Source organism: Epinephelus lanceolatus, chromosome 11 (assembly GCF_041903045.1).
Source record: "Epinephelus lanceolatus isolate andai-2023 chromosome 11, ASM4190304v1, whole genome shotgun sequence".
Lineage (NCBI taxonomy): Eukaryota > Metazoa > Chordata > Actinopteri > Perciformes > Serranidae > Epinephelus > Epinephelus lanceolatus.
Genome location: NC_135744.1, coordinates 3767562 through 3903547, shown reverse-complemented (window position 1 = coordinate 3903547; position 135986 = coordinate 3767562). Strand labels below are relative to the sequence as shown.

The window sequence follows — 135986 nt, the reverse complement described above, 5'->3', positions numbered from 1 at the left end:
AAAAAGTACACACCCCGAAAGTCACAATGAGCTTGAAAAACGACAAGAGGAAGCAGAGAAAGACAGGTCTGCTGCTGCTGCACCACCCGCTGTCCGGCAAAAGACCCTACATGAGAGTTTCCAGAAAGGAAAAGTATATCCAGGTACAGGTGAATTCCTCAACATCGTGACCATAATCTAATGATGTTAGCAGGTGAAGAGGGTAATTTTAATTGGGAGAAATCGCCATGGCACTCCTCTATTTAACATTGTTTTTGGTAATAATCTTGCAAAACTCTAGAATTTGCATATACATTTAGGAGTCCAAACAGTGGATTAAGCCAGGTTGAATTTACTATGAGGATAAATTAGTGGCAAAAGTTTCTGTAGGGAGGATGTGGGTAATTTTGTTTTTTTTATGCCACAAAATAAGTGCTTCTGAAATTTATGGCCCAGAGTATTAGGGGGAATATATATATATATATATATATATATATATATATATATATATATATATATATATATATATATATCGTACTAGTCCAGGAATTTGCTTTTTATAAAATATCTAATAGGGCTGCATGATCTGATCATAAACTGATTTTGAAGCTTAAAAAAAAAAGACATATTGCAATTGCAATATGACTCATAATTATTGGGAATTGTCATTTTTACATCATAGTTTTATTTTTCACTGAAAAAAAGCCCATTCAAATCATTATGATTATGTTTTTAATCTGTGACATGTTTTCTTACATCTGGAGAATATAATTCATATTTTATCACTTCATGATAAAACTGTTTTTCACAAGTTATACTTACAAATAATTGCAGCTTCTTGCAGGTTTGATATTGCACTTGGCCATATTGTGATTTCAATTATTTCACATTTAATTATGTAGGCCTTGTATCCAATCAAATCCTTAACAAACATCTTGTACAGCAAAAACAATTCATCTTCCCTTTTGTTTTTTGAAAACATTATCTTTTTCAGCTGAGTCCCAAAGAGCCCAAGAGATCACAAGGAGCCTCTCCCAGATGATTGTGAAAGACTTGCAACCAGTTTCAATGGTTGAGGATCAAGGTTTCCGTCATTTTATGAAAGTGGTGGATCCCCGTTACCAGATCCCAAGTCGGAAATCCCTGATGACAGGTGAAATTCCCAAACTATATGAACAAGTAAAAAAAACATTGAAAGACTCCATACAATCAGCAGGCAGCCTGGTTTTAACAAGTGATATGTGGACTGCAAGAACCACTGAAGCTTATTTGACTGTGACAGGACACTTTATTGATAAGGACTGGCAGATGCAGTCCTGCAATCTTGCAACATACCATGTAGCTGTACAGCACACAGCAGACAATATTTGTGAACTCCTCACAAAAATAACTGATGGGTGGAGCATCAGCAGCAAGATCCATGCTGTCGTTACAGACAATGGAGCAAATATGGTTTCAGCTGTGCGGAAAACTTGCTGGAAACACATTCCGTGCTTTTCACACACACTCAACCTCATTGTGAAGGACTCCATTAAGGCTGACACAAGTCTCGAGTCCATCTTGGAGAAATGTGGTGCTATTGTTCGGTTCTTCCATCACAGCACCAAAGCAACTGACAAACTAAAAGAAGTACAAAGTCAGTTGCGGTTCCCACAGCACAGACTAATCCAAGCAGTGGATACGCGATGGAATTCAGTATTGTACATGCTAGAACGACTGCATGAACAACAACAAGCTGTCACAACAGCACTTTGTCTTCTTGGGAGAACCACCCTGTGCCTGAATGAGGGAGAATGGTCCCACATTAGCCAAGCCATTGAAGCCCTTAGGCCTTTTGAAGAGGCCACTAAGGAGGTTTCAGCAGAGCACTACGTAACCATTTCCAAAGTCATTCCTCTGGTTTCTCTTCTCCAACAAGCAACCTCATCTGCTGGGCAGAGGGGTAACTCTCTGGCTTCACAGCTTTCAGCACAATGCAAGCGGCGCTTTCAAAACATTGAGCACAACCACACTCTTGCAGCCAGCACTTTTTTGGACATTTGATTCAAAAACATTGTCTTCTGTGATACTGGAAATGTGGAAATGATCAAATCAAGGATAATCAGTGAGATGCAAGCCCTGGGCAGCTGTGAGTGTCAGGCAACCAGCAGTGAAGCCTCTGCTACTGCATCAACCAACTCCATGACAGCAACCATGTCACTGACACAAGGGTCACCTGCTGCAAACACTGAAAGTAGTGATGCAAAGTGTTCAACATCCAAGGGAGGATTATGGCAGGAGTTTGACACTCGTGTTATGGCTTCTCAGAGCAGTCGCACAGCAAACACAGATGCATACATTGAAATGCGCAGATACATGGAAGAAAAAGTGATACAAAGGAGCGAGGACCCTTTGCTTTGGTGGAAGAAAAATGAGAATGCATTTCCACTGCTGGGCAAAGTAGCAAAAAGATACCTTGGAACTGTTGCAACCTCTGTTCCAGCAGAGAGGCTGTTTTCCAAGGCAGGAGAGACAATTAGCCAGAAGCGTAATCGGCTTAAAGCTGAAAATGTTAACATGTTACTGTTCCTCAACACCAACCTAAAACTTGAGTAAAATGTAGAGCTATACCTCCTGAGAGGCATGATAGTATAGGAAAGTGTATATTTTTTCCGCTAACTGTGCCATTACTTATTAAATGTGCTTTACAAAGTGTAAGTTGTTATTTCAAATGATACTTTGCTTTTTCGTATAAGCTTAAGACAACAAAATGTTTTTTAAGTCTGTCTCTTGTTTCTGCTCCACTTCAGTGAGAAGGTATGGATCACAGTGTTACAGACACTTCAACATACAAGTTTTCAACACAGCATTGTTATGATGTAATGAGTTTGTTGGTAGTTTTCACCTACCTTACATATAAGTAATTGTTACAGACCTGGTGTTTGGATTTGTGCCAGTGGTCAAAAGGTCAAAAGTGCTTTAATAATCAAAGTGAATTAACTTATATGTTAAGGTCTCTCTGTATAGGACGCCCTCTTTTGTTCTTAATAAATGTGTTTAAAAGGCCAGTTATATATGTCATTTTTCATGTGATTTGCCTGTAAGTGTAATTACCTTTTGACTTTAAAAAATAACCAATAAGAAATGATCAGTATCAATATCGGTATCGGTATCGATGAAATTGAAAGAAAAAGTATCAGTATCGTATCGAATCTGAAAAGTGTGGTATAGCCCATCCCTAGGAAACAGGACTCAAACTGGTGGTTGAGGCGGAGCAAACTTCCCTCATTTATTAGCCTTACAAGACACAAAACAAACTGTCCTCAGTTTCCAAGGCACATATTAACACTTGAATTAAACTAAATATCAAATACAGAATAAAATAAACTTCAGCTACCTTTGTTACAGTTACTGATTAGCCAGCTACAACACAACTAGCTCCACACAGTTAGTGCATCAGTATAAACACATTTCAACATAAAAATTACAGGAATTGTCCCATCTTTAACATAACCACACTTGGGACTGGCGTGTTTAATAAAATTGTAACAGACAGTTATGTTAATGACTTAAATAAAGTGGTTTCATTAGTACAGTGTTTGGAAACTCTCCTTACCTTACAAGACACAAAACAAACTGTGAACTACAGTGGCTGCGGAGGGTCAAAAAGACTCAAAACTACAGCGGACCAAAAAGGACAGAAACATAAATACCGCCCTCTGCTGGTGAACATAAACTCACTCCCTTACACACACATATATATATATATATATATATATATATATATATATATATATATATATATATATATATATATATATGTATGTATATATATATATATATATATGTATATATATATATATATACATACATACAGTACAGGCCAAAAGTTTGGACACACCTTCTCATTCAATGCGTTTTCTTTATTTTCATGACTATTTACATTGTAGATTCTCACTGAAGGCATCAAAACTATGAATGAACACGTGGAGTTATGTACTTAACAAAAAAGGTGAAATAACTGAAAACATGTTTTATATTCTAGTTTCTTCAAAATAGCCACCCTTTGCTCTGATTACTGCTTTGCACACTCTTGGCATTCTCTCGATGAGCTTCAAGAGGTAGTCACCTGAAATGGTTTTCCAACAGTCTTGAAGGAGTTCCCAGAGGTGTTTAGCACTTGTTGGCCCCTTTGCCTTCACTCTGCGGTCCAGCTCACCCCAAACCACCTCGATTGGGTTCAGGTCCGGTGACTGTGGAGGCCAGGTCATCTGCTGCAGCACTCCATCACTCTCCTTCTTGGTCAAATAGCCCTTACACAGCCTGGAGGTGTGTTTGGGGTCATTGTCCTGTTGAAAAATAAATGATCGTCCAACTAAACGCAAACCGGATGGGATGGCATGTCGCTGCAGGATGCTGTGGTAGCCATGCTGGTTCAGTATGCCTTCAATTTTGAATAAATCCCCAACAGTGTCACCAGCAAAACACCCCCACACCATCACACCTCCTCCTCCATGCTTCACAGTGGGAACCAGGCATGTGGAATCCATCCGTTCACCTTTTCTGCGTCTCACAAAGACACAGCGGTTGGAACCAAAGATCTCAAATTTGGACTCATCAGACCAAAGCACAGATTTCCACTGGTCTAATGTCCATTCCTTGTGTTTCTTGGCCCAAACAAATCTCTTCTGCTTGTTGCCTCTCCTTAGCAGTGGTTTCCTAGCAGCTATTTGACCATGAAGGCCTGATTGGCGCAGTCTCCTCTTAACAGTTGTTCTAGAGATGGGTCTGCTGCTAGAACTCTGTGTGGCATTCATCTGGTCTCTGATCTGAGCTGCTGTTAACTTGCCATTTCTGAGGCTGGTGACTCAGATGAACTTATCCTCAGAAGCAGAGGTGACTCTTGGTCTTCTTTTCCTGGGTCGGTCCTCATGTGTGCCAGTTTCGTTGTAGCGCTTGATGGTTTTTGCGACTCCACTTGGGGACACATTTAAAGTTTTTGCAATTTTCCGGACTGACTGACCTTCATTTCTTAAAGTAATGATGGCCACTCGTTTTTCTTTAGTTAGCTGATTGGTTCTTGCCATAATATGAATTTTAACAGTTGTCCAATAGGGCTGTCGGCTGTGTATTAACCTGACTTCTGCACAACACAACTGATGGTCCCAACCCCATTGATAAAGCAAGAAATTCCACTAATTAACCCTGATAAGGCACACCTGTGAAGTGGAAACCATTTCAGGTGACTACCTCTTGAAGCTCATGGAGAGAATGCCAAGAGTGTGCAAAGCAGTAATCAGAGCAAAGGGTGGCTATTTTGAAGAAACTAGAATATAAAACATGTTTTCAGTTATTTCACCTTTTTTTGTTAAGTACATAACTCCACATGTGTTTATTCATAGTTTTGATGCCTTCAGTGAGAATCTACAATGTAAATAGTCATGAAAATAAAGAAAACGCATTGAATGAGAAGGTGTGTCCAAACTTTTGGCCTGTACTGTATATATATATATATATATATATATATATATATATATATATATATATATATATATATATATATGTGTGTGTGTGTGTGTGTGTGTGTAGCTAAACTCCCTGGTTTTCTACCCGGAAGTATTTGTTAACAACAAGGCGATTCCCTCCGAAGGGACACTAACAACTCAAAGTACACGTCAAATAAAATTTCTCAAAACATGTTTCTTGTTATTTTGGGTAGTTATTATCACGCTAATGTATGTTCAAGTGTTCATTTCCCCTGATAAGTTGGTTTTAATTTGTTATTTGATTCTATAAACACAGTCTGACCATCTCAAGCTTTTATTTTTTGCATATTAGCTAAATATTTAGTTTCACCCAGAACATTTAGATTTAACATTTAACATTTAGATTTAGATTAGATTTAGATTTAATATTTAGATTTAACATTTAGATTTAGATTTAATATTTAGATTTAGATTCAGCATTTAGATTTAACATTTAGATTTAACATTTAGATTTAACATTTAGATTTAGATTTAATATTTAGATTTAACATTTAGGTGCTGCATTTAATATTTAGATTTAACTATTTAATATATTTCTAAGTTAACAAATATTGCTGTAAATGTGGTAAAAGGTGACGTTAAAAAATTCACAACACTTTTTTAAACATTGTTTGAAGCTAAATGTGGCAAAATGTTGATGTTATTCTCAGCGTGAGCCACTTTACAAACGGCACCCCATATGTGTGGGGCTTCGCAGAGATTGCTCGTCCCCTCCATCAACTCACAGAAAAGGGTAAAAGGTTTAAGTGGACAGAGGACTTCTCAGGCAGCCTTTGAGCAGCTGAAGCTGAGCTTGATGTCCGCCCCCATTCTTGTGTGAGGGTGACAGGTAAATGGGTAACACTGCCCTCTGCAGATAGGAGTAGGGAGAGCTTCCTGCCTATATAAGGCCAGGTGAAGGCAATCAGAGCCTCTTGGCCTGTATCTTGGTAGAGGGTGGTGGAGCTGTTGGTCTGTGTGCAGGTAAGGAAGCTCTTAAGGAGGGATGTTTGTGCCGTTTGAATAGAAATTTTATGAGTCTCTTGTGTCTAGGTCTAGTGGAGCAGTGTCCTGACTGATCCTGAGTGTATGTTCTGTAGGCCTATTGTTGAGGAAGTAGGCCACATTTTGCTAAAGTTTGTCTCTTAAATGTAGACCTATCCTTGACTATTTATTTAACCCCATAGGATAGTGAGTTTTTATCTCATTCGGATTGACCCAAGTGCTGCCAGCTGCGAATCTCCCAGTGTTCCTTTTTAACCACGAACCAGACTGAGCAAGGTATTTTAAATATTTTAAACTGTGTGGTACTGTAGGTGGGTTATCCCCTCTGAGGTATTTTTTTATTCTATATATTTAAGTTCTAGTTTTCCTCATTTCAGGCTGTGCCAGACTACTGCTTTTGCTGGATCAAGTTTAACCATCTGGCCTATGCCGATTGAGTAGAACTTACCAGTCTTGATTTATTGTTTGCCAAAATGTTCACTGGTCCCCTGTGAAGCTTTTAAATGTTTTATCTATTTCTGTAAACCTAAGCCAACTGAATTTTGTTTTCTTTTTTCTTTTAGGCAGAGGACGAGCTCCGGGGAGTATATGTGGGGTCTGCACCGTGGCTTGCATTGTGTTCATCACAGGGTGCTCACTTGGTGGTTTATAGTGGGGTGTACGATATAATCTACCCGGCGGTAAGTACCTGCCTAGTTTTTATCAATCATTGACCATTTTATAATTAGTTGGATTTTATTCCTAAGATTGTTAGTCATTCTATGTCAAAGAAATATTGTTGGTCTCGACCTAAAATTGTTTCCATTTCTTTCCTCAGGGTTTCTACAGTTTAATTTTAATTATCGTTGAAATATTTTATTTACACCTAAATGCATGTCTCCTGCTCTCCTTGAATCTCATTAAATTTGGTGGTCAACACATGTGTTGGGCCTAACATGACCTTCTTGCCTAGCTTTTAATACTGTGCCTGGTCACACTTGCATATCCTGACCCCTACAAAACCTTCATTCTTGACACAGATGCTAGTAATGCAGGCATAGGGGCAGTTTTGTCACAAGAAGAGGCAGGGCAGGAGCACGTCATAGCCTATGCTAGCAGGGCACTGACCAAACGAGAGAAAACATGCCACCACCAAGAAAGAGCTGTTGAGTGGTCACATTTACTAAAACATTTCAAGCATTACTTGTTAGGCAAGGAGTTCATGCTTAGGACTGATCACAACTCTTTAAGGTAGCTGCACCAGTTCCAAGGAGTTGAGGGACAGCTAGCCAGGTGGTTGGAGCAATTGGCTAGCTTTCAGTACAAGACCGTACACCGCCCTGGGAGAACATATTCAAATGCAGATGCACTTTCTAGGCTGCCCGTGTTTTTGCCGGCGGTCTCACCCACTCCAGCTGAGGGAGAAACGGAGTTTCCAGTGGCACAGGCCATATGTGCAGCACAGCCCTCAAGTTCAGCCATTCCTCCATGTCCAGAGGTGGAAGATGAGTTAGCACAGGTTATGGCTTTAAAGCGGGGTGAGAGTGAGTGTCTGCAGCTTCCGAGTGAATTACAGAGGTTTGCACCGGTGTGGGCTCAGATGCAGATACAGGGGGCAAGGCTAGTGAGGTTACCGCTTGCAAACTCAGATGCTGCTCAGCAGATTCAGGTTGTCCTTCCCAAATCCATGGTGCCAAAAGTGTTGGAACAGTTGCATGATTCAGTCACAGCAGGGCACTGGGGGGTGCAGAAGCTACAAGCCAAAGTGAAAGATTGTTTTTACTGGCCTGGGTGGTTTGAGGATGTCAAGCGCTGGTGTCGTGAGTGTGTGGACTGTGGTTCTCGTAAAACCACCGGACCACAGTTGTGTGCTCCCCTCCAGCCCACAGTGGCTTCGAGACCATTTGAGTGGGTAGGCCTGAGACCCCCAGTCGGAATAAGTACATTGTAGTGGTTGGAGATTATTTCTCGAAGTGGACAGAAGCTTTTCCCCTCCCCAACCACAAAGCTCAGACAGTGGCAAAAATGCTAGTAGAGCAGTGGGTTTGTCATTTGGGAGCCCCCTGTACCATTTACACTGATCAGGGGCGAAATTTTGAGTCAAACTTGTTTAAAGAAATGTGTCAGCTGCTAAACATTCATAAGACTCGTACGACACCTTATCACGCCCAGTCAGAGGGCCTGGTGGAAAGGTTTAACAGGACGTTGCTGTCAATGTTGTCCTTGTTTGTGGGAGAAAATCAGGCTAATTGGGATGTGTTGCTGGCTTATGTAATGTTGGCCTATAGGAGTAGCATACACTCAAGCACAGGGTTTATGCCCTATAAGGTTTTGTTTGGGCAGGAGATAGTTCTCCCAGTGGACATTATGCTGAACCTGGGTGGAGAGGATAGGCTGTCTTCTGTGATGGAGTATGTTTCGAGGCTGAGAGACACACTGTCCACAGTTGTGGACACAGTAAGGGGCTACCAGATAAAGGCTTCTGGTAGGCAGAAGGAAGCCTTTGATAAGGTTAAGTGGCATTACTATTCAGAGGGGGTGCTGGTACGGGTCCGTTCTAAGGCTAGGAAGAGGGGTGTTTGTCCCAAGTTGCAGAGGAGGTTTAAGGGGCCATACAGGGTGGTAGAGAGGCTCACAGATGTCCTCTATTGTGTAGTGCTGGTTGAGGGAGGGCCTGAGATGAAAAAACTCAAACCTTTTCTATCTCCTGTTCCAGAGGCAAGCAACCAGGAGAACACACCGTGCTGGAGGACCGTGCGCCGATGTCCACAAGCAAGTGATAGTGCTGGTTGGTGCCATTGGCAAGCCTCAAAGCCAGGGGGGCCTTCTCAAGAGACAGAGGCCCACCCATCAATTCACCCGGAGCCAGCAACAGCAGTGGCCCCCAGCCAGGTTGTGGCAGAAGAAGCATGACAGACAGGAGAGCAAACACGGAATACCCAGCCACCGGCACACCTAGAGGCCACATGTGCATTTGGCTCCAGCCAGGGCATCCAGGAAGGAGAGTGAGTGAGAGGTTCAGCATCACATGAGAGTGTGGTGACCCCTAGCCAGGTTCCAGGGGAAAGATGCAGTCTAAGGGGGCAAGAGCCAGTGCAGGGGATTCTCCCGTGTCGACAGAGGAGGCCACCGGCCTGGACTAGAGACTATGACATGTGCTGACTTGAGGACAAGTCAAGTTTAAGTGAGGGAGGAGTGTAGTGAATGACGTTACTAGGGACTCAGTGCGTTGCTAGGGAAGAGTGTGTTGGCACTGAGGGTGATTAGCCAAGTGATTGCAGCTGTGAGTGTGGAGTGTGGCAGGTAAGAGTGAAAAGAGGGAGAGAGTGGCGGCAGTTCTCTCTGGGGAGCGGAGCTTGGTGAGCCCAGCCAAGCAGTGTTTGTTGTGCGCTCGATCTCAGGGGGAGGGTGTCGTTCTCATGCTGTTTAGGGCTACCAGCGTAGAGGCTCTCCTGCAGCCTGTGGAGTCGCCTCGCTGCCCTGGACTGGCTGGTTCCCCCACCACAGTTACTCCCAGTGGCCGTCCCGCACCAAAGCTCAGACCCCAGGGGAGGGTCTCAAACCTTGGGAAAGATAAGTAGCTTTTTAACCATCATTTATCTGTGTGTTTAAGTGTTTTCTTGTGTGTGTTATTGTTAGTGGTTTTAACTAGGGCAGCATTTCACTCTTAGGGAGAGCCGAGCGAGCCGCAAGCGTACCCACAGGTGCCTAAGGGAGCCCTTAGCCCAAAGTGTGATTTGATGTGTTTTGTAGTGCAATATGGTGTGAGTTGCAGTGTGTTTATCAAGTTGCAGTACAGTGACAGTTTTGCAGTGCCTTATGGGGTTCGTTGGCTTGTGCCCTTACACATGCATGTTGCTGGTCCAGGGGTGGTTCTGAGGAGAAGCCTAGGGTTCATTCAGGATCTCATCTACTAGTGGAGGTGTTCCTTAAATGAATTTAATTCTGTGAAATAAAGATTGATTATTGTTTGACTTACCTTCGTGGTTCCCTCCTTCTGTCTGTACACTTCACACTCAAGTACAGGTGCCTATTTCTTGTATCAAAAAAAGGTTTATTACAGATCTCATAGTTTTAGTATTGTGACATTTAAAAATATTTCTCTGTATCTTTCGAGTGGCTTATATAAGAAAATGATCACCTAGACAGCATTCAGTTACACCAGATTTACAAATGTTCAGGGGATTAGAAACAATAAGATCAATTAATAATTGTGTAGTAGATGTAACTCTAGTAAGATCAGAAATTAACTGATGTAAGCCAAACAGCTGACAGAAATTTCTGAAACTTTTATAAATGTTAGTGTGTTTATTGCAAATGTCCTTATTTAAATCACTGGTGATGATGACTTCTGCTTTTATAAAATCAAAGCAGTTACAGCATGTTTCCTCCAGCAGTTCAAAAAATTGTGTTGATCTGGTGGACGGTAGCAGGCCCCAGATAAGATGCATTTAGATTTATCAAGTAACACATCCAGCCATATAGCCTCAATTAGGTCGTTATTCAAATCAGATCTGGCATTAAATGCTATATACACTCTTATATACACACATATTCCTCCTCCTTTTCTGTTTCGAACTTTCCTTATTGTATAATTTTCGATTTCTGAATCACAACAGATTCATCCAACCATGAGTTAAAGAAGGCTTTACACATTCCACTGTCTTAATTGCTTCCTGTTCTTCAATCCATGTATTGTTTCGATATAGCTGAAGACTTAGTCTGATTAGTCCGTGTCAACTTCAGCCTGTTACGTGCAATGTCTGTTTTCAAAATACACTTCCGCTTTCATAGGAAATGTATGGAAGCGTATTGCATTCACTTGACAAATAAAAGTCCTGTTTTTCTGAGTAATTTTTTGTTTTTTGGAGTAATTTATTTATTTTTCTGTTTTTCGTGGTAATTGTTTCTGTTTTTGGGGGTATTTTTTTTCTGTTTTTCGTGGTAATTTTTTTTCCTGAACGAGCAGACAAGACACTTCAAAATCTGGCGAGAAGCTCACACTTGGCACCTGCAAGTGACCCCTGCATCCACGGTGACTCCTGAGGAGTATTCCAGAAAGCGGGTTTAGTGAAGACTCTGAGTATGTTAACCCTGAAATGAGGGAAAAACTGGGTTTTCAGTTCCAGAAAGAGAGGTAGCCTAAATCAAACTGAGTCAATCACCATGGCAACTGAGTCTGTGAACCTAACCTGCTCGCTGGCAGGTTTTCTTCAATAAACGATGAGTTTTTCTCTGTCTCCTCCCTCTTACACGCTGTTTCATTTCCTCATTCATTCAGTCCGTGTCAAAGCTTGTATCAAAGCGCGTTAATTAGCGGAGATTTACCGTCTGTCACAGTCTACGTCCTGCTGGATATTAGTTTGTTACTCAGGACTGTCTTAAGTTACTGAATTTATACTGAATTTATGCACATCAATCATTTCTTTGAACATCAGTTTTTGTCTTTAAATTCAAATATTACACAGCGAGAATTCACCCTCAGCTCAGAATCAAACCTCTGTCCTTTTTATATTTATTATTTGTGCACAAGGATCAGACTGTCAGTCTGTCAGAGCAACTCCCAAATGTTTATTGCACATAATGTGTAGGTCTAATTATTTAAATTTTAAAAATCAGTATGAAGATTTAGACACGTAGTATCAATGACTAATGATCTCTATCACTGATGTCATTGGTCACACTGATGGAACATAATTCCTATAGCCTAATATTGGGGATTATATGTTAATATTTCTGAGTGAGCAATGGTGCAGCATTTCAGTGTCTTTAAATTTACTACATTTGTAGGTGAAATAAAGTCACTGAATGCTGTTGAGTCAAGATACAAATAGATGTCCAACATTTTAAAATCTACTGTATTTCAACCTCAACGTCTTTTCAAGTGCAAATCACCAAACCTATTTTTCAGTTGCTGCCTCCTGTGTTTTTCCCCATTAGATTAAATTTGAACAAATATATTATTATATATTATTAATATAATGTAATTTAATGTATCTACAGCCTGATACACAGTCAGATTCCACAACTTTATCTTCATTAAGGAAATGTAAGTCTGATAAATGATGAATAAATGGACAACACTGAATAAAACTTTTTTTATTAACTTTATGGTTAACTTATTTACACTTTCCTCGCTCTGACTCAGGCTCTCCTTTTAAAGATAAATGTGCACCGTCTGCTACACATGCACTGATATCCCTACATCCACTGGATTAAAATGGAGGTGCTGTCTTTTATTTACCCGTTGCCATGGTGAATCGTGGAATCGGAGCTCCATTGATGATGGCTTTTTATTGTCGGCTTAACTCAGAGTGAACATAGGCCTACTCAGAGTTGACTGAACTAACTCAAATCAGCTGTTCTGGAACCGGTAACTCAGAGTTTCCCATCTCAGGGTAAATCAACTCAGAGTTCAAGGTTAGACTCAGAGTTTGTTGAACCTCCTACCTGGAATAGCTACCCCTCTGCTCATGGAGGTATTTTGCATCCGTGCTCCTGCTCCTAGACAATTTCAACTACGGGATCAATAAGGGTAAGACACGTATAGTTACACACAGGGTATGATAATCTAGCTATATGTTTTCGACTGCATCCTTCTAGTGTAGGCCTATCGCTCAGTGTAACAGGTTAGGTTAGTAACAGGTTGTAACGTTAGCTGACAAACGTGTATGGGCATGATTTCAGTTGTCAGGTAACATTAAGCTAACAGTTTTTTTCCATCATGCTGGACATTGTTACTCATCACAAATTTGTCAGATAACTTTCCCAACATGGTCAGTCACCGTGTTAAAAATTATTTAGAATGACATCCAGACTACTCCTTTTCTCTCATCAACAAATCTTGAATCTATCAATATCCAAGTATTTTTCGCTGTCAAAAGTTGAATTGCTGGACACATGATGCCTCCTACTTCACTGTTCAGTCCATTCTCAGTGCATGTGCACTGGAGGCCTCAAGTGTCCACATCACATTTGTGTAAGTTTCAAACTGGACCACAGCTGGCTCCAAAGTAATTGTGATCTCATAAATCCTGCTAGTCCGTCCAGGTGTTAAACTGAGATTTAAGGTGAGTACAGAGAAAATTTGCTTCTTCAGCACACGAATGTTCCAGTGTTGACTCACTTTCTGCATTACAAATAAGAAGAATAGAAATAGATAATGAAATGTGTTGTTTGCAGGAGAAGGAAAACATTGTTCATGAATAGATGGGACCCCTGAAACGAACCATCTTCAGCTCAGCCATGCATCATTATAGTCTGTAGTGGGCTGGTGACAAAGACTACACTCTTGAACAGACAGCTCCTCAGAATTGCAGTCTCTTGTAATATTAATAATTTATTAAAAGAAATCAATAATTGGCACTGTGTGACAATATGATATTGCCACATGAAAATATCCTCCACCCCTAGAAGCCAAATGCTTCCATACTGAGGAGTGCCAGATGGATTGTATCCATCTGTGGCTACTGACACTAATCCACTGTGTGATATTTATGCCGGCATATTGTCCAGTGTTTGCATACTGTGATATTTTGCCAGAAATAGTATTCAATTCATGTTGAATAATAAATGGCCTGTAGCCTTTTATATTTTAAAAAGTAAAATGTATGCATTAATTTATTATGGAAGCACCTTACAGTCTCCTGTCCGTATGAACATATCAAAATGAGGGGTAGGCGGAGTGCCCTGCTCTGTTGTTCAAATAGACTTGTCTTCAGCAACGGAGCAGCAAGGCTCTCTCTCTGTGAGCGCTGGGGAAAGACAAGACGCTGAGTGGGCAAAAGATTTTTGAGGTGAAATAGACTGAGCAGAGTTATTTTCTTCACCACAGAGTTGGTTTAAGTTGTTCAGTGCTGCAGCATGTGTTGGCCAGCCAGTCTTATTTGTTAACATTACCGCTCCACTCTGGTAACCTCAGTGTCTGGATGATGGCGAAAGAAGTATTTACAACATACATCACATTTGACCTGCAAATGTAATTTTTGCGATATTAAATTAAAACAAGCTTGCAATAGTTGCCTTTTGTAAACATGATTGCAAGTTAACTCTAGCATGTCTATGCTGTAGACTGTCCAGGAGCTGCACTGCCCTCCTAGTTGAGGTCTGCCTCTTTCGTCCTAGTCTTGCCACCAGACAATCAGAGATCTCCGCCTTCTGATAGTCTGGGGACTAAAGTGTGTTTAACACACCAGAGAAAACGGCCGGCAACAAAACAACCCTTCTTGCATTTTTGAAAAGGAGCGCTCCTCCTTTTCTCGTCCGCAAGGAAACAAACAAACAGAGAGCTTGAAAATGGATGCCGAGAGATTTAACTCTGTTTTATCAAACGTGTGCTCAGTCCACAAGATTGTGGAAATGAAGGACTTACCGCGACTTTGTTTAAACTTTTAACGCAGTCGGACTATATTTACGAGCACAAGAGTTCAGCGAGCCACCGAAGGACCGCCCTGCTGATTTACTATTGGTTCTGCAACGTAGGGAGTTTTTTTAAACTCTGAAACTGTATCTGCCCATCTAAACACAAAATCAGGGAGAAAGTCATCAGTCTTTAGTTAAGCAAAGCGTCTAAAGACTGACTTGTGAGTCTACTTTCGTCCCGTCAACATCACGTTATTACATCGAGATAATCGATTATTGGCATTTGTAAATCAATGCCAAATCGTCCACATCCGCCTCACGATTCATCTAAGAACTGATTATATCCCCCACCCCTACTGGCCATGCTACAAACCTACAGAGGGGAAAAAAGACAATGGCAAAATGAAGAGATGAACAGATTTTATGAGACAATACCATCTTTCATTTTCATTTTTCCACAGACAGATATTGGCAGATGTTATTCAATTTAATAAACACATCATATTTAAAATGTACATTCTTAAAACATACATCAAGTTGTGCAGAATTTGTGCAATACTGTATTCATGTATGTATGTTTTGTGTTTTATTACAGAATAGACCTTGCATCACTACCACTGTCATACACACAAAAGTTGCATGAACCTTTATTTTACTCTGCTAAATTATTCATGTCCACTCACATTTGATTTCAAACTGCATGTATGTATCTTGGATGAGATTTAGCATTTTCACTGACTGCTATAGGAAAGCCATAAATACAGCATAAAAATGTTAGCGTTGTTGTAGCAATTACTGTATGTACAGAAGCAAGTGGGATGGATGTGAAGCATTTAGAGAACCCCTTGACATGAACACAATTTGGAAAACACCAGCCCTTCAGTTGATTTCCAGCAGTCAGTCCTGAAGTGGTGTCAGTATGAAGGCAAGTTCAACTCTAACTCTGGGGGGGCTATGTGAACACACACACTCTCTGATGTCTATAAAAAGCACATTTGTATCATTTTAATTGGAGTATTGGTGTAATGTGTTTACATATTAATGTCATACCTACAAACATTACTGTAAGTCATAATAATGTTGCATCCTTTCAGGTGAAATCTTCCCCATAATGGATATTGAGAGAGCTGCAGTAAACGGTGATTATCAGTTTCAAGAATGTGCATTTGAGTACAGAACCACTCAGCTTGTAGTAGAAACTGTTTCCGTCAGGTGTGTGTGTGTGTGTGTATGTGTGTGTGTGTGTGTGAGTGAGTGCGTGCATGTTTGTGACCAGCATGTGTGTCCACATCAATTGCACGTCAAGTTTGCATCAGCAGGTTTGGAGGTTTATTTAATGTCATAGCAGCAACTTGTAATGTAAAGTAACAACGACATACACACTTGTAAGACCATCAATGAAGGAAACAAAGTTTGCACAATATATTTTTTTCCTCAGTTACGGTTTATGCTGTCTATTTAAGTTCTGTTACTGTTATAACATAGTGGAAAAAAATCCCCCCTGTGTTTCATAAAAGTGATGGGAAGCAAACACTTAAAACGCATATGGTGATGCGGGCTAAATATCTGCCGTGAGCGATTAATCAGAACAGTTACAGCCACATGAAAATACTCTAGCTCCTATTTCAATGATAAAAATATGTATTGCCATGACAGGCTCACTGCTGTTATTTATGTTTCAATAACCAGGCGTTTTCTCTTCTGAAGCACTGTGTCATCAAACTGCATGACATGGCACTTATGTAAAAACAAACAGTGACTTACAAATTAAAAGAACATTCACACCATAAAATAGCTTATCTATTCTCATTCAACTCATTTGAAGGCTGCAGTGATACAGACAGATACAGCACACCGTCACTACAATCCTCAACTCAGTGAATTCAAATACTGTTGCATCTAAAATATACTTTTGGTGTTTTTATAGAAAGGAAGACTGTTAAGAAGTCATTTTATAACATATCTGAGGTGCAGTCTGAGAGGATCTTTAATGTGAGTACAATGTGGCTACATTTTACTGACATTAGGGAAATTTTGATTGTATATGTAAAAATAATTGCCATACATGACAAACAAACAATAAGTGGACTAATATCTGTTCATGTCTGTGATCACAGCATACTGTACTTCAGTTTAGTCACCAATAATTCAGTTATGGGGGGGAGCATGTACTGAACTGTCCAGGCTTGTTGATTTTTTCTTGGTGGTAATATATAATTTTACCACACCTCTCACAGACACACTGACTACTGACTGATCAGTTATTTGTACAAGTTGTTACTGGGGCTGCGGGGCAACTCCTGGATCTGATATGAATGAATATAGGCATATAAAAATACAACAAGCATACTTACAGTATGTCCTGCTGCTCTTTCCTGGTAAAAGGTGTTTCATACAACTAGATACTGGTGTACTTATATACACTATGATATTTTATAGTGGCCCCTAATTTGCATATTTTTCATTTAAATTTAATAAACATTTATATATCTGAGTGATGACTGTTTTTATTTGTGGATTAATACAAATGTTTTAGTTTTACCCATTTCAGTTCAGAGTATTGTTTTATTAGAGCACAGGATTTATTGGTATACATACAAAGATAGGTATATACAATTCATGACTTGGATCATGACAGTTTTACATTTAACTTGCCTTTGATGGAGAGATTCCAATTAATTTCAACTTCAAATTAAAGACACAGGGTACAGAGAGGCTTAACTCTCGCTGAACTGTTTCAGGGTTTTACAATTTTGGGCACCACAGACTTGGTGGTGATTGAACATTTCACAGTTGAAATCAATACATTCTGTGGAAAATACATTGCAGTAATACAGTACAAACAGCAGAGGGGCCATCTGGCTTCTTAATTCACGTTACAGCTCAAGGACGAGTCACTTCTCTAGGTTTCACCCCCACCCCCCAAAGAAACATCCCTTTCGTCACATGCGTACAGCAGTCAGAAGACAACCCTACATTGCCAGACTTACCTCTTGATTTTCAGATGTGGACCAAGATAGTAAACTACAGTTTTCCCCCCGCTCACATTAAACTATTGCAATTCCAATACTGCCTAACTTATATCATGAACATAAAAAAGGCAACTTTAACAAGTGCACTAATAGACTTTGTCATGCAATGTTTGGATTTTTGTCATGTATACAAAGCATTGTGTCACATAGGCTTAGTATTAATTTGAGCATTGCCACTTTGAACACACCTTGGATTAGAATTTGATGGAAGCTCTTTTCTTGACATGGATCATTGTGGACAAATAATAATAACAATAATAATAATAATAATAATGATAATGATAATAAAAACAGAAAATAAACTGTATAGAACTGTGTATTCATTTACACCAATGAAGTCAGGTGGGTAACACCAGCATTCCATTATATTAACATGATTCAAAGCTAGCCATGTGATGGGATTAAATGTCACTATGATTAGTATACAGATGTGTCAAGTGTCTAAAGGTGCACAACTGCCTGGAGTAAGCTTACGTGGATGTGACAAATCACAGTTCACATTTGCAATTATTTCATGTTTCCTTTTCCCCTTTTCTCTCTTTAACAAGGAGAAGAAATAAAAAAGTATATTGCTTCAAAAAACCTTTTTTTCTTTTTTTGATATTGTGAAACATTTCATTCCCCACTTCTCAGGTTTGTCTAGCTAGACAGAGCATTACATTATCAGTCAAAGATACATACAGAAAGATGCTGTGAATCCAAGAGATTAAACGATCAAGGATGGGACGTGACAGTGACTAATTCCTGGGACCACTTGTTGGCGTCTGTCTTTCTGTCTGTCTGTCTGTCTGTCTGTCTGTCAGTCTGTCTGAGCCAACCTCCCATCTACCAGCAGGTGGCACAATGCAAGCACTGATGTATTGCCTGGGTGAAGGGGAGGGGCTGAGAGATTAGTCTGTCACAGTAACAATAGTCAGTCCAAAGACCATGGCCTCAGTGTATTCCAGCTGTGTGACTGAGGATCTGAAAACCTAGCTGCACATGCTCTCCATCCATCCCTCCCACCCACTGCCTCCTACGCCTTTTGTCAGTGAGTAATGTTAAAACACAAAGTGCTCCTCATTTGCTTTTTCCAGACGTGCTGGAGCCCCCTGCCCCGCCCTCCATTTTGTCGGCAATCTCTGATGTGTCTAACTTCTCAGAGCCATCCCCTTTCTCTGACCTCTCCTTCTCAGACCTCTCCTCTCCTTCAGCCAGCTCAGACCTCTCTGACCTGGCATCTGCATCCCCCTCTGACTTCTCCTTCCTCTCCGAGTGGTCAGGGTCCATGGATGAGGTGCCTGGCTTGTCCCACTTGGCAATGGCCTCATGCTCAGCTATACAGGTGGTGATATTTGAAGTCCAGGCTTTCAGGTCCTCCTACAGAAACCAGTAAATGACACATCTTATACAAGTAGTCTCTTTCTCATGGAGCTAATAGCTTTCTATTTTTCATATTGCATTGTGTGATGTTAATTTTCAGTCCATGTTGGACTTCCTCAGTGCAGAATCTGCACATGGACTGAAACATTTGCACTTTTTGCTCTCTATGCACATTTGCACATTTTTTCACTGTCTGTGACGCCCTGCAACATGTCAAATGGAGATTTTTGAAATACAGACTTCAGTCTGAATCTTTTTTTGTTCTGTGTACAAGTCTTCCTTTGCTACATTGTGACATTTCTTTGACTCCCGCACCAGAAAATAAGTCTAACGTAGGACAGTTTTTAAGGTGCAGCTCATCTCATGTCTACCATAAATCAGCCCCACCCACCAGAGGATTTCTCACCCAAGGGATCAGGAAACACTGGTGACCTCCAAAGGGTCACCAGATAAAACTGAGATATGGTAAGATGTGTAATGGTGCAGGAACAAAGAAAAACAAAGTTCAGCAACACAAATTTGTTTTCTTTTTTGACTTTAAACTTTTTTGGGGCAAATACTGGATCTATATGGCACAGTAATGGATTTACTCCACTGACCTCTTAATGTGATATTCCACTGACCCATTTCTTTTGTTATTTACAAATTGGAAATTTCATGCATAGTAGATATTCCCTGTTACACAATTTACTAGCTGAAACAACCTTAGATATAAAAGTGCAAATTTGAGTAATCATAGTGATATATGATGTACTGTAGTGAACTGTACATTCTCATTTTCTTTTCACTGAATAAATGAATGAATACATTTTTATTATTGTGTCATACAAGCAGTTATGTCCAGCCCCCACGGGCTTACAAGACACCATAAATTCAGAGCAAGCCAAGGTCAGAGTCCAGCAAACATAAATTCAAATTAATTTTTGGAAGACCAAGTTCATGGATCACTCACAATGGCATTTATTGTGTAAAACTAAAAAAATAAATCAAAATAAATACCAATAAAACAAACTTTCTTGCCCTCTCTTCCAGGTTTTAGCAACGAATTGGCAAACTTAAACACATCAAAACTGAACAACCATTTTAGCTTTTGGTCATCTGAGCACCAGAAAATGTCAGGGTGAAGACAAGCTATTTCATAAAACATTAACTCTTTTAAAGCTACTCTTACCCTTCTTGCATTTCACACAGCGCTTAGAAAAAACTCCCGCCTCCCTCCAAAGTCCCGTCCCCCTCCTCCTGCAACTCCACCTCCCTCCAAAGGCCTACTCCCCCCTCCTCCATTACGTCCTCATTACGTCTATGATAGACGTAGGCGTTGGCAAGGTAACGTTAGATAGACTGAAGAGAAGAGCGAGTGTAACTTTACAACAAGACAGTCAAACGCAACCCTGGAGTTTTAAAACTCAACCGGAGTCAGTGATGACTGATGAGTTTTAGAATAAGGTTACAGTGCTTACGTTAGATAGTAGTGTTAACCAGAGGTGGAAAAAGTACTGAAAAATTCTACTCGAGTAAAAGTACGTTTGAAATTCTACTTAAGTACAAGTAAAGCTCCCCATCTAACAATCAACTCAAGTAAAAGTAAAAAGTAGTTTGTTTAAAATGTACTTAAAGTAGAAGTTACTTCCAACAACTTGATGGGGGTCACTCCTATGCAGTGCAAAAATGGCACAGGGGTCATACTGTAAATCCAATCCAAAAACTGGTTGTTTTTCTATGATGAACCATAGAATTCAATTCAATTTAGGGCTGCACAATATCATTAGAGCAACACCATCGCAATGTGTTCTTGTGCAATAGTCACATTGTGAAACTTGCAGTATAAGTTCATCATATCACTATAATATTAGTCAAAGGCAATATGCCATACTTATTTTGCTGGTTAATACTTTAGGTTGTGAAGTTCTCAATTTCCATGACAGTTTGATTGTAAAATGTCTATTTCACGCAAATACAGCCTTTCCAAAGCCCAAATGAAGACTTCCTTCCAAATAGAGTTACTCAAGTTATTGCAATACACTGTATATTGCAGTACATATCGCAGTATAAAAAATCGTTGCATTGTCAGTTTTGTCTAAAATTGCGCAGCCCTCATTCATTTTGACTCACCAACACAACTGTTGGACTGACGATACAGAGAGCAACTTTTTGAGCAATGTTGTTGGGCATTATTCTCAGGGATTAATATTAAGGAACATATCTGTTGCACGAACATTGAACTGTTTGCTGTTGGACTCAGGCCGTATTATTTGCAAGGGAGTTTTCACATGCCATTATTGTAACTGTTTACATCCCCCCATCTGCCAACCGAACGTCGGCATGTGACGTCATTCACTCCGCCATAGCCCGCCTGCAGACTAAACACCCGAGTGCCTTCATAGCTATCTCGGGTGACTTCAACCATGTCACCGTGGCAACAACATTGCCCACCTTGAGACTTGAAAAAACCGAATCATTGCCTTAATCCGACTATAACTGGACAACTGAAGTGCATGTAAACACGTTACTCCAACTAATATCGGAATTCTCCAACTCCAATTAAGACACCCAGATAATGCGATTGGAATTCGATTTTCTCCAGCATGTATACGCCGTAATCGGAGTTAAACTAGACAATGCATGTGCGCATGCTCCACACCCCCCGCACTGGCGTATGACCCCGGAACAGACAAGACATGCTATTGTTGTAGCCCTCCAACAGCATACAGCGTTCTTGTCTGCCTCTCGAAATCACCATGACCACGAGGGATAGTGTGCACCTTATCTGCAAAATCAGTAACTCGTACATTATGTACGAGATGAACAAAGCTGTATGATTATTCATCTTGCTGTTGTTCGAAAATGCCGGTCGGCCGCCTGACTCCAGTTGTTTATTATTAAGTGACGTAATAGGTCAACCGGAAAGGGGGCCGTATTAACCCGCTGAAACAACACCTAGTGTTGAGGAGGAGGACATGTTCCCGTCAGTAATTCGATTTTCTCAGTTGCATGAAAACTGGGACAAGGACAGAAGTCTGATTAGACGCCAAAATCGAATTTTGAGCATAGCTCGATTAAGCTGTGCATGTAAATGTACTGAGTATGTGAGCTGTCCTACCAGAGAAGAGAGAACACTGGACTTGCTGTATGCAAACGCCAAGGATGCATACAGCTGCTCCCCCCTCCCCCCTCTGGATAGGTCAGACCACAACCTGGTGCACCTCAACCCCTGCTATGTACCACTAGTCAGGAGCCTGTCTGTGACCATGAGGACAGTGAGGAGATGGTCGGAGGAGGCTTATGAGACACTGCAGAGCTGTTTTGGTGTGACAGACTGGCAGGCACTCTGTGAGCCACATGGGGAGGACATTGATGGGCTCACAGAATGCATCACGGACTACATCAGTTTCTGTGTGGACTCCACTGTCCCAGCCAGGACTGTCCATAGTTATCCAAATAACAAATCGTGGGTAACAAAGGACATCAAAGCCATCCTCAATGCAAAGAAGAGGGCCTTCAGAGCTGGTAACAGGGAGGTGAGAACAATACAGGGGAGCTGAAGATGAAGATCAGGGAGGCTAAGGAGAGGTACAGGAGGAAGCTGGAGTGGAAACTCCAGCAGAACAATATGAGAGAGGTCTGGAGTGGAATGAGGACCATCACTGGCTTCGGGACCAACAACAACAGACTCTGTTGTTGTTGGTCCCGAAGCCAGTGATGGTCCTCAGTCCACTCCAGACCTCTCTCATATTGTTGGCCAATGAACTGAATCTGTTTTTTAACAGATTTGACACTGCTGGCCCTGCCCATCCCCCCTCTGACTCTTCTGCTGTCTGTCTTGGACAACCATCACCCACTCCACCCTCCTCCCCCACTCCTCCCTCTCACACCCCAACAGCCTCCTGCCTGAGCCCTCCTCACACCTCCTCCCCCCGTGGCCAGACTGACTGCACTCTCCATCATGAGGACTACACCCCTCCCCCACGTGTCATCACCTCCACAATGTGCTTCACTGCTGACCATGTGAGAAGACAGCTGATGAGACTCCACTCAAATAAGACTGCAGGCCCTGATGGTGTCAGCCCCAGGGTGCCCCTGTGCCCCCCAGCTATGTGGAGTACTTCAGCATGTCTTCAACATGAGCCTGAGTCTCCAGAGGGTCCCCATGATGTGGAAGACATCCTGCCTTGTTCCTGTGCCAAAGACGTCGTGTCCCCGTGGCTCCAGAGACTACAGACCTGTGGCACTGACCTCCCACATCATGAAGACCCTGGAGAGACTCGTCTTGGAGCAGCTCCGGCCCACGGTCAAGCCACTTTTGGACCCCCTCCAGTTCGCCTATCAGCCCTGACTTGGAGTTGAGGACGCCATCATCTACCTGCTCAATCACGTCTACGCCCACCTGGACAAGCCGGCGAGCACTGTGAGGGTCATGTTTTTTGACTTCTCTAGTGCATTCAACACCATCCGTCCAGCTCTACTGGGTGACAAGCTGACAGCTGTCCTCTCTCCCTTCCTCTTCACCCTCTACACCACGGACTTCAGCTATTGCACTGAGACCTGCCATCTTCAGAAATTTTCTGATGACTCTGAGGTCGAGGAGGCCCTGAAAGACTGCTTCAAGGCCACTGTGTGGGAGGTACTCAGTGATTGCCATGGGGAGGATATTGACAGTATGACATCATGCATTACGGACTACATAAACTTCTGTGTGGAAAGCACTGTACCCACCAGGACTGTACGCTGCTTCTCCAACACCAAACCCTGGATTACTCCAGAGTTAAAAGCTCTCCTGAAGGAGAAGCGGAGAGCTTTTAACTCTGGAAATAAGGAGGAGCTGTAGGCCGCGCAGAAGGCGCTACGGAGAAACATCAGGCGGGGAAAGGAAGGATACAAAAAGAAGATGGAGGAACAGCTGCAGCAGAGCGACGTCAGCTGAGTCTGGAGAGGTCTGAAAACCATCTCAGGACACAAACAACCAGACTCCCAGGCCAGAGGCGACCAGAAGTGGGTGAATGATCTGAATCTGTTCTTCAATAGATTTGATCAGTCTGCCACTCCCCTGGCCCAGACATCACGGCTGCAACCCCCCACCCCCGCTCCCCCGGACATCTCACCACCACCACCCCCCCCTCATCACCTCCACCCTCCAGCACACAGCCCCCCTGCTCCAGCTTGTCCTTCACTACCTTTCAGGTGAGAGATCAGCTGAGGAGGATAAAGACAAGGAAGGCTGCGGGTCCAGATGGCATCAGCTCCAGGCTCCTGAAGACCTGCGCAGACCAACTGTGCGGGATAGTTGAAATCATCTTCAACCTGAGCCTGAGGCTGGGAAGAGTACCACAGCTGTAGAAGACATCCTGCGTGGTACCTGTGCCCAAGACTCCGCACCCCAAGGACTTCAGCAGCTTCAGACCGGTGGCATTAACATCACACCTCATGAAGACTCTGGAGCGCCTGGTCCTGTCTCGTCTCCGCCCCGCAGTAGGCCCTTCAATGGACCCGCTGCAGTTTGCTTACCAGCCTGGCATTGGGGTGGATGACGCCGTCATCTTCCTCCTGCATAGAGCTCTTTCCCACCTGGAGAAGCCTGGAAGCTCTGTGAGAATCATGTTCTTTGATTTCTCCAGCGCTTTCAACACCATACAGCCTGCACTTCTGAGTGACAAACTGGAGCACATAGGGGTGGCACTGCAGACTTTTCATACCACACCCCCACCTGTCATTTGCAGAAGTTCTCTGACGACTCTGCCATAGTCAGCCTCATCACAGATGGGTACAACAGGGAGTACAGAGAACTGAACCAGGACTTTGTGGACTGGTGGCTGAGGAACCACCTTCAGATCAACGCGGGGAAAACCAAAGAGCTGATGGTGGATTTCTGCAGGCGGAGACTCCTGCCCCCAACACCGGTGAACATCCAGGGAAAGGACATTGAGATGGTGACATCTTATAAGTACCTGGGTGTTCATCTTAACAATAAACTGGACTGGACTAATCACGTAACAGCACTATACAGGAAAGGCCAAAGCAGACTCTACCTGCTGAGGTGGCTCAGGTCTTTTGGAGTGCAGGGGGCGCTCCTGAAGACCTTCTTTGACACTGTGGTGGCATCAGCCATCTTCTACGGAGTAGTCTGCTGGGGCAGCAGCGTCTCGGCTGCAGATAGGAAGAGACTGGACAAGCTGATCAAGAAGGCCAACTCTGTCCTGGGATGCTCTCTGGACTCTGTGCAGGTGGTGGGAGAAAGGAGGATGACAGCCAAGCTGTCATCTCTGAGGACTAATGACTCCCATCCTCTGCAGGAGGAGATAAAAGCTCTGGAGAGCTCCTTCAGCGATAGACTGATTCACCCAAAGTGTGTGAAGGAATGCTATCACAGGTCCTTCCTGCCTGCTGCTGTCAGGCTACATAACCAGCACTGCTCACAGTAGACTACACCATGGACACTTTATTGACACTATGGACACTTTATGGACACCACAGCAGTCTGCTGTTTTTGCACATACAATCACTTGCACCTTATCCACTGGCCATTTTCATTCACTGCTGCTCCTTATTATCCACTTCCCATTATTATTTTTATTGTTATTGTTATTATTATTTATCGCCGTCTCTTGTATTTTTGTACTTATTTGCATGCCTAGTTATTTAAGTTTTTAAGTTTAAATTTGAAATCTTTAATCTGACTCTTTCCTCTTGACTGCTGTAACACTGGAATTTCTCAATTATGGGATCATTAAAGGTGTATCTTATCTTATCTTATAGTTGGATGTATCACCAAGGGTGATGAGGATGAGTACAGGGCTGTTTTGGATAACTTTGTCACATGGTGTGAGCAGAACCATCTGCAGCTCAACGTGGCAAAGACAAAGGAACTGGCTGTGGATCTGAGGAGGACCAAGACACTGGTGACCACTGTTTCCATCCAGGGGGTCAGTGTGGACATTGTGGAGAGCTATAAGTACCTGGGGGTACACATGGACAATAAATTGGACTGGGCTAAGAACACTGACGCTCTCTACAGGAAGGGCCAGAGCCGTCTCTATTTTCTGAGGCGACTGAGGTCCTTCAACATCTGCCGGACTATGCTGAGGATTTTCTATGAGTCTGTGGTGGCCAGTGCTATCCTCTATGCTGTTGTGTGCTGGGGCAGCAGGCTGAGGGTGGCGGACGCCAACAGACTCAACAAACTGATCCGCAGGGCCAGTGATGTCGTGGGAACGGAGTGTGACTCTCTGATGGTGGTGTCAGACAGGAGGATGCTGTCTAAGCTACGAACTATCTTGGACAATGCCTCACACCCACTCCACCATGTGCTTGCCAGGTACAAGAGTACTTTCAGTAGGAGACTCATACCACCTAAATGTACCACTGAGCGCCACAGGAAATCATTCCTGCCTGTGGCCATCAAACTGTACAACTCCTCCCTCTGAGTGGCCCTGAGACTATTTCACCCACTGTCAACATGTGCAATAATTTAATTTAACTTGTGCAATAACCCCATTTCACCTTGACTGTATATATTCTGTGTATTATCTATTTATACTATATATATATTGTGTAAATAATCTTGTTTAGGTTACAATATATACTGTATATATAACGTTATAGCCTAAGTTACATTAGAGGCAAATTAAAAATATCTGTCCAGCAGAAACTCTGCGACCATCTTGTCCCTTTTGTGCATCAGTCTTCGCGATTGCTCGAAAGCAGAGCCGATGTTGAGTTGGAGTTTTGGCTCTTTCAGCATTGAGTTCTCTCTTAGTGTTAGCTTTTTCTGCAATATTCTTTCTTTTGCCAACTGATTTCCCTGTTGGAGCGGCTGGAGGTGAAAGCAGTGGTCCGCATTTGTCTGCCATTGTTACGGAGAAAAGTTTATATCCACAAGCATATTTGTTGTCTCACAGACTCCATGGATGTTACCCCAGCGGTTACATCAGTCAGAGGCCTCCACGAGGGGAAGACAGACAGGATGCTCGTCCAATGCAATGATTGGTCGGAGTTTTCTTTGAACCATATGAGAAGGTGGTATGGTATGGTATGGTATAATTATGAGTTTTTATCTCTGGTGGAATTCACTTACATTTTATTGTGCCAGAAAAACATTTCCAGAAAGGTAAGTGTTGCTTTAAGTTATCATAGTTTGTACAGTATAACAGATAATGGGACTCTCCACTTCACCCAAATCACAAAACTCACATACTCCGTTTTCCTCCTGAATATTGTTAAATTGTTAGATCTCAGTGTTCAGAGAAAGAATACCAGCTCTCAGCTGTGCAACTAAAGATCTTTGGGTTTCGAGATAAATGGGATGTTACGGATGATTCAGGGCAAAACTTCTGTTTGACAGTAAAACTTCAAAAGCCTATTCCCAATTACACGCCCATTCATTTTTACTAGTCGGGTGTGGCTACACATTTTGACAAGTAAAGGCCCGTCTCAATTAGACGCCTGGTTTGTTTGCCAGGCAGTTCAGTTTTATAGAGGTTGTTTGGATGTATAACCCGATTGTTGACTTTAAGCTCATATTCGTTAGCTGTTTAGATCGCACAAGCAAATATAAATGTTTAAACTTCTGTCAATATGGAGATGCTATACACTGTTAGCTTGGTTCATTTCATTTAACTGAAATTACCATTTTTTCTCCCGTTAAAGGGTTTTTCCTTATCCGCTGTGAGGGTCCAAAAGACAAAGGGATGTCGTATGCTGTAAAGCCCTCTGAGGCAAATTGTGATATGTGATATTGGGCTTTATAAATAAAATTGATAACGCGGGTAACGTGAAACAAGTGTCATAACATAACACATTATTGATATGTTATTCAAACCCTAATTTTTACGCAAGTAATATTCACACTGGTTCAAATAAACAATTTCATAGTATTTCCCATCTTTGCTGAGCAACAGTTTTGTGTGACAGGAATTAAAGGCCTGTCCCTAGTATAAGTCGGTTAAGTTCAGTGATTCAAGCAAATAATAGCCCGGGCTATTAGGTTTTACAGTATATGCACATATGTCCATAATTTTAGGCATTTACAGAACGTTTTCTAACCATCTCCTTTAAATTTCATTAACAGCTTTTTCTTAATAGAGTCCTGTAAATATACACTATATCCACCTCCTCAAAGATTGAAAGGAGAACTGTGTAATCTGCTCCACATAAACACCTTATTTATTCTGTCCTCTGCCATTTTTATAGGGCGGTTCCACAATTGGGTTATTTAAAATTTTCGTTGCAGGGCTCCTGGTACCCAGCCCATGTCTCACAGAACTGCTGGAATAGGAGCAAATCTATGAACCCCCAGAAAACACTGTATTGCTCTATTCTGTATAGTGTCAGCAATTTAGATTATTTTAAGCCCCATATCCCTGCAGAATAATTCATTATAGGGGAGACACATGCATCATAGAGTTAAGTATATGTAGAATAACAAAGATCATTACATATTTTCAGTTTGTTCATAATTGAACTTAAGACTCTCCCAGCAGAATCAACATGGAGGCCAACCCTGACCCCGTAGGTCATAAATTCATCAAGACCTAAACCTAACCTGAATATACCTGACATATTCTAAAGGGACTGAGTGAAAACTGAATCTCTGTGGACTTCTCTCCATACCTTTCTGTCGGAAACGCATTATACGTGTTTAATTCTGGTTTATTGCTAATCTCTATTTATAGCACCACACACTAAGTATATTTAACATATTCAGTATGTCAGACTCAGACTCAGCCAGCAAAATTATATCATTGCGGTGCCTGGATCGTGTGACGTGGTTGTGCTGCTGCCGTGGTCCTGCCTGATGCCTCCTGCTGCTGCTGTTATCATTAGTCATACTTCTACTGTTATTATACACATGATTATTATTGTCACATATATGTACTATCATACATTAATACTTACAACATATGCTACCACAATTACTGTTATTATTTTATTATTATTATTACTAAAATGAATGTTATTGTAGCTATTGTCATTACTGCCTGCCGTGCATCTCTCTCTGTCTCTATCTCTCTTTATATATCATTTTGTCATATGGATTACTGCAAATTTATCATGTTGATGTGTTCTGTATGACATCTATTGCACGTCTGTCCATACTGGAAGAAGGATCCCTCCTCAGTTGCTCTTCCTGAGGTTTCTACGTTGTTTTTTTTTCCTTGAATTGAATTGAACTGAATAAATGTTTTTTGTTTTTTGTGTTTTTTGGAACACAAGCCTTATGTTCTTATCTAGACTTCCTAAGGCTATTTTGTTAAATCAATTAATTTTATTTTATGAAAAAAATGCCCCCTCAGCTATTTAAGTTCTCGTATCTATTGTTGTTTTAGAATTATGGACAGCATTGTTTGCTCTTTGTAGGGGCTGGGGGCACATCTGTAGGTGTGGCGCTGTCCATACTACTGAAACGGAGCAGTACACAGATAGAAAGATAGACAGACTGATAGTTACTTAGCTTGTTTGTTTAGACAGAGGATCATTCATAAATTCAGAATAAATGTAACAGTAGTCTTTTGTACTTAGCTTTTCTGAGGCTATTGCATGGTTACATTAAAGAATTTCTGTCCCCCAGTTTTGAACAGCCCTCTCAGTCACTACATTCTGGCACCTGTCTTGAGCTGACTCCCAGTGATAGGTACTTTGGCAGTTGTGAACTGCATCTATGGGGTCCTTAATGCACCTAAAGCCGATCAGTGAGACATGATCATTGAGAAATGGTGCTACCTCCAAAAGGTCAAACTCATTTTTCCTTCTGTACAGCCCCAGTGATTTAAAAATCCCTCTTAGTTTACACATATACCGATCAGCCAAAACATTAAATCACTGGTGATTGGGTACCTGGTCTGTAACAGTGTTTGGGTGGATGGATTGTGTCAGGTGGCATCCACATGAATGCCAGGACCCAAGGTTTCTCAATAGAACATTACAGAGTAAGAAAATGGTCAATGTTATTCACTTCACCAGCCAGTGGTTTTGTTTTGGTTGATCCGTGACTTATCACACTATCATCCACCATGCTCTGTAACAGCAGGATTTCACCATGTTTCAACCCAAGCATTAGGCAGAACTTAATCAAATCAAGTAAATGAGTCATATTTATCAATTTATCTTTTCTCCACACACGTTTCCTCAGTCAAACATGACTTTCATGTTATAACAACATGTTATCACATTATAATGTGAAATATTTCACGTTTTAACAATGTAGGCGATAATGATTTAATGTGAAACAGTTTACAACAACAAGTTAAAATGAAATTGTTGTTTCTTAAATAGCGATGATGTGAAGGTAATGAAGGAGACTCTGATGACACCGTCTTGCTTGCATAAAGAAAAGTTTTATTACAAGAAGTACAGCATCTATCAAGCATCTAGAATGCTTGGAGAGGGTTCAAAGCCAATATGAACTGCTCTGAAAAACAGCCCCAAATACCCTGCTTATATAGACCTGGTGGTGTTTGAGAGCAAATGATAATACACTACACTATAACATGAAATGTTTCAGGTCATAACAACATAAAAAGTATTTTGTTATAACAAGAAAAGTTACCTTTTATAATGTGATAACCTTTATGTTGTAATAACAAAAATATCCTGTTGTAGTGTGACTGAAAAATTAGGCAAGATCAAGTGGTAACCTCTGCTTTTGAAAAATAATGCCAACACTGAAGTGTCAAAAGCTGTAGTTCCTCTAATGGCCACTTGAGTGACAGGTTGTCTGTGAGGCATTGCTACTGTCTGTTAGTGAGATCCATCCCTCGCTCCCGGTTCCACTCATTCATCCAAATATGGTCACTTCTGGCTCCAGAAAACCAAGATGGTGACAGCCAATGGTGAGTGCCGAATTCAGGATTGTGCTCGGTGACAGAAAGTATTGTATAATGAAAGTGTGGCTTATGGGGAACTGATCTAAACACCTTTTTATGTGGTGGCCTTTTGAAATGAGCAGTAGGGGAAGTTATTAATTTAAAAAATCAAGCAATTGATTAATAGAAAGCATGAACTAGCTAGCTAGCGTGCTGCTCGCTTTTCAGACCATCATATTAATGTTAACCTCAAGTCACCATTGCTTTAGTCTCTCTGTCTCTCTTTCTTTCTTATTCTGTCATACGGATTACTGTTAATTTATCATGTTGATCTGTTCTGTACGACATCTATTGCATGTCTGTCCATCCTGGAAGAGGGATCCCTCCTCAGTTGCTCTTCCTGAGGTTTCTACCATTTTTTCCCCCGTTAAAGGGGTTTTTTGGGGAGTTTTTCCTTATCTGCTGTGAGGGTCCAAAGGACAGAGGGATGTCGTATGCTGTAAATTTAGATGAAATGTCACTGATGGGATGGGATAAGAATAGATGCAAAAACGGTGTTTCGATGCAAATGATGCAAACATGCAACATTTGCGCTACTCGTGAATTCACGTGCCTTTAAATTTTTCAATTTGTGCAAGGAATTCACATGACACTGTGTTGCAAAAAGCCTATCAGAAACATGGTTGAGATTCTCTTGATGTTACCAAGAATTAAGGTGTGTTCACACCGGACTTTTTATTTTTTTCGCTGTCTCTCGGTTCACCCCTTTGATATCGCTTCATCGCTCAGTTGCAATCGCTCATCAATGTGGCAGAAATCAACGGACTTGCTTTTTCGCTTTGATGATGTCACTGAAGCAATCAGGGTATTTCGGGGGGGTGCTTGACTAACATGACATGTCAGCTTCATTAAAAGTATAGCTGCAAATTAAAAGCAAAACAAAACACACAGAGACAATACATCTGAGCATTTATACCTCCAACTGCGGCAGCGGCTGAAAATTCTACATTTTGATACATACAGGTATACATATTGCAAAACTCTGTAAAAGTACACCAAAGCATACATTTTCATTTCCAAATATTTATTTGAAAATGAAACCATTAATACGGTCAATAAAAAAACATTTTGTTAATAATAAAAAACGAATGTAATCTCAACAGTGACCGCGCCAGCTGTGTGTGTGCGTGCGTGTGTGTGTGTGTGTGTGTGTGTGTGGGTGTGTTAGTATGTCAGAGAGGAGGAGTATCAATAAAAAAAGTTTCCACTAATTATTTTGGTGTTTATTTCTTTTATTCTTAAGAGTTTTTTTCATTAAAATGCGTAATATAGCCAACAATATTATAGACCAAAAGTTAATTTAATTTATTTTTGTAGAATGTATTTAGCAAATCGCCACTTTCAACTGGAGACACAGCACAGCAGCAGCACAGCAGCAAAAAAAAAAAAAAAAAAAGGCATTATAAAAAGCCGACAAATAGTGTTAATTAATTGACATGCGACACTGGAGAGGTTGTCAGTCCTATTCTATAGTCTGTAATACTTTTTTTTAATTTTATCATAACTTCTCGGAAATTACTCAAAAATACATTCATTGCGTGCTTCTGAGCACACGGGCAGCATAAACAATGAAGTTACATATGATGGTTTGGCAGATCGTTGCAGCGCTTGGAGGCAGTTGACAGTGACAGTTTTTTCAGCAGCCGTTTTTCTTCCTACCAATAACCTATGGTTGAGGCAGCTCCAGCTCCGCTCACATGCTCTGACTCAGGCATCAGAGCCTCTGAGCTACAGCGATAGATGCATTGGCGCTGTCCGTGGTGCTTTACACTAGGACTGCCAGAATTACAGCGCCCCTCCAAGCGCCGCAGTCCCACCGGCTGGCGCGGTCACCGTTTTTTATTATTAACAAAATGGTTTGTTATTGACAGTATGAATGGTTTTGTTTTCAAATAAATATTTGTAAACGAAAATGTATGCTTTGGTGTACTTTTACATAGTTTTGCAATATGTGTATAGGAGGTATTGCAGGAGGTATAAATGCTCAGAAGTCTAGTGTGTTTCATTTTTGTAACTTAAAGGCTTCAGAAAACATACAAGACACATTTTTAGTAAAAGTCATAGGAAGAGAAGCTTGTAGGTTTTATCTAAACAGAGTTATTTGCATGTTGTGGCGGCTCTAGGACAAGTGCACTTACATTGATCACTTCCATAAAATAAAACGAGAAATTGGAGAAGATTGAAAAAATTGTTAAAATTAAATTAGGGAACTGATCACAGATGTATTGTGTCTTTGTGTTTTTACATCTATTGTTGCTTTTAATTTGCAGCTATACTTTTAATGAAGCTGACATGTCATGACAGTCAAGCACCCCCCCAGGATTCCGGGATTACAGCAGCCAATCAGCATTGAGCTGCAAGTGACAGGACCCAGCGAAATACTGCTCCAGATGAGAATTCTCATCTCAAGCGACAAGCGAAAAATCGCTCTGTCGCTCGGAGCCCGAGCAATTTTTCTCCCGGGCAAATATATGCTCAATTGCCTGTTTGCATTGACTGTATGTAAACTCGTCGCTAGCGGAAAAAAAACAGGTCCGGTGTGAACACACCTTTAGAAATGGAAGACAAACTTAATTGTCGCCGCCTGTGAGCACCCAGAGCTCCACAGCTCAACTTCAGTAGCCTTTTTGTACAGAGAAAAAACAAAAAATAAGAGGGCTCGTAGAAAGTGAGTGAAGCCATAGGATTACATGGTAAGTTCTGAAAATATGTGACTTGTGTAAGCTATTCTGTTAAGTTACTCCTTAGCAAAATGCTCTGACTAATATAAATTGGCCTTTTATTTTTGAAGGTAAACAATGGAGGGAAGCAACAATGTGCTGCAGCTGACAATACAAAACATAAGAGAGTTTGGTTCGCAAGTGGTTCAGTGCACTGAGCCTCCATGTTCATCGTGTTCAAATCACTTTGCATTTTACCAGCCTTTAAAGGAAGCCCCTTTCTTCATGATACTACCACCTGTTACCAATGAACTGTTTTTTTAATGTGGAATGTTCCAAACAGGTGTTTTTTCAAAATTCCACAACTCCCCCAGTATTTGTTGCTCCTGTCCCAACTTTTTTGGTGTGGGTTTTAGGCATCAAACTCATGTAGGCCTACGCATGTATATTAATTTAAAAAAAAAAAAAAAAAGTTCATTAATATGAACATTTAATATTTTCTCTTTGTAATAAATTAAATATAGGTCAAAAACAAGACAACTTTTTTGGAATCACGATTTTATCATTTCACCAGATCACACCAGGTTTATTCTAAATAGACATTCTTTTTCCAACCTCAGGCATCTGTTTAATATTATCTAAAACCCCTCCACCCTCATCACCCATGAAGCTTTGATATTATTAGATGCAGGAAAAGCTTTTGACAAAGTAAAGTGGGACTCCACTCAACAGAAATTTCACTTTTTAGAAGACTCTTATTCTATCCATTGCTTCGCTTTTCAGCTTGCTATATTTGCTTTTTTTTTGTTTGTTTGTTTTTTGATGTGATTTTCATAGCTTTCTGTTAGATGCATGCTGCTTACGGTCTGGCACCTTGTGGCCAGGAATGTTTCAAACTCAGCAAAACAAGATGAAAATCATTACAGATAAATACACTGCCACACTGTTCTAGTGAGTTGTAAATGATAATCGAGACAGATTACTTTTAGCTGAGTCAATACATTGTTTTTAAGAAAATTCTGTGTAGTATAACTTTAAATGAAAGGGAAATACTTCCCATCCATATAGTTGCAATAAACTATTCGTCCTATCCTATCCACTAAGGTTACCCAGCACAGCTTTACATATTTCAGAGTTCAGGTCTTTTAAAAGCATGCAGATCTTATAAGTCTAATTTTGCTTCTCTTTTGTCCTCTACCCCAAAAGGCTGTGAATGGTTGTCTGTGTTGAATTTATCTCTAGTTCCATGAGTCAATTTGGTGAAAATTAATACCTCCATCCTATAGTTTTCAATGCATTCACGTAGAAGATCTAAAGGCAGGAAACCTTACCTCATCTTTTGCATGGAATGCAAAGTTGTTTCCATTGGTCATTCTGTTGCAGAAAAAAATCCACAGGAATTGTCAGTTTCTACTGCACTGCTTTGCTTTTTATATGTCTGATAAGTAATAATAATAATGCACTTGTCTAATAAAATCAAAATCTCTGCCATTAAAATTTGCCACAATAGAAAAGCTCTTACTGAAGAATGAAGACGTTTTTCTTCTTTTTGTATCCCATTGAGGGATCAAATGAGCAGTTACTGAGATCTACAGGAGGCTCTTCATTGTATGTTGTGGTGTGGTTCCTGGCATCCTTGTAGAAGGTCAACTGTCCCTCTTTCAGCACACAGTATACGTTCACCCAGGACTTACTGTAAAATTCAAATGACACATTAAGCAGATCTTAACAAATTAAGATTGAATACATGTCTGGACACTTGTGGGCTTGTTGGATATAATCTTATGTACATCATTCATTTTCTATCAAAAAAAGTATTATATTAAAGATGCAAGATGTTATGCTGTCATGCTAGAAGCTACAGGAATAAAGTCAGCATCCCAACCAGCTGATGACTCATGTAGAGGACATGGGAATAAACAGCTTTGCTTTTTTGTTGTAGTTGTAGAGGAAGTTAGTCCTAGTATTACAGGTATCAAAAATAACACACATCGCATCCATAATCATCAACCATCCCACACCCAACCTCACAGAGCTCAGCCACCGATCTGTCACATGTCTCGAATGAACAATAACCAATGACTCGGATCACCCTCTCAACCCACACTTCACACTGCTGCTGTCTGGGAACAGATACAGGACCCTGAGATGGAGACGAGCACGCTTCAACAAGAGCTTTGTCCCGTCTGCCATACAGGCAGCGTTTGCCTTGGTCAAGACAAGACAACAAGAGGCGATGTAGCAGTAGCAGGGGGCTTTTTTCGCTGCTACTTCTCCAACATCGGTTTGGTGTCTGTGGTCCTAAAGCTCAAATACTTTTGCGTAATTTCCAACAGTTATTTTTTTACTTTTTAATTTAAGAGAAAAAGATTTTAGTATGATGACCAGTCAATGTGTTTGCCTGAGAATGCTGGAGGGTAAACCTCCCAGAATCCAATAAAAATCAGGATAGAGTTACCTAAATTAGCCTTAACTCTCACATCATTCATGATCAACTTCCACACACAAGAGAAATACAACACAGTGGATGTCCTGGTCATTACTGGGGCTTTTCTGAATGTGACGTAACCTCACAGATTACTCTAGGTTGTTCATGATGCGCTCCTTGACCTTAGAATTAAAGTCGATAACTACTGTAGGTTGTAAGCGACTTAGCTGTACATGTTAACGTTTGCATCTTAAATACAAGGTTTCATTCTTTCATCACACTTTTACTCCTGTGTTTTTGGGTTTGGAAAGGTTTAAAATGACACCTCCCTCCAAACTCCTTAAATGACGTATATTACTCTTGTTAGAGCCCCATGGACACTGCTGCGGCATAGAAATCCAAAGTTTGACAGGCGCTTTTGTGCCTGTTTACGGTTTCTAAGCTATGATTAATCAGTCACTGTTAGGATATAGGGTTTAGCATATGATGAATTGTAAACTATGTCTGTTGTATGATTTTTGTCAGTAAAGGTTGTACCTATTTGGGCTTCTCTGCTGAGCTTCAAGGTCAGACGTGGTGGCCTTTTTGCGGTACAGGAAGCCTTCATTGTGGGCAGTGTGTGAAGGCGGCTGAGGTGTTGTTGGGGCACCAGTGGCTGGTGCTGAGCGAGAGCGTCGTGTTTCCTCAGGCTCTTTTGGGCGGGGCCTCCTCCTTGGTTTAGGGCGGTCTCTGGCACGAGGACGTCCGTCAAAACGAGTCACGGGTGCTGAAAGGCTGCTTGGAGGTCGATAAGGCTCTCCTCGTGCCTGAGAAAGTAGAAAAAAGAGAATGTGACCCCAAGACACGAAGAAAAATGAACATACACAACACTTTTGTTATAACCTGTATGTAAGCTAACTCACATGTGCTGCCTCTCTCTCCTGGACCTGTTCTACAATCTCTGCCATGGTCTGTTGTCTCTTGTCCCTGCAGTGACAACAGACATGAGTCACCCAAACAGTAAACACAATCATCACGCGACTTTTGAAATCATTAGGATCAAGCTGGACAGGGCTGACTGGGCAATCTGTAAAGCCAGATTTTGTAAAGATAATTTGAATTTTCATTCACATACCCTGAGCGTTTGTCAGAGCCCTCCTTGACAGAGCCCTCCAAGTCACTTGAGTCCTGTCTCTGCAGCCTCTGCTTGCTGCTCCCTTCCTGTTCACTGGACGACTGCCTCTCCAGGCGCCTCCGGTAGCGCTCCTGACGCACAATCAATGGCAGCTCATTCAGTCTGGCCTGGATCTCCTGTTCACTGGAGGTCTGTCTACCCAGCTTGTACTCCCTCTCTCGCCTCAGATGGTCCATCTGAGGATCAGAGCGGCTGCCACGGGGATCCCTCTGGAGACGGCCGTGGAGAAGCTCCAGTCCTGACTCTGGCCCCACCATGTCTGCCATTGGAATGTCCCCAAACTGTTCCCGCTGCACTCTGCTAGCCTCTAGGAGAGGGTTTACAGCTTTGTGGATGTGGTTGATCCTGGGCTGCATGAAGTCAGCTTTCAGGTGCTGCCATGCATATGCCATTTTAGGGTCCATAATGCCACCACTCTGCGCCAGGTAACCAGAACTGCCCAGACTTCCACTGCTGTAATGATTTTGTGCCAGAAAGCCTGAGCTACCCAAACCCCCACTGCTCTGATAATTCTGTGCTAGGTATCCAGAACTCACCATACTAGGCTGCTGTGCCAAATACCCAGAGCTCCCCATATTAGGCTGTTGTGCCAAATATCCTGTACTACCTAAATTAGGCTGATGACCCAAGTATCCAGAACTTCCCATATTTTGTGGTTGGGCCAAATACCCAGAACTGCCAAAGTTCTGTTGAGGGAGAAAGCCAGGGCTTCCCATACCTCCACTACTTGGCTGCTGAGCTAGGTTACCTGAACTTCCTAGCCTGCTACTACCTAGATGGTTTTGTGTAACACCCACACACCCAGTAGTCAGTCCAAAGTACCCAGAGCTCTCTGCACTGCCAGCAGTTTGATGGTTTATCCCAAGGTAAGTAGAAGTGTCTGCTCCACCACTCTGGGAGGTCAGCGCTGAGAAACCAGAGTCACTTCCACCTCCGGCCACCTGGTGGTTCATCCCGAGGTATGGGGAGCTCACCAACTTCCCACTGGGTTGCTGTTCCAGTCCATGGTAGCCGGATCCATTTATAACTGGATTGTAGCTGGCGAGAGTTGAGGACAATCTCTGGGTTGTAGGGGAAGCACCCAGATCCAGACTGGTCTGTAAGGGTTTGGGTTCTATATGTGCCTGTACCGACTGCCTCAAGAAAGATGAGGTAGTACTGGTTGAGGGGACACTGGGAGTCAGACATGATAATGGGAACATCCTTCGGCTGGACAGTGGGGTTGTCTTTTTCTCCTCCTCTTTTTTCTTCTCAGCCTAAAGAGAGAGTTCACCATATAACTAACAGTACTACATCAACTAAATTTAAACCAGAAATCAAAGGCAGGATGGCCCAATAAAATAAAGATATTACAATTGATCTGGAATGATTTGCTCACTTTAAACAGTCTGGTTTACTAAAAAATGTAGCATTAAATGTGGAGGGGGTGCAGTGAGTAAAAGTACATCACATGCAGTAAATGTCATGAGACAATTTTAAGCCCATGACAATGCAAACTCATGGCATGCACCATGCCTGCTAAGCAAATACAACATCCCAAGGTCACATTTTTTCCTGTAGCAGCATTAAATTATGACTCCACCAAACTGATTAAACATTTATCTATTGTCAAGCTTACTGCGGAAAGCTGGCGGAGAGAGCTGAAGCGTTCTTTCCAGGTTACAGCAGCTTTGCGGAAGGCCTCATGACGAAGGATGAGTTGCTCAACCTCATCTGTTTGGGCTGGGGCCTGTCCTCCTTCTGGCTCCTTGGAGGTGATCAGCGGTTCCTTGGCCTTCAGCCAGGCTTCCGCCTTCACTGTCTCCTGGGCAAACCGGAACCTTTCCTGCTCTGGAGTTGACAGCAGACCAACAACACGATTACCGTCACACCACATTTTAATGCACACTCCAGTAAAAATCAGTTTTTATTTAGACACTAGATCATAGTGGAAGTGTATTTTATCAATTGAGTTAGTTTAGAGTGAGTATGTAATGTTAGCACAAGCAAGAAGAACCATAAGATTGATACATAATCCGTAATAAAAGGACAAAGTGGAAAAAAGCATTCGTAGTTTGAGCCTGTTTGACATTTAACATAATGTTGTGTTAGGAGGTGCTTCTGCTCTAGTGAGTTACTCACTGCACTGTAACTTCTCCTGGTGTTTGTCCCATTTGTCAATAAGATCTTTCTGCTTTGCCAGAAGACTGTCCAGCTTCTCTTTTATCTGTGGGGACAAACAAATTGCAGTCGTGACTACAACAACATATTGCTACATCTTAATCAAGTAATTGTATGGGTTTTATGTACTCTTTGTGACAGTCATTTAAATGTGTTGTAGTCTGACCTCCTCTGATGCAGGGTTTCCTGCAGCTATTAAGATCTTGCCCAGATCTGCACACTGCTGTATGGTCTTGCTGCGGCCATCTACTTTGGCTTTCAGCTCCTGATGTTGTTTAATCATCCCCTCTAGAGCCGTGAGATCCCTGAGGAGGGATAGATCAGATTATTTAGATTAAATTAAACACCAAATACTATCAGGAATTCCTTATACCTGCAGAGTGTAAAATGTTAGCTGTATGCTCGTTTATGTAGTGTAATACAGTATTATTGCTAATACGATGAATAAGGATAAATAATAATGACTTTGGTTCTTCTAGCACCAGCAGCAGAACCAGCTTACACCATCCTCACATGAAGGCTATGTAACACTCCCATGCACACAACATCATAAACCTTTAGATTTTGCTGAGGACACCCACTGACCAGTTTTATGTTTACTTCACCATGACTGACAATGGCTGGGGTGGCAGTAGCTCAGTGCGTGGGGACTTGGCTAAGAAACCAGAGGGTTGCCAGTTCAAGTCTCTGTACGGACCAAGTATGGAGTGTGGATTGGCAGCTGGAGCAAGGCACCGACCCCCAAACTGCTTCAGGGCCGCTGTTAATGGCAGACCCCGTGCTACCCCCTTTTTGCATGTATGTAGGGTGGATTCACGAGAAGGCACATTTCAACTGCCTATTACCTAAAAAATTGTGTAGACTGACAAATAATCAAAGTTATCTAATTAAATTAATTTTCAAATACACATTTCTGCACAATGAGCATTATAGCCTCACAGAGCTGCTGGTGTGAATATACTCCTGTTTGGCCAGGAAGTGTGGGGAGGGAGAGTTTCTCTCTCTCTCTGACCTGTCAGTGCTTGGGCCCTAATAATAATAATGATGAAAGTAATAAGTATTATTGTTACTATTATTATTATTATTATAACAACAATAATAAGATTAATAATGATAAAAATTCCTTCGGTTTAAATTAGTTCCTAACACTGGTTGGTGCTTGGTCCTTAATAAACAACTACTAAACAACAATAATAATGATAATGATAATAATAATAATAATAATAATAATAATAATAATAATAGGGATGCAGCTCTTACAGTTTTTTACAGTTGTTTACGCACTAAAATGAAAATTTTCACACAATTAATAGCTCTTTACACTCAAGAAGCAAAACACCTGTCCATAGTTGCACAACAATAAGCACAGACTCAGCTTCACACTTTTTGCAAAACATTACACACAGTGATTTGCAAAACTCTACACGCATTATCACACCTTAGACACAGATAAGGATTGTGAGGTTACTTCCTTCTCATTACAAAGCCCCTGCTTGCCAACGACCACACTAATGAACGAATTGGATAATCACATCCACCTGGTGTGGAAGCACACAGGTGCTTACTGTAAACCAAGTAGAACACATGCAGTACATTGTCATTTGGGACAATGAATCTTTCCATCGATCTGCACTGGTCCACAATTGGTTCCATGAGCACCCTGAATTTGCAGTCTTATACCTTCCACCATACTCCCCATTCCTAAACCCAATAGAGGAATTTTTATTTGTCTACACTTTACAGTAGTAAGAAAAACTACTATTTTGTTCTGATTTTCATTGTTGATCTGTTACTGTAACTGAGTATGATAAGAAATAAATATTTTCAGTCTGCAGCAGTCTGCAGTCAGTGTTGTGTTTGTTTGTTGTATTTGTGTACTTTCTCTGTATACCTCAAAGTAATCATGAAGAATGTTGTGGGTTTGACAATATCTTTTTGTCATCTAAATTATCTCTTACATAAAAATGTCTGGCAAAAAAGTCTAGCACTAGACCAGCTATTTCCTAAAATAGGGGTTTTTACAAATGTATTTTGTATTGATCACTGTAGTGTGTAACTGACTATGTTTTGACTGAAGTGTATATGTTTTGACTGAAGTGTGTCATTTTGCAAACAATCTAGGAGTTATGCAAATTGAGTGTGGTGTTTGGATAATTGTGTGAATATTTTGAAAAAAGGAGCCCTGTTTTCAAAATTGCGTGTAAACAATTGAGAAAAACTGTATATTAAGACACAACCACAAACCCGAACCAACCCAATCCAACAAGTGCAAAAAGGACAACGAGATTAATCAACTGTCAGTGATGAATAAAATACAAAAGTGAAGGTAAAAAGAACAGAGACCAGTAAGAGTAAAAGTTACTGAATGAATATATTAAAGTAATAAGACTAAAGCCAGAGTAAATAAAAAGGTCTTCAGCTGTTGTTTAAAATGTTAACTAGCCAGCATCTTTTATGGGTTTTGGAAGGGTTTATTCCATAATTTTGGAGTATAGTTTACAAAAGCTGTGCTGCATTCTTTTTTGTGCATGTAATTGTGCGTATTTACAGTTTTTCTCAATTGTTTACACACATTTTCTGAAAGCATGCCTCATACGCTCAGAACTCACAAATCAAAAAACACACACACAATGGGCAAAACCCCTCAATTCTCCTGCAAAATGAAACTTTACATTCAAAACAATGTTATTTCTTCTCAAAATGGTATTTTGTTTTCAAATGACACACACAAACCATCATATGAACAGACATTTATAAGAACCAGTTGAACACTGATGTGCTCAATGTAAAACACTATGATGAATTGAAAACACTTCTTCTCCATCATAATGACTTAGGCCTTTTTTTTGTTCATTGTTACACTTACTACAGACAGTACATACATAAGTGTGTTGTAAAATATTTTAGAATATTGTTTTTATACTTAGAACACACAAATACATGGTAACAAATATATTTTATTTTTCCCACAAAAACAATGTACACAGTGTACATTCCCACCAACACAAAGTTGCACATACAGTGGTCTACATACAAAACAACAGAAGAATTTATTGTATACAGTTACAGTGAAAAAAAACAAACTATGCTGCATCCTCTCTTCTGTTTCGGTCTAGCCACAGCACCTCATCCACATCACAAGCAATGTTTTCCCTGGCCAAGCAGCGGGGGAAATATCACCTAGCATGGCGAATCCAGCCATGAAAAGCATCAACTGCTATATCTCCACATGCGTCTTCCATAGCTTGGAGAAGGGGTATACGCGTTTGTGGATTTTGGTCATGCACTTTCCATCTCCAGGCAGAAAAAGTGGCTCGGATCTCATCAGAGATTACGGTCCTTGGCCTTCCTCGTCCTCATCCTCCCCGTCCTCCTCCTCTTACTCTCACTCCTCTGGCTCTGGCTCTTTCTCTGTTTCCAATGTTGGCATCCATTGCTCCAAAACAGAAAAGCTCACCTGTTGCCCTTTTATGCTAAAGATCTGATTGCTAATTGTAAAACTGTGTGACAGGTGTTTGCCCATTTGATGAGTCAGTGTGCATAGTAGGGCAATTAACTTTAGAATTTTGAATGACAGTGTGTTCTTTGTAAAAACAAGAGCTTTTCGTCATGAAAATTGTGCCAAATGCAGAGAATTGTGTGTAGTGTTTTGAAAAAAATGTGTTTTAGAACTGCAATTTGAGTGTAAAGCAGGAATTGTGCTTGTAGTTTAGCAGAATTGGTTCAGGGGGTTGGTGCATGAGTTACATGTTGTGGTCATTGTGTACCAAGTACCAGTATTTGTGTGTAAACAATTGAGAAAAACTGTAAAAACCCAGTTGTAGAGGATCTGAGAGCTCATGAAGGATTACAGAACAACTGAAAAAAAATTGAACATCCACAACTCCTGCCTCCCTCCAAAGTCCTGACCCTCTCCTCCTGCAACTCCACCTCCCTCCAAAGACCTACTCCCCCCTCCTCCATTACGTCCTCATTACGTCTATGATAGACGTAGGTGTTGGCAAGGTAACGTTAGATACACGGAAAGGAGAGCGAGCATAATGTTACAACCAAGACTGTCAAATGCAACCCCATTTTAAAACTCAACCAGAGTCAGTGATCACTGATGAGTTTTAGAATAAGGTTACAGTGCTAACGTTAGATAGTAGCGTTAACGTAGGCTGACCAAATGTCCTCTTTTGCCCGGACATGTCCACTTTTCACGTCCCGTCCGGGGCGTCCGGGGGGGTTTTATAAATTGATGATTTCCGTGTGTGTGTGTGTGTGTGTGTGTGTGTGTTAGAGTGTGGCACGGGCCACATATTTCTGTCAAAACCCGACCCGAGCCCGACATTATTTAATTACTAAAGCACTGAGTTTGTGTCACACAGTTGTTATGGTTACAGGCTATTTAACAGGCTGGGCGTGCGCCATGGGTGCTCAGTGGAGAGGGAGACCTCCGTGTTTGAGACGGAAGCGGGAGGCGGGAGGTCCGACGCTTCCAGCGAGGGGAGAGGGAGAAATTAACATTCATTCATTCATTCATCTTCTAACCGCTTCATCCTCTTGAGGGTCGCGGGGGGGCTGGAGCCTATCCCAGCTGACATCAGGCGAGAGGCAGGGTACACCCTGGACAGGTCGCCAGACTATCACAGGGCTGACACATAGAGACAAACAACCATTCACGCTCACATTCACACCTACGGACAATTTAGAGTTATCAATTAACCTAGTCCCCAATCTGCATGTCTTTGGACTGTGGGAGGAAGCCGGAGTGCCCGGAGAGAACCCACGCTGACAGGGGGAGAACATGCAAACTCCGCACAGAAGGGCTGCCACGCCCGGGATCGAACTGGCAACCCTCTTGCTGTGAGGCGAGAGTGCTAACCACCACACCACCATGCCGCCCTGAGAAATTAACAAAATAAGATAAAATAGGAGACACCTGTCTCCCTCTTTTATTTTATTTTCAGCATTTAATCAAGGCGGAGGCGGGCGGCTGGAGGTCCGAGACTTCCAGCGAGGGGAGCGTTAGAAACAAACAGCCAATGTGTGTCTGTGTGTGTTATGTTCAGGTGTTGTCACGTAAATAACAGTGCCCAAGCAATAAACAGGACTGACAATAGGATTTTATTTATTTTTACACTACATTTTCACTGAAAGCTGACCGAATCCGACCCGAGCCCGAATACAATTTTTACATTTTTGACCAAACCCGGCCCGACCCGTCAGGACCCGTTGGGCTCGGATCACCACACTCTAGTGTGTGTATGTGTCCCCTATTGGGGCCTATCTGAATTTCTGTCTTTGAGAGATATTATTTTGTAATATAACTGAATTTTCTATCCATACATATAAATTTTAAATATATTAAAATTATAAGGCATCTTTGAGTAAACTGCGAGTATCATTTAAGTAGGCTATGTCGTGGCCGGGCCGAGTGTCCTCTTTTTTGGAAATCAAAATATGGTCAGCCTACGTTAACGTTACTAGTAAGTGGAAACACAAAAGGAAGATAACGTTAATGTTTCAGAGGCTATGCTACAGTAGGCTAATGTTAGCTATTAGCAACTGGATGCTGTGTTGTCATATAACATTATGAACTGAACTGAACTTCTTTATTTGTCATTTTTATGCGCAGCAAAAAACGAAATGACATTTCGCATACCCCAAGCAAAAAGAAAAAAAAACATTTAAAAAACAACATACAGTGTTCAACATAACATTTTTTCCCCACTGGCCCCCCGGGCCAGTAGTTCAGAGTTTTACTGGCCCCTTATATATTCTTACTGGCCCAAGTAAAAAAAGTGAGGGAGAGAGAGAGGGAGAGAGAGAGAGAGAGAGAGAGAGAGAGAGAATGAATATAAAACTTCATTTAATTTAACTTCATTTCATTTAACTCCATTATACCTCATCGTAGCACGTGATGGTATATACAGCAGTCCTCGCAGAAGCTGATGTATGATGTCATAGCCTCTATGTACTCATCCACTTCTTAGATGACCTCACAACAGGTTTACAGAGCTTTAACTTCTGCCTGTATGAGGGAATCAGGTGGACGGTGTTGTGGTCAGAGTAGCCCAGTGCAGCGCGGGGGACGGCGTGGTAGGCGTTGTTAACAGTTGTGTAACAGTGATTCAGGATATTCTTCTCTCTGGTTGGACATTTTATAAACTGTTTGGGCTCTAGTTTCCCAGCGCAGCGCAGGGTGGCGCAGGGTGGCGAACCCCGCGCAGAGCTAGTTTCGAGCAGCGCAACCCGAGGCGCGCTCAGTTTGTTAGTTTGGCAGACCGAGGTGCACTGAGATGGGTGTGGCGGCGCAGCAGGGGGAGGTGTTGACAGATCCAGCTTGGCACAGTGACAGTTTTGTGCCAAAAGGCTTCGCCGAAGGTGCGCTAAAAGCTCGCCAGCTGAAACCACGTCTACTGTCAGTGCAGGCGGAGCGCAGCCGGTGTAGCGGAAGTTTGGCTGACCGGCGGACAGTGCGCACACGTCACCAAAACCTCACAGGCAGGTTTCCAGAATATCAGGCACATTAACGATGCAATAAATACCCAAAAAAACACTATTCAATATAAATATCTGCAATCAGCACATAAATGTATCTTTATATCGACTGTCCCGTCACATCTGATGTCAGATCAAAGGGGATTGGCACCGTTTGGCACGTTTGGCACGCATAATGGAAACCCAACCTGATTTGATTAACACAGCTGCAAACTAATGAGTTCACATCCCTCTCAGCTAACCACAAACAGCCACAGCATCAGATAGGGAGTATATATTCAGCATCTGTCATCTTAGAAAAGTCAAAAGAAAAGAAACAGAGTGAGACTGCGAAAGAGAAAGAGAGAACGCACGCATGCACGAGAGAAACAACATTGATTTACAATTGTGGTGACCTCCTCCCAGGCTACCTTTGCATCATCAGCCCGTGGAGGTCTGCTTGCAGTTCCGTATATTCGGACACTGCGAGCTTGGACCTCCCGGACCAAAACATTAGTTTCCTCCTGGGAGAAGTTTGGCCGTCTGACGCTGCTGCTCTCTTTTGCCATTGCGAATTGAGTAAACTCTCATTACACCTGCGCGCGGCGCATTTAAGGGCGAGGAGAGGGGCTCATTTGATTGGTGTGATGTGTGTAAAACCCACTCCACGCCTTCTCTCCTCCCTCTTTCCGACTTGCGCAGGTAGGAGGGACGGAGGTGGGAAAGAGGAGTAGCTGCGCCAGGCGCACGGTGTGCCAAACTTGCAAAATCCGCCTGGCCACACCCAGTTGGCGAAGCTCAGGTGCGCTGCGCCTCCACCTCGCCCGGTCTGTGAAACTAGAGCCCATTGTATTTGGGGAGTTCATGGGTGAGGTTACCTTTGTAAGTCGCCAAGGACAATAACTAAGGAGTCCGCTCCACACACAGTAGCCTATCTGGTCGGCGAGCGTGCGCTGTAACCTACCTCCTACACGTTGGCCTGTGGTGGGATGTAAACACTGACCAGAATGAATGAAGCAAACTCACGGGGGGAGTAAAAAGGTTTGCAGTTGATGAAAAAAAGATTCCAGATCGGAGAGCAGTGCTGCTGGATCACTGTCACGTCATTACACCAGCCACTGTTAGTGTAAAACGAGATACTGCCACCTTTAGTTTTGCCGGAGAGTTCCATGTTACGATCCGCTCTAAAGACTTGGAAGCCTGCCAGCTGGAGCGCAGAGTCCGGTATCGATCCACACAGCCACGTCTCCGTGAAGCACAAAACTGCAGATGTAGAAAAGTATCCGTTTTTCACCATCAGTAGCTGAAGGTCATCCAGTTTACTGGCCAGCGAACGCACGTTGGAGAGAAATATACCTGCATGGCAGCGGTGTGTGGTGTCCGCCTCGGGCCATCGGGCCATAGGTTATGTCAAACCCTGACATATAAGAAAGAACATATAGTGCAATAGTAAGATGAAAAGGGTCGACATTTCACAATCAAAAACAGAGCTTACCAGATGACGCAGCCTCTCTGTCTGCTCTATGTAGTGTTAGCCCCGTTAGTTCAACACCGGAGTCTTATATGTCACCATTCATCCATGTCTCAGTGAACACAAGGACGCAGCAGTCCCTCACTCCTCAGTGAGTGGATCTCCACAGTCGGGTGTAATCCATTTTCGTGTCCAGCGAGTGGATGTTCGCCAGAAGGATGCTGGGAACTGCTGGTTTGATGGGGTTAGCTCTAGAGCTCTAGAGCTAACCCCTCCTCACTTCCCCTTCCTGTCACAGCGCTGCTGGCGTCTCCCCGTCGGGACAGCTCCAGGTGAAACCATAGTCATCTCAGGGCTAGCTTGATGTAGCAGGCCAAGCTTGCTACACATCCTGAGCTCTCTCGGTTGCAGCGGTTTCTAATGTCTGTTAGAAACTCGCAACTGTATTGCACTGAAGAATTTACTTCTTGCTGCACCGTGTTTGCTTCGCTGGTGTACACAGAGGCTGCCACAAGCATTGGTCGCACCGCCATGTTGATTCAAACTTAGAGGCAAACTAAAAATACCTGTCCAGCAGAAACTCTGTGACCATCTCGTCCCTTTTTAGCTCAGGATGAAGCTGCATCAGTCTTCGCCATCGCTCGAAAGCAGAGCTGATGTTGACCCGAGTTTTGGCTCTTGCAGCATCGAGCTCTCTCTTCTCTTAGTGTTAGCTTTTTCTGCTATATACTTTCTTGTGCCAACTGATTTCCCTGTTGGAGCAGCTGGAGGTGAAAGCGGTGGTCCGCATTTGTCTGCCATTGTTATGGAGAATAGTTTATATCCACAAGCGTCCCTGTTACTAGCGTATTTGTTGTCTCACAGACTCTGGGCCGGGGGTGGGGTGTTATGCAAGTGGTTACGTCAGTCGGAAGCCTCCACATGGGGAAGACAGAGGCCCTGTTTAGACGACAACGGTTTCTCTAAAAACGGAGAAACTTTGCGTTTTAAAAAACTTCTGTGTTTATATGACAAGGTTATTGAAATGATCCCCGTTCACACAGAGCTGCAAAATCTACTGGAAACGCTGTAGTATGCATGCCAGGCCAATGGGTGGCACTGTAAATTTGCAAAGCAACACCACGGCATGACGCCCTGCACCTGCGCTGAAGCACCTTCCTCTACAACAAGGTGATTACAAACCAAAACAAAGAAGATACAATGGCGAAAGCATGCACAGATAACTTTGTCTGGATGGACGACAAGGTGGAGTTGCTACAGTAACAGATCTACACTTCACTTCAAATCAACAGGGTGAACAGCGCAAACAGACCTCAGCATTGTTGTTGTGACGGTCAGCATGCCTAGTGACTGGAACCGTAATGCGCGTGTGCAAAAAGTCTCCGTTTTCAGAGGAACTGCATATTGCAAGTTTACATGACAACGGAGAAGCTGCCATTTCCAAAAAGTTGCACTCTGGAACCCATTTTCGAATCGTTGCGTTTTCAGGCACCCAAAACGCCGCTGTCATGTAAACGATAGGCCAAAACGCAACTAAAATTTACCGTTTTCAGTTGAAATCGTTGTCGTATAAACGGGGCCAGAGAGGACAGGACCATATGAGAATAGGTTCATTCGAGATGAGCCAGGCCTGCACAGATTCGATCACGGGCGATCGGCGCACAATGCATGCCGGTTAGTTTTGTGTCTGACTTCATCCCGACTTGCTCTGACGTATTACAAAAGTGGACAGCAATAAAACCGCGAGAGCAAGGCGGCCGCAGTCTTTAGAGCCAGGTGCTGCAGTTGCTCTCCACCGACTGCACCGCCTGGCTCTCACCTGATCTAACAGCTGATTGGTTTAGATGTCAGCTCAACAAGATGATGTTTTAGATAAACTTTTCATTTTCGTTGAATTTTAGAGAATCAGATTGTATTTGTCTGATCTGAAGGTTTATTCTGTGAACAGAAACATGTTGTGTGACTGATGGTGAAGTTTAGTTGGCAGAAAAATGGCTACATCCCTGCAAGATCAAACACCGCAAAAGTTAGTAAAGGACGTGTTGAAAACGGTTGAAAACTGCTACAGAACCGGAGGTGGTAGGGCGGGACTTCAGCGGGTGGCTCGTTCCGCCCAATGAGAGGCTGATCTCTGCAGCGAACTTCCGCCCACTCAGACTACCATTTCAGTATCTGACCAAATGTCTCCCCTTCTGTTCCTGAGATATGACGTTGAATAATGGCCAGAAATGTGTTTTTACAGATTATTATGATGTCATGGTGAAGCTGACCTTTGATCTTTTGGATGTAAAATGTCATCACTGTATCAACTTAAAGCAGCTGTGCGGAACTTTTCGTTTTTGTTGATTACAGCGCCCCTTTGGTCGAAGCAGTATGACACCCACAGCCTGGGGGTTCCGACTGCAGCTGGCAGTTACCACATGCATTTGTTTTGGAGAGTGAGAGATTTAACTAACGTCAGGTCAGTCCAAGTAATTAGTGGAAACAGCAAAATGACTCAGTAAATTCTCTATTGTGTTTATGTTCTGATCTAATCCTAACACAACAAAGCTGTTACCTGCAGCCTTCGACTCTCTCTCTGTCTCATTGTGTCATGCGGATTACTATTAATTTATTATGCTGATCTGTTCTGTACGACATCTATTGCACGTCTGTCCGTCCTGGAAGAGGGATCCCTCCTCAGTTGCTCTTCCTGAGGTTTCTACCGTTTTTTTTTTTTCCCCCGTTAAAGGGGATTTTTTGGGGAGTTTTTCCTTGTCCGCTGCGAGGGTCATAAGGACAGAGGGATGTCGTATGCTGTAAAGCCCTGTGAGGCAAATTGTGATTTGTGATATTGGGCTTTATAAATAAAATTGATTGATTGATTGATTCAGTGATTGACTGACGTCAAGCCAGCCCTCACGTTGTTTTGCAGTGCGCACATATACTACACATTACGGCAAGAGCGAGAAAGGACTGATTTCAAAGTAAAAGCAAGCTTCCAAAATGACCTCAGGGTGTCACCCAGAAAACATCACGTCAATCTCACGTAGCATTTCAAAATACAAGCCCTCTAAACTGTCATATTTCCCTGTGCTCCATCTACAGTTAGATTTATATATTTTTTGAAAGACTACCTGTTATTACTCAACCATTCCACGTCAGACTGATAGTACACGACCTCAGGGTGTCACCCAGAAAATATAGGGTCAATCTGATGTAGCATTTCAGAATAAAAGCCCTCTGAACTGTCATATTTTACTGTACTCCTTGTACATTAAGAATAACATAAAAAAAAACCCTACCTGTTATTACTCAACCGTTCCACACCAGACTGACAGTACTTGACCTCAGGGTGTCACCCAGAAAATATAGGGTCAATCTGATGTAGCATTTCAAAATAAAGGCCCCCTGAACTGTCATATTTTACTGTGCTCCATCTACAGTAAGATTAGTATATTTCTTTACAGTACAGTAAAATATGACAGTTCAGAGGGCTTTTATTCTGAAATGCTACATCAGATTGACCTGATATTTTCTGGGTGACACCCTGAGGTCATGTGCGATCAGTCTGAAGTGGAACGGTTGACTAATAACGAGTAGTTTTTAAAAAAAAAAAAAATAATAATAATAATCTTAATCTACAAGGAGTACAGCAAAATATCACAGTTCAGAGGGCTTTTATTCTGAAATGCTACATCAGATTGACCCTATATTTTCTGGGTGACACTCTGAGGTCATGTACTATCAGTCTGACATGGAACAGTTGAGTAATAACGGGAAGGTTTGTTTTTTTTTAAAAAAATATATTAATCTTAATGTACAAGGAGTACAGTAAAATATGACAGTTCCGAGGGCTTTAATTCTGAAATGCTACATCAGATTGACCCTATATTTTCTGGGTGACACCCTGACATCGAGTACTATCAGTCTGAAGTGGAACGGTTGAGTAATAATGGGTAGTTTTTTTTAAATGTTTATCTTAATGTACAAGGAGCACAGTGAAATATGAAAGTTCAGAGGGCTTTTATTCTGAAATGCTACATCAGACTGACCCTATATTTTCTGGGTGACACCTTTAGGTCGTGTACTATCAGTCTTGAGTGGAATGGTTGAGTAATAACAGGTATTTTTTTTTAAAAAATATATTAATCTTACTGTAGATGGAGCACAGTGAAATACGACAGTTCATAGGCCTTTGATTCTGAAATGCTAATTCAGATTGACCCTATATTTTCTGGGTGACACCCTGAGTTTGAGTACTATCAGTCTGGCATGGAACGGTTGAGAAATAACAGGTAGTTTTTTTATATGTTAATCTTAATGTACAAGGAGCACAATGAAATATGAAAGTTCAGAGGGCTTTTATTCTGAAATGCTACATCAGATTGACCCTATATTTTCTGGGTGACACCCTGAGGTCGAGTACTATCAGTCTGGCATGGAACGGTTGAGTAATAACAGGTAGGGTTTTTTTTACTATTAATCTTAATGTACAAGGAGCACAGTGAAATATGAAAGTTCAGAGGGCTTTTATTCTGAAATGCTACATTACATTGACCCTATATTTTCTGGGTGACACCCTGAGGTTGAGTACTATCAGTCTGGCATGGAACGGTTGAGTAATAACAGGTAGTTTTTGTTTTTTTTTTAATGTTAATCTTAATGTACAAGGAGCACACTGAAATATGAAAGTTCAGAGGGCTTTTATTCTGAAATGCTACATCAGACTGACCTTATATTTTCTGGGTGACACCTTGAGGTCGTGTACTATCAGTCTTAAGTGGAACGGTTGAGTAATAACAGGTAGTTTTTTTATATGTTAATCTTAATGTACAAGGAGCACAGTGAAATATGAAAGTTCAGAGGGCTTTTATTCTGAAATTCTACATCAGATTGACCCTATATTTTCTGGGTGACACCCTGAGGTCGTGTACTATCAGTCTTAAGTGGAACGGTTGAGTAATAACAGGTATTTTTTAAAAAAAAATATATATATTAATCTTACCGTGGATGGAGCACAGTGAAATACGACAGCTCAGAGGGCTTTTATTCTGAAATGCTACATCAGATTGACCCTATATTTTCTGGGTGACACCCTGAGGTCGAGTACTATCAGTCTGGCATGGAACGGTTGAGTAATAACAGGTATTTTTAAAAAAAATATATATTAATCTTACTGTAGATGGAGTACAGTAAAATATGAAAGTCCAGAGGGCTTTTCATCTAAAATGCTACATCAGATTGACCCTATATTTTCTGGGTGACACCCTAAGGTCATGTACTATTAGTCTTAAGTAGAACGGTTGAGTATTAACAGGTAGCTTTTTTAAAAAAATATACTAATCTTACTGTAGATGGAGCACAGTAAAATATGACAGTTCAGAGGGCTTTTATTCTGAAATTCTACATCAGATTGACCCTATATTTTCTGGGTGACACCCTGAGGTCATGTACTATCAGTCTTACGTGGAACGGTTGAGTATTAACGGGTAGCTTTTTTTAAAAAAATATACTAATCTTACTGTAGATGGAGCACAGTAAAATATGAAAGTTCAGAGGGCTCTTATTCTGAAATGCTACATCAGATTGACCTGATTCTTTCTGGGTGACACCCTGAGGTCGAGTACTATCAGTCTGAAGTGGAACGGTTGAGTAATAACAGCTAGTTGTTTTTAAATGTTATTTTTAATGTTCAAGGAGTACAGTGAAATATGAGAGTTCAGAGGGCTTTTATTCTGAAATTCTATATCAGATTGACTTGATATTTTCTGGGTGACACCCTGAGGTTGAGTACTACCAGTCTGAAGTGGAACGGTTGAGTAATAACGGGTATTTTAAAAAAAATATGTATATTAATCTTACTGTAGATGGAGCACGGTGAAATATGACAGTTCAGAGGGCTTTTATTCTGAAATGCTACTTCAGATTGACCCTATATTTTCTGGGTGACACCGAGGTCGAGTACTATCAGTCTGGCATGGAACGGTTGAGAAATAACGGGTAGTTTTCTTTTTAATGTTAATCTTAATGTACAAGGAGCACACTGAAATATGAAAGTTCAGAGGGCTTTTATTCTGAAATGCTACATCAGATTGACTCTATATTTTCTGGGTGACACCCTGAGGTCGTGTACTATCAGTCTGTCTGACATGGAACGGTTGAGTAAAAACAGGTAGTTTTTTTTTTTTTTTTTAAAAAAATGTTATTCTTAATGTACAAGGAGTATAGTAAAATATGACAGTTCAGAGGGCTTTTATTCTGAAATGCTACATCAGATTGACCTGATTTTTTCTGGGTGACACCTGAGGTCTTGTACTATCAGTCTGAAGTGGAACGATTGAGTAATAGAGGGCTTTTATTTTGAAATGCTACATCAGATTGACATGATGTTTTCTTGGTGACACCCTGAGGTCGTTTTGGAAGCTTGCTTTTACTACACTCTGAGGTCGTTTTGGAAGCTTGCTTTTACTTTGAAATCAGTCCTTTCTCGCTCTTGCCGTAATGTGTAGTATATACGCGCACCGCAAAAACGTGAGGGCTGGCTTGACCAAATGTTTCAAAGTGAGGGCTGGCTTCGCTTGCAAAGCTAATGCTACTAACGTCAGGTCAGTCCAAGTAATTAGTGGAAACATGCTAACGTTACACACAAGTTAGTAGTAAAGTAAGACCTGTTCATAATGTTCTGGTGTAGCTCTGAATTTCTTATAAACTGAGGACAACTGCCTGCTGTATATTCGTGTTCATGGTCACAGTCACAGAATTTTGTGGTGTTTGTTGTACTAGACAAAAGCGGTTCACATCAGCATTTAGGTTGCTTATAACTTCCATGTTGTCATATATTGAAGTGAAACAACGTCTAACAAGTTGCGGTATATTCTCTAAATAAAAACAAAAATTACATACCTGTCGATTAGGAAAAGGGCCAACTCGGGAGAAGTTTTACAACCTTTCAATTCTCTCAGCTCTCTCCACTTGGTGAATGCCCGACCGAGGTTTACACGAGCCCTATCACTGTCCCGTTTAGCCTTCTTCTGTGCTTTTTCTTTTAGATGGTGCTCTTCGTTATTCGCCATGACATCAAAAGTACATCTCAGATATAGATACATGTCTGGTAAAACTGTTGTGTTCAGCAATGCCCGTTGCGTACTGCTTCCGCCTCAGGTTTTCTGACTTCTGCTGTCCGTCTGACCCGCACGAGGCTATGCTAAATAGCCATATAGAGAAAGGCTTTTTTGTCGCTGTTGGGTTCAAACAAATATGCGGATCTTTAAGGGGGGGGGGGGGGGGGTGGTATAAAGGTAAAAAGTTCCGCACAGCTGCTTTAATCGTCTCACACATTTGTGTGAAGTTTTGTCACATTAGCTTAAGAATTCTTGAGTTATGGCCACAAACATGTTTTGTAAGGTCACTGACCTTTGACCTTCGACATTCGACCATTAAAATTTAATTAGTTAATTGCTGAGTCCAAGGAGCCATTTGAGCCATTTGAAGAAATTCTCTTAAGGCATTCTTGAGATATTGCGTTAAAAAGAATGGGAGGTACATACATATGTATGTACAGAGGGACGGACGGAAAACCCAAAGGCAAAATGCCATAGGCCGTGGCTATCACCGGCATGGAGGCATAAAAACATGAGTTGCAGCCCTGTTTAGGATATGTACATATGTTTTGCCATCTTTATGGCTCCCTCACTGTGTGTGTTCCTGCATATGTTGATGACTCACAGCTGCTAAAAGATTTCAAGCCAAGTGGACGTACTGTGGGGTTATTGCACAGTGGAGCTGGTTGGGTAAAAGAACAAATACTGGCAGTAATTACAGTGTAAAATTTATATCCATACTTTACATCACATAAAAAATGAAATAACAGATGTCATGCTAAATTAGGTCAAGGTGGCACAGTAGCCTAATTTGACAATACTCCGTAATGAACTTCTGTCTACAGGGACTGCACAAGACCACAGAGACTCTGAGTTAACTGAACACTGAAACACAAAATGCAGCAACTACACCTGAACCATGCACTGCATAAATGCCAACACAGACTATTGAAGAAAGTGTACAGCAAATGTCTTACCTGGGTTCATCCCATCCTATTTGGCCCATGATGCCTTCCATCCACATCAGGTTTTCACGCACCACCGAGAAGAACTGCACCTTGTCCGTTACTGAGGTGACCTGGACGCGACTGGCCTCACAAGCGCTCAGCAGCCCCCTCCAGGCCTCCATCACTTCCTGCTCTTTGACCATGATGGCCTCAGCCTTCTCACCAGCATAGATGGTCCTCAGCTGGGCAGCATTCTCCTGCAGCTGCCTCACCTGTACCAAGACAGGAGGAAGACAGTTAGTGGCTTCATCACAGTAGAACATAGTGTAGAAGAACGGCTGTATTTGTAGATAATAAATTGAACTGATTTAATAAAGGCTTTTGACTGTTGGTAGAACAAAACAAGCACTTATTTAAATATAGATTCTAAGGGCTGGGTTAATCCACTGATGTGACCAGTGATACAGAATAAGGAAAAATAAGTTTGGTGAACTGTATATGCCCTGTGCTCATGAGCAGCTAGTCCACTGTTTAACTGATGGGTTCAGAAAGAAATCATAACACTTGCCTGTGCAACTAGCAGTTGAAGGGCATGTTCAAAAGAATGCATAAGTCTCTGCAGGGTGGCTGGATTGGTGATGTTGGCTTGGCATGCCCTCACCTCTGGCAGCTGCTTCATCTTCCCTGCAATCTGAGCCAAGACCTACAACACAGGACAACGTCGGTATCACGAGCACTTTAAAAATAGAAGCTGCATGTCATGGCCAGACTGTCTACTCTAGAAATAAAGAACGCAGCACACCTAAATAACAGCTTGATATTTGTTTTGTACTGTACCTCTTTGCAGTCAGTGAAGAACTTGTGCAGCTGGTGCGAAGCTGCCAGCATCTGTCTGCGGGTCTCCATCAGCTCCAGGAGGTCGGCCCACGACTCGTTCAGTCCATCCTTCCACTCTGCGATCGTGGCTGCGTCTGAGTGGCCGCAGTCAATCATCTCATTCACCATTTTATTCACCTGCTCCATGCGCTGTTGGCCAATGCTGTTGGTTTCTGAGGCAAACTTGGTGAATCTCTCCTGAAGTACCTGGAACACACAGAAAGAATGCAATGCTACAGAAAGTGGACACAAGAAAATAAATATATTGAGTCTGATGCAATGCATTCATTGATGAAATAAATTCTACCTTTGTGAGGCTCATATTGACTATTTTTGAGACAGTGGGTGCTTTCCATTCTGCCCATCCTCACTCTTCTGTCATTTAACCCAGAAATGATCCGAGGCCCGCCATCATTAGGCAGTTTTCAGGCACTTAAATGCGTCTTGGTGGAGACAAGGAGCTTAGATTGAGGAACCACAGGTGTGGTTTTTTATTGTTCAATGAATCTGATAGAATCGGTTGAGTGACTGGTCAGCTGATCAACCTGAGCCTCAAATAAACTGGAGATTTTATTTAGAACTTTTATAGATTTTTTTATTGCCCTCTAATGTCTGCTCTGTTCTTTCACTTAAAAATATTTTAATTGGATATTAGTTTTATTTATATCAGTCACATTCTATGATGCCACAATAGATATGAAGCTCAGCAGAAGTTCAATTTGTGCTTCATTCATTCATTCTGCTTCTTCAGCTGATTATGAGTGTTCACTCTTCCCCTTAAACCAAACAAATATTGCCACGATCTCTATCAGCCAATCATGTTACTCTTATCAGAGTTTAAATGTGTTTTCTCCCACTGCTGTCAGCTGTCGTTTTAGGCGGAATCATCACACCCTCCACCACCACCAGTGTCTAGACTTCAGGGGGGGGTGGGGGTCCCTATTTGATTAAAACTTCACCGCCTCCATTAAAATATATATCATCATGATGGGGTCTAATTGCCAAAGATTATTCACTTTTCTCACACTTACTCAGAATGAGTCTCTGCTGATTGAACTATAGCTAGTACAACTGGAACTGCAGTCATCAGACATCAGGTGTTTCAAACTGTTGTTTTTTATTTCCACACAATAGGACACTTTCAATGCTGTGTATCATCTTCCCAAAATAACACTGGAATAAGCAAGGATGTTCCGTATGGTAAACTTCCTTTATTCTGGGGCCTCCTCCTTATATCCCCCTCTCACAGGAGCCAACCTCAGAAAAGTCATTGTTGTATCTGTTGTTTGTGTGTTTCAGTTTTCAAGTAATTGTGTGTCCACTGTTCGTCTAATCCCTTTTACACTTTCTGTGCAAAGTGGAGTATCGCACTGTTATGCCGCTTTCCTATTATTGTTATTGTTATTGTTATTCCTCATTCCTAAGGAGAAGGAGTCTGTGGACCTTAGCCAGTTCCGGATGATTTCTCTCTTGAATGTGGAGGGGAAGATTTTCTTTAGTGTAGTAGCGCAGAGACTAGCTAGCTACTTAGAAAGGAATAGCTTAATAGATACCATGGTGCAGAAGGCAGAAATACCAGGTTTTTCAGGGTGTTTAGAGCATACTAGCATGATCTGGCACCAGATTCAGGCAGCGAAGATTAACAAAAGGGACCTACATGTAATATTTTTAGATCTTGCAAATGCGTTTGGTTCAGTACCGCACAGCCTCATTTGGAGCACGTTTGACTACTTCAGAGTGCCACAGGTAGTTGTTAACTTAGTGAAAGCATATTTTCAGGATATTAGGTTGTGTCTAAGTACAGCAGGTTTCACAACAGGTTGGCAGAGGCTAGAAATAGGCATCATGGCAGGGTGTACAATTTCTCCATTAGCATTTACTATGGCAATGGAAGTAATCATCAGGGCTTCTAAGTGGGTGGTAGGTGGGGAGAGACGACAGAATGGGTTGCATCTTCCACCAGTTAGGGCTTACATGGATGACATGACACTGGTGACCACAATAATGCCATGTACAAAGAGGCTACTAGAGAAGGTAAATAAGAACCTCAAGTGGGCCAGCATGAAAATCAAGCCTAGTAAATCTAGAAGCATCTCGATACGTAGAGGGAAGTTAAGTGATAGGAAGTTTGTCAATGTAGAGTTGAATGATAAGGAACAGGTGGTGAAATTTAGAAAAAGATGTGGCTGAAGGATTGGATAGAATAGATAAATCAGAACTTCCAGGAAAGTTGAAGTTGTGGTGTTTGCAATTTGGGCTATATCCTAGGTTAATGTGGCCACTGTCAATTTATGAAATTCCAATATCTGTTGTGGAGAGAATTGAAAGGTCGGTTAGCTCCTACATTAGGAAGTGGTTGGGCGCTCCTAGGTGCCTAAGTAGTGTTGCATTGTATGGAAAAGGGATACTTCAGCTGCCAGTATCTAGTTTAACAGAGGAATTTAAATGTACCAAGGTCAGGACAGAGCTCTTGTTATCTGGGAGTAAGGACGTGGTAGTTAGGAGTGTGGTTCCAAATCCAACCAAGGGGAGGAAGTGGAACCCAAGATCGGCAGTTCAGGAGGCAGAGACAGCTCTTAGACATGCAGAGATTGTAGGTAATGTTCAGTTTGGCCGGGGAGGCCTGGGGCTTGGCTCGGGTAAACCGGTATGGAATACAGCAGGCCTCAAAGATAAAAGAAAGCTGGTTGTAGAACAGATACGCAGACAGGAAGAGATAGTAAGGGGTGCAAAGGTAGTGGCCCAGGCTAAACAGGGACAGTGGTTGAATTGGGAAAGTGTAGAGAAGAGGAAGCTTAGTTGGAGGGACCTGTGGAGTATGGAGAAGAATCATATTAGATTCCTGGTAGGGGCTACATACGATGTCTTACCAACCCCCCAGAACCTAAAACTGTGGGTAAATGAGGACCCATCATGCCCATTGTGTTCACGTACTGCAACTTTAAAGCATATTTTGTCAGGCTGTAAAGTTAGCTTGTCACAAGGCCGATATACATGGCGACATAATCAGGTGTTGAAATGTTTAGCTGCAGGCATCGAAGGGAAACGAAGACAGGTGAATTCAGAAGGTGTTAAGGATAGGAGCTTAGTAATTCAGTTTGTCCGTGAGGGAGAGAAATACAGAAGGGATAAGTTAGTGAGGAGGCAAGGGTGTGGCCGCCTAGAAGGCGCTTGTGATTGGGAAATGCAAGTAGATTTAGGGGGAAAGCTTGTTGTTCCTCAGGAAATAGTCTGTACCAGGCAGAGGCCTGACTTAGTGTTGTGGTCAGTGAGTCAACAGATAGTTTATTTCATTGAGCTGACGGTTCCTTGGGAAGACTCAGTGGAAGAAGCCTATGAAAGAAAAAAGCTTAGATATGCAGACTTAGGAGCAGAAGCTGAGCAGCGAGGATGGAAGACTAGGATTTGTCCAGTGGAAGTGGGGTGTAGGGGATTCATAGCAAGATCAACTGTCTCACTCCTGGGGGAACTCGGAGTGCGGGGACAGAGTTTGAGGAAGACAGTGAGGGAAATGTCAGATGAAGCAATTAAATGCAGCCAGTTTATCTATTACAGAAGAAATAATGTCAGCTGGGGGCCAGCAGGGGGAACTACTAAGCAGGGCACATAACTCCTTGAGATCAGGTGGAGAGATCCACTTCCTGTCAGGAGAAATCCAGGAAGAGGAAGTATTTAAGTGTGGGAGTGGCCTATTGGAATCCATTTTGTTTGAGGCCATGCGGCAAGGTGAGTGTGCTTGCTGATCCTGTAAGTCCAGTTAGCTCCTTTAACTTTAGCTTATATTGTAGTTATGCTATGTAGTGTGTGAAATAGAGTATGGTGAATGTGACAGGAAAGCTAGTATCAGCATTGCTTCTGCCTGGAGCTCGCATGTATGGAGCCTGGGTTTGGTTGAAGATGGCAGTGCTGTTTGGGCTGAGAAAGCCATGTGTAAGTAAGGAGGAAATCCAGGAAGAGGAAGGTTATTTAAGTGTGGGAGTGGCCTATTTGAATCCATTTTGTTTGAGACCATGCTGCAAAGTGAGTGTGTTTGCTGATCCTGTGAGTTCATTTATCTCCTTTAACTTTAGCTTACATTGTAGTTATGCTATGTAGCGTGTGAAATAGAGTATGGTGAATGTGCTAGTAAAGGTAGTATCAGCATTGCTTCTGCCTGGAGCTTGCATAAACGGAGCCTGGGTTTGGTTGAAGGTGGCAGTGCTGTTTGGGCTGAGATCACTGTCTAGCCTCCTGGAGGTGTCATTGTTGTGAGGGCTCGTCTTGGGGAGGTAGACTGTACAGCCTAACCCGGCGGGGGAGTGTGATAGCCTAACAAGGCTTCCTTCCCTGGGTCTACCTCCTCTGTGGTAGTATAGGTAAGGTAAAGGAGGTTGTTCGGTTAGTGTGGGGAGCAGTGAGACCTGGCATTAGGGGAGTGTCTCTGGGACGCCAGAGATCACTGTCTAGCCTCCTGGAGGTGTCGTGGGACCAACTAGACGAAACACCGGTGAAAGGAGGTTCCCACCCGATGACCCCAAAGACATGTTAGTTATCACTGCTCACTGGTCTGTATAGTTAAGCCTTGCCATAATAGCTTATCGTAGGGCTTAGGAGGTTATTCACTAAGTGCTGATCCTTTTTTTTTGTTTTTTTAGAGCACAAACTTCTTGTGTTTATTTGAATGTGTATAAAGTATGATTGAATGGGGGGACAGAGTTGTCTTGCCTCTGTGCAAAGAATGGCAACCCGGTCTCACTCCGAAGTCGTTGAATACAAGCACTTAGTCAGTGACTTCTGGCATCAGATACCGACAAAAAACCCATCCTTTCACGTGGCATGATACAGAGCCAGTCACCGTTGTTGTATAATGGCGCCTGGTGGCTTCAGGGGGAAACGTGGCCAGACAACAACTTAAGTTAAGGTGGTAAAGTCTAAATAGGGCGGGTGGGAGGAGTGATGGATGGGTCCAACAACCACCGACTTTCAGCTAGGAGGTTTGTGTTCACTTCCTGTAACTTTGTAAAGCCAAACCCTGTTCTTTTTTTCTAAACCCAACCACATGCTTTTGTTGCCCATGCGTTTGTTGTTCAGGGAGAAAAAAAAGACAGTCTATGGTGTTGTACTGACATAGTACATTTATTTTTAAACTGACTGTTTGCAAACTGTACATTTCCTGTGAAAACAGAGGTGTATTTTGAAAACAGACAATGCATGTAATGGGCTGAAGTTGACACGGCGTCCCAGAACGTCAACAACCAACACAGCCAGGGTACCTTGCATGTCATATGTCGACGTGGAGTGGAAAGTCCATGACCAAACATCGATATGTGATGATGTTGGACTGAAAATGTGTGGGGAATGGAGGTAGTAATAGCGCAGAAACAGTGTCTGTATAAACAGGACAGCCAACAGGATGAGATCATGGGCAGTACAGGTGTGACGTTTTGATGACATGTAATGTTTGTGATTCAAAGAGGAAGAACAGCAGCTGAAAATGTCTGCAACTGGGAAAACAATAAGGTCCAGGAGCTCCTTATCCTTCAAGCAGAGGACGAGATCAGTTGCCATGTAACATAGAATAAATGACTGATTGTCACAATATGTTACATGTCGCCTCCATTAGCCCATCATGCCTCTTTTGATTCTGTGATACTGGCATGCTGTCTAAAATTACACACTAGTGTTGCAGCGATACTATATACCGGTTTCAAGGTGTACCATAAAATAAAAGGGCTTTTTTTTAGATATTTATTTGGGCATTTCTGCCATTAACTGATAAGACAGCTAAGCGTGAAGGGGGGAGAGAGAGAGAGAGGGAATGACACGCAGCAAAGGGCCACAGGCTGGAGTTGAACCTGGGCCGCTGCGGCAACAGCCTTGTACATGGGGCACCTGCTCTATCCACTAAGCCACCGACACCCCCATAAAATAAAAGTTGATAGTTATCATACTGTGTACATTTGCTTGTCTGCAATATTAGAAATAAAAAGCAACTGAATGGAGGCTCACCCCTGTCTTTTGGTTATTTTCTAAGGGTAGACTTTTTACACAAACTTCCATTAACAAAATGGTTTTGAGTTCCAATTATGGTAATAAAAGGTTTGTTCAACCAAAAATAACCCTTCCAATTTTATTCCTTTAAGGGTCATTCTGAGTGATGATAATATATATTCTGTAATACGGTGATACTATGAAACCATGATATTTTCTGAGACAGTTATCAGACCGTGAAAATCTCATGCCATTGCAACCTATTACACATGGGAGCGGAATGATGCTGCAGCTGTTTGGTTCTGCATAAAAATACAAAGGCTTCATAAAGACGGGACTTCATAGCAGCACTATAGCACAATCTTTGTGTAAAAAGGGCTTAAGATATCTATAGACAGGAAAATGAAGGCCCTGCATTTCATGTTAGTTTTATTTTGTATAAAAATAGTATATATGATATGATATTTTCTCTTTATCTAATGGTGTCCATTATCCCACCATTACATGGTTCTTATTAAAAACTACTGTTATATTTTTTTTTAAACTCTAATGTTACTGCAATGTCTTAATGTCATTCCTAACTCAATCCAAATATAAAACAAAACATGTAAAAGTCATATTGGGTGTGTACAGGGCCCAACAGCATCCACTGTTCTAAAGGGCATATACAATAAATCTTGTAATCATGATTTAATTCTAAGATAAGGTGGTCATAACAGAAATATTATGTACATGCCTATTTACTTTATCTTCTTGCATTTTTGCTTTCTGGCTTGTGGAATGTTTCCTACAGACATTTATGCTGTGACCATGAGAAAACAATGCTTGGTATCTTTCATTCATTCATTATCTGTAACTGCTTATCCTATTCCAGGTGACAATTTGGGCGAAAGGCAGGGTACACCCTGGATAGGTCACCAGACTATCACAGGGCTTGGTATCATTAAAATCAAATGATTATCTAATTAAATCAGATAAGAAGGAAACAGGGCCTTAAACTGGACTGAATATTTTAAAGTTGCTTTCTTTTCTCTCAATTTGGAGGAAACAAAATAAAAACTGAGTATATAAAACAGACTTCTGTGGGGATTTCTAAGCTCATATATAACATGTATTCATGTATACATATTGTAAGGCTGTGTACAGTTCTTAATATTTTTCTATTTATACATCATGCTATTTTACTACTATCTAACATGCTATTTTAATTTAATTTACATGCCTGTGTGTTCTGTGTTCTGTATTGTGTTTTTATTGTGTTTTACTGTATACTCAGGAAAAAAATCCTAATCTTGTTGTTTTGCACTGCATTACAATGACAATAAAATCTATTCTATTCTATTCTATTCTGTTCTATTCTGTTCTATTCTATTCTATTCAGTTGTTTTATATCAGCCATACAGTGCAGTGAATTCTTAATTTTACAGTGTTAAAATATTTTTTTACATGCTGGCTCATTTATACTGCTGACTATTTTTACTGTTTTCTTTTACTGTTTTACACTAAGCTTTACATCAAGTGTGAAAGCAAGCAACTTCTTTGAGGATATTAAAGTATTTGATACAATTATTAATTAAAAAATGCAAACTGTATTTCATTGTTCTGGTTTAGGATAAGTCATATGGTTATATGATTGTATTTCATGGTGTTCTCTCATAAATTACTCCTGCTAATCAACAGCTGAATATCTCCTGTGGTTAGAGCAATGTATAGCGGTAGAGCAGTTTTACATGTTGACTGACTGACCGTGACATCCTCGAGGTCTTGGCCCAGCTCAGTGGAACTGGCCACTGTCTCACGCTCAGTGATCCATTTCTCTAACTCCTCCACCTCCTTGTTGAGCTGATAGAGCCAGTACTGCTGCTCCAGCTTGGTCTTCCTGTGCTCCACCATGTCCTTCAGAGACACATACAGCCGGTCTATGTGGGACTGCTGCTTGGTGATCTGCTCACTGTTGAATATTGGGAGAAAACTACATTTTACAGCTACCAACAAGATAAGCATCGAAAACGTTACCTATACATTATCTTACACAAAATTTCGGCAGAAATGCAAAAATCTTCGAAAAATGTACTGTTTTCTGGCTAAACTGTATATGCTGCTAGTGCACAAGTGACATTGGGTCAGGCCACACCTTTCTGGGTGTCCAAGTTCCAGTAGACGCTGGCATTGCTGGGATAGCATGCCTACTGTCTCTGCATATGTTTCCACTGTTTGCTCCAGAGCCAGGTGGGCCTTCAGCAGCTGCAGGGTGCTCACCTCGTCCTGAAAAATATCAGAATGATGTTAGGATTCACTTTCACATTTATCCCAACAAATACCTGCATGACCAACAGGGCTGTACGTACTGTGCCTTTTTCTTCATTGACCAGATGGAGTTTCTGACCTGACAGCCAGGACTCCACTTTAGCTGCCTCACTATAGTACTGCTGAGCCTGCAGCGTGGCATCCAGCATCACACACCTCCTCTCTGTCTCCAGCTGCAAAACTTCCCACAGCTGGCGCACATGCCCTGCCCCTTCACGTACAAACTCCACCTCAGGAGTCCTCAGCGAAGCAATGATCCCTGCCCGGTCCAGAACTTCCTCAACACGAGCCTGTCGCCCTGTCAGCTCCCTCTGGAGTGTCTGAAGGACCAATCAGAGTTAAGTTCCCAGAATGAGCCGGGTCAGATCACATTTCAGCTGAGCATGGTCAAACATCATCTTTGACACGTACCTGGTTCTTTTTTACGTGCTGCTGTACACTCTGGAGGTTATTCCCGTAATCCTTACAGGAGGCCAAGGGAAGCCTCTCCTGAATCCACAGCTATCAAGTAACCACAGTATGGTCATTACATTTTTCAGAATGTTTATGTAAAGCTCTGTATGAAGTATAATTCCATGAAATTCCTGATTCTGATCATACACCTTAATATACAAACACTGACGGATGAAGAAAATGGAATTAAAAGCAGTGTACATGGAAGAGAAAAGATATGGAAGCAAACAATGGGAACTCAGAGACGAAGTGTGTACTCACTATCTCATCCTCCAGGTCCTGGGCGACTTGATGCATCTCTTTGGAAGCTAACAGGATGCGGCGTCTCTCCTTCAGGGGCTCAATGAGGCGGACAATGCGGGTCTCTACGCCACCTGACTGCTCGCCGCCTTCCCTGTCATCACCCATCAGCCCTTGCTGGGGTAGGCAGACCCCCTGCAAGCTTCCCAGGTCTCCCACATCCTTGTAAAAGTCCCCTATTTGAGACTCCATCGCCTGCACCGGAGGGGAAGAGAAGGTCATACATACAGTCATAGGAGGGATGGACAAACACAGCACATCAGCTGTTTCCCTTTCACAGTGTTTTAGGGTTATATAATGGACCGCCTCACTTTAAGTAAGAAAAGCATATGGTGCATTTTTTTAATGCCACTGAACCTCATGTTTAGGAGCAGACCACAATAGCGACCTCTGTGGGCACATATCAGAGCTGGGGAAAATTACATAAAAAACAGTGAGCTGAAGTATGCAGTCTGTCAAAAGCATTAGCTACACAGTGGCAGATCAGAGAGTTTTCATTTTACAAACATCTAACATTGGCAAAGCTGCAGAGGGAGAAATTCAGCATAGCATTAGTTCAGGGAGGACACGATGTCAAGCTCAGCTCACATCCTAGCTACATCAGCTGTTCTCAAGTAGCCCAATCAACTGATGGATCAGCTGATAGATCACACGATTCCTTTTGACGCAACCAATTGGCAAATCTCATCACTTTGCAACCTGCCTCCACCCCAGCTCCTCCTTTTCATGTTGTGTTTAACTTATCAATGTCATTTCTGTTTGTCATTGATGCTCACTCTGTTCTGTTGCCTGGAGGTCTTTGCTGCTGCTCTGCCTGCCTTAGGCTTTAAATGTAAACACATGGAAGGGCAGGGAGGTTTGCACTCTCTGTCTCAGGCTTTCCACATATGCGCATGGAAGGGCCGAGAGGTGTACTCTCTCTGCCTTAAGGCCCGAACATACTCGGGCGTACTATAAGCAGAATGGACTCCGCGAGGAATGTTCACAGTCATTTGGGCTTCCCTGCGATGTGAAAAATACATGCCGAGCAGTCACTGGTGCGCGGAGCGGAGTCCGCGCGGTCGTAAAATCTAAGCTTTGCGCGCACAGGCCTTGCGGACGTCCGCTTTAAGTCCGCGCGGACCTCTGTGGAGTCCATTCCGCGTATGTTCCACCCGAGTATGTTCGGGCCTTTAGGCTTCCTGCGTAGACCTTAGGAAAGGCAGAGGGGCCCTAGAACAGAGCCATACTGCCAAATATCACACTGCAAATTGAAATAAAGTTTCCTTTGACTGAAGAGGTCCTGACTGAAAAAAATCTTTTTGTTTGAGTGAAATAACACAGGCTGTAGACAAAGCCAAACTGGTAAAAAAAAAAACAACAACTGAAGCCCAGGGGTAGATTTTGAGACACCTATACTTTACTTCAGTATTTCCATGTTGTTATACTTTATATTTCTTCTACTCCACTAGAGTTATAGAGCCAATTTATAAGCAGGATGCAGTTCTATCTCACACAGGCTCTGCCCTCTACTGTACTATATGAGTAATACTCTCCTCCAATCATGAGCACGCATTCGCCCACTGAATTTTGCATAAACGTAGCTGGCCAATCAGGACGTGCCTACTCAATTACATGTGTGCCCACAGTATAGGTCCCTCAGATCCTCTATTGCTAGTATGCTGGTCATCCCAAGGATTTCAACAAAAATCCATGGGAAATCAGCCTCTGTGGCCCAAGGTCTACCTGAGTATCTGAGGAACTCCACCTCAGTGGATGTTCTTCAGAAACCTTAAGACATTAGCTTAGTTTTTATGTTTACCTACTTTACTTTATTTTACTTTTACTCTTTTTAGATTGGCTTTCACTTAATGGTGCCTCGTCATTTATTGCCTCTGTTTTTAAATCTTGTTTTTGGCATTTTCTACGTTTTCTTTCCCCTTGTGTTTATTTGTTCTTTTAAATGTTATTTATTCTAAATATTTTACCGTTTATCATTGTAATGTCTAGCTATTTACTTGGGACTCTTTCTGTGCTGTTTTATTCTTGCTCTGTGAAGCTCTTTGGGCTGCATAATTGTATGAAAGGCACTTTATAAATAAAGTTTGATTTGATTTGATATTATTTGATTTGATTTGATATATATGGAAGATGTACGACATTCAAGATCCTGTGTTCTTCAGTGATTGGTGAGTTGCCCACTGACCAGCTTTCTCCAGGGTGTCACTGCTTCTAGGAGGTTCGTATTGCATTAAAAAAGTTGGACTCCAAAAAATCAGCTGGTCCTGATAATTTGGATCCACTTTTTCCAAAGCTGGCTGCTGACTTAATTGCTAAGCCTCTAACTTGTATTTTTAATCTAAGCCTCAACACAAACAAACTACCTAAAGTCTGGAAATCTGCTTTTGTCCTCCCACTGCTAAAAGGAGGTGAACCATCAACTGTGAATAATTACAGGCCTATCTCAAAATTATGTATTTTGGCAAAGGTATTTGAAAAACTGAAGGAATTTTTGGAATCAAATAACATTCTAAACCCACTTCAGTCAGGTTTTAGGAAGCAGCATAGCACTGCTACTGCTGCCCTAAAAGTTTTTAATGATGTGTTTGGGGCATTGGACTCTAAAAAGTTTTGCGCTGCCCTGTTCATTGACTTGTCCAAGGCAATTGACACTGGACCTAGTGTTGTTTTTGGCGGCCTGTTTTAATTTTAGTTTTAGTCTAGTCTTTGTGTCAAACTGTCATTTTAGTTTTTATTAGTTTTATACTTTTTATATTATTTTCATACTCTTTTTTGTCTAGTCAAGTTTCAGTCAACTAAAAGTCTGAGCATTTTAGTCTTATTTTAGTCAGAATAATCCATGACTATTTTCGTCTCGTTTTAGTCGACGAAAACTGATGACATTTTAGTCTAGTTTTAGTCAATGAAAATTGTATTTTAGTCTCTTTTTAGTAATGCAATTCTATTATACCCAGTCAATATAGTATAAGTACCTAGTATAGTATAACCAAACCAAAATTTTCTTTTCTAAATTAGCTCCTAGTTAGAGCTAAATATATATTTATTTATACAACAGTTAGTTCCGACCAAGTAATTTGATTGGACGAGAGGCATTCCGTGAGTGCTGATATAGAGTATAACATCACTGGGACTTGTAACAGTAAAATCACTCCCTGCCCGCGCACCCTGCCCTGCCGGCAACGGCTGAATCTCCTTGTCAGGGAAGCGTCCCTAGCAACACTGGGCTACATAGAAACAGTCATTACACAGTATTATCAGACCTCTGAATGCCGCAAATGACCAATCAGAATACAGCATTTAATAGAGCCGTGTAATAAATATAAATACAACCGTTAATTAACCAGCTGTCACACTCGCTACATTGACGCAAACGGACACTATAGCGTTACACCAAGAAGATGGATATTTTCCCCAAAATTACATTTGAATTAAATTATGAGTGGTCGTCAGGAGAGGACGAGGAAAAGGAAAGCCAGGACTCTTCTGTGCAGACCTCCAGGTGTGTTTGTGTAACATCAGCTGACCTCGACAAACTGGAGAGGAGCAAAAATGAAGCGAACACGATCAGGAATTATCAATGATCATCTGATGAGGTACTGATGAGGATGAAAGCTGAATCTGGCTGGTCAACATCCAGGTTTGCCAACGTTTCATCAGCCGAACTGGACAAAGTTACACAGTTGCAGATCAATGTAAATACAAAGTAGCTTGTGAGTTCCTGGCGTGTGTGCTGCGTTGCCTGGCAACAGACTGGGGGATTGCGGAGCTACATAACATACTTTTATTTCATTACTTTTTGTTAACATTTCCTTACTCAGCATTGCTGTTTAAGCTGTTGTTGAACTGTTGTATAAAAGCAATATCAGAGCGAGTGATGTTGTACTGTATATCGTCACGGCTGTAACCCGTCTGTGCAGTGCGACGCACAGCCTAGGAAACAGAAATACTGCAAAATAATAATAATAACGCGACTAAATATTATAACGTTATTTCGTCTCGTTTTGGTCAACGAAAATGAAGAGACATTTTAGCAGAGGTTTTATTTTGTAAACCACATTTAGTCTCATTTTTATTCATTAACAATATTGCATTATATATTTAATTATAGTTATCGTCACATGACCACCATTTACGTGGCGTCTCGTCTCGTTTTCGTCACGTGATAAAGGTTCGTTGACGACGATATTTAGTCATACTTTTCATTGACGAAAGCAACACTAACTGGACCACAGTCTTTTGTTGAAAATTCTCCTCAAGATTGGCATCTCCAAACAAGCAGCCACTTGGTTTACAGAGTATTTGGCAAGTAGAACTGTCACAGTCTCTGTCTCCCATTCCCCTCCTGTCACTCTGCTGGAGTGATTTTCCACTCTCCCTCCCTCTGCTTCACTCTCCTGACCAGCCACACCTGCTCTCACTCTCCTGATCACCCACACCTGCAGCTCATCCCCAGCAATCAAGCCAGCATAAAAGCCTCAGTCCCACACTCACCAGTTGCCAGACTGTTCTTCAGCATTATGCCAGATTTTCCAGCGTTCTTCTCCTGCCTGATCATCTGTTGCCAACTCTGACTGTCCCTGACCTGCTCTCCTCACCTGCCTTCCGTCTCTGACCACGTGTTCTGCCTCCGCGGACTGGTCTCCTGGCTTCGACCCCCTCGCCTGTCTCCGACTGCTCCTCTGCTCTCTCCTCATCGGCACCTCTGCATGATTGGCTGGTTCTTCAGGCTACGGACTCCCGCTCTGTCATCAGCGGCTGAAGTAAGCTCTTTTCCTTCACGTCACGCTGTGAGAGAACTGAACTGTTCGGGTCCGGGGGCTTTGGTGCTTCCCCTCGGTTCCCGTTCTCTGTTGTACTGTTTTTGTTTCCAAACCATACCCGTTACAGTACAATCTGGCCAAGTATGGACCCAGCAGACCCCTCCTCAGTCTCACCTAGCTCGGGTAGAGGGAATGCTCCAGCAGCATGAGGCACAGTTAGCCTCCATCGCGGCGGAGGCTCGTCAGTCAGCTTCGGCTCTGGAGCAAGCGCTAACCTCGCTATCCACCCAGGTGCAACAGATGGCTTCTTCCATGACGCAACAAGCCACCTCCACCTCAGCTACAGCCCCTCCTGCTCTGGCTCCGGGGTTACCTTTGGGCACCGCATCAGAGCCCTGGGTGGGGTCGCCAGAGCGCTACTCCGGGGATCCAGAGGACTGCAATCCATTCCTGACCAACTGCTCCATCCTGTTTGCCCTGCAGCCCCACACCTTCGCTTCAGAGGCAGCGAGGGTCGCCTTCGCCACCAACCACCTCACTGGCAGAGCACGTCTGTGGGGAACGGTGGAGTGGGAGAGAGGCACGCCAGCCTGCGCCTCATTCCAGACCTTCGCAGCAGAACTACGCAAGGTGTTTGGACCCGTTTCGCTGGGTCCTGATGCCACTGGGGGACTCATGAGCCAGAAGCAGGGGGATCGGGCGGTAGCCGACTACGCTATTGACTTCCGAACCCAGGCCTGACTCAGCGAGTGGAATGCTGCGGCCCAGTGCAACGCCTTCCTCAGTGGACTAGCACCTTACATCAAGGACGAGCTGGTCTCGTTTGACCTCCCAGCTTCTCTTGACGGACTCATCGAGCTGACTAAGAGGCTAGACAGGCGTACTCTGGTGAGGAGAAGGGAGCTACGCCGAGAGGGAGCGGACCGTCGGCCATCCGCCCACCAGCGTGGGTTGCCAGCTGCCCCCGTCCCTCTCTCCGAACCCACACATGGGGGGGTGGAGCCCATGCAGGTGGGGCACACCAGTCTGACGCCTGAGGAGCGGGAGCGGTGATGCTAAAGGAATCTCTGTCTCTACTGTGGCCAGGCCGGTCACTTCGTCTCCCGGTGCCCAGTAAAAGGGAGGGCTCAGCAGTGAAGAGGGGCATCCTGCTGAGCCGGTCCCAGGACTCTGCCCCAACCCGAGACCATTGTTTCACGCCCAGCTCCTGCTGGCAGGGGGTTCTCACACCCTCGCCACCTTCATTGACTCTGGGGCGGATGTTAACCTGATCGACGAGGAACTCGCCCATCAGCTGGGTATCGATCAGGTTCCCCTGTCCCATCCAGTGCCGGCCAGCACTCTGGATGGCCATCTCCTGGGGACCGTCACCCATCAAACCACGCCCTTCCCCATGCTCCTGTCCGGCACCCACCATAAGACCATTCAATTCCACTTCCTGAGGTCTCCCAGTCTTCCGTTGATCCTTGGTTACCCCTGGCTTCGCCGCCATAACCCCCACATTGACTGGTCTACGGGGTCTATTCTGGGGTGGAGCTCCTCCTGTCATCAGCTCTGCCTCAGACAGGCGGTTGCACCCACGCCGCCTGCCAGTCCCTGTTCGTCCTCCGACCTTTCCAAGGTACCCCCTGACTACTATGACTTCCGAGAGGTGTTCAGCAAGGCGAGGGCCACCTCTCTGTCCCCCCATCGGCCCTACGACTGCACCATCGATCTCCTGCCTGGCACCACACCTCCCAAGGGTCACCTCTACTCCATTTCTGCACCTGAAAGGGAGGCCATGGAGGCTTACATCAGCGACGCCTTGGCTGCTGGGATCATCCGTCCTTCCTCATCTCCTGCCGGTGCAGGGTTCTTCTTCGTCGACAAGAAGGACAGCTCCCTGAGACCTTGCATCGACTACAGAACATCACGACATCACGGTTAAGAACCGTTATCCTCTCCCCCTCATCGCCTCAGCTTTCGAGCTGCTCCAAGGGGCCACCATCTACACCAAGCTGGACCTCCGCAAGGCCTATCATCTGGTTCGGATTTGTGAGGGCGACGAGTGGAAGACGGCATTTAACACACTCATTGGACACTATGAGTACCCAGTGATGCCATTCAGCCTCACCAACGCCCCGGCCGTTTTCCAGGCCCTCATCAACGACGTTTTAAGGGACATGCTCAATAAGTATGTGTTCGTCTACCTAGACGATATTCTGATCTTCTCCCGGTCAAAGCAGGAACAAATACACCATGTCCAGACTGTCTTGCAACGCCTGCTAGAGAACTCCCTGTTTGTCAAAGCAGAAAAGTGCGAGTTCCACGTCTCCTCCGTCTCCTTCCTGGGGTACATCATCGGCCAGAACTGCATGGAGATGGACCTCGCCAAGGTCTCCGCCGTTGCCTCCTGGCCCGTTCCCAATTCTCGTAAGCAGTTGCAACGGTTCCTGGGGTTCGCCAACTTCTACCGAAGGTTCATCTGGGGATACAGCACTGTGGCCGCACCACTGACCGCTCTCACCTCCTCCAAGGTACCTTTTCAGTGGACCCAGGCCGCCGAGGAGGCGTTTCAGCACCTGAAGGGTCGGGTCAGCTCGGCTCCCATTCTCCTGGTCCCCGACCCCGATGGACAGTTCGTAGTGGAGGTGGACGCTTCCGATGTGGGGGTGGGGGCCGTCCTCTCCCAACGCTCTGCAGAGGACCAGAAACTGCACCCCTGTGCCTTCTTCTCCAGGTGTCTGTCCCCGGCGGAGAGGAACTACGACATCGGCAACCGAGAACTGTTGGCGGTGAAGCTGGCGTTGGAGGAGTGGCGCCACTGGTTGGAAGGAACCAAGTCCCCCTTCCTCCTATGGACAGATCATAAGAACCTGGAATATATCCGCTCAGCTAAGAGACTGAACTCTCATCAGGCCAGGTGGGCACTGTTTTTCGCCAGGTTCAGTTTCTCCCTCTCCTACCGGCCAGGTTCCCGCAACATCAAACCGGACACCCTGTCACGCCAGTTCATGGTCGGAGAGGAGAACACCTCTAGACCGGACACTATCCTTCCCGCTTCCCGCCTGATGGCTGCACTTACCTGGGAGGTGGAGGAGCAGGTGAAGGCTGCTTTGGAGGACCAGCCGGGGCCCAGTTCTTGTCCTCAAGATCGGCTGTTTGTCCCTCAGGACTTGAGGTCAGATGTCCTGCAGTGGGCCCACGGTTCCCGGCTCACCTGCCACCCTGGGATTCAGCGAACTAAGGAGGTCCTGCAACGACGGTTCTGGTGGGCCATGCTGGAGGGGACACCAGGGACTTTGTTAACGCCTGCCCAGTCTGCAGCCAGAATAAGGCTCCCCAACGGGCCCCTGCCGGTTACCTGCAACCTCTGCCTGTGCCTCATCGACCCTGGTCCCACATCTCGTTGGACTTTGTTACCGGGCTGCCACTGTCAGGGGTTTACACCGCCATCTTGACAGTGGTGGACCGGTTCAGTAAGATGGCTCACTTCGTGCCCCTCCCCAAGCTCCTGTCAGCCAAAGAGACTGCAGAACTGGTCTTACAGCACGTGTTCCGGCTCCACGGCCTCCCATCAGATGTGGTGTCGGATCAAGGCCCCCATTTTACCTCGGTATTCTGGAGACACTTCTGCCACCTTATTGGAGCCTCCACCAGCCTGTCCTCTGGGTTCCATCCCCAGTCTAATGGCCAGTCCAAGAGGCTGAACCAGGAGATGGAGACGGCGCTCCACTGCATGGCCTCCAAGCACCCCTCGACCTGGTCCAAGCAGCTTTTGTGGGTAGAATACGCCCACAATACCCTTACCAGCTCCGCCACAGGGCTCTCCCCCTTTCAGTGCACCTACGGCTTCCAGCCTCCCCTGTTTCCTGTCCAGGAGAAGGAGGCCTCCTGCCTGTCTGTGGATAACTTCATCCGTCGCTGCCACTGGACCTGGACTCAGGCCAGGTCCGCGCTCCTCCAGTACTCGCCAACCGCCAACCACCATCGCTCCCAGGCTCCCCCTTACCAGAAGGGCCAGAAAGTGTGGCTGTCAACCCGGGATCTTCCACTGAGGGTGGAATCTAAGAAGCTGGCTCCCAAGTTCATCGGTCCGTTTCCCATCAAGAAGGTTATCAACCCCGTGGCTGTTTGGCTCAAGCTGCCCCGCACCATGCGGATTGACCCTACTTTCCATGTCTCGAAGGTCAAGCCATTTTGGGAGAGTCCATTGCTGCCTGCCTCCCAGCCACCACCACCTCCCCAAATCATTGACAGGGCGCCTGCCTTCACGGTTCACCGCCTGCTGCGCTCTCGTCGTCATGGAAGGGGCCTTCAATACCTCGTTGACTGGGAGGGATACGGTCCGGAGGAGAGGTCACGGATCCCGGCTTGCCAGATCCTGGATGCGCGGCTCATTCAGGAGTTCCATCGCCAACACCCTGACCAGCCTTCCAACATCGCCTCTGTGGGAGGGGGCGCCAACGCTGACCCCCAGTCCTCTCCTGCGTCCGAGGCATCTGGTGCGGAAGAGGAAGACGAGGGGTCATTCTCAGTCTCCTGATCACCCACACCTGCAGCTCATCCCCAGCAATCAAGCCAGCATAAAAGCCTCAGTCCCACACTCACCAGTTGCCAGATTGTTCTTCAGCATTATACAAGACTTTCCAGCGTTCTTCTCCTGCCTGATCACCCGTTGCCGACTCTGCCTGTCCCCGACCTGCTCTCCTCGCCTGCCTTCTGGTAAACTCACCTGCCTTACGTCTCTGACCACGTGTTCTGCCTCCGTGGACTGCTCACCTGGCTTCGACCCCCTCGCCTGTCTCCGACTGCTCCTCTGCTCTCTCCTCATCGGCACCTCTGCACGATCGGCTGGTTCTTCAGGCTACGGACTCTGAACTGAACTGTTTGGGTCCGGGGGCTTTGGTGCTTCCCCTCAGTTCCGCGGCTGGATGAGGCCGAATCCCTCCGCCACGTTTGAGCCTCAGAGACTGTGTGAGGGCACTCTGCCCGAAGAACAAACTGTGCACTGAATTGACTCATTCTGCTCCGCTCCCTGTTTGCTGCGGTGACAATAAAAGTCATTACCAACTGTTCCCGTTCTCTGTTGTACTGCTTTTGGGTCCAAACCATACCCATTACAAGAACGCAATGTGTTCAGATGGCTGGAGTTAGTTCCACCTTTCTTGAGGTCATAAAAGGCGTACCTCAAGGCTCAGTCTTAGGACCCATTTTGTTCACGATTTACATTAATGATCTGTGTGCAAACTTGTCAAATGCCTTGTATCATTTTTATGCGGATGATACTGTAATTTATTGCTGTTCACACTTGATTACACAGGCATTTGAATTCTTGCAGTCCCCTTTGGATGTAGTGCAGATTCGTCTTAAACAACTGAAACTGGTTTTAAATGCTGAAAAATCCAAAGTAATGCTCTTTTCTAATTCATCTGTTCTCCCGGAGAATATCCCCTCAATTAGAACTGCTCAAGGTAAAGCTTTTGAGCTAGTCACAAGTTACCATGGCTTAATTATTGATGGGGGGCTTTCATTTAAAGCTCACATTAGAAATTTGGTCACCAAATTAAGGGTGAAACTTGGTTTCTATTACAGAAATAAGTCATGTTTTTCCCTCAGACCTCAGAAGCTTTAGCCTGGAAATCCAGACCCAAATCTAGAAAGATTTAGGGTCTGGCTATGAGTAATGCAAAAGGCCCAACTCGAGGGGCGGCACCAAGCATGCATTTGAAAATATCACTGCACGCAATTGGATAACACTAGGACCAATCAGAACAATACACGGGGTGACGTATCCAGAGCACTACCAGCGGAGCTAACTGGTAGATTAGACTACCGGCAAAACAGCAAAAACGTCCTTCTTGCCATCTTCTGTTCCTCTTTTAGAGAAAAAGCCAAGTCTAACTTGTTCATTGTAGTGGCCAAAGCCGTTTCAAACAACTGGTGTTCCTATATCAGATACACCAATGTGATTGGTGCAGCTCTGCTCCAATGGCATGGGTAATGAGCATCATTACTGATTGCCAGAGTGACTCGCTGAGCAAATTCAAATTGTGATCTCGCGAGAAGTCTGGATTTCCAGGGTACAGAAGCTTCTGATACCGGCTACTTTTCTGCCTGTACTTGATTATGGCGATGTTGTGTATATGTGTACTTCAACCTGTCTACAGTCTTTGATTCTGGTCTGTCACTGTGCTCTGAGGTTTATTACTGGTTGCAGCCGTCTCACCCACCATTCAGCATTCAGTTTCTCTGCCCCGTCTGCTTGGAATACTCTCCAATCTGAACTAAAAATACCAAAAGTTATTTCACCTGAAGCTTTTCGCGCTATCCTAAAAGACCGAGAACGGGAATCTATCAAACAGTGCTTATGTTCTTAAGCTGTTACTGAAACCATAACTCCTACACTTTAGTTGTCAAATTGTTTAGATTTCTATATTTCAGTGTTTGTATCTTTTTATCTGTCTTTACATTTGTAGTATTTATTATGACGTGTGCTGCTGCCTTTCTTGGCCAGGTTACCGTTGTGAAAGAGGTCTTGATCTCAATGGGTCTTTTATCTGGTTAAATAAAGGTTAAATAAATAAATAAAAACCTCTTCAACGCCCATCATGTCCCAGCCTCTTCGACCGGGACAGACCTTAATGGCTGCTGTTTCGAGTGCCTCGGCATGGGCCAGGCAGAGAGCAGTGTTCAGCAGCCACCTCCCTGTGAAGCCTGCCAAGAGCTGAAGACACCAGTAGCAGGATCACTGGTGGGATTATCGCCTGTGATAAGAGTGGGCAGGAGCTCGAGGTTGATGATGCTAAGACCCCTGCTCAAACTGCCGTTACCACCCCCGGTCATTCCCGCTCTGAGACAATGCCTTCATTTGCAGATGATGACAGCATCTATTGTGTTAGTCAAACTCATTTCCAAAGACAACATGACAGTACACCTACTCAGAGTATCACTCAGACAATCACAGGACATTCTGTAGTTGAATTTCAAAATTAAAGCCCTCACAATTGTCATAGGAGTTTTCCCACTAAACGGCTTGTTGCCACAGACAAATTTCACTTGGGATTGATGGCAGACCTCTGTCACTCAGAGAATGTCAGGCTATTCTGATGTAAACTTTCAAAATTACAGCCCTATGAAGGGATGATATAGCTCATATATGAGATTATAAATGGTTTAACGTCAAAAAGCCACATCACAATGTCCTGATACTGTATGAGTGACAGTTTAAGGTGGTCTGCTATCATTCTGTAGTAAAATTACACTGTGGCAATGGGGCATTTCCTTTTAATTTCAATCTGAATTTCAAGGTAGCACATAAGCAAGTTTTAAACGGCTTTAACCTTTGAAATCCACATCAGAATGTCCTGATATGTCTAAGGGACAACAAAAGGTGGTCTGCTATCTGCTAATCCCACGTGAAAGTCTGTCTAGTCTGTCTGTCTAAATGGGCCATTTCTTTTAAAATTAAGTTTGAATTTGGAAGACAATAGCTCATATGTCAGCTTTTAAAGGGCTTTAATTTTGAAAATGTACTGCAGAATAGCCTGATATATGAATATATGAGAAACCGGGGACACTATCGACAGACAGCCTGTTACTCAAAGTGGCCCATCCTTAATCATGTGTAACCTTAAAAATTCACCTTCCTGTACAGTTGTCATGAATGTTAAAACTAAATATATAAACTATAGAGACCAAAACAGTTTTTTTGTATCAGGCTGTAAACATGTTTATTTCTGCTGTCAAGTTAGGCATTTTAATATTTGTTGCTATAGGGATTGACAGGCTTCATGTTTAAGAGATGGTGCCATATGAATGGGCAAGGCATAGACCGACACTGCCATACACATGTCCTCGACACTCACCTCACCGAAGAAGGCCACCAACACTGCTACACCACGTGTGGTGGTACACAGATCTAGCAAAGCATTTCTTGGATAGGGCCTTACCAGTTACACTATCACCAAAGCACACAACAGTTGTGCGGTGTGTCTGATGGGGGCTGTGCGTTCAACATAACATGCCAATGCATGAACTGGGCAGAGCAGATGCAAATTTGCCTCCCTGTCCCCCTTGTGGGGTAGAAGACAAAAAGCATCTAACTGTATAACTCTTGACCATAGTCATACTTCTATTGTTATTAAACACATATGATTATTGTCACACATGTATCAGATATTAATATATACTTTCAACATATTGTACCACAGTAGCCAGAACTATAATTATGATATTATTACTTTCATTAATGTTGTTGTAAGCTATTACCGTTACCATCTGTCTTGCATCTCTCTCTGTCTCTATCTGTCTCTCTTTCTGTCTCATTGTGTCATACGGATTATTGTCAAATTTTTATGTTGATCTGTTCTATACGACATCTATTGCACGTCTGTCCGTCCTGGAAGACGGATCCCTCCTCAGGTGCTCTTCCTGAGGTTTCTACCGTTTTTTCCCCCCGTTAAAGGGTTTTTTTTGGGGGGGGGGGGGGGGGGTTTCCTTATCCGCTGTGAGGGTCCTAAGGACAGAGGGCTGTCGTATGCTGTAAAGCTCTCTGAGGCAAACTGTGATTTGTGATATTGGGCTTTATAAATAAAATTGATTGATTGATTGATAATTATGATTCTGGCTATTGTAGTACAATATGTTGAAAGTAAATATTAATATCTGATAGTATATGAATGTGACAATAATCATATGTGTATAATAACAGTAGAAGTATGACTAATGATAACAGCAGCAGGAGGAGGCATCTGGCAGGACCACGGCAGCAGCACAACCACACACGTCACACTATCCAGGCACCGCTGCGATATAAGTTAACCTGCAAGATAGTGGAGCACAAAGTCTCCGGAGAAGAAGCCAAGTTAGTGACATGCAGTACGGCCGAGTTAGCAAGATGCAGTAACAGGACATGAGAGAGAGAGAGAGAAGGAGAGAAGGTGCCCGGTGTATTATAGGAGGTCCCCCTGGCAGACTAGGCCTAAGTCAGCCTAACTAGGGGCTGGTACAAGGCAAGCCTGAGCCGGCCCTAACTATAAGCTTTATCAAAGAGGAAAGTCTTACGTTTAGTCTTAAATGTGGAGGCGGTGTCTGCCTCCCGGACTGTAACAGGAAGATGATTCCACAGGAGAGGAGCCTGATAGCTGAAGGCTCTGGCTCCTGATCTACTTTTGGAGACTTCAGGGACCACGAGTAACCCTGCATTCTCAGAGCGCAGTGTTCTGGTGGGATAATATGGCACTATGAGCTCTCTAAGATATGACGGAGCCTGACCATTTAGAGATTTATAAGTTAACAGTAGGATTTTAAATTCAGTTTTGGATTTTACAGGGAGCCAGTGCAGAGAAGCTAAAACAGGAGAAATATGATCTTGTTTCTTAGTTCCTGTTAGTACACGTGCTGCTGCATTCTGAATTAGCTGGAGAGTTTTTAAAGACTTATTAGAGCTACCTGATAATAGGGAGTTACAGTAATCCAGTCTAGAGGTAACAAAAGCGTGGACCAATTTTTCTGCATCTTTTCGGGTCAGGATAGACCTAATTTTCGCAATATTATGCAGATGAAAAAATGCCCGTGAGGTTTGTTTTAAATGAGAATTAAAAGACAAATCTTGATCGAATATTACTCCAAGGTTTCTTATGGTAGTGCTAGAGGCCAGAGCAATGCCATCTAGAGAAACTATGTCATCAGATAAAGAGTCTCTGAGTTGTTTGGGGCTCAAGGCTTATGTTACATATAATTAAGGGCGGGCCGCTTTGAGTGACAGACTGTTTGCTGATAGTGTCCTCTGCTTGTCAGTCAGAGCCATCCCTCGCTCAAATATGTTAAATTAAAAAACAAGATGGCGGTAGTCAAAGTGCCAAACTCGAGGCTTCAGAACGGGAGTCTACAAACCAATGGATTACATCACAGTAGCTATGTCCAATATTTTTATAGTTTATGTGTAAAATTCATACAGCAAATGCATGCTTGTGGTTGGAGGAGAGTACTACCCTTAGAGTCCAGTAGAAGGCTCCACCTGAGCTAATAGAACTAGGGTTACAACATTGCAACATTGTTAAAATTAGCTCCACTTTTACATCAATAAAATGTTGATTATATGTTAATGCATCACAAATAATAATTCAATAACATATAAGACCAAAATAACACACTAAATGGTGCCATTTTGCATAATGAGTATTTTTACTCTTGATATTTTAAATTCATTTTGCTGCCAATACTTGACTTACTACTTACTTACTACTCGGTTTGAGAGCTGCATTCCTCTGTAACACGTGGTCTTTGTTGTAGTGTGTTATTTCTTGTTGTGTCTTAATCTGACTGTAAAGCACTTTGGTCAACATGCTGTTGTTTTTAAATGTGCTCTATGAATAAATTTTGATTGATTGATTGATTGATTGAAGATTTTCTTAAAAACAATGTATGGACTCATAATGAAGTAAGTAACGCCTTCCAATTTTCACTTATTACAGAGCCCAAACGGCATCTGTAGAGAGATAATGTTCACATTATTTGACTAAAAAATATATGCATTTTAACATCAGTTTGGACCACTCTAGCTAGTGGCTACTTTGTAGTAGACTGCACATAAACCTATACAGTGAGGTGATAGTTTTTCTATGGCAGCCTACTTTGTACTACTAGTAGGTTTAGTACAACAATAATGGTCTTTTGAGAGAGACAGAAGGGAGAGGGATTTTCTATTGTAAGGACTCTAGAAACCCATTTTCACTGAGACATATTGAGGTGAGAGGTAAAGAGACCCCTTTAACCAGTTTTAGCAAAATTCATACAAAAATGACACCTACAAACACAAGTATACTACCTAAGCTGTAAATTACACACAAAGTCATCATCTACAATAACAAAACAAAAAAAAAACATAAAAAACATACATACTCATTGTCACATGGCTTAGTTTTTTTTTAACAAATTAATCTAATGTATTCTGGAGAAAAGGTTTTCTTTTTGACATCTTTCTTTCCCTCTTCTGTCACTTTTTTTTCTTTTTCTTTTGCTTGAATTTAATTTGGAATGAAGGGTTTGAATTATTGCATGTGATTATTATCAAATTCTAGGCTAGCAAGAGTAATGCAACAACAACAAATAAATAGTAGATGACACAAATGTGAGGTCATTTACTCTTCAAATGAGTGAATAAAGGGCTGCATAATGTAACAACATTATTTGATGTAGTTTAAGGCTTCAAGCCACTAAATACTGTTCAGATAGAAGGATGCTTTTATTGCCCAGTGCATTATATATCAAATACCACCTCAATCAAATCTAGTGTACAACATACAGGTTCATCACCATAATTTAGAATATCATAATAAGTTCAATATATATGTATATATGTATATATATAAATGTATATATATATATATATATATATATATATATATACATATATATATATATATACAGTACAGGCCAAAAGTTTGGACACACCTTCTCATTCAATGCGTTTTCTTTATTTTCATGACTATTTACATTGTAGATTCTCACTGAAGGCATCAAAACTATGAATGAACACATGTGGAGTTATGTACTTAACAAAAAAAGGTGAAATAACTGAAAACATGTTTTATATTCTAGTTTCTTCAAAATAGCCACCCTTTGCTCTGATTACTGCTTTGCACACTCTTGGCATTCTCTCCATGAGCTTCAAGAAGTAGTCACCTGAAATGGTTGAGTCTTGAAGGAGTTCCCAGAGGTGTTTAGCACTTGTTGGCCCCTTTGCCTTCACTCTGCGGTCCAGCTCACCCCAAACCATCTGGATTGGGTTCAGGTCCGGTGACTGTGGAGGCCAGGTCATCTGTCGCAGCACTCCATCACTCTCCTTCTTGGTCAAATAGCCCTTACACAACCTGGAGGTGTGTTTGGGGTCATTGTCCTGTTGAAAAATAAATGATCGTCCAACTAAACGCAAACCGGATGGGATGGCGTGTCGCTGCAGGATGCTGTGGTAGCCATGCTGGTTCAGGGTGCCTTCAATTTTGAATAAATCCCCAACAGTGTCACCAGCAAAACACCCCCACACCATCATACCTCCTCCTCCATGCTTCACAGTGGGAACCAGGCATGTGGAATCCATCCGTTCACCTTTTCTGCGTCTCACAAAGACACGGCGGTTGGAACCAAAGATCTCAAATTTGGACTCATCAGACCAAAGCACAGATTTCCACTGGTCTAATGTCCATTCCTTGTGTTTCTTGGCCCAAACAAATCTCTTCTGCTTGTTACCTCTCCTTAGCAGTGGTTTCCTAGCAGCTATTTGACCATGAAGGCCTGATTGGAGCAGTCTCCTCTTAACAGTTGTTCTAGAGATGGGTCTGCTGCTAGAACTCTGTGTGGCATTCATCTGGTCTCTGATCTGAGCTGCTGTTAACTTGCCATTTCTGAGGCTGGTGACTCAGATGAACTTATCCTCAGAAGCAGAGGTGACTCTTGGTCTTCCTTTCCTGGGTCGGTCCTCATGTGTGCCAGTTTCGTTGTAGTGCTTGATGGTTTTTGCGACTCCACTTGGGAACACATTTAAAGTTTTTGCAATTTTCCGGACTGACTGACCTTCATTTCTTAAAGTAATGATGGCCACTCGTTTTTCTTTAGTTAGCTGATTGGTTCTTGCCATAATATGAATTTTAACAGTTGTCCAATAGGGCTGTCGGCTGTGTATTAACCTGACTTCTGCACAACACAACTGATGGTCCCAACCCCATTGATAAAGCAAGAAATTCCACTAATTAACCCTGATAAGGCACACCTGTGAAGTGGAAACCATTTCAGGTGACTACCTCTTGAAGCTCATGGAGAGAATGCCAAGAGTGTGCAAAGCAGTAATCAGAGCAAAGGGTGGCTATTTTGAAGAAACTAGAATATAAAACATGTTTTCAGTTATTTCACCTTTTTTTGTTAAGTACATAACTCCACATGTGTTCATTCATAGTTTTGATGCCTTCAGTGAGAATCTACAATGTAAATAGTCATGAAAATAAAGAAAACGCATTGAATGAGAAGGTGTGTCCAAACTTTTGGCCTGTACTGTATATATATATATATATATATATATATATATATATATATATATATATATGTATGTATACATATACATATATATATATAGATAGATAGATAGATATATACATCATGTCATTTCAAAATAAAAGCTGTCTGGTGTGTTAATATGTTTACCATGCTGTTCGGGGTTCTTCTAATTTTCCTCTTTGAAATTTTTACCTCGGTGACTCATAGCTGGCTACGGCCATGCACACAATACATTAAAACCTGAAATGACCTCAAGCAGGCTAAAAGAACTAATTAGTAGATTTTAGTAGAAAATTTGAATCAGAAATTTATTTAATCATGAATACTTAAAAAAAATGTAAACTGTTGGAAAAGTCAATCAACAAAATGTGGAACACATGCACATTAAAATGAAAGGTTCAATATGGAGCAGAGAGAACAAAAATTAATTTGCCAGTCTATTAACAGTAAATCTTATTTTGACATTTCTTCTCACTACACCACTTACTTTGATTTTAATGCTAACTGGATACAACACACAATTGTCACACACATGCACATGGAGGCGGAGGACACAGTGACAACATTCTGAGTTTTACAACAGAGAATCTATAATGCTAAAATCTGGTGAAATTCTGCAGAGTTCTGCTGGCGCAGATTCCGTATGGGCCTGATTATGACCCACTAGAAGTGTGTGTATTTCATTGCAGAGACTCTGCTCTTTGCCTGTACTTTTTCATTTCTTCTTATTTTCTGTGTTTATTCTATCTATTTATATTTATTTATTTATTTATTTATTATTTTCAGGATGTTTATGGGTGTGGACACCCACAGTGCTTGGGTGAGGGTGGAGCTTTATAAAAAGGTGGCGACCAGGTGCCAGACCATAAGCAGCAGCAGGCAGCCAAAAGACTGAAAAATCACAAATGTAGCGAGGGTAAATGCCAAGCAACAGTGAATCTGGGGTTGGCTTTTACTTTCACTTTCACTGGTGAGTGTTTACAGACAGTACTTGACAATCCTGCATCGTATACCTTTAAACAAAAGAGCTCAATACTTCTTTCACCACTGCTGTAGCTCAGTGACATCCCTCCATATTCATATCCATTTCAATCAACTTGGCAATAAATACTTAAAGAGGCAACAGACAGCATTTTTTCCTAAATATATCATTACGAAAATAATGCAGAGGGTAGTGGCCACAGTAGAATCAGACTATCAGCGTTTACATAGGTTACTGACTGGCTTTGCAATCTTTGTAATAAGCTTCTGCCATTGGGGGCGAAATTTCATGGAAAAAATCTGCTTTACGGCGGGAAAGGCATCATGTATTGCGAAACAGCCAATCAGGGACTGGAGCTGGTCCTTATGAGGAGCTGGGCATGAGATAGTTGAGTCACAAGCACAGTGGCAGACAGACAAAGTTTGGCAACAAGTGAAAAACGGCCTAGCGAAAGAAAACGAGCTCCTCTGTCTGAGGAGGCAAGGAAGAGCAAAAAGGAGAGTGATAAATGAAGAGGAAAAACAAGAGTAAACCTCAGTCAGGCGTTCAAGAGATGGAGGGAGCTCTGTGACCAAAGAGGCTTCAAAACCGATGTCCAGCTAGCTTTCTTTCTAATGGATCAGTAGGTAACACGACTAAATGTTAGCTAGACGAGAGAGGACTGTACTGTACTGGCTGCTAGTTAACTCCTAGCTGGCCAGCATCGAAAATCGCTGTAACCAGGGACCGGGTAGCGAGTGTTGGTTGGCTGACATCCTCATTGCCATTCTATGGCAGCCCTCGGACAGTGATACGCCCCTCCCTTCCTTCTGTTCTCTTCTCACAGAGGCAGCTATCGACGGACATCGCCCAGCTAAGTTACGTCCAGCTGTGAACACTGGACTTTTCACTGCAACGGCCTTAGACTGAGGAGCATCAAAATCAGTTAACGTTAGTCCACACAGCTCTCCCAAGCTGGCCTGGAGAGCAGGGAGATCATGTCGGTCACTGGCCACAAATGTGAGGGCAGCCTTCGCAGCTACTGGGCACCCAGCATCTCCGACCGGGAGAAATGGAGTAAAATCCTCTCCTCCGCTCCCGTTTGTCTGGTGAACGCCTCTCCTCTGTCAATACACTCTGCCAGCAATTTAATAATATTGATGCCAGTTGTAACATTTGAATGTTTTAGTAGTAAGCCATGTTCTAAGCGGGATAATGTATAGTGAGCCGGTGACTGTTGAAAAATAACTCTGCTGTGCGTCGGGGTTCCATTCTCCTCTTGGGAGTTATTTTTCAACAGTCACCGGCTCACTACACATTATCCCTTACGTGTCTACTGTTATTTGAACTGATACTGTACATATTGGTATAATTTACTGTGAGTTGTTTGTACTGGTACTGTGCATTCTGGTATAATTATTTGCATTACTATTTGTTTTTTTCTTCAGATAAATCTGATAATTATTGCTCGGTCTCTTTACTCATTTATTTAGTATAGTGTCCACACACCTTCTCATTCTACATATACATAGAGGTATACTGGTGGCTTTTAGGCTGACCAAACATCCTCCTTTGCCTGGACATGTCCACTTTTCATGTCCCGTCCAGGGCGTCCAGGTTTTTTTTATAAATTGATGATAATGTCCGGTTTTCTGTGTGTGTGTGTGTGTGTGGGTATGTGTGTGTGTGTGTGTGTGTTAGAGTGCGGCACGGGCCACATATTTCTGTCAAAACCCGACCCGAGCCCGACATTATTTAATTACTAAAGCACTGAGTTTGTGTCACACAGTTGTTATGGTTACAGGCTATTTAACAGGCCAGGCGTGCGCCGTGGGTGCTCAGCGGAGAGGGAGACCTCCGTGTTTGAGACTTTTATTTTATTTTCAGCGTTTAATCAAGGAGAAGGCGGGCGGCTGGTGGCCCGAGACTTCCAGCGAGGGGAGCGGTAGAAACAAACAGCCAGTGTGTATCTGTGTGTGTTATGTTCAGGTGTTGTCACGTAAATAACAGTGCCCAAGCAATAAACAGGACAGACAATAGGATTTTATTTATTTTTACACTACATTTTCACTGAAAGCTGACCAAATCCGACCCGAGCCCGAATACAATTTTTACATTTTTGACCAAACCCGGCCCAACCTGACGGGACCCGTCGGGCTCGGACGCCACACTCTAGTGTGTGTATGTGTCCCCTATAGGGGCCTATCTGAATTTCTGTCTTTGAGAGGTATTATTTTGTAATATAACTGAATCTTCTAACCATACATATAAACCTTAAAAAGGCTATAGGCCTATTAAAATTATAAGACATCTTTGAGTAAACTGCGAGTATCATTTAAGTAGGCTATGTCGTGGCCAGGCCGAGTGTCCTCTTTTTTGGAAATCAAAATATGGTCACCCTATTACAGCCTACATTTTATTGATTATCTCTGATCCCCCACGGTCAATTTGGTTGTTGAGACAGTGCAAGCAACAGCGCTGACGCTAGGTGGCGCCAAGCTAAAAAAAAAAACCGAATCCTATCTGTTGCCTCTTTAACTATGCTTATTAGCTAGACAATTTTAAACTGTTCTTTATGATTAAAGAACCCTTTCCCATTGGTTTAATGTCAATAAATAAAGGTTTTATTTGTCACACAAGAATGTTAATAAAAATACAAGTAAAATATATGTAATATTATAATTGCAATGCTAAATGTTTAGTAAAGTGTTTAGTATTGGCCTGGTGTGTAAATGGGCTGTGCAGTTCTTACACAAGATAAAATGTCAGACATAAATATGTCACAGTTTATGGCAAAACTATAGAATAAAAGTTTATAGTTATCTGAGTGCAAATATGGGGGCCGGGCTGTGCACTAAACATGTGTTAGACAGCTGAGGATATACAGAGGTCAGAGGATGGACAATAGATGGTACTTACCGTAAAATTAATCATTTGTGGCACATATGACAGAATTATTTGGATTTCAGTGACACTAGTTTAGTGCCAACAACTTCTCAGAGAGACCATGAGCCTTGAGAATTGAGACTTGCCTGGAATTTCTGGAGCTGCTCATTGAAGGTGGGCAGATGGTGTGCCTGTTCCAGCTGAGGGGGCTGCTGTTCCAGGTGGGAGAGCTGGTTGTCGAGGTCTGAGTAGCTCTTCACTGCTGGTTCAGGCTTGTTGTTTTCAAAGAGCTGGCGGGCCTTGGCCTTGGTTGTGCTCTCCAGGTCGGACCAGCACTCTCGGATCTCCTCCAGCTTCTGCTGAACAACTGAACGCAGCTCCGGCTTCTCCTGGATCAACTCCTGACCTTCCTGGAGACAGAAAGGGATAATTGTTAAGGATTGTTAAACTGAGTGTAAAAGCACTTTGATTCATCAAAATAATCCCATTACTTTAAGTCACGCTGTATTTTCCCAGGTTATCCTAGTTATCCTCTCCTGTAAAAAAAAATGCATTATATGTTGGACTGTAATTTACTGGCTGAGTGGCTGTTTGCTTCTCACTCGTACACTCCTTTAATGTCAGCTTTTGCTTCAAGGGCTGGATTGTATGGGCTGAAATGACTGTTGCTTCATTTGGTACCAGAAATCTGTGAACTGCACTGTTGCAGCATAGAACGGCTCACCATTTGAGATTTCATGCACAAATAAAGTCTGTTTCTAAATAAAAATATATTCATTCTGAATTAATTTCCTTTTATATGACAGTGATTTTAGGTGATTGGTAACATTTTATCAGTTGTCTCTATCAAAGGGAATTGGCTAAATTGGTTAAAGAAAAAAAACCTATGCTGTACATACTTAACAACCCTATTACAAATCTCCACAAAACAAAATGTCATAGTGCTGAAAGTGAGTGGCTAAATTCAGTAATGTCCCCAAAATAGCTCAGGACAACACAGCTCCATGCCAAGGATGAAGCCCCCTGCTTGCAGAGAAGCAGATATAAGGAGCAAAGTTTGCCCTCGGGCTGACCTAAAAATCATGCATGGTAAGTCTAATACACCCTCTGTTCTGCCCTTCGCCTGTGCTTGTCTGCTCCTCTTCCTTCCCCTAAATCTTGGGCTTTGTTCATGATGTGATCTGGATGAGGAGATGCAGGGAGATCAAAGCATGTGGCATTTTCCTTTGTGTCAATGAAGCTCTCCCCTGACAAAGATAATTACCAGTCTCCTCCCACACCTATAGACATTGGGGAGTTGAAGGTGTTTTACTCCTATATGACAAGATTTTGGAAATTTTTGTATCCAGCTCACAAAGCTCATTAGTGTATAGATCTTTATGACTGAAAATCGGCCCAGTGTTAGAAACAAGCATTTATGTTCCACATTTCTCTGTTATATAGGATAGTGGGTGATGTATTCATTATTTGCTTAGTTTGTACTGTAATAAAAGCCAAGCATATGATGCTTCCCTCCTTTAACTTTCAAAGAGAGCTGGACCTATATCCTATGGCTTTCATAATGCAGTGCTGCATTCCTCCTCTTGGCACAAGCTCTCTGCTTAACTACTGCTAGCGCTCATTCTCTCACAACCCTCTCTCGTGCTCCTATCTCTCCTCTGCCTCGCTCTCCCTCTCATAATGCAGAGACAGCAGAAAGCAGGTCTCTCTCTCCTCTCTTGGCTTTACTGACACACAGAGTGAGGCAGAGGGAGAAGAAATCAGAGAGGGGGTGGAGAGAGGAGAGGAGAATGGCAGAGTAAAGGAAGAAGGGAAGAATCAAAGGTTTATGGAACAGAAATGAGGCTGCGCGTGTGCTGGGCTGTGCTACAGCCTGGGCACAGTTGGATCCAAAGGGCATGTGTGAAGTGAATTTTCAAGGCAGTCGTGGCTGCCACAGTGCGATATTTCAATGGCTACAACATATGAACCATGCAGCATGGCGTTGCCAAATTCTGCGGGCTTTCTTCTATTGCTGATACAGCATTACAAATAGTAGTGGGTGGGATTAAAGGGCTTGTTTTAAACTATTGGCACAAACAACAATGCATTCACACCTACTGTATGCACAAAAGTAACACCATACTTGTGCTATTTCCTTCAAAACACTTACACCAGTCTTGAATAAAAAAAAAATTGAGCAGACATCCAAGTTCAAATGTAGCTAATCAAAGAGTCATAATGCTGCAGATATCGCTAAATGAAGATGGCAACTTCCTTCTTTGATGTCATGTTGTCAGCCCAACCCACAATGTAACACTAACGCTATGTATTACAGCCATGTCAAACCGGCAAACTGTCAACTCTGAGTGGATGTGCCACATTTACAATTCTGGATTGTTCCCGTTTTTTCCAGCTGTGACATACATTAAACATACTTCAACATTATGTACTCACAAGCTTTAACCACTTAAGTGTATTTTCATGTGTCTTGAATTAGTGAGTATATCTAAATGAATGGATTCCACTATCTCTAAAAGGCACAAGCTCAATAGGGTGAATGTCATCACTTTTTAAGACAACATCATAATCTTCTCTGTTCACGTGTAGTTTTTGAGGAGGCTCTGGATGTGATCATTTTTAAACCTTTGAACTCTATAATAGAAATGGTCCCCAAATGCCTACATTGATGTTTTTGCTGATTGTGATGTAATTTCTTGTACTATCTTCAAATGCTTCATGTCCCTAAAATATGAACATTTAAGTAAAAAAAACAAACATAATAATTGTTAAAAATATGGAAATCAGATGTTTTTCATCAGATTGTACAAATTAAAAACACAAAACATATTGAGCCAAAGGATTTCTAAATGTAGACGCATAAATAAATTAAACTATGTACATTATTTAGTTTTTAAAAATCTGCTCATTTTTCTGAGCAGAGTGCAAAGGCGTGCATTTGTTCTTCTGGCGCCCTAATGTGTGTGGTGCAAAACTGCATGAAAATGTGTGGTTTTGCACCACATGCAATGTGGCGCAATGATGTCATTACATGCATACAACATGATGACATGGAAGACAGAATGAATATTCTAGCTACCATGGTTTATATTTTAGATCAATACATATGCAGGATTATGTAAACAGAGATTTCCAATGGCCATTTCAGGAAATACTGGCATAATTATGGCAAAATACAACATTTGCACAACGCATGAGGTACGGACATGAGAGAATGGCATGATGATGAGGAAGCCAGAAGCCTTGGCTTTGAGCTGCAAAAAAAAAATGCTCTAGGTATTATGGCACACATTTTTAGATCTATTCAAACTGAATCATGCAAGCAATGATCGTCTGTGGCCGTCCATGGGATGTTCATTTTGTTACTTATGCTACTTTTTTATTTTCTATTTTTAGTTTATAAAGATATTTTTGGGGCATTTTTCCTTTAATGGACAGGACAGCCAAGTGTGAAAGGGGGAGAGAGAGAGAGGGGATGACATGCAGCAAAGGGCCACAGACTGGACTCGAACCCGGGCCGCTGTGGCAATGGCCTCGTACATGGGGTGCCTGCTCTATCCACTAAGGCACCGACACCCCTTACTTATGTTACTTTTGTTTTTTTGTGATCAATTTTTGATTGGCCATTTTTTCCTTTTTTTTTTTTTAAACAAAAAAACACAAGAAAACAAAAACTTATATAAGCATACACATACTAGCCAAGTCCACTACTGAGGATACCCATTTCTGAAAGAACAAGATGTGAGGAGCTTTCCATCTTTGAGCTATCATTCTTTTTGCAGCAGTAAGGCCGATTTATAACCAGCGCCGCTGCCTTATGGTCAAATTCAACCCAGAAAAATCATTTAATAACAAAATAACTGGAGAAAAAGAAATAGCAACATCCAACACCACTGACAACCTCCTAGCAACCCTTTCCCAAAATAATGAAACTCCAGAGCATTCCCAGACCATATGAATAAAAGTACCAGGGGTTCCCAAGGAACATAAATCACAGTTGGGGTTTTGAGATAATTTCATAAGAAATCGCTTCTGGGGAGTGCAGTATAATCTGTGTGCATAATTATAATGAATCATTTGATGACTGGGGTTCCTGGAAGACAGAGAGATATTAGACCAGACCATATTCCAATTGATTGCACCGGATGAAATAGAAAGATCTTGATGCCAGCAATGATGAACTTGCAGGGATTTTTCTGTGGCCTTATTAATAAGTGAGTAAAAACTAGAAATCAAGCCCTTAGTGGCTTTAACTGGTACAAATTTTGTGGATGGGATGGGTCTTAAACTCCTCTCCCCAGGGGACCCTGTATGCACGTAAAGCACTACGAAGTTGCAAATAAAAAAAGAAAGAGTTGCCAGGTAGGTTATAATGAGATTGGAGATCCTGGAATGCCCGAAGCCTATTATCCTCCAAAATGTCAGAAAGAGTGTGAATGCCTTTAACACTCCAGTGACAGAAAGAAATAGGACGATTTTCTATACCGAGAGAAAAATTATGAAATAATGGTATATGAGGATGAAGCTTCAGGTGTGTATTAGTGTGTGATTCTACAATTCTCCATGTAACAATAAGATGAGAAATTATAGGTCCGAATTTAGATTTACAAGTCTTAAGAGGGATGTTAGAATAAATCACATTTTGAAGCCTGTGAGGACTTATTAACTCCTCTTCTACTGAACGCCAAGACACCTGGGCCTCTGGGTTAAACCAGGTATGAAGAGCCCTAAGTGTGAAGGACCAGAAATAAAATTTAAAATTAGGAATGCCTAGGCCACCAGAACTTTTTTGTCTCTGTAAAATAGACATTTTGAGGCGTGGGCGTTTCCCTTTCCAAACATATTTTGTAATTAATTTTGTAATTTTTTCAAGTAACCAGCAGGGGATGATATAGGAAGCATGGAACTACAAAAGTTGATACGAGGTAATATATTCATCTTAATAATCGAGACCCGAGCTTGAAATGAATTGGAGATAGGTAACCAACGCACAAGATCCAACTCCACCTGCTTAAGGACTGAATTATAATTATTTGTGATGGTGAGAAGGAAATATATTTAAACCAAGATATTTAAAAGTATGGACCACTGGTATTTTGTAGGAGGCGCAGCCTTTCTCATGGCATCATTCAAGGGGAGGAGAGCGGATTTGGCCCAATTGATTTTGTATCCAGATATATTGCCAAAGTCATCAAAAATAGACAAAATATGTGAAGTTGACTGTGCTGCATCTCCTAAAAAAGCAATATATCATCTGCATAAAGAGAAATATAGTGATCAGTGTTATGTGCTGTAATGGGAGTATGAGTAGACTGATGCACTGCCTGGGCCAGGGGTTCTAGAGAAAGTGCAAATAACAAAACACAGCCTTGTCTAGAGCTTCTAGAAACTGGGAATAAGGAAGAACATAAGTTACCGGTCATTACCATTGCCGTGGGAGAGCAATATAAAGTTTGAACCATTCTAATAAACTGAGCTCCAAACCCCATGTGTCGCAGGACTGACTATAAGTAATGCCATTCCAGGTGATCAAAAGCTTTCTCCGCATCAAGGGAGAGTACAGCACATGGGGTTTGGCTACCAGAGGCAACGTCAATAATATGTAAGAGTCTATGAATGTTGTCTGATGATAAGCGGGATTTTATAAAACCAGTTTGATCAGGGTTTATGAGCTTATGCATAAAAGGCTCCAGTCGGAGGGCTAACACTTTAGCAAATAATTTCACATCTGCATTCAAAAGAGAAAGCGGGGGCGTCGGTAGTGTAGTGGATAGTGCCGGCGCCCCATATACAGAGTCGTTGCCTCACTGCAGCGGTCGCAGGCTCGACTCCGGCTCATGACCATTTGCTGCATGTCATCCCCCCACTCTCTCTCTCTCACTCCCCCATTTCACTCTCTCCTGTCAATTAAAGGCAAAAGCCCAAAAAATATTTAAAAAAAAAGAGAGAGAGAAAGCGGACGATAATTGGCACAATCATTTGGGTCTTTATGCTACTTTTTTATTAAACAATTTACAGACCAGTGATGCATAAGAGGTATGTAATGGTAGTAGCATGTTCTTTCCATAAGTACCATTACCATCAAGACCATCCATTAAAGTAGTTATCTTAATACTGTGTTATGCTGTTATTAGTCATGTTAGTGTAATTTTTATAAATATAAAATAATTGAATGGACATCCATTAATGCTACAGTAGGACTGTGACAGGCTATTAAAAAAATCTTGTAATAAAGTTATTGTTCTGATTTAGATTCTGACAATTTAATTATTTGGAGAAAATTGTTTAGAAAGTACAAATCTACTACTAGTAATAACACCCAGAATACAAAAGTGCAGATGATGTAAACAATAAAAGCAGTTCGGAGGAAATGATCAGGACAATGAATGCAACACAATAAGTTCATAAAGTAAGTCCATGTCATATGAAAAAACAACGTCAGTGACTTGGGTTATGTGTGCGTGTACTGCAAGAGAAAACAGCAGGGATAATGCTAAATTACTCATTGCTATATTAAAGACATGAGAAACGTATTGAGGCTGATTGTACTGCTGTTTGTTTGTTTGTTTGTTTTTCAAAAACTAGTAAGACAAGATAAAACCACTGATTCTGACTGACTCATTCACCTACCCTTCTTGAGAAGAAATTTCTTTTTAAACCAACTTACGCAGTTTTCACGAAGATTCTGACATTCACCGATGTTTTCTTATCAGGGACTTGTTCTTAGTTGAGAACAGAATCTGCACACACTCAAGAGAACTCTTACACACATTTGGTTTCACATGTTTTTGAAAAATTACTGAGTATTGTGTTTTCCTCAATTCTACAGTTACATAAAATTATAGGATTTGAATTGTAATATATTTTACAATTTCTATAAGTGATTAGATTTTTTTTAATAATTATTTTAATTATTTTACAATGCTTTGTTGTCTGAACTAGGCCAAACTTTAACTTCGGTTAAAGGGAGCCATGCCATCTAATAATTAGTCATTGATCATGCAAGATAATATCATGGCCAGTTTTAAAAACACAGACAGGTATACTACAGAGGCTACATGGCTCTGATCTACTAGAAATTGGAAAAGAGTCTGTCACCTATTTTTAGTGGATTTTTCCATATGTAAAAATCCAGCATAAATGTCTGTTTTTCTGTAGGCCAGCACAAAAGTTAACATGGCCCTTCCATTGGATTGTGGATTATTGCAGGCAATAGGTGGCAAACAAACATTTATGATACCTACATGTTTAGTTCAGCAAGATAATCTTCACAGCTGAACACCACTTTTATGATTTTTGACGCATAAATACAATTGGCAGAAGTAAAAAGCTAACATTAGCCTATATACAAACTACACTTCAGTTACATGACTTAATGTCACCACCATAACCAGATTGTAAAGCCTGTGGGCATGATGTCATTCTGTAGTCACATTTAGCCACCCTTTTTAAGACAAGTAAATGCTTCGAAATGAACAGTGGAGTATTTATTGACGCATTTCATGTCATAGAACAAAACGTGAAAGTCTCTTAAGCTTGTGTTAACCACAGACCTTTTTTCGGGTATCTAACCAAAAACCCATTAACAAAACCAACTGACTTTGAGATGAGTGCTAAAATCCTTTTGGTTTCATGTTAGGAATTCTTGCACCACTCTATTTTGGTGGGAAAAGGGCATCTGTCTCACAAACATACCAGCACACCCTGGAGAGCTCTGCAGTGCTTGTCTCTGTCTTCAGTTCTTAAAGTTGTGCTACTATAATGCATTGCATATCCCATGCATCTTTATTTGCGTTATTTTATATCCACTCGTTACTAAATATGACAGCTCATTTGGCATTAACTTTCTGTCTGCTGAAGTACTTTCACTTCCAAACAGTCGTTTTTTTGTGTGTGTGTTTGGAGTCCAGTGTTCCATGCACCTCTGACTTTTGGTTGGGCATTCTTGACTTGATCCTCTCACCTTTTACTCCTCTACATTTTGTGTGTGCGTGCACACGACCCTGCAGTCTCATGCCCTTTGGGCGACCGTGGCTTAGAGGAAGAGCAGGTTGTCCACCAATCAGCAGATCAGCAGTTTAATCCCCAGCTCCTTCCGTCTGCATGCTGAAGCATCCTTGAGCAAGATACTGAACCCCAACCAGTGTGAGTGTGTTTGAAAAAAAAAAAAAAAAAAAGAGTAGCAGGCAGCACCCTGTATGGTAGCCTCAGCCACCACTGTGTGAATGAAGGGGTGAATGGGACTCGAAGTGTAAAAAGCACTTTGAGTGGTCAGATGACTAGATAGGCACTATACAAGTGCAGGCCCATTTACCTTTGATGGGGATTTGTGGGGTGTTTACCTATGCTAATAGACCTTTTCCACAGCAGACATTTTGACATGTCATGGTAGAAAAAGCAAAGCTGTATTCAAAAACATCAATGATGGCTACATTCCACTTAGGGCAGGCTGTGATATTGTGCATGTTTACTCACTGGATTAGCTAACTGGTACACTTAATGAAAATGAGTCATTGTTAGTCACAAGCCCGGTTCTAGGCAGGCATATATGAGGGGGCAGTCATAACTGTGAAGGGGGCATCATGCTCTAGCACATTTTTGCCATAGGTAGAGCTGACAAATAAAGGTCACTCACTCACTCACTCACTCGCAGGATGTCGGGATGCTGCGTGAGTGCCCTACAGAGGGTGTCAACGCACCGTGGTCTCAAATGTGCTCGCTGCTTGTTTTGTTGTTGATAACAGTGTTTTCTACATGGAATTGGGTTGTTGTTAGCTGTGTGTCCAACCCCCAACCTAAAGAAATGGATTGCACTTTGTCAGGCCTCTACCCTAGGACATGTCCAACTTGGGTGTCCTACCTGAAGACTAAGCTCCTGCTGGTATATCTCTTAGGGTCAGTGAGGCATGCAACCCCCCTGACCACAATAAGGTGGCAATCCCTCAGGGAGGAAAACTGAAAAATAAAATAAAAAATAAAATAAAATAAAAATTAAGAAAAAATAAAATACAAATATCTTTCATCCAGGCACAACCAACATCTTAACATTTATCTTATTGGATGGCCATTAGGCATCTAGACATATGAAATAAATTTGAACCTAATAATTACGATAACCTCACTATAGCCAGTATTTACCAAAGCTAGTCTTAAAAAAAACTTATCAAACTAACAGAACTAACAAACACAACAGATATAGGCTAGAGCAGAACATTTTATACTTTTTTGTTTTGTTTTGGTTTTTTGGTCATTTTTGTTGTTGTTTTTTTGTGGTTTTTGTTAGCAATTTAACAGATTCTCCACACTCTACTCTCCTTTGAGCTGCTGAAAGCTGCAGGAGTGAAAAGTTGATAAAAGCTTTGTAAAAATCACTGTGATTATCAAAAAACAGTGTGCAGAACTAGAGGCTGGGCAGGGCTTTACGTAGGGGTCTGGCACACGCAGGGCATTTGTCCTCAGTATGTGAAATGCAGCAGGCACTCATCTCTTGCTGTGCTTGTGTGATTGAAAAAACGTTCGCACTGACAGGCTCACACTCTATGCTCACACTGCTATTTTTACTTTTGTTTTTTGTTGTTAACTATGTATTAAGTATCTCACGACACGAGACGCTACAATGAGTTTAACGGAGCTTCACCTTACTGCTGCATTCTGCCTCACTGAGACTGAGAAACCTGACGCCGATGCATCTTGGCTCATTTGCATACTAAACAGTGATTGGGTGTTTACTGGGGGAGGGTCTCTGCCGACTGCAGACAGTAGATCACACACAGCCGGCACACAGCACGGAGTGGAGTGGAGACAGATGAGAAAACTTTTCTCTTTTGTGCCTTTTTCGGCAGATTTGATTTGAGGGGGCAAGACATTTGTTTAAGGGGGCATTGCCCCCTTTTGCCCCTGCGTAGAACCGGCCTCGGTTAGTCAGGTATGTGATCAGTTTCACCTGTTTTGGAGTTCCGCAAGGTTCTGTGCTCGGACCAATCCTATTTACTCTATATATGCTTCCTTTAGGTAACATCATTAGAAATCACTCTATAAATTTCCATTGTTATGCGGATGATACACAGTTGTATTTATCGATGAAGCCAGAAGAAAGTAATCAATTAACTAAACTCCATAACTGCCTTAAAGACATAAAAAATTGGATGAGCACCAATTTCCTGATGTTAAATTCAGACAAAACTGAAGTTATTGTTCTTGGCCCCAAACAACTCAGAGACTCTTTATCTGATGACATAGTTTCTCTAGATGGCATTGCTCTGGCCTCTAGCACTACCGTAAGAAACCTTGGAGTAATATTTGATCAAGATTTGTCTTTTAATTCTCATTTAAAACAAACCTCACGGACTGCATTTTTTCATCTGCGTAATATTGCGAAAATTAGGCCTATCCTGACCTGAAAAGATGCAGAAAAATTGGTCCACGCTTTTGTTACCTCAAGGCTGGATTACTGTAACTCTCTATTATCAGGTAGCTCTAGTAAGTCCTTAAAAACTCTCCAGCTAATTCAGAATGCAGCAGCACGTGTACTAACAGGAACTAAGAAACGAGATCATATTTCTCCTGTTTTAACTTCTCTGCACTGGCACCCTGTAAAATCCAGAATTGAATTTAAAATCCTACTGTTAACTTATAAAGCTCTAAATGGTCAAGCTCCGTCATATCTTAGTGAGCTCATAGTGCCATATTATCCCACCAGAACACTGCGCTCTGAGAACGCAGGGTTACTCGTGGTCCCTAAAGTCTCCAAAAGCAGATCAGGAGCCAGAGCCTTCAGCTATCAGGCTCCTCTCCTGTGGAATCATCTTCCTGTTACTGTCCGGGAGGCAGACACCGTCTCCACATTTAAGACTAGACTTAAGACTTTCCTCTTTGATAAAGCTTATAGTTAGGGCTGGCTCAGGCTTGCCCTGTACCAGCCCCTAGTTAGGCTGACTTAGGCCTAGTCTGCCGGAGGACCCCCTATAATACACCGGGCTCCCTCTCTCTCCCTCTCTCTCTCTCTCTCTCTCTCTCATCCTATTACTGCATCTTGCTAACTCGGCCATTCTGGATGTCACTAACTCGGCTTCTTCTCCGGAGCCTTTGTGCTCCACTGTCTCTCAGATTAACTCATACCGCAGCGGTGCCTGGACAGCGTGACGTGTGTGGTTGTGCTGCTGCCGTGGTCCTGCCAGATGCCTCCTGCTGCTGCTGCCATCATTAGTCATTAGTCATACTTCTACTGTTATTATACACATATGACTATTGTCACACAAGTATACTGTCAGATATTAATACATACTTTCAACATATTGTACCACAGTAGCCAGAACTATAATATTATTACTTTCATTAATGTTGTTGTAAGCTACTGTCATTACCTGCATCTTTCTCTCTCTCTCTCTCTCTCTCTCTCTCTCTCTCTCTCTCTCTCTCTGTCTCATTGTGTCATATGGATTACTGTTAATTTATTATGCTGATCTGTTCTGTACGACATCTATTGCACGTCTGTCCGTCCTGGAAGAGGGATCCCTCCTCAGTTGCTCTTCCTGAGGTTTCTACCGTTTTTTTCCCCGTTAAAGGGGTTTTTTTGGGGAGTTTTTCCTTATCCGCTGTGAGGGTCATAAGGACAGAGGGATGTCGTATGCTGTAAAGCCCTGTGAGGCAAATTGTGATTTGTGATATTGGGCTTTATAAATAAAATTGATTGATTGATTGACTGTGCTTTTCTTACTGTGACAAGTTAAAATGTCTGCTGTGAAAAAGGTCAATTAGGATCAACTGGCACATGCTTTCAACTTGTGAGGACAATAGAATGGTGCCCAAATGAGTCCTAAAACCCTGAAATGAGTCAAGAGGTTTTTTGAATGGGTTTTGGTTAGATGTCTGAAATAAAGCCACAGTGTGTAGGAATTTCTCCCATCTAATGCTGAAATTGTATATTCCATTTAAACAGATAGTGCACTCTAGCGCCTCACTGTTTCAAACGCATATTGTAACAACGGTAGCCGCTGTGTACCAAAAAGCTATGATAACACTGATGAAACCATGTCATCCAATACTTCATGGAGTATTCATTCAGGCCCTGTTTAGATGACAGCGGTTTCTCTTAAAACGGAAAAGTCTGTCCTTTGCGTTTTAAAAAACTTCTGCGTTTATATGACGACGTTACTGAAACGATCCCCGTTCACACAGAGCCACAAAATCTACTGGAAACGCTGTAGTATGCACGCTAGGCCAATGGGTGGCACTGTAAATTTGCAAAGCAACACCACGGCATGGCAGGTGCGCACGATAGCAACAGCTAACGAAAACTTCATCGGCTGTTTCCAACAGAGAACCAGTAGGCTATTATTAGTGAGGAAAAAGATGTACTAGCCCTATATATACCTACTACTACAGCGCAAACACCGGCTCAGGCTCACGACACACCCTCGTCAGCTGCTGTAGGTAAACAGAGGAATACCAAAATGGTGCAAACAGCTGTGGGAATAAAAACATTGCCGGCTCCCAATTCCATCGGTTTCCTGTTACAGATGTAACCCGTAGGCAACTTTGGCTAACCCACCACCAGAACAAAGGAGAGACTGGTCATAATCACATATGAATTCACATTTCTATGTGATTGATTACTCATGTCATGGAGTTAGCAGTTAGCCTAATATAATAAACTAAATGCCTACGGTAAAACGAGGCCGCGTATAATGTACTCTCCACAACACAACAGGCTATTAGTTCAGTCAAACATTTTGTTTTACAGACAATCAGTTACATTGTTATATAGAGTGGTATTAGGTAATATATCTCTCTTTGGGCACAGCAGTGCGGAAATTGTGTTTTCTCTGTCCATCGGGATCTGTGGGCAACTGAAGTGAGCCTGACATACGCGCAGTTGCTTCACCCTCGCTGGCTTGGTAGCGAGGTTCATCCCAATTGACACAAGCCAAAGTTGCCAAAGTGATGAACTGTCTTATTGATATCTGTTGCCGTGCTGTCTTGCGGGCCTGCACGGTGGAGTGATACTGGCCAGAAAATAGTCCCAATTGATAGCAAGGTCTGACGTAATGTGGGGATGTTTTAAAATTATTGAAATAGTCTAACAAAACACATGCATACTTTCTTGTAGCTTAAAACCTTTTGGTTACGTGTCTCCTGTACATCTTCAGAACTACTTTTTCTCCGGTAAGCTACGGGCGATTTCTCAGAGCAGGAGGCTCGTTGAGAGTAGTGACACTGTCACATCAGAGCTACAGATGATCAGCGTTTCAAACAACTTCATGTCCAAAAACCTGAACTATCACTTTAAGGCCTCATTACACACTGAAAAGGTTTCTATTAATGATACAGTTTTTAGGGATTCAAATAATAGTAAAAAGTGTGGCAACCAAGCCAGTTCTCTCCTACCTGCAGCTGCAGCTTTGTTTTAGTGTATTGCAACTTTATTAAAAGCTGTGGTGTTTGCACAATGCTGGTTTATAGCAGAGGCATGAGATCACTGGACTAGCTTATGACTGGTATTGTTTTAATGAGGAGCAAACACAACAATAATGGTGCTGTATGTGTAACAGAATACCTTAATAAAAAGCAGGCACAGGCAGTGTTAACCGAATTTTAAACATGCTCACTAACTCTAGCAAACATGTCATTGGACTGAGGAAAAATAAAGCTGAGATTGATTGTTTTTTGTCCAATATTTCACTTCCCTGACCAGATTTATAATATCTCACACAACAGCCACATGGACACTAAAGAGCTAGTATGATGGTTCAGAGGTATTAGTTCCTCTTAATGCCAAAATATCAATATCAAAGTTGGCCAAACATTACTAAATCCTATCCACCTTATTCCTAACCCCCATGATACCTTGCGTGAATTATGGGCGCTACTTCCAGTGCTGAAAAGGAGCCAGCATTTTTTACTTATAACAATCTGCTAATCCTCTTTCTTAGAGCGACTAGGAAGTAAAATCAGTGAAAAACACCACCTATTACACCTCAGACAGGATAATGTCATCACACCTCTCATCTCTGACACCCATCTCAAAGAATCAGTTGTTTCCCTTTTTAATCAAGTGCGTTAGCAATCAGCTTGTTTTGCTAAGTTAACATATTTAACAGAGAACAGAAATTAGTTTACAGTAAACATCTATTCGGCAAACATTAATCATAATTCTGTATTAATTTTAGCTCTATGTAAAGTGAATAAACGTGGTGTTTACCAGCTAATGCTCCACTAGTCGCAATTTAGACATTTCTATAACTGCTGATTTATTATATCTGAATTCTATTGAGTAAAACAGAATCCGGAATTTAGCAGCAGACCTCAGTTACATCAGTAATATAATGTAGTAGTAAAGTAGGCTAAATGACCTCAGGCATTCATTTTATATGATATGAAAGAAGTACTGTAAATCAGTAATACATTCTCAGCTAAAATGACTATTCTCTGACATATTTCAAGGTAACAATATGCTGGTCAGTTTATTTAATAATGGGCAATTTTTCTAATATAGGGTAAGAATGCAGTCAGACAGGGTAAGACGGGGGTATCGTAGAAACAAAGAAACATAGATAGATAGATAGATAGATAGATAGATAGATAGATAGATAGATTAGACATACAGGGGAAAAAGGGTTTCCTTATTTAGAGCTTGTATAGCTGTGGGAACAATGCTCTGAATCACGTACTGATTGAATTGAGTGACACACCTATTATTCCAGGTGTCATTCTCTTCCACAAATTCTGATTCAGTACTTCTCTGCTCTTAAACTCTTTTGGTTTTATTATTTCTTATACCATTACAAGCATATGAAAATGTAGTGTATGTATTAGAATAAGATGTGCATATGGGACAAATGGGAACTGCCCATTGGTCCGACAGCCCATTGGTCTGACAGCCCATTGTTCCGACCATATTAAACCCATTGTTCCGAAGTCCATTCCGAAATCATCATGATGCCCTGTGGTTAAGGTCTGGTTAGGTTTAGGCACAAAAACCACTTGGTTAGGGTCAGGAAAAGATCATGGTGTGGGTTAAAATGAAAAAGAAAGTTACAAACACATAAGCCGTGAGCCTGCTCTGCCTCAAGCCTTTCCCAGCTGACCCAGAGCCGGTCGCGGCGCACCATCAAGGTAGAAATACGTCCACCGGGAGCCGTTCAGCACTGCGGACCGACGGACTAATGGGATGTCGGACCAATGGGCTGTTGGATCAATGACATGGACCCGGACAATTCACATCCCATATTGATTCAGTAAGGGACAGTTTATTTTATTTCTCACTTCAAAACTTTCATAATAAGAAGCCTAAGCATTGGTTAGTGTAATGTTGTTTTGAAGCCTCAAGTTTGGCATTTTGGCCATTGCCATCTTGAATTTTTGGAGCAACAAGTGACCATATTTGGATGGAGGCTGGCGCTGTGGCGGAGTGAGGGGTGGATCTGACTCATAGACTGTGTGATGCCTCACAGACAGTCTGTCACTCAAGTGGCCCCGGCCCTAAATATGTGTAATTTTAAGCCTTAACAAAATGTGAACGGGTGAATTGTGAGATTTTTTAACAAACACAAAACTCTGTGAGTTCACCCGTTCTCACTCCTAACTTGTTAAATACTGATGCTTGATCAGTGACTTTCAGCATCAGATACCAAAAAGGCGAGGTATCCTTTAACTGTGATATGAGACACACCAAACAGCGGTATTTTTTGACACTCAAAAAAGTCAACCAAGTTATTTTAATAACAACATGGCTGTGCTAGTATATGAGGCATACTATGCTAGTGACACATGTGAGGTGTGTCACGCACGTTGCATTAATATAATAAAGAATGTACCAATTTTAAGCCAAACCATGAATTTTTTTTCTAAATCTAACCAAATGCTTCTGTTGTCTAAACCTAATGCAGTAAACCTAAAAATTAGTTTGTTTTTTTACATGTGTTCTATGTTCATTTAAAAAAAAGAGACTGTATGCACTTGATGAGCAGAAACTGTGAAAACTGAAGTTTATTTTGAAAAAACACAGTGCATGTAACAAGCATAACTTGACACACCATCCCTATGCATCCAAACCTGATGCTGGATGGGTACATGGAGTGTCATAGTTTGACATAGGGCAACTGACCATGTGTCAGTATTTGATGAGTGACTGAGTGAGAATGTGTTGGTGAGTTATAATCCTTGTTGTTCAGCGCTGGAATTTTTGCCTGACATTGTAAAAGTGTGAAGTTAAATATTACTTTCATGAGAGAAGAGATGAGTTGAGAAAATATGTAAATTGTGAAACTGATTCCAGGCTATGGTCAAGCTTTAGCAACATCTGTAATTAATATATTAAAATCCCATAAAAAGACCAAACATACATTATATTAATCCTATTGTAGAAGTAGTGGCCTAAGCCTAATATACTGTTTTTATTTCTCTGTGCCATAGTTAATTAAGAACTTTAGCAATACCATATGCACTATCCTGCTAAATAACTCACTGGAGCATCATATTATTTTAACACTGAAAATAGTCCCCCACAGACAGGGTAGATAAGCTGGAAAACACAGCCCTTTTTCACAGCAGACATTTTGACTTGTTATAGTAAGAAAAACAAAGGTTTATAACATTAATGATGGCTTTGTGTGCCTGTAAGCCATAACAGTATGACAGTGAGGTAGCTCGCACAGTACCAGGACCCTGAAACTGAATTAGCTAAATGGAATTCAGCCATCCTGGATTTGATCACTCTTACCTGTTCTTTTTAAACTGCATCAAAATGTCTTCAGTGAAAAACACCTACTAATAGATGCAATAATGCATTATTAGTTCTGGTCTATTGACCATTGGTCTTATTTGATCAGGAATTTATTGACAATAATATAAAAATAAAGAATAATGTGAGCTGAAAATACACAGACAAACATGCTGAATGTATGTTTTAAAGTGAAGCCATCATTCTTTGTCAATTTCCTTTACATAGCTCTTTAATACCTATGGGAGGTTGGTAGAATTGCAACCAAATAAGATAGAGCAATAAATCTTTTTGCATATAAAACCGGAGGAGTTACACTAACAATAGGTGTTTCTAGCCCATTTTTGGGGGTGCACCCCTAAATTGAATCCCAGCACCCCTAAAATTACTTTTGTTTTTTACTGTATGTCCTTTTTTTAACAAGCTAGAAAAGTGTCAAAACCATACAGTACTTGGTTGAAATGTAATATTTTAACAACAAAAATACAGCAGCAGCCCCCCCCCACCAAAATGGTTTGATCCACCCCATCCCTCCCACCTTTCCCAGACTCACACAGACTGCACAGAGCAATGCGCTGCCTTCCAGAGTGGGTGATATGCAGTAGTGGTGTAAGTACCTGGCTTAAACCAGGATATGTGGCACCAGGGGTCGCGTTAACCGGATATTCTCGGTCATTGACCGTTTTTTTACTACAATGACCGGAAAATCTGCTCTCCGCTCCAGTTAAACATCGACTCCACTCATCTGTTTCCGTCAGTACTCGTTTTTTCACTTCAACAGGTCATTTTAAACATGGGTAAGGCCATATTTTAATCGTTTTTTATAACGTAATAAGTTAATGACAATTTGTCATTGCATGTCCATGTATTGAACGTGTTGGATAAACACTCAATGAATAGGGCATATTGTTCTGACCATTTTATTCATGTAGTCATGTCTGTAGGCTTGGTGACACAAAATTAAAATTGTAATGAAATGATTAGGGTATTGAAAAATGTGTTCAGTTATGCACTGTTGTGTTATTTTGAATTATAAACACAGTATTTTCTCCTCACATTCCTCAGTGCGTGCTGTTGTTATTTTATTTTGAAAATTGGCCGGATTCTCTCGTCTTTTCTGTGTCCGACTTCCTGTTTGGTACGATCCGTTCTATCCAGCTTGACAGAAGCGCTCGCGGGTCGCGTGAAAAATAGACCAGACGCCGAACTGAAGTGCTGCGGTGTGTGGATGTGACTGTTCATCTTTTCATTCATGTCCTTATTAATGCACACTTTATAACTTGTTTGTTGGATTTCTTAAAAACGAACAAATGAAAACTAAATGTCTTTGAATATCTTTATTATCATTTAAAAACAAAAATTAAAATGACCGGTAAAAATAGATTATGACCGGATTTTTATGACCCTGTCGGTCAAAATGACCGGCGAAAGTCTAGCGCAACGTCTGTGTGGCACATTTCTTAACTTCTACCACTCAATACCAACACATTATTATCATTACCAGTCCTCATTTTTGCTGCATTTAATCGTAAGTCACTGTTTATGTTGTTCGGTAGGAGTTAGCTGAGGTTTTTTCTAGCTAGGAAACGTTACAGGTGGTCAGTACCACTGTCCTCTGTTTGAATTGGAATGAGTGAAGCTAGCTGTTGTGTCATGTGCATGTGTTAATATCATACAGTCTATGGTTAATATTAAAGCCAAGGTGCTACTGACTAGCTAACTGACTGGATGCCCATTAACATTATAACTCCTATTGTGCGTATTTATTATTATTTTTTGGTAGATTTCAAGCACTTTTATTTTTTTGAAGTGTATTTTTATTTATGTATTTGTATTATATAATACAGACAAGAAGGAAAAAGGCAGAGACAAACATTGAAAAAGTCAATTACTGTTAATGTGTTAATGTTACATGTTGTGCATTGCATTTCAAATAAAAGTCCAAAAAATAAGTCCAAGGTCCATTTTTGGTATTTTTGGTACTCACTATAGGGGGCTGGTTTACTCCAGAAACATACACACTGTTTATGTGTATGTTGAGGAGCTGCTGTATCAAAATGAGTTATCTTCCCCCAGAAATTAGGGTTACAATATGTTTCTTTTATGATTCCAATCCATTCCTCTTTTGCTGTGGCTCAGCATTTAAATAACCTTTATCAGATTTGATGGTTTAGTCACAGACTTTCCCAAAAAGTGTTGTGCTTTTCTTTCACAAATGTGGGAATGAAATCGAGTTAAAATCTACAAAACAGTGAAATTTATCTGGCCGGGCAGCTCTCTGGGTGCTCAGCACCCCCAAACCTCTGATCCTAGAATCGCCCCTGACACTAACATATGCATTCATCGTGTCCCAGAGCGCTGTTTCCTTGCACTATGGTTTTGTAGAAATCCAGTAAAAAGCGCACACAACAAAAGCATTATAATCCAGACCACGGGTATTCACAGCACTTCCTACGGTGGAATAAGTGTCATCACACTGTGAGCATGAACTAACTTTCTTGCGTGTATTTAGAAAAATATGTGTTAAAAAAAAAAGATTTTATTTTTTTTTGTAATTTATTGCACTTTTTAACAATTTATTTCAGTAGTATGGACATAACTCCATACATGCATGTAAAAATGTAAAGATATGCTCTACCAGTCACATATAAAGGAGGAAATGAAGCAAACCGGTCTCACTTCTGGCTTTAGACACAAAGTCGTACTTCCATGTCAGTATGATGTGCAGCCAGTTGCTGTTATAGTTTAATGGTACCCCAGAGGGATCGAGGGAAACACAACAACAACAACAACAACAGCGAAAGTTAAGGCAGCGAAAATCCAAGTAGGATGGGTGGGAGTGGTGGTGGATGGGTCCATTAACTACCAACTTTCACCCAGGAGGCTAGCTTTCATTTCCCGTAAGATTGTAAAGCCAAACCCTGTTCTTTATTCCCTAAACACAACCATGTGTGCGTGTTGGCTAAATGTAACTACGTGTGTTTGTTGTTGAAGGAAAAAATGTCAATTTGGTGACGTACTGTGTTGACTGTATGCAAAGTGTATTTTGAATACAGACAATGCATGCACAGGCTGAAGTTGTAACGGCATCTCAGAACATCAACAATCAATGCACCCAGGGAACCTTGCACATCCTATCTGGACGTGGAAAGTCCATGACCAAACGTTGGTAAGTGGCGAGGTTGGAGTGAGAATGTGTTGGATGAAGATAAAAAATGAAAGATGTTTAATTTTTTTTTTTTTTTAATTTTGACCTTTTAAAAGGGGCAGCAACTATATATAAAGATGCCACTAATACTGAAAATATTTTGCGTAGGTGGATATAGAATATGAACAAATAGCCTGATCTTTCTTTGTCATAAAAAATCATTACTGTTGACACTAAATCACTATAAAAATGGATGAGGTATCAGCCCCAAGAAAGACAGAGGCAACCATATCTATGTAAGTGGTGTGTGTTCATTTGTCTGGCATTGATCTGTGCTCCAGCTAGACAGGAAGATGGTTTGACTGTGTTTTGCCTCCTGAACCCATTGTAAGGCCTGGCACAATGTCAGCTCTGAGTCCTCTCACTGTAACAGAGGAGTACCGACAGGTCCTCCAAACATGCTGTGCACCTTCATGTGCTGAGTAAGTACTGAGAGAACAGAGGTGAGGAGCTGAGGTGGGAACCCTTCCAAAAGGACGCAGAGTTCTCTAATCATGGCAGGACACAGCGTCGTTTTCTCTCTGTCTCTCAGGTAACGAACGAGAGAGATGGGGGTAGATTAAATGATGTTTGCAGAGCTCTGGAGACATGAGGGTCTCTGTAACTGTCTGTATGGGGCTACATACACACAAACTTTAGGAAATTGTGCCAGTCAGCACAGGAGAGACAATCTCTATGGAGCAGCCATCTTCTGCACTCCTTTCATTTGATTTCTCTGGTATTTGGCATGAAAGGTTATACAAATATGCTGATGATTCCGAACTAAAGCAGTATCCTGTTTCAGTCCGCGTTCATTTCAAGCTGAGATGTCATTCTAGTTGGAGGGTCTCTTCATGTCTCTCTGATCAGTGTCTTGTGATAGGGAGAGCATTAACTGCTTTTTTTTATTCTGGAAAAAAAAAAGTTTTAAATGTATTGTACATATACTGTATATCAAAGGTGACTGGTAATGGGTTTGATGTTATGGTGGCCTTGTGGTCGAAGATGCAAACCACATGACTGCAAGTCAATGGTTGCATTCTTGCCCAGGACCTTTGTTGCTTGTAGTAACCTCCCCTTTCCTCATGCTTCATAAAGGCCATGGATATATTAGGAGACCTGGATACAGCGATGAACACAGGGCCCTGTTCATTCCTATAAAAGTTGCTCAGTGGCGCATGAAGCCCAAATGGTTCAACTGCCGCATATACAATTTCTTGGATGATCTGGGGATTACTGGCACTACTTACACATTGTGCAGCCCATAAAGCAGGTGCACTTGAGACATGCGGTGGCCAAGCACAACCAAGTGTGGCTGAGCATCTAATTTCCACTAACCACATGGCTAACTTCCGGTTTAGCGTTCTGCTAACTTGAAAGATGTGAATCAAAATGTACTGACCCATACCAGGCTACTTGGTGGAAACAAGGCTTTTGTTACCCTGCTGTTGGGGTACCTAGCAAACTGATCTGATACTTAAAGGCGGAGCTAGAAACACTGCAGTCCAATGATTGGTCAAAGATACAATTATTTTGCTGACACCAATGCAGCACTGTACCATTTTACAAACTCTCTTGGTGTTTTTGGCAGTATTTTTACTTACTGCCTGCACCCTTTTCTCAAAGAAAGCTTGTCTCCTTCCTGTAATAAAACAGCTACCATACTGAGAAGAAAAAATACAAAACATTTAATATCTTCTATTGTGCCTGTTGTGCAGCTATTACAATTGGGCAATAACGCCACACACAGACACAAACAGATCTAGGGTTTAGGTATATGTCCTAACGGGTTAGCATGTGTTGGGTATTATACAGAAAGTGTTTGATGGAAATGTAGCTTCCATTTTCATTTACTGTAACACCCACAGTGTAGCTGCCAAATGAGATGACTTTAACACTGAATATAGTTGTTTATTTAATTCAATACAGAAATATACCCAGTCACATACACAATATAGTGCATATCTTAATAACTGTGATTATCTGTGTGCTGAGCAGACACTTCACATGTACCAAGTATCCTCAACTAAGACATGCTGCTTTTCACTCTATGTCTCCAGCTTCTGTTCATTTATTTTACTGGTGTTGCAGATAATAACACACATATGATCAGGATGTTGACAACAGGCCTTTCAAGTTTGCTTTTAATATTAATAAAATATCATTGTTCTACCATCTGACTTGATTTTTTGGCTGTAGAGCAGTATGATTTTCTGCTAAAATCAACTCTTCCATTTAACCTATAATGTTAAATTACCCTACTTTTGCAACATCAAACTTAACACACAGCAGTCATAAAGTGTGATGTACAAACCTAGCTAATCACTGGAGAAGTTTTGGGATGCCCAATGGTAAGTTCATAAAACTGTAACTAACACATAGTAACAACAGACACATAACATCAGGGCTGCAGCAAATAATTTTTGTTACTGATTATTATTTTTCTGACTATTTTAATTGACTGGTAACTCTACAAAATGTTAGATATCAAGGATAAGTGCCCATTACAATCCACTAAAGCCCAAAGTTTACAACTTTAAATGACTTGTTCTTTTCTGACCAAGAGTCAGAGAGTCAAGCTCTTCAGTTTACAATGATATGAAAGAGAAAAGCAGCAAATCAATGCATCTGAAAAGCTGAAACCAGAGAATGGTTTTGCTTGAAAATGACTTAGGCCTTAAAGATTTATCAATTATCGTAAGAGTTGCAAATTAATTTTCTGTTAATTGCGAAATCTAAAATCGACAAATAGTTTCAACTCTACTTTATAAACCAAAACCATAAGTGTGAAAACAGATCTGGCAAACTATACTAGGCTCAGGTAATGAGCCACATATTGGATTTTTTTTGATTGGATCTTTAATTTAGTTATCATCCAGTATCTTACTCTAATCTTGAATTTACAGTGCATACTAAAAGTGCCATTACTGTTTAATTTCAAACGAATCTAAGATTAATGCCACAAAATAAAGTCCAAATCTGTATCAATTTGACAACATCTAATCTTTCAGAGTTTCATTTGGGCTATATGTTGCTACATTTGATTGAACTTTTCCCAATACAAGACTTTGTGGTATTGGCAATGTAAAAATACCATTTCAGGTGTTCCTACCATGAATAAACAGACTGTAGCGTATTGTCTGACTGGAAGTATTTGAACAAACATAATATTGTAAATTACTAAGTCACAGGATGTAACACTGCTGAGAACACAAATGAATATGACTACTAATGTATTCAATAAAAATTAATAATTAAAACACTTGGAAATGTCAACAAAACCTCTCCGGATATTATCAAAGATGTAAATACATTTTAGCAAGGTCAAAGTCTGATAAACCTTACTGACACTGCAATCACATTATTTAGCATTCTCTTTTAAGTGTGTGCCTGTAAGATACGTGTAATTTTTTTGTCACACTGTTTCACCAGTACAGGTACAGCACTAATAGGAGCCTATTTACTTACTTACTTTACTTATTTACTTCTAGATTTCAAGTTCAGAGGTTAATTTTGGTATTTTTCAACATGGACAATGTTCTCCCATATTTGTGTCTAAGTGACCAGTGGGGACAACAATTTTTGAAACTGGTCCAGTATTGAGTGAGAAAGCAGCGGCAAAACAGGCTGCAATGTAAACAATGGGACAATTGCACACACTCAATGTATGTCCAATTAAAGTGTTTGTTTTTGTCACTGACAGACTGTATTATTATACATGTCTAACAACATTACAGAAAGGATCCTAACAAAGATAGACTTTTGTGTTAAAGAGTATGATCCTTTTTGTTTGATGCGAATCAGCCCTGAAATTGCCATTGCCAAACCCACCAGACTCCATTTAAACAAACAGTGGTTTTAGCATTTATAGAGCCAGCATATTTTCACACCTTAACTGGGTAAGTTAAGGGTTTATTTCAACCAAGCCAAAGTTGGTGATTGTAGGAACAGTGGAAAGACAAACCAAGATGGCTTTTGTGAGTTTTGTTTTGTTTTTGTGGACTTTGAATTAAGTGTTTTTACTAATGATAAAATTTGTTTGTTTAAATGGAGTCCGGTAGCTTTGACAATGGCAATTTTGCAACCCAGTCTCATTCCAAAGTTGTCGAATGCCAGTGCTTGGGTAGTGACTTCCGGCGTCAGACATCAATGAAAAAGCTATCATTTGCTGTTACTGTTTAATGGCACCCGGCAGCATTGGGGGGAAACATGGCGGGATGATGACGTAAGTTATGGAGGTGAAAGTCCAAGAAGGGAGGGCGGGAGTAGTGGTGGATGGGTTCAACACCTACCGACTTTCACCCAGGAGGCTGGTGTTCACTCCCCGTAAAACTGTAAAGCCATAACCTGTTCTTTTTTCCTAAACCCAACCATGTGCGTGTGTCGGCTTAACACAACCAAGTGCGTTTGCTGTTGAAGGAAACAAACTTCTATTTGCAGTGTTGTACCAATGTAGTGTGTACAGATTGAAAGATGCTGTATGCAAACTGTACATTTCCTGTGAAAACAGAGGTGTATTAACTCGGCTTCTTCTCCAGAGCCTTTGTGCTCCACTATCTCTCAGATTAACTCATATCACAGTGGTGCCTGGATAGTGTGACGTGTGTGGTTGTGGTGCTGCCGTGGTCCTGCCAGATGCCTCCTGCTGCTGCTGTTATCATTAGTCATACTTCTACTGTTATTATACACATATGATTATTGTCACACAAGTATACTATCAGATATTAATATATACTTTCAACATATTGTACCGCAGTAACCAGAACTATAATTATAATATTATTACTTTCATTAATGTTGTTGTAAGCTACTGTCATTGCCGTCTGTCCTGCATCTCTCTCTGTCTCTGTCTCTCTCTCTGTCTCTCTCTCTTTCTGTCTCATTGTGTCATACGGATTACTGTTAATTTATTATGCTGATCTGTTCTGTGCGACATCTATTGCACGTCTGTCCGTCTGTCCGACAGACATAATTGAGTGACGGACCGAGTCCCGTAAATCTCCGCTTTCACTTTGTGCAGCGCATTCTCACATTTTGACAACATGGCAAGTGAGCCTGACAAACCTGAAGACCCACCCACAAACAGTCCTCTGTTTGGGAACACTTTGCTTTCAGGGTAAAATACGAAGATGGAAATAAACAAGTGGACAAGACAAAAGCAGTGTGTCGACACTGCAGAACAGTGGTCGGGTATGTACTTGGAAACACGTCTAACATGCTAACGCATCTAAAGCGACACCACCCGAGTTTGAACGTTAACTGGCACGACTAGAAAAAGCAATCTGGTGCAAACTACGATATCGTCGTCGTTTAAAAAGAAAGAGAGTTTCCCTGACCATGGCACTAAAGAAATAACCAATGCCATTGGAGTTGAGTAAAATTGTTTAAGCTGCACTTTAGATATAAGCATGTTTTGTTTACTGCACTTTAACAAAGTGGGAAAGCTAAGTAAGTTCCTAGTAAAACTGAATCTGAGCAGGCTTTAGAGCTGACCAGCTGCACTATACTTTTTATTTTAATTGAGTAAAACTGTTAAAGCAGAAATGTATATTTATATTTTTCATTCAAAAAATGTGTTAAAAAAACAGCAGGATTTTATTTTTCACTTTTATATTTCTATTTTCATTCAAACAATGTGAAAAAGCAGGATTTTATATATATTTGTTTCATTGAAAAATTGTGTAAAAAGAGTTAACTGCTGTGGTGGTATGTTTTAATAAGGTTACCAATAAGTAAAAGATATTTAATAGTTGTCTATTTTTTTCATTACTGTACCGAAAAAAAATGAACCGTGACTTGTGTACCGAGGTATGTACCGAACCGAGATTTTTGTGTACCGTTACACCCCTACTTAGAATAATAATCTCGGCCTGTCAGTGGACATAAATGACCATGCACCATTGCCCCATGTGGTAACATTGCAGCCTGTTTTGTTGCAAAATACCAAAGTTACCCTTTAAGTAAGAAAGCTGAGTGTCAAATAATCAAACACATAATTGACTGAACACACTTCAATTATTATACAGCACACACCTAACATCAGTAATTCTGTTACAGCAGAGCATCAAAAGATGATACAGTTTGCTGAACAAAACAGATAACCTACACATTTCAACATTGCACATTTCTACAATAATGTTATGGGTTTATGCAAACTTCGCTGAACTAAGTGCCGAATACACTTAAATCTCATATTCTCAGTATGTCCTTGTCATCAGCAGCTTGACATCTGACTGAGCTGATAATCATGTTTTTCTTAATAATAGCATCAATATATTTGTGACTTAAACCTCCCAAATGCAAAGTTCCATTAGCAGAAATTGAGTCCCATTGATTCATTAAAACTCAGGAGCCCACCTGAGCTTTACTGAGGTACAGGACAAAATTCTGTGTGGATGGGACCTGCAGTCTGTCAGGGGAGCAAAGCATGATAGGACAAAAACAGCAAACATGAGAATGCTTTCCTGATGTGAACTGACCTTCTATGTGTTTCTAACAGACACCCTTTGTAAATAGATGGAAATATAAGGAATCTGCATTCTTTGTATGTTTGGCCTTCACAGCTGCAAAGGTTCAAGTGTCCTCTAGATTCACTGTAACCTCCACAACTGAGCAAGTCAGTTCAGGTGGTCTAATTTCTGTGCAGAGAGACCAAAGAACGACAGGGATCATACCACCTGTGAACCGTAACATTACAGACACCATAGCAATAACCTTGAGAATGTAATTCAGGATGTCCCCGTGCAAAGTGATGAAATGAAAGCTGAGCGATGACATCTCTCCCACTTTCACCTATTCAATTTTACCGACACCACACCCACTGTTACCCAGTCATGTTCTCTCCTTGTACCTTCCTCCCCGACTCACCTGCTCTGCCTTTCTGACCTCCCCATCCATCCCTCCCTCCCTTCCTCCATCATCATGCTCCACTCACCTGTTCTATCTTGGCCAGCCATTCTTTATTGCGGGCCAGTTCCGCCATAAAGGCCTGATGCTTCAGCCACTTCCTGTGTAGCTTTTGAGCCTCATCCCGCGCCGTGTCTCGGGCCATAAGCATCTTCTCTTCCACCCGCTGTCCCAATCACTCAGCTAGGGGAGACAAAAATAGCCACCATCAGGAGCTCAACACACGAGCCAGCCCTTCTTTCCCCCTTTCCCACAGGACGTCCTGCCTGCCTCCTCTACGCAAGAGCCAACCGCTCTGCTCTGCTCTGCAGGGGCCTAGGTACCTGTACTGTCACCACCCACCCCAACCCCCACCAGACTCCCTTTTCTGGAGAAAAAAAAAACAAGATAAGCACCTCAGCAGCAGTGGTAGCAATGGAAGTACTCAAGCCCTTCCTTTGAGTCGCCCCTGGGTCCTCATGCCCTACTGCCTCATGGGTCTTGCGGTCCTGATGCTGCAGTGCCTGCTAGCCAGTCTCAGAGAAGGCAAAAACAACCAGCCAAATAGAGGAAATGCGCCAATGACAACACTGGTAAAGAATGACACACACACATTCAAGATTCCTTTTGGGTTGTGGGTTATCTTCAAGCTCCAAATGTCGATTACAATCCAGCTATCAGTGAAGATGTAGATGTAGCATAGCCACAGAGGAATCTTTCAGCCGGGGCAAACCTGACCATCCACCACTCGCTAGTCCCAGTCAATCTGTAGTCCAGTCTAATGATGCTGTATACAGGAGGAGGAGGAAGAGTTGAAGTGGGAGGAGCAGGGTGAATGGGATGCAGAGGCAGTGCAGAGGAGGCCGGATAACATAAGCTATCCGCTCTTTAAATGCATCGTTCCCACCACTGCAAAGATGCATACATAGTCTGGTGTGAGATAGCACACTATATTCTCTCCTCAGTTCCCCTTCCTCATGTCCCCGAACAGCTCAGCCGCGATTGGTGCATGCTGCTGCAGTCCTTGCCTCTCAGCTACGCTCCCGTGTGTGTGTGTGTGTGTGTGCGTGTGTGTGCTTGCTGGAGTGTGTGTGTGTGTGTGTGTGTGTGTGTGTGCAATCACAATCAGCACTGCAGTGCCGGAGCAGAGAGAGGGAGGGAGAGAGAGAGAGAGAGAGAGAGAGAGAGAGAGAGAGAGAGAGAGAGAGAGAGCAAGAAGGAGGGGAGAGAGGAGGAGGGAGAAAGCAAAAGGAGATGGGGAGAGGGAGACAGGGAGAGGAATCGGAGAAAGGGGGAGCACACAGCAAAAAAAGAAGGGGAGAGCAAGTCAAAAGAGGGAAAAGATGGTGTTGTGAGGGGGTAGTGAAACAGAGAAAGGAAGAGAGAGCCTGCGTCATCCCTCAGTGTCACCAGGGACATTTCTCTGCACTAGAAATGACTGCACTCAGAGCAGGAGCAGGATTTGGGAAGGGGGGGGGGTTTGTTTTAAAACAGCTGAATGAGAGTGAAGAGGGATGTGTGCACACATGGTCCACAGTGCAGCTGACTGATTCAGATCACTGTTAACACTCCCTCTGTAAAGAGACCTGCATGTGCTTCTCCTGCTGCAAATATGTCATTTGCGTTGAAAGCATGCACATATTTCACTGTGTGAATTGGCTGACACTGCTCCCCAAGATCTGAATTATAGATAAACAAGACAATTTTGTTTTCAAAAAATGGTTCTGTTTAGCTCAAATTTTTAGTCTGTGGATGTGCTGCAGCTTTGAATTATTTTTCTTAATTTATATACTGTTCTTTAAAAATACCAGTTCTCATCGCAGCATCCAGAGGTGACTACCAATGGCAGATTGGTCATCGGGACGTGCGGGACGTGCGGGACGAATCCTGATGGGCCGGTCACCAAGTGGGCTGGTGTGGGCCGGTGGGGCTGGCCTGGTGATCAAAGAAAGAAAGAAAGAAAAAAAGACTAGTGAATGAATGTCAAGCTAGTTGCTAGCTGTCAGTACTGCAAAGTGCGTCCCTCCCATGTTGTTTGTTTGCTGTGAGATGTTCAGAGGGAACGTAGGTGGCAATCTTAAGTTTTGCGGCCTCTTTCAATACAAAAGAGGCCCTTGTTTTTCTTGAAATCTGACTGTTAGTTAGTGCTAGCTACTGAGAAGGGAGAAAGACAGAAAACATGGATAAAGCCCACCAGTAAAAAAAGGGTGGTGTGGAAAAAACTTGAATAAAAAAACTTAAATCTTTACAAGAAGTGTAGCAAAGTGCTCCAAAATAACTGACCTGTTTGGCCGCAGCGTTGGTCGATGGGCTGAGGCTGCTGGTGTTGCTAACAACGGAGATGGAGCTGGAGCCGGAGCCGACATTGCCATAGCTGGTGCATTAACCATTAGTCTCGCTGGGCCGACTCTCACTTTGAGATTGGAGAAAAAAACGCCCCGGCTGCTTGTACTTCTTTCAACCAATCACAATTGTTCTGGGCGGTGCCACAGCAACAGTACGCTTGCAAAAATATTGCCGGGGGGAAACAGGTTTTGGTGTAACGCCCACAAAAATATCACCTACAGGACGCGAACCATGGCAGAAAAATGGCTACATCCCCGCAAGATCAAACACCGCAAAAGTTAGTAAAGGACGTGTTGAAAACGGTTGAAAACTGCTACACAACCGGAGGTGGTAGGGCGGGACTTCAGTGGGTGGCTCGTTCCGCCCAATGAGAGGCTGATGAGAGGCTGAACTTCCGCCCACTCAGACTAATTAACCATAGGCATTTCTAGCCCATTTTTGGGGGTGCTGAAGCACCCTAAATTGAATCCCAGCACCCCTAAAATTTGAGAGATTTTTTTAAATTTTGTTTTTTACTGTATGTCCTTTAGAAAAGTGTCAAAACCATACAGTACTTGGTTGAAACGTAATATTTTAACAACAAAAATACAGCAGCAGCACCCCCCAGGTGGTCAGTACCACTGTCCTCTGTTTGAATTGGAATGAGAGAAGCTAGCTGTTGTGTCATGTGCATGTGTTAATATTAAAGCCAAGGTGCTACTGACTAGCTAACTGACTGGATGCCCATTAACATTATAACTCCTATTGTGTGTATTTATTATGATTTTTTTGTAGATTTCAAGCACTTTTATTTTTTTGAAGTGTATTTTTATTTATGTATTTGTATTATATAATACAGACAAGAAGGAAAAAGGCAGAGACAAACATTGAAAAAGTCAATTACTGTTAATGTGTTAATGTTACATGTTGTGCATTGCATTTCAAATAAAAGTCCAAAAAATAAGTCCAAGGTCCATTTTTGGTATTTTTGGTACTCAGTATAGGGGGCTGGTTTACTCCAGAAACATTCACACTGTTTATGTGTATGTTGAGGAGCTGCTGTATCAAAATGAGTTATCTTCCCCCAGAAATTAGGGTTACGATATGTTTCTTTTATGATTCCAATCCATTCCTCTTTTGCTGTGGCTCAGCATTTAAATAACCTTTATCAGATTTGATGGTTTAGTCACAGACTTTCCCAAAAAGTATTGTGCTTTTCTTTCACAAACGTGGGAATGAAATTGAGTTAAAATCTACAAAACAGTGAAATTTATCTGGCCGGGCAGCTCTCTGGGTGCTCAGCACCCCTAAACCTCTGATCCTAGAATCATCCCTGGCATTAACATTAGCTTAACGTTCGTGTTCGAGTGTGTAATGTGCAAGGTTGGCTTTGGCAAATTGAGTATTTCTTGTAGTTATCCGGTTCAAGAGGCCAACTACCCTACTAGGTATTACATTAAGTCATTATAATTTAAACCTGTACTAAAAGAAATATGTACTTACTTTTTTCCTGTGGATGCATGCAATTACGTTAGGTGGTGCTCCCAGTCCCAAGGACAATGAAGCTGAGGGACAGACTAACCCCAGTCATGATGAGGAGGAGCATGAGACCAGAAATATGACAGGTGCAATGTGAAGGCATAGCCTACTATGCATTACATTATAGCCAGAGGAAACCCTTTTAGTAGTATTAACTGGGATTTTTTTGTTGTAGTAATAAGTTGACTAAAAGTTGACTATAGGGCCTATTGCCCAATTTATACCTCCTTAGTTCATGGCTGTGAGCCATGGAGATATAAATTGGGCTTATGTAATACAAGAGCATGGCTGGGCAGGGCAGGGCAGACAATTATATTGTGCATAAAATTAGATGCATTAGGAAAGAGTCATATGCTCTTATTTTAAGTTAAATAATAAGCACATAGCCATTTGTGGCCAATTCATTATTGCATTTATTTTATAGTCTGGAATTAAACAATAACTGCTGATTTTACTGTTACTGATGTCTTTGTATAATAATTAGTCAGTGCATTTGTGTAGTGTGTACAAGCATATAGAGGATTATAGGTAGAAACGTTTGGGCCGGTGTGTAGGCCAGTGTGTGGGCCGGTGCGCCTGAATGTCCTGGGCTGAATTTGTGTCCCAGTCCACCCCTGGTGACTACAATTTCATGAGCACAGAGTGAAGTGGAGCAAGTTTTATTGATCAAGCTGGTTGTGTAGTTTCTATTAGTATGGTTCAGAATACAATAGATTGTCTGCAGATTCTCTATATCTTTGATTTCTAGCAGGAGAAATAAATCAGACCTCATCAGACCCAATACATTGTAAATATTTACTAATAATAATGATAATACTATTACTACTACTACTAATAATAATAATGATGATGATAATCATTTTTGGCTAAAGCGCAAAAAAGTTAGCATTATGGAGAAATCCAATATTCCTCTTAACACCTCCCCAATTTCTGATTAGGTGGACAAGATAACCCTTAATACACATAATGTTATTCATCCCTACAACAGTAAATACTTTTCCCCCAACCTGATATGAAGTGTGCGCTGCACATGAGAGCATTTTTGATGATCGCCTCCATCCAGTCCTTTTGTCTTATTGCATTTAACCATAGTTGTCTTCATTTTTGTTAACAGGTGTTTTACACACATGGTTCAACAATGTTATGACACCTATCCTATCCTTTTTGCATTTTCCTGCCTGAGTAGTTGATTTGAATGAAACTTTAAGGGTATGTTTTAGTAGCCTGGTAATACCGTCAGGGGAAGATGTCAAAAATGTGTTTTTAAAAGAATTTTAAGTGGTGGAAAATTTACCCAGACCAACTTTCTTCTTCTTCTTCTTCTTCTTCTTGAGGCTTTTTTGTTGTGCATATTAATATTCAAGATATCAACAAGCTTTTTGTAACTTTTGATAAGCTTGATGTCGAAAATGTGCTTTTTTTTTTAATGATTCTTAGTGGATTGGTGGCACCCACTGTTAGGTGATATCAAAATACACACGTTTCAACATTGTTATGAAACATACCCTGCGAGTTTCGCAATGATTGGAGAAACAACTTCTGTTTCATAGTGTGGTTTGTATTATGTCACAGCCCTTTTTCCATTTGTAGCAGTGGTTGATTTGAATAAAACTTTCTGTGTATGTTTCAGGTACTGGTGTACACATATCCCTTAAGTTTTGTGATGATTGGCCCAATGGTTATGCAGAAAGGTCCATTTATGTGCTGAGCCAGAGCCCCTTCTAAAGTTCACGTCAATATCCTTAGAATGCAGTAAGATTTCAACAAGCTTTTGATAACTTTTGATAAGGTTGGTCTGGTAAAGGTCCACAGAAAATTTTGGACAAATCGGACCTATGGTTTAGGAGGAGATGTCAAAAATGTAGTTTTCAAAAAATTTAAATCCAGTCAGGTGGTCCTTTATGGTCCCTGAGGCTTTTTTGTAGAGCACATTGAGCTGGACTTGTATCTCAAATTTCAAGTAAATCAGTCTAAAGGTGTGAGAGGTGTGGCCTTAACGATATTTAAAGCCTCAGTGTGTAAAAATGGTGAGTAGCAGTGACATCAGTGGTCAAATTCTAGATTGCAGCGCTCACTCGCGCTCACTCACTCACCCCTCCCATCGGGTAAGTGACGGTGGCCTCGTAGGACAAAAAGCCTTGCACAGACAGCAAAGTTTTTTGAGTTTTTCAGGAGTATCTAGCAACGAGGTGAATATTTATTTAGGAATCTAAACCATGTTACGATATGTTATCGCTTACCAGTGAGATATAGGATATCTGTGAGATATATGTTAGGAGTGTTTTATTTCTAATTGTTTTGGTAACACGAGCATTAGCACAGTAATGCTAAAATAGCACGTTTTATGTGATAGTCACAGCACAGTGCGGCAAATATAGGTTGGTACAATTATAATATATGCATTTCCAGAGTGTTCTTCCACAGGACACAGGGAGATGAGGAAGAGGGAGAGGGAGAGGAGGAAGCCCAGGGAGAGGAAGGGGGCGTGAGGGTAGAAGCGGTGCAGGAACGGCCAGGCGAAGAGGTGTGTCTTGGCTACCCAGAGGGAAGAGGAGGAGGAGAGGGTGACAGCCTTCACAGCAGCGCGAGAGGAATCAACAGATTAGGCTGTAGGCTAGGCTAACCATTTAGCTGTAGCTCTGGGATAACGTTAGCCAAGGCTAGGATAACATTACCACGTAAACGTAGCCGTCACTCGAACTTAGACGAGAGGGAAAAGTAGTTGCAAACATGAAGCCAAAATGATTTTAAAATATCAGATTGAATTGCCTGTCTAGCAGAAAGCAGGCAACCTCCACATCCCTTGTGAAATCCTTCTCCTTCAGGAGTTTTTTCCACCTGGAGTAAGCAATGCCGATATTCACTCGCGTTCTGTCCCGTCCTCGCTTATCTGATCTTTTTCTTTTATTTGGTGGCGTGGTTTCCCTCTTACGGGACAAAACATATATGTGCTCCTCCATTTAAAGTGCGACAGAATCATAAAAGTACAAAGCAGGTTCACGCAGAAGCGCCCCGGATTGATCTTCACCTTGTCTCCAGTGATGGCAAGTTCTAGGTAAACGCGAAAGGCGAAGCGCGTATATCCCTTTCGGCCACTGTATTCAAATATGGCGACGCAAGAGGGCAGCCTCCAGCAGACCGTGCCCTGCCTGTGTATATATAGAGAAATTATTCTAAGCCTCGAAATATGGAGTGATAAATTTGTTTTTTACAGTAGGATCAGAAAACAAGAAATTGAGCTGAATTTCGTTTTTTCGTTTTTGGGCAAAAAACAAAAAAACGAAAAAACAGTTGGTTTTTTTGTTTTTGGCAAAAAAAAAATGAAAAAACGGAATTCAGCTCAATTTCTTGTTTTCTTTATCACTCCATATTTTGTTTCATTAGTGGGCGGGCTCTCAGTGCTCCCTTGCTTCTGATTGGCTAATGTGCTCTGACACATTTGGGCTGTACCCTTCAAAATAAGGTTACCTCTTGGCCTTTATGCCAGCAGGATGTCTCTGCAGACCTGGAGGCTGCATACCACAGACAGGCAATGAAGTAATGCAACAGCGTTTTATTGTATTGCCTGTTAATATGCAGCTGATAGACCATGAAAATGAAAGCTCTATAGTAAGTTTTCTTCAGGATGTACCGTGAACAGTGAAGTCTGCTCTCAGTAAAACTATCAACATGACAGCAAGCACGCCAGAAGTAGTTATTAAAAATGACCAGCAGGTGTCACACTGCATCAAAGTTGTCATCAAAAATACAAATATGAATGAATAGGCCTATGCTGACAGCCAGATGGGAAAAAACAGATGTACATCTATGGAAAGGCATTTACTATAGGCTACTATCAGTTAGAGTTAAGCTGTCACTGGACTTTCCCCTCATTTGTGGTCACATGGAGACACCTGATAATAATTGTGCAGACACCTGCTATGGTGGAGTAAAACTCTATCAACACCAAACTTTGTAGACACTATTGTGGGACTGAGATACACAACTCTCTTATAAATAAGCAAGACTGGTATTAAAAAAAAAAAAAGAAAAGAAAAAAAGAAAAGAATGGAGCTTACACCAGCTTTTACCAGCTGAAAACAGCAGCAGTCCTCAGGAAATGCCCAGCTGGGAACGTTTGAGAGCGCTTTGGAAGCGCTGCGTTTTTTTCAGCTGAGACATTTTGGTTGTGACTGGTTGGTATAATACGAAATATCTGCGGAAGTAAACATGTCTGCACAAGGTACAGTACTTGCTTTGGATGAGGGGAAGGCTGAAGCATGCAGGGAGAGGAAACAGACCTGCCAGTCTGTGTGAGTTCATGAGAGTAAACAAAATATATATATTATACAAGTGTCAAATTGATTGGTGCATGTGGGTGTGGGCTATCTAGCATTATATGCTATATTATGCCTTAGGTCAATTTGCTGTGAGCTGGAACAAGACATGAAACTTGGTAACATAACAGGAAATTTTGATTTTTTGATTTTTGGCAATTAAAGTACTTCCCTCTGTTGGACGAGAAAGGGCTTGAACCCTACTGAGTTTCAGCCGGTATATTAAGATTATTCAAGCTCCAATGGGACAGAACACTTTTGAGCATGTGCAGGTTTATTAACGTAAGTTTGTGCCAGTTTACTATTATTAAAGTAAAGTAAAGGTAAAGTTCCACTGATTGTCACACACCTGAGTGTATGAAATTTGTTCTCTGCATTTGACCCATCCCCTGAGGGAGCGGTGAGCACCAGCGGTGCCACGCTCGGGAATCATGTGGTGATCTAACCCCTCAATTCCAACCCCTGATGCTGAGTGCCAAGCAGGGAGGCAATGGGTCCCATTTTTATAGTCTTTGGTATGACCCGGCCGGGGATCGAATCCACGACCTCCCAGTCTTAGGCCGGACACTCTACCACTAGGCCACTGAGCTGGTCATTATCATCATCATCATTATTATTATTATTATTATTATTATTATTATTATTATTATTATTAATTAATTAATTTATTTTTTTTTTTTATTTTTATTTTTTTTCCAGATTTTTGACATTTAAGCCTAAACTGTACGTCCAATAATTACTGGACAAAAGTATTCAAAGTTATCAAAAGCGTGCTCATTGCGTTTTGAAGATACTGACGAATGAAATTTAGAGGGGGATAATGTATAGTAGAGGTCGGAGATGCTGGTTGCCCAGTAGCTGCAAAGGCTGCCCTCTCATATGGCCAATGACCGACATGATCTCTCTGCTCTCCAGGCCAGCTTGGGAGAGCAACTGCACAGCCGTCTGAGAATGTTAAAAGTTATGTCCTGAAAATGCTGCATTTCGCCACTGTGATCCTATTTGGCCTGTGTAGACTAACGTTACCTGATTTTGATGCTCCTCAGTCTAAGGCCATTGCTATGGCATCCCTAGCATCGGAGCATCGGAGCAGCAGAGCAGCGGTGATACCTCAAGAAATAAACACCGCAGAATTTTGTTGATTGACCAATCAGAATCAAGCATTTAAAAGTGCCATGTTCTAAGCAAATTTACTCTTCTGTGCTTTGGAGGCTTGTATCTCAGCAACAGATTGGTCGATTTGAGTGATTGACACTTCATTCGATTTGTTAGAGCCAATAGAATGACGCTATACCCACCAACAAGAGATTGACAGCACTGTAAGCCAATCAGAGTCAGCAGAACGCCGTTGTGGGGGAGGTGCCGGCTGCTGAATGCGGTCATTGTTATGCTCCCCCCTCCCGGGTACTGAAGCCCATCATGTTCGCCCAGATTCATTTGAATGCAGTACATGTCGGTCTACCGGAACGTACCATGTGGCCGAATTAACATCTCACAGCAAAACAACAACGGTAAAAGCAATTTTACAACTATGGCTCGGCAAAATGATTTCCATTGTTGTTCTTTGGCCTCTATCGCTCTGATGCTTTGGTGTAGAGTGCTTTGGCACATATGTGTGGAAAGAGCAGTGTCTCTGCATTCATTTGAGATGAATGGTGTGTGTTTTGCATAACGTGGCATTGTGGTGGAGCCCGAAATATGACGAGTGGGTATGGAGTTTGATTTGTTTTTATTTATTTAGTTGTTGTTTGAGCTGTGTTTGGGGCATGTTAAAAGGGTTTATACAGCCTTGTAGCCCAGGTTCTGCTGTTTAATTTGATGTGCAGCATATTCTTCGTAATTAGTGCATTGTTTCACACTGTTTGCAAAGTCGTTCTCAAAGTCCCCCAGTTGGGGGACTTTCAGGTTTACCAGGTTTTAACCAACAATTTGGGCAACCCGATAATAGAAGACGAGTGATCATTCTTTATCAAAATATGTTAAAATCACGTGGAATTATTCAAAATTTTCTGTATTTTTCCTGTATGATCTTTAAACCCACGTTCTCTGTGTACTGTAAGATCTGGATGAGCTGGAACATCTGAAAGCAGTATATGTGAGCCATTCAGAAGCTAAACGCATGCAATGTCACTCAAAGGTTTTTGTAGTCTTAATTAGAATCCATGGACCAATAAAATTCTTAATGAATCCAATTAAATAATCCTATCATAATTACTCTAAAACATAAAATATTCTAAATTTGAGTATATGATATTGCATTTTGTTGTTTCTCAATTTTTAAAATTTTATTTCCTTGTGTTGGACTGTGAAAATCAGATGTTTTTATTCATATCTGCTCTCCACCACACATAAAACTTTCTCTTACCCAAGAAAAGAGCAAAAATAAGAAAACACTGGTGAATCACAGATATCAAAGGGTACTAACAAAATAAGAACACATTGTGGATATGAGGAAAAAGAAAATAAAATCTGTTAGTATATCATTTCCTGCATGAGGGCCACTGTATTTTTCTGATGCTTGTATGTTTAAAATTCAAAGATTAGAACAAATGCAAAACTAAGATAGAGAACAGTCAAAGGAGTTCATTTGTAGAATAGTTTTGAAAGGAAATTGGAAATGTGTTAAACACTTGATAGATTTTGAAAAATGTTTAAAAATAAGATGATTTTGATTTGCAAAAATAAAATGATTTTGTAAAAGCCAGTGTGTAGATATGAATCTCTGTTTAGGACCTGGGATATATAGAATAAATATATTTTGTGGCGGCACAGTGGTAAGCATTGTTGCCTCACAGCAAGAGGATTACTGGTTTGAATCCCGCGGTGGGGAGTCCTTCCTGAGTTTGCATGCTCTCCCTGTGTCAACCTGGGTTCTGTCTGGGATCTCTAGCTGCCTCCCACAGTCCAAAGACATGCAGGTTAATTTATGAGCATGCATATTGTCTGTCTCTATGTGTCAGCCCTGTGATAGTCTTGCAACATGTCCAGGGTGTACTCCGCCTCCTGCCCAGCTGTTTAGTATGTTAGGTGGGATGGGATCCAGCCCTCTGCGACCCCGCACAGGATAAGTTATGGAAAATGAATAAATGAATGAATGAATGTATGAATGTATGAATGAATGAATGAATGAATGAATGAATGAATGAACGAATGAATGATTGAATTCAATTCAGTTCAATTCAATTCAATTCAATTTTATTTACAAAGCCCAGTATCACAAATCACAATGTGCCTCACAGGGCTTTACAGCATACGACATCCCTCCCGACATCCACATGAATGAATGAATGAATGAATGAATGAATGAATGAATGGAGATATGTTGTTTTGCTTGTTTCTTTCATTTTCATAGTAAAAATCTAAAGACAACAGTACAGAACTGTACAACTGTCATGTAAAAGTGTAGGCCAAGTGTTTTGCAGGTTGCACACCACACTGCCTTTTTTAAAAAAATAATAAAAAATGAATGCCACTATTAAAAACAGTTTGTTTGATTTTTTTTGTTTGATTTCACACGGTCTCACGCCACACCTCCAATTTCTCACTTGAAAAAAAAAAGTGCTAGTAGTCGTTCCACTCCTGTATGGTAGGTGACGCCACCTTACATAACTAGGCTACTACTACCTACAATGACGAATGATGCCCTCCTGCTAGTAAGAAAAGGAAGAAGAAATATTTCAAGTCTTGCATTTATCACCCCCAGGTACAGTACAGGCCAAAAGTTTGGACACACCTTCTCATTCAATGCTTTTTCTTTATTTTCATGACTATTTACATTGTAGATTCTCACTGAAGGCATCAAAACTATGAATGAACACGTGGAGTTATGTACTTAACAAAAAAAGGTGAAATAACTGAAAACATGTTTTATATTCTAGTTTCTTCAAAATAGCCACCCTTTGCTCTGATTACTGCTTTGCACACTCTTGGCATTCTCTCCATGAGCTTCAAGAGGTAGTCACCTGAAATGGTTTTCCAACAGTCTTGAAGGAGTTCCCAGAGGTGTTTAGCACTTGTTGGCCCCTTTGCCTTCCCTCTGCGGTCCAGCTCACCCCAAACCATCTCGACTGGGTTCAGGTCCGGTGACTGTGGAGGCCAGGTCATCTGCCGCAGCACTCCATCACTCTCCTTCTTGGTCAAATAGCCCTTACACAGCCTGGAGGTGTGTTTGGGGTCATTGTCCTGTTGAAAAATAAATGATCGTCCAACTAAACGCAAACCGGATGGGATGGCATGTCGCTGCAGGATGCTGTGGTAGCCATGCTGGTTCAGTGTGCCTTCAATTTTGAATAAATCCCCAACAGTGTCACCAGCAAAACACCCCCACACCATCACACCTCCTCCTCCATGCTTCACAGTGGGAACCAGGCATGTGGAATCCATCCGTTCACCTTTTCTGCGTCTCACAAAGACACGGCGGTTGGAACCAAAGATCTCAAATTTGGACTCATCAGACCAAAGCACAGATTTCCACTGGTCTAATGTCCATTCCTTGTGTTTCTTGGCCCAAACAAATCTCTTCTGCTTGTTGCCTCTCCTTAGCAGTGGTTTCCTAGCAGCTATTTGACCATGAAGGCCTGATTCACGCAGTCTCCTCTTAACAGTTGTTCTAGAGATGGGTCTGCTGCTAGAACTCTGTGTGGCATTCATCTGGTCTCTGATCTGAGCTGCTGTTAACTTGCCATTTCTGAGGCTGGTGACTCGGATGAACTTATCCTCAGAAGCAGAGGTGACTCTTGGTCTTCCTTTCCTGGGTCGGTCCTCATGTGTGCCAGTTTCGTTGTAGCGCTTGATGGTTTTTGCGACTCCACTTGGGGACACATTTAAAGTTTTTGCAATTTTCCGGACTGACTGACCTTCATTTCTTAAAGTAATGATGGCCACTCGTTTTTCTTTAGTTAGCTGATTGGTTCTTGCCATAATATGAATTTTAACAGTTGTCCAATAGGGCTGTCGGCTGTGTATTAACCTGACTTCTGCACAACACAACTGATGGTCCCAACCCCATTGATAAAGCAAGAAATTCTACTAATTAACCCTGATAAGGCACACCTGTGAAGTGGAAACCATTTCAGGTGACTATCTCTTGAAGCTCATGGAGAGAATGCCAAGAGTGTGCAAAGCAGTAATCAGAGCAAAGGGTGGCTATTTTGAAGAAACTAGAATATAAAACATGTTTTCAGTTATTTCACCTTTTTTTTGTTAAGTACATAACTCCACATGTGTTCATTCATGGTTTTGATGCCTTCAGTGAGAATCTACAATGTAAATAGTCATGAAAATAAAGAAAACGCATTGAATGAGAAGGTGTGTCCAAACTTTTGGCCTGTACTGTATGTTGGCATGTGGGTTGTGAAGTAGTTAGTAGTGAAGTCCTTAGCTTTTAAACTTTACATTTAGTTTCTTATGTGTTGGGAAAGCATGTAAAGGCATTTGGAGAGCTTTGTTAATGTCGCAGGTTGTAACCCAGGCCTAATGAAAGCGAAATGGCCTAGGCTGCTCTCTCCCTGCCTGCAGGGCTGTCCCTCCTTGAGGCAATGAATGACGAAATAATTGCCCCGGTGTTTAATCGGACCGGCGTTTAATATGCAAAATGGGGTCAAACCCATTTTAGGGTTAGAATTAGGGGCTATTAGGTGCCCTGCGGCTATTTTCCACCGGGCAACTATTTGGAAATATACGGTATGTGACAATAATCATGTGTGTATAATAACAGTAGAAGTGTGACTAATGATAGCAGCAGTTGGAGGCATCTAGCAGGACCATGGCAGCTCTTGTAGGCTGAAATCAAGACGATCACATTAACTAGTGCGCAATCATCAGACCTGACAATTATCACAGGAAAACAATCTTTGTTATATCGAGATAACGAGATAATTAATTCGTTATCACGAGAAAACAATCTTTGTTATCAAGATATCGAAATAATAAGTCGTTATCACGACAGTGCACAAAAAAAAAAAGTACATGGCCGTTCTCGTCTTCCGTACTATCCATCTCCAGCAGGCGCCCCCAAAATCCATTAGGATGCGGGGGATCAGGATAGCATCTACCAAATCAGATGACAAACAACAATTTTACGTGTAGGCCTGAACGACAAAATTGTGGTTGGCCCTGCTGAATCTCACTTCAAGGTTTTTTGAACAGTTGGCTGCCCTGACCGTACAGCTCTGGGTATCCAGCAACCACTACCACCAGTTTGTCCTCTATTGTTTACCAACTGCAAACTTGAAGAAGGCCCACGTCTCACATCATCCAATTGGACAATGGGAAAAGCAGAGATGACGTGGGGTGCTTTTCCTCTCTGAGTTTAAGTTTTTTGAAGCTGAGGAGTTCAGGGCGCTCCGACAAAAAAGCCAAGAGCGCAGAAACATGAGACGCGTAGCAACGCAAAAACAACGAGCATAAAGCTTCATTCTCATTAAAACAATTACCAAAAGCCACCTCCAGCTGCTAAAACGCTTTCTGTGTGATCAGGGCCTACACTTATTTGGCAAGGAAAACTTGCTTTGGTTTGTCAGTGCTTCAAAGGAGTTATTGTTATTATTTTTTTATTGTGTATATCTGAGTTACATATGTTAGAAAATGACCAAACTTAACCTAGCTTAACTTAACTAAACTAAGCTAAGCTAAGCTAAGCTAAACTTAAAGCAACACTTATCTTTTTGGAAATATTACACTTTTCTTTGTTTAGGCTATAATGCTATTAAGCTGATGTACGGCATACATTTTAGGACATCCTCAGGTGTCAGGCTTCAGCGTCAGACCTTAGATGAAAAGGCATAAGGTCTCAGGAAAACCTCTGCCAGACGTCACACTAAACGGCCTCAGAAAAAAAGTCATCGGACCAAAAGGCGTCAGAAAAAAAGACGTCAGACCAAAAGGCATCAGAAAAAAAGTCGTCAGACTAAATGGCCTCAGAAAAAAAGATGTCAGACAAAAAGGCATCAGAAAAAAAAGACATCAGACTAAATGGCCTCAGAAAAATCAGTCTCATATAAAAACCTTCAAACTTTGATTTAACAGTCTGCAGACCATGGGTGCAGACTAGTAATTTATTTATCTATCTGAAAAAACAGGGGATGCAAATCTTGGCAGGTAATAAATACACCTCTGCTGAATAATGCATCCAGGCTGTAATTATATTTCAGGAGGTCTGTGAATCAAAGGATTTTACCAGACCATATTCTGGGTCCTTTTGGCTCAACAGTGTGAATTTCATTCATTTAATAATGACCTAAGCATAAATAACAGGGGATGCATTATTCGGCAGCAGCAATCAGTTCTGTCGAAAAATACATGCACCCCTTAACACCCTCATGAAACTTCAAATCAAAGTTTGAAGGAACACCATCATGGCTTTATCACCCAAGGTCAGTAGTATTAGTAGGTGTATAGGCAAACAAGCAAACAACAACCACAACGACCATTATTCATTATTACATTTGTGGGAAGTTATTACAATAAAGATTTTCACTTCCCCACAAACGTAATAAATCCCTGCAAATGTAATAGTTATTACATTTGTGGGAAATCGCGTGTTGGTTTTGTAGTAGGCAGCGGCTATTACGTTTGTGGAAAATTCATTACATTTGTGGGTTTATTACATTAAATGCTGCAGCTTTTTATTACGTTTGTGGTTTATTACGTTTGTGGACATTATTAGATTGGCGGGCGCAGTTGGCATTAAGAAATAATGAGAGATTAATCAAGCAGACTTTTCAGACCAATCGAGGAAATGCTACTTTACCAATTTTAATAAAACATTGATGACGCTAAACGTTAAAAAACTAGACTTCAGATCAGTGATCATCACTGATGAACCTGACAAGGAAGATTACTTCGTTTTTACACAGTACGTTTCCTTAAAAATCAAGACGGTAGCTTTCCTTTCAGCTGTGCACGCACTCCCGCGAGGTGCATGCAGTTCTTGGCAGGCATGCAGATCTCGGCATAACACCGGCCATGCTCCTAGCATAAGAAATACGGGCGTATTTCTACCTTGATGGTGCGCCGCGACCGGCTCTGGGTCAGCTGGGAAAGGCTTGAGCTGAAGCAGGCTCACAGCTTATGTGTTTGTCACTTTCTTTTTCGTTTTAACCCACACCATGATCTTTTCCCAACCCTAACCAAGTGGTTTTTGTGCCTAAACCTAACCAGACCTTAACCGCAGGGCATTATGATGATTTCGGAATGGACTTCGGAACAATGGGTTTAATATGGTCGGAATAATGGGCTGTCGGACCAATGGGCTGTCGGACCAATGGGCAGTTCCCGCTTCATTCTGAGCTAAAAAGGGACGAGATGGTTGCAGAGTTTCTGCTGGACAGGTATTTTTAGTTTGCCTCTAAGTTTGAATCAACATGGTGGCGCGACCAATGCTTACGGCAGCCTCTGCGTACACCGGTGAAGTAAATTCTTCAATGCAATACAGTCGCGAGTTTCTAACAGACATTAGAAACCGCTGCAGAGCTCAAATGCTACAACCGAGAGAGTTCAGGATGTGTAGCGAGCTTGGCCTGCTACGTCAAGCTAGTTCTGAGATGACTGTGGTTTCGCCTGGAGCTGTCCAGACAGGGAGTAGCTGGCAACGCTGTGACAGGACGTGGAAGCGGCGGAAGCGCGGAGGGGTTAGCTCTAGGCTAAGTGCGAACCCCATCAAACCAGCTGTTCCCAGCATCGTTCTGGCTCCTCACCGAGGAGTGAGGGACTGTTGCGTCCTTGTGTTTACTGAGACATGGATGAATGGTAATATATCAGACTGTTGAGCTAATGGGGCTAACACTACATAGAGCAGACAGAGAGGCTGCGTCATCTGGTAAGCTCCGTGGTGGCGGTCTGGCAATATACACAAACAATTCATGGTGCTGTGATGTGAAGAGGATCTCCCAGTTCTGCTCTCAGGATGTGGAGTTTCTGACTGTGAAATGTCGACCCTTTTCATCTTACTATTGCACTATATGTTCTATCTTATATGTTGCACAAATTGTTTTTAAATGTTCTGTTTGCTTTTGCTTGGGGTATGCGAAATGTCATTTCGTTGTTGTGCTGCGCATAAAAATGACAAACAAAGAAGTTCAGTTCAGTTCATAACGTTATATAACACAGCATCCAGTTGTTAATGGCTAATGTTAGCCTACTGTAGCATCAATCAATCAATCAATCAATCAATCAATTTTATTTATAAAGCCCAATATCACAAATCACAATTTGCCTCACAGGGCTTTACAGCATACGACATCCCTCTGTCCTTATGACCCTCGCAGTGGATAAGGAAAAACTCCCCCAAAAAAACCCTTTAACAGGGGAAAAAAAACGGTAGAAACCTCAGTAAGAGCAACTGAGGAGGGATCCCTCTTCCAGGACGGACAGACGTGCAATAGATGTTGTACAGAACAGATCAGCATAATAAATTAACAGTAATCCGTATGACACAATGAGACAGAGAGAGAGAGAGAGAGAGAGAGAGAGAGAGAGAGAGAGAGAGAGAGAGAGAGAGATGTAGGTAATGACAGTAGCTTACAACAACATTATTGAAAGTAATAATATTATAGTTATAGTTCTGGCTACTGTGGTACAATATGTTGAAAGTATGTATTAATATCTGGCAGTATACATGTGACAATAGTCATATGTGTATAATAACAGTAGAAGTATGACTAATGACTAATGATGGCAGCAGCAGCAGCAGCAGGAGGCATCTGGCAGGACCACGGCAGCAGCACAACCCCACACGTCACGCTGTCCAGGCACTGCTGTGATATGAGTTAACCTGAGAGACAGTGGAGCACAAAGGCTCCGGAGAAGAAGCCGAGTTAGTGACATCCAGAATGGCTGTTAGCAAGATGCAGTAATAGAATACGAGAGAGAGAGAGAGAGAGAGAGAGAGAGAGAGAGAGAGAGAGAGGGAGAGAAGGTGCCCGGTGTATTATAGGGGGGTCCTCCGGCAGACTAGGCCTAAGTCAGCCTAACTAGGGGCTGGTACAGGGCAAGCCTGAGCCAGCCCTAACTATAAGCTTTATCAAAGAGGAAAGTCTTAAGTCTAGTCTTAAATGCGGAGACGGTGTCTGCCTCCCGGACCGTAACAGGAAGATTCCACAGGAGAGGAGCCTGATAGCTGAAGGCTCTGGCTCCTGATCTACTTTTGGAGACTTTAGGGACCACGAGTAACCCTGCGTTCTCAGAGCGCAGTGTTCTTGTGGGATAATATGGCACTATGAGCTCACTAAGATATGACGGAGCTTGACCATTTAGAGCTTTATAAGTTAACAGTAGGATTTTAAATTCAATTCTGGATTTTACAGGGAGCCAGTGCAGAGAAGCTAAAACAGGAGAAATATGATCTTGTTTCTTAGTTCCTGTTAGTACACGTGCTGCTGCATTCTGAATTAGCTGGAGAGTTTTTAAGGACTTACTAGAGCTACCTGATAATAGAGAGTTACAGTAATCCAGTCTAGAGGTAACAAAAGCGTGGACCAATTTTTCTGCATCTTTTCGGGTCAGGATAGGCCTAATTTTCGCAATATTATGCAGATGAAAAAATGCAGTCTGTGAGGTTTGTTTTAAATGAGAATTAAAAGACAAATCTTGATCAAATATTACTCCGAGGTTTCTTACGGTAGTGCTAGAGGCCAGAGCAATGCCATCTAGAGAAACTATGTCATCAGATAAAGAGTCTCTGAGTTGTTTGGGGCCAAGAACAATAACTTCAGTTTTGTCTGAATTTAACATCAGGAAATTGGTGCTCATCCAGGTTTTTATGTCTTTAAGGCAGTTATGGAGTTTAGTTAATTGATTACTTTCTTCTGGCTTCATCGATAAATACAACTGTGTATCATCCACATAACAATGGAAATTTATAGAGTGATTTCTAATGATGTTACCTAAAGGAAGCATATATAGAGTAAATAGGATTGGTCCGAGCACAGAACCTTGCGGAACTCCAAAACAAACTTTGGTACGTAAGGATGATTCATTATGAACGTGAACAAACTGAAAACGATCAGATAAATAAGATTTAAACCAGCTTAGTGCAGAACCTTTTAGGCCAATTAAGTGTTCCAGTGTCTGCAGTAGAATTTGATGGTCAATTGTGTCAAATGCCGCACTAAGATCTAATAAAACAAGTACAGAGACGAGTCCTTTGTCTGAAGCAATCAGAAGGTCATTTGTAATTTTAACTAGTGCTGTCTCAGTGCTATGATGCACTCTAAATCCTGATTGAAATTCTTCAAATAAATTATTATCATGGAGAAAATCACACAGCTCGTCTGCGACTACTTTCTCAAGGATCTTTGACATAAAGGGAAGATTAGATATTGGTCTATAGTTGGCTAACACCTCTGGATCCAGGGTGGGCTTTTTTAGTAGAGGTTTAATTACAGCTACCTTAAAAGACTGTGGTACATAGCCTGTTAATAAGGATAGATTGATCATATCTAATATATGAGTGTTAACTAAAGGAAAGACCTCCTTAAGTAGTCTAGTAGGGATGGGGTCTAAGAGACATGTTGATGATTTAGATGAAGAAATCACTGCGGTCAATTCTTGAAGAGAAATTGGGGAGAAGCAATCTAAATATATATTAGGTCTTACAGCTGTGTTTGAGGTTAGATAGGTACTATCTGAGGACAGGAGGTCATGAATTTTGCCTCTAATAGTTAGAATTTTGTCATTAAAAAAGCTCATAAAATCATTACTGCTAAGGGCTAAAGGAATATAAGGCTCAATAGAGCTTTGACTGTCAGTCAGCCTGGCTACAGTGCTGAAAAGAAACCTGGGGTTGTTCTTATTGTCTTCTATTAATGCTGAGTAATAGTTTGCTCAGATATTTCTCCTGTTTTAGCTTCTCTGCACTGGCTCCCTGTAAAATCCAGAATTGAATTTAAAATCCTACTGTTAACTTATAAAGCTCTAAATGGTCAGGCTCCGTCATATCTTAGTGAGCTCATAGTGCCATATTATCCCACCAGAACACTGCGCTCTGAGAACGCAGGGTTACTCGTGGTCCCTAAAGTCTCCAAAATTAGATCAGGAGCCAGAGCCTTCAGCTATCAGGCTCCTCTCCTGTGGAATCATCTTCCTGTTACGGTCCGGGAGGCAGACACCGTCTCCACATTTAAGACTAGACTTAAGACTTTCCTCTTTGATAAAGCTTATAGTTAGGGCTGGCTCAGGCTTGCCCTGTACCAGCCCCTAGTTAGGCTGACTTAGGCCTAGTCTGCCGGAGGACCCCCTATAATACACCGGGCTCCCTCTCTCTCTCTCTCTCTCTCTCGTATTCTATTACTGCATCTTGCTAACTCGGCCATTCTGGATGTCACTAACTCGGCTTCTTCTCCGGAGCCTTTGTGCTCCACTGTCTCTCAGATTAACTCATATCGCAGCGGTGCCTGGACAGCGTGACGTGTGTGGTTGTGCTGCTGCCGTGGTCCTGCCAGATGCCTCCTGCTGCTGCTGCCATCATTAGTCATTAGTCATACTTCTACTGTTATTATACACATATGACTATTGTCACACAAGTATACTGTCAGATATTAATATATACTTTCAACATATTGTACCACAGTAGCCAGAACTATAACTATAATATTATTACTTTCATTAATGTTGTTGTAAGCTACTGTCATTACCTGCATCTCTCTCTCTCTCTCTCTCTCTCTCTCTGTCTCATTGTGTCATATGGATTACTGTTAATTTATTATGCTGATCTGTTCTGTACGACATCTATTGCACGTCTGTCCGTCCTGGAAGAGGGATCCCTCCTCAGTTGCTCTTCCTGAGGTTTCTACCGTTTTTTTCCCCGTTAAAGGGGTTTTTTTGGGGAGTTTTTCCTTATCCGCTGTGAGGGTCTTAAGGACAGAGGGATGTCATATGCTGTAAAGCCCTGTGAGGCAAATTGTGATTTGTGATATTGGGCTTTATAAATAAAATTGAATTGAATTGAATTGAATATTGCGGAGGCCCCTCTTATAAGTTTTGAGACTGTCTGTCCAGATTAAACGAGATTCTTCCAGTTTGGTTAATCGCCAATTCCTTTCAAATTTTCGCGATATTTGTTCTAACTTACGGGTTTGCGAGTTATACCAAGGAGCGAACTTTCCTTGCTTTTTTAACTTCTTTTTAAGAGGAGCTACAGAGTCAAGCGTTGTTCGCAGCGAGCCTACGGCGCTATCAACAAAATGATCAATTCGGGAGAGGCTAAAGTCGGTACGGGAAACCTCTGTTACTGAGGGACTTGGTATTGAATTTAACGACGGAGTAATCTTTTCCTTAAATTTTGCGACAGCACTATCTGATAAACATCTAGTATAGTAACTGTTGCTGAGTGGCGTGTAATCGAGTAAAAAGAAATCAAAAGTAATCAGATAATGATCCGATAGCGAGGGGTTCTGTGGAAAGACTTTTAGGTTATCAATTTCAATTCCATACGTCAGAACTAGATCGAGGGTATGGTTAAAACAATAAGTGGGTTCATGTACACCCTGACTGAAGCCAATGGAGTCTAATAATGAGATAAATGTGGTAGCCAGGGAGTCATTATCAACGTCGACATGAATGTTAAAATCGCCTACAATAATAACTTTATCTGATTTAAGAACTAAACTGGATAAAAACTCTGAGAATTCAGATACAAATTCAGAATACGGGCCAGGAGTACAGTACACTATAACAAATAAAAGTGGCTGCGAGGTTTTCCAGGTCGGATGTAAAAGACTAAGAATGAGGCTTTCAAATGAATTATAATCTAGTTTAGGTTTAGGGCTGATTAACAGACTAGAGTTAAAAGTGGCTGCACCTCCCCCTCCTCGGCTGCTGCCTCGAGGAATGTGGGTATTATTATGACTGGGAGGAGTGGACTCATTAAGACTAACATATTCATCTTGACACAGCCAGGTTTCAGTGAGACTGAGTAAATTAATATGATTATCTGATATTAATTTGTTTACTAACACTGCTTTAGACGATAGAGACCTGATATTTAACAGTCCGCATTTAATTCTCC

The 135986-nt window shown here is 41.9% G+C and overlaps 1 protein-coding gene and 1 long non-coding RNA gene across 4 annotated transcripts; one reads left to right on the top strand and one right to left on the bottom strand.

The window, feature by feature from the left end:
• Positions 1–6357: 6357 nt before the first annotated feature.
• On the top strand, positions 6358–10445 carry LOC117245983 (uncharacterized). Its single transcript, XR_004500650.2, has 4 exons — positions 6358–6467; positions 6671–6764; positions 7052–7168; positions 9184–10445. It is a non-coding gene; the product is annotated as an uncharacterized LOC117245983 (long non-coding RNA).
• Positions 10446–16134: 5689 nt separating this feature from the next.
• Positions 16135–115739, bottom strand: sptbn4a (spectrin, beta, non-erythrocytic 4a). 3 transcript variants are annotated; one of them, XM_033639246.2, is made up of 20 exons: positions 115610–115739; positions 113851–114005; positions 87156–87419; positions 65332–65565; positions 65029–65118; positions 64659–64937; positions 64445–64575; positions 64057–64261; positions 56302–56547; positions 56033–56167; positions 55495–55736; positions 39666–39804; positions 39461–39545; positions 38958–39169; positions 37280–38595; positions 37068–37131; positions 36703–36971; positions 35260–35430; positions 35069–35111; positions 16135–19219 (listed from the first exon to the last, which is right to left on the bottom strand). In XM_033639246.2, the coding sequence occupies exons 2-20, from the start codon at positions 113971–113973 to the stop codon at positions 18920–18922; spliced, it is 4548 nt and encodes a 1515-aa protein (XP_033495137.1). In that variant the 5' UTR covers positions 113974–114005; positions 115610–115739; the 3' UTR covers positions 16135–18919. The 3 variants fall into 3 exon arrangements, with proteins under 3 accessions (XP_033495137.1, XP_033495122.1, XP_078028277.1); XM_033639231.2 differs by lacking the exon at positions 115610–115739 and adding an exon at positions 114218–114840; XM_078172151.1 differs by lacking the exon at positions 115610–115739 and having other exon boundaries at positions 113851–114778.
• Between the last annotated feature and the right edge of the window lie 20247 nt (positions 115740–135986).

Excerpts from the sequence above, each read along its gene's own strand:
- sptbn4a (XM_033639246.2), bottom strand. The coding sequence starts at position 113,973 with ATGCTTATGGCCCGAGACACGGCGCGGGATGAGGCTCAAAAGCTACAC. Across the intron at positions 39,546-39,665 it reads GAAACCCTGCATCAGAGGAG|ATAAAAGAGAAGCTGGACAG; the intron begins GTCAGACTACAA and ends TTGTCCCCACAG. Across the intron at positions 37,132-37,279 it reads GGCTCTGACAAACGCTCAGG|GGACAAGAGACAACAGACCA; the intron begins GTATGTGAATGA and ends TTGTCACTGCAG.